Source organism: Schistocerca gregaria, chromosome 3 (assembly GCF_023897955.1).
Source record: "Schistocerca gregaria isolate iqSchGreg1 chromosome 3, iqSchGreg1.2, whole genome shotgun sequence".
NCBI classification, from domain to species: domain Eukaryota; kingdom Metazoa; phylum Arthropoda; class Insecta; order Orthoptera; family Acrididae; genus Schistocerca; species Schistocerca gregaria.
The window spans coordinates 497,513,974-497,658,152 of NC_064922.1; the positions used below are offsets into that span (position 1 = coordinate 497,513,974).

General features: G+C 40.8%; 1 protein-coding gene across 1 annotated transcript; it reads right to left on the reverse strand.

The window, feature by feature from the left end:
• Nucleotides 1-7,061: 7,061 nt before the first annotated feature.
• On the reverse strand, nt 7,062-84,541 carry LOC126356195 (eukaryotic translation initiation factor 3 subunit L). Its single transcript, XM_050006981.1, has 11 exons — nt 84,388-84,541; nt 59,830-60,011; nt 56,799-56,883; nt 56,558-56,687; nt 40,165-40,379; nt 39,890-40,060; nt 34,224-34,394; nt 33,972-34,118; nt 30,309-30,469; nt 9,820-10,024; nt 7,062-7,265 (listed from the first exon to the last, which is right to left on the reverse strand). The coding sequence occupies exons 1-11, from the start codon at nt 84,415-84,417 to the stop codon at nt 7,131-7,133; spliced, it is 1,632 nt and encodes a 543-aa protein (XP_049862938.1). The 5' UTR covers nt 84,418-84,541; the 3' UTR covers nt 7,062-7,130.
• Nucleotides 84,542-144,179: the final 59,638 nt, after the last annotated feature.

The following is a 144,179-nucleotide window of genomic DNA, read 5'->3' on the forward strand; positions in this document are numbered from 1 at the left end:
TACTATAATATTATTGCGCCTTCACCATGCACGGCTATCAATGGTTACCTGTCGCCATAGTGCCATGCATTGAAAGTATCCCTGTTGGTGAGATGTTCGTGCCTGATCATTAGGAGCAACTGTGGTATTCACGGGGAGCTAGCACTTGCAATGATGGTTATCATTATGTGGTCCTGGGTGCAGCAAGGCACATTCACTTGCAAGGGTGTGCCATCTGCCGGGAGGCAGGTATTGGCTAAGGCAACGGTGTAGCAGTTACTGAGCGGGGTATTGTACTTTTGTAGGTCCTCGCAAGTATCGGGGGTGTCTTATCATTGCATTAATGTTTTTGTGTGTATGATTGTATATAGTATCAGGAGGTAATTGTTGTGTTGTATATAAATTGTACTAATTGATACAATACATGACACTCTAGCCACATCATCAACATATGTTGATTAAAAATAGCAAAGGCCGACATTTTCCATGGTTGAAAATATACCATGCCCTATGTCATTGCAGAAAAAGTATAAAATGTGAAAACATTTAATGCCTGGTTAAATATTCATCCTATATGAGAAAGTATAAGAATAAAAGTTTCATAATCTTTAATGATGAACAACTTTTGTTCCTACACACTTCATTTACAGTATATCTTCTAAATATCAAAACAGAAGGTTTAGATAAATGTCTAAAAAAGACTGATTCTTGTATAATAATTTGATTTATTGTTCCAATTATTTTTATTTAACCTAATATATGTCAAAAGTTTTTTAAACAGAAAATGTTACACACATTTTTTTTTAATTTCATACATCTTTGTAACCGTCTGTACTGTAAGTAATGTCAGCTCCGTTGTTTTTGGTAGGCTTTGCGAAGGAAAATATGCAAAGTGTTCTTTAACTATCTAGAATTCTTATTTTTGGTTTCTATGGTAATAGTTTTTGAAAAAGAAAACAATGATATTCTGTGACTAATGTCAGCTCTGTTGTTTTTGGTAGGCTTTGCGAAGAAAAATACGCAAAGCGTTCTTTAACTATCTAGAATTCTTATTTTTGGTTTCTATGGTAATAGTTTTTGAAAAAGAAAACAATTATATTCTGTGACTTTTCAGGGTTGTCATGAATTCTGCAACCATTCCTCCACTCATTCCAGAGTTTGCTGGTGCAGTATGAGCTAAACTAATCCAGGAACCTTGTGCAGATTGGTCTCTCTAAAAGTCAACACATGATCAAGAAACCATCGACGTTTCTAGGAGTAAATGTTCAGTATGTCAAGAACAGATTGTAGTTAGGACACTGGGAGTCACCAAACTATTCTAAAAACACTTGGGGGGGGGGGGGGTTAACCTCAAGATGAAAATTTTTCTGTTGCTGAACTGCTTCAAAGTGCTTCTTTAAAATGTAGTGAGTTTCACAACAGACAACGGGGCTAATATGCTCAAGGCCATTTTCAACTTTTGTGTGGAGACATTCCTATGTTGGAAGAATGGGATGAAGGTTATTCATTGCCTAAGAGTGAGCAAATATTTGAAGGGAATCATCTACAGTGTGTCAGATGCGTGGCACATACCCTGCAGTTGGCTGTTAATGACAGAATCACTCCGACTTGTCCTTTGCATGGGATGATCTTATTGTCAAAGTTCATTCTTTAGCAAAGTTTCTTCGGACTCCAAATCACCTGCCTGATACTGGTACAACTACTGGTAATACCAGCACCTAAGTTAAGCGACATATGTTGCTATTTTGTACTAAGTGCCTATGTATTTGCAATATAAATTCATGTTTCATCACAAAATGTTTATTGTGTTATTTGTTGAAAATTTGTGTAATTTTATATATTTTGAAAACCATAAAGTATTCTCTCATTGTCCAGACATCCAAAAATGCAACAAAACGGACACATGGTGTACATATTTTCTCATACAGTCCTATTGAAGGTGACTAGTAGCAAATTCTTTCAACTTCATGTAAATTTTCACTACTCAAATATTTCAATCAAACTTAAACTTACATATGATGTCCCCAACAATTTGAAGAGTTTAAAAACAAGGTAGATCCATACAGTGACAACAATAGAATGAAATATATTGATTTTTCACTTAACAGCAGTTCCAATTTTAATTCAGTGAGCTGTCGTAACGGATACATTTGATAAAAGATGTCCCATTTTTTGCAAGATGTAGATCATCCAATAACAATTCTGCTGTGAAAAATCAGCTATAAAATTCCTTTTAAGATAGATGCCAATTTGAAACAATTACTGTGATGCACTGAATTGAAGTTTCAACATGACATGCTTCCATAACTAATAATAAGGAATATAAAAGACAGTGTTGCACTGACTTACTCGATTTATCTGCACAACTGAACTTTTATTAAGTCAGGGAGTGAAATACAGGAAAATGGGAATGAGGTGTTGGAACTCATGCTACTGAAGGAAAAAAGGCAAGATATATTTGGTGCCCTTGGAGAAGTTTGATCTGCCTTGACAATTATAGTCTAAATAGTATAAGCTTAAATGTGAAAATTGCTAATGCTATTCAGATTTAATCATCGGCATTTCTGGACAATATCAGTTGTTAAAGTAGAGATTTTCCATATCTGTAAGGAGATTGCTGGCTCAGTCATGTCAGTGTGGTGAAGTACTTCATCAAACTTCAGCAAGAAATATCTTTATTCCTGTAAATGAATGTGGAAGACTGTTACTGAATTCTAAGATGACAGATGGATTTATGATTTAGCTCTTTTTAACTAACGTTGAAGGACACCTTTGTGACTTTTAATGTGTCACTCCAGGGTAAACGCGTTTATCTCCTCGCAAAAGCATTCAGGCTCGGACTCTCACTCTGTGAAAGACAAATGGAGGCTAGAATTTTCTAAATCAGTCACCATTAACCAGATTTGCAGGAGGGAGGAAGGGGGTGGGGGTATAGGCATTCAAGGAAGGTATCATTTGAATTTGAAACAATGTTTGGCGAAATAACAGTCTGAAAACAGATTGAGGAATGTTTGCCATATCATACATTGTGGATTTTTAGTCTGTGCTTCGAGGACTACAGATGGAAATCTTTGAAATGCCATAGGATACTGAATTAAGACATACCTCAGATGGAAAAAACTCTTAGGTGACTTCTGAAAACATGTATCAGAAAAACATTTCCTGAAACTTAATAGGCATGCAGCACAGGTGATAAGTTCATTGGGATCAATATAAAAGGGGACTTAAAAAAGGATGTTACACATTATCATGGCAGATTAAATACTATTACTGAAAGCTGCATTACACCTCAAAGTGACACAGATACACAACACTACTGAAAATATAGTCACAAAGTCTCTGTAAACAACAGTTAAAACGTTCTACCAATCATTCAGTTATCCGATGATCAAAATTCACTGCTTGGTCATGGAGCAATTTGAGAACTGCTGTGTGAAAGTCATGATCAGAATCTGTAACCGCTGTGAATCAATTTCTTGATTGCCGGGAGACTGTTGTCTTTCCTGATCTCACCACCTACATACATGTGGCCCTGGCCAAGTAGTTGGCATAATTCCACTGCGCCTGGATGTGACATTGTCTTTGGTCCATATACTGCCAGAATTTCATGGTGACTGCATGCAATTTAGATATTTTATGTAAAAGAATTATACTGTTCCGTGCTTTTGGACTCTGGAGTATGTTTCGATTGCCATGCCTTTTCACTCTCAAACTGTCATCCTGCCTTTCCACTCTCAAATTGTCATCTGTACTGCAATTGTGCAGCAGGGGTCTGTGACAAACAAGTAGTTGGTTGGGATATGTGTGTGTGTGTGTGTGTGTGTGTGTGTGTGTGTGTGTGTGTTTTGAGGGTCAAGGCTATGAAACATGTCAAATAACATTATTGCTAAAATGAAATAGTAACCAAATAGAAATAATGTTATTTGGCCTGAATAACGTTACTGGACTGTGGTATGAAAGTAACAATCATTGGTAACATTGAGTCTTTACCTTTTCATTGTAACTTGATAGAATGACGTTCCAGAACTTAATGCAATAAGGTAACAAAAAGAAATAATATTATTTGACCTAAATAATGTTACTGGTCTGTAAAACAGAAATAATGTCATTGTTGATAATGTTATGCCATGTACTGTTCCTGTAACTAAATGGAATTACGTTCTGTAAACACAGGAAGATAACTAAACAAGTGGTGGAGGAACATTGCACATACTTTCTCATCCTTAAAGTAGCAAAATGACTGGTGTCGGGGACTGCCTATATAACTAAGTTAGCGTCTGGGCTGCTGACTAGAATTGTGCAACAATTGGCTCTAGCATATCCACGATGAGTTCAACCCATTTGAAAAGAAAAACTTGAGCTAGCTCATAGTCTGCTGATCAGCTCGCCGCACTGAACTAGGAGTGTATCACTTGAAACCAAATCCTTATTCTTGTGCTTCGTTGCGAGTAAGATTACCATTCGATTTAACCTATTATTTTACTGATTATTTAATTTATTTATTATTAAGAGTTTATTTACGTTAATAAGATTGAAGTGGGGACTAAATATTTGGCAAGTTTATTGTCAATTTTAATTTCACAACATACTAAAGAAATTCTGTAGTAGTAATATTTGTTTTTCACAAATTTTAACCCTATTTGTATGTGCATCTGAATGAATTTGTATGTATTATGTATTTATATGCAACATTTCACACAGTTTCCTGTAAGTTGTAAAAAATATGAATGGGGAGTAGGTATTGGACGGGGTATATGCAATTGTCTGGTTGGAAGAGACCAAATGAAAGAAACAAAGCGGGACAGATATAAAATGGAAGAGAGGGAAACTGGGAGATGGCAGCACACAAAAATGTGCTAGAGCAGAACATCCTGATCCATTCATTTTACTATTACGAATTTTGCTACACAATTCATATGTAGCAAAGTGAAAGTACGTGAATTGTTCCTGCACATGTTTCCAAAATACAGTCTCAAAAAAATTACTCCTAAGTCGATCCTAGAAAACTCTTATTCTCTTTGGCAATGTTATCCCTTTCACAAGCCTTTAGTCAAGGGTTACCACCTTATTCTCATTATAAAAGTATTTTTCGTGTTCTGAGATGTGATTTATGGCATAAAACCACTGTAAATGACAATCTTGAAATGGTTTAGTATTTTATGGCACATTAAATGTTTTGCATCATAATCAAAATAGGCAAGAAGTCAGATTCTCCTGAGTAGTATTACAAACAGTTGGTACTGAAGGTCTGCTGTTAAGAGTAAATCACTGCATCAGTCATCTCACAGTGCACTGAGAAAGGGGAGGGGGGGGGGGGGGCAGCAAGATTTACAGTATGATTCAAGGGAGCTGAATGCTCGCTGCAGTATTTCTGTATGCACTCTTACTTTCTATCTTCATGTTTCCCCTTTTCTCTCTTCTCCACCCTCTCCCTGGTTATCAATCTCTTTTTCCCATTTAATTCTAATTCTTAATTGCACTATTCATTCCTCTTTATTTTTACTCCAACTTTACCTTTTGCTCTGGACTGAAATTGGCACAGTGTTTACAAACATACTATGCTGGCCTCCTACTCTTTGAACTTAACTTTTCATCTCTGTCTCTCCTTGTCCTCATAACACATGAGGTCTGTCTCAAGTAGGGGTCTGAGTGACCTTTCTGAATTTAACCAACCTGTCACTATCTGAGGAAGGAAGTAACAGTACCGAGAGCTACAATAGTTTTTCTACTTTTACATCTGCATCAACAGCACTTGGAAACTGGCTCACGAAGGTAAGACCTGGCTAGCCACTCTGTCTCCTTATACTTTTCTCAGGTGATTTTTCCTGTTGATACATCATTCTAGTGTTTCTGAAGCACTATAATCAGCGCAGGGCAATGACATCTTAACTTCATATAGCCAGGGAGATGATATACTAAAATGAGATGTTGGACACCAATGCAAGAAAACTGATCATTATGTAACTGGAGCTTGTAGTTGTCATAGGGGCATGGACTGACTGTGGTCGAAGGCTGTTGCCACAAAACAGAAGTTTCAGCATATCTCCAATAAGCAACACGAGAAAACAACTAATTGGAAGGTAATAAATTTTGTGGACTGACTAATGAATGGAATCCCAGTATTGTGACTGCGCGAAAGCCTTAACTTCATTCCTCCTCCAGGAGGAGGCAGCATCATCAAACAATTCACAAATGATGATGTTTTTGATGCAGCAAAGGTAATATTTTGAAAAATCTGCCAGACTTTAATGAAGGCTAGACATTATCTTCTGTCCACCATCAATGAAGATTCTTAATTCATGGTGCACAGTACCAACACAAACTCATGAACAACAGGTAAGACAGTTCTTATTATCCAGTTGCACAAAATCAATCTGCAGTTTCCACTGTTGTAAGAAATCAGTGAGACATGAAAGGAATGGCACACACTTATTTTACAACCAAAATCAATCCTGGACATTTTAACAAATCTTGTTCCTGCCTTGAAGACTTAACTGTTACACACTTCCCACTTTCCTAACAATACACCACAATAGCAGTGATAGTGGTCCTACTCAATAAAAATTTGACCTCTCCATAAACAGTATTAAATTATTGGTTATGAATAAAAATAAGGAAAAAATTCAAGTTTCTTTCTTGAAAAAAATGGCCTTCCCTATCTGAATAAAGACAGCAAACAGAAGGAAGATGCTGGTGGTACTAGCAGGCAGGCAGACAAAACTTGGCAAGAGGGGAAGCGATTGTAACCCCAGCAAGTGGCTGCAATGATTCATGGAAGTTGGGAGGGAGAAATAAGGATGTAAACTATAGACAATAGAGAGTTTAGGTTCATGCTACACAATAATATCGCAACAACAAACATACAAAAGAATTTTTGATTCCTCAACGAAAATAATGAGCAGATTGAGTAGTGATGCAAAAACTTTTATTCCTTACAGCAAGACAGCATCGACATTTTTCTGTAAAAAATTTACCAGCAATTCACTCCACCCAAATATCACTGAAACTAATAAAAAAAAAGGGACACTATTTGGGATGCATAAGTAAGTGAAGGAAGCTTATTTTGAGGGAAAAAACCATAATTACATTTACACAATTCATTTACAAATTATATTTCAACTGAGTGTACAAATGTTTCCACAGTTTCATAATTATACTCTCAATGAATGTAACTTCCTGTTCAGCTCTTCAAACTTCAAGATTTTTCTGATGAAGAAATCTCCGTAACGGTGGGATACTTTTGTATCTGCTATATGTATCATGTCACGGTCAATGTAGAAGTCCAGCTAGAAAAAGTAAATAATTACATGAAAATAAGACACCATTACCAGATTTCTGAAGTCTTAAAGAAATATAATTAATCATAATAAAGCTAGTTCTCTTGCGCTCTGCTTAAAGAGAGACTTTTTTTTACACAGGTTAATGATTTAAAACAACTATAAGTAAGTCATCTATAGGCCAGGTGAATCAGTATTTCTCACAGTCAAACTCTCGTACATCATATTGCTTTACTTCTGGCTGCCAACAGCAAAAATGTTAGAATGACTGACAGACACAGACATAAACAATCATCAGTTACCAAATTGACAACATGATAGATTTAGAAATAACCCTCAGAAAAGATGTGATATCCATTATGACCTTCAATTGGAAACTCCCAACACCATGGACAAAGATTCAGCTCCATATGAAACTATTTTATGGCATGCAAAAAATAAAATTTTGTCATTATTAATTAAGCAATTCTTCAAATGTTTAAGTACTTGTGGATGTAGTAGTAGTAGTAGTAGTAGTAGTAAAGATGAATATTCCAGGTCCAAAGCAGTAGTTTGCTAGATAATTCATTTCAATACAACATCTCTCAACAGAATGCATACTATATCACACGTAAGTCACAGAGTGCGCACGCAGAATCCCCCCCCCCCCCCCCCTCCCCCCAACACATACACTTTTACACTGTCTACAGTGAAAACAATAATCATAGTTACAAAGGCAGATGATATGATCTCTGTTTAATAATCAGTTTCAAATTTGCACCTATGTTATATACAAACAAAATCTCTCTCGAAGATTGGCCTAAGAGTGACTGTTACTTCAGAAGTTTGGAGAAAAGAGGCACAAACTGTCATTTTAAGTAGTGAATGAAAGACAGAAAACTAATTAGAGGCAACTGCGCAGAGAAAGGAAGATACACACACAACAGGAGAGATTTTTCTTGACACGTGACTGTCCACTCACAAAAATATTTTAAACAAAGTCATTCTCCGCTTCAGGCTGCAAAACTGTTATAGTAATGTGCTATTGTGATTTAGAGAAATATGTCATTTTCAAGTGATCGTCTTGTACTGCATGTGTGTGTGACTCACCCCAATTGTAAAAAGTTTTACTTATTCACATAGTATAGTGTTGGGGGCAAAAAAAGTCCCTTATGTAATATTGTTATGCAAGATGACACAATGCTAACACAAACATATACCTACGTTAAAAATTATCCTCCATCTGAGGATATTATCCTCCACCTGAGGTCAATAATGGCAAAATTGTTGGAAATTAGATCATGCTTGATTGAATTTATCAAAGGTTACCAATTAAAGAGTTCGAAGAACAGCAATGAAATTATTTTTTGTATAATCTAAATGACAACAGTGTAAGTATCGAAACTCATAGTATGCATAATCATATCCACAATACTGTTTATGTTCCTCACCACACAACTAACATTTTTAAGTCTGGACTATCTTATAATGGGCAATAATTGCTGTCAATAATCTGAAGGTTGATTTGAAGACAACATAAGTCTATTTATTAGCCATGATCCTATTGGAGGTGGTAAGCTATTGCCCTCATCCAACTTTTGAACTCAAACTTCCTGGCAGATTAAAACTGTGTGCCCGACCGAGACTCGAACTCCGGACCTGTAAAGTTTGGAAGGTAGGAGACGAGATACTGGCAGAAGTAAAGCTGTGAGCACTGGGCGTGAGTCATGCTTCGGTAGCTCAGATGGTAGAGCACTTGCCCGCGAAAGGCCAAGGTCCCGAGTTCGAGTCTCGGTCGGGCACACAGTTGTAATCTGACAGGAAGTTTCGTATCAGCGCACACTCCACTGCAGAGTGAAAATCTAGTTCTTGAAACTTTTGAACTGGTTTACCCAGTCAGTTACAGGGGCGTTCACAGATTAACACTGACCCCAAACCACCATGGAGCACAGCATTTTTCACACTAACAAACATTGCCAAGAAGTGGTAAGGGATGGATCGAACCCATTACCTTCGGATTTGTAGTCTGGCAATTTACCACTGAATGGTGCACTCAAACAGCTGTTCAAATCACATTTCCAAAGAAATATAATTACATTAACACATTTCTATCATGTTTGAGAAAGTCCATTTCAGTGGGTAACTGTTGCTCAAAGTGTTACAATTTTATTATTTGAAGTTTGACAACTTTGAAAATAAGCTAAAATATCCTGAAACAGTGGTGGGTATCTATATTCTAAATAAAGTTTCGTCAACTATACAAAAGAATAATGGATAAAAGTGGCAAAATGTTTTGCACTTGTTGGATATTAAAAAGTGAAAGTGTGTGTGCACGGGCAAAAGGTAAGAGAGACTAAGGAGGGGGGAGGTGTGTGTGTGTGTATGTGTGTGTGTGTGTGTGTGTGTGTGTGTGTGTGTGTGTGTCAAAATGTTCAAAGTTTTTACTAAATTCAATGTAAAAAAGGTAAAGTCATTACCTGAGCCTGAAAATTCTTGTGAATAGCAATGGGACTTGTCGATGCACATTGCAATGCAAACATATGCATATGTTTTAAAGAGAAGGAAGGGTGTTTACAATACAAACCTCAGAACCAGACTGGAATTTGCCCTCCAGGCCAGAAGTACCCTTAGTCCAAACAACATTCTTCATCTTGTGCTTGAAGCAAAGCAGATTTATAATGAGGTCTTGCATTTTTTTATTTAAATCCCATTCTGTATTTTCTCTGTGACCTTGGCTCATGAAAGTTGCCAGTTTGGACAAAGGAAGAGTTGTGTACAGTTTCAAATAGCTGTCAAAAATAAAAACAAAATTAAAAATTAAAGTCTGTATTGTGGTAATACACACACACATATCCATCCGCACATATACAGACACAGGTGTGTGTGTGTGTGTGTGTGTGTGTGTGTGTGTGTGTGTTTTTTTGTCTCTATCAACATACCAATGCTTTCGTTTGGTAAGTTACAGCATCACACACACACACACACACACACACACACACACACACACACTAGAACAAATACTATGATATATGTGAATTCACACACAAAGAAAAGCAAATTTCCTAGTTAAGAAACAAATCATTGATATGCGTAAGCAGTTTTCATAACAAGTTTGTCATTTGTGCCTTCTGTTAAAACATAAGTCATTTAAATCTGCAAATTACTAGATAGCATAAAACAAGAACCACAAAATCAAATAAACATTGATGTTTGACCAATTGAATGTAATAAATTGTGATAGCCATTGTTCAAACAAATTAAAATGTAATAGCCAGAGGAGGACCACATTCTGCACAGAAACTTAGAACTTGCACAAGATTTCTTTCAAGTTAAATGACACTGCAAGTCCTTGGCAAAATCTGACAATGGAACATTCTGAACAGAATAACAATATGAGTAAAACAGATTGTTATGCAGGACATAGGAGGCACTGGGTGGCAGACAGGCACACTTAAAGGTATTATTTTAAAGTACAGGAAGCTATTGGGCAAAATCCTTCCTCAGATTTAGAAAATGCAGTGATTGGTTGGTTGGTTTGTGGGATTAAAGGGACCAGACTACTATGGTCATCGGTCCCTTGTTCCATAAAAACTAAAACCACCCGAAGAGAATAAAAAACTAACAACAGGAAAGACAGCAGACGAAACAGGACATGAAATACTCTGACAGAGACCAGACAAAACAAATTAAAACACACAGTGTGACGGTGGTTGGCCGACCGTAGAGAAAAAGAGGAAAAGCCAACCACCAAGAACACTTTAAAAACTCAGTTTAAAATCAGAGGCTAAAAGCCAGAATCAACACTAAAAAACAAACACTCAGATTAAAGGATAAAAACCCCCTGTCCGAATAAAACACAAAACCAAGTCCACCATGGCAGAGTCATCTCATAAAAGAGTAGAGAGCGTGTCATGCATTGCAAAAGTCTGCCTGAGCACGGTTAAAAGGGCACACTCCGACAGAATATGGACCACCGTCAAGGACGCCCCACAACGACAAAGAGGGGGATCCTCATGACACAGTAAATAACTGTGCGTGAGTCGGGTGTGGCCAATGCGGAGCCGACAAAGGACGACTGAGTCCCTGCGGTTGGCTTGCATGGATGACCGCCACACAGTCATTGTGTCCTTGACGGCACAGAGTTTGTTAGGGGTGGTCAGACCGCGCCATTCAGCATCCCAAAACGAGAGAACTTTGCGGCGTAAGACTGCCCGCAAATCAGCCGCCAGGAGGCCAATCTCCAGAGATGGCGCACTGGTGGCCTCTTTCGCCAGGCGGTCAACAGTTTCATTGCCGGGTATACCAACATGGCCTGGGGTCCAAACAAAGACCACAGACCTGGCACTACGGGCGAGAGTATGCAGGGACTCCTGGATAGCCATCACCAGACGAGAATGAGGGAAACTGGTCGAGAGCTCGTAAACCGCTCAGGGAATCGCTACAGATAACGAAGGACTGACCTGAGCAGGAGCGGATATACTCTAGGGCACGAAAGATGGCGACCAGCTCAGCAGTGTAAACACTGCAGCCAGCCGGCAACGAACGTTGTTCAGAATGGTCCCCTAGAGTTAGTGCATAATCGACTAGACCAGCAACCATCGAACCGTCGGTGTAGACAACGCCAGAGCCTTGATACGTGGCCAGGATGGAATAAAAGCGGCGTCGGAAGGCCTCCGGAGGGACTGAGTCCTTCGGGCCCTGTGCCAAGTCGAGCTGAAGGCAAGGTAGAGGCACACACCACGGAGGTGCATGCAGAGGGGCCCGGGAAGGAGGTGGAACAGGGAAACACCCAAGCCAGGAAAGAAGCTGTTTGACACATACGGCGATCGGACAACCCAACCGGGGCCGACGTTCTGGCAGATGAACGACTGACTGCGGGAAGAGGACACGATAATTTGGACGCCCGGGCAAGCTAAAAACATGGGCAGCATAAGCAGCCAGTAATTGTTGGCGTCGTAACCACAGTGGAGGGACACCTGCCTCCACAAGTATGCTGTCCACAGGGCTGGTTCGGAAGGCACCAGTGGCAAGGCGTATCCCTCTGTGGAGGACTGGGTCCAGCACCCGCAATGCAGATGGGGATGCTGAGCCATAAGCCAGACTCCCGTAGTCCAGACGGGACTGGATTAACACCTGGTAAAGCCGTAGGAGAATAGATCGGTCGGCGCCCCACCTGGTGTGGCTCAAGCATCGCATAGCATTTAGATGCCGCCAACACGCCTGTTTAAGCTGCCGAATATGAGGCAGCCAAGTCAACCGGGCATCAACAACCAACCCCAAAAACCTATGTGACTCCATCACTTTAAGAAGCTCGCCGTCAAGATAAAGCCTTGGCTCCGGGTGAACAGTGCGACGCCGGCAAAAATGCTTAACGCAGGTCTTGGCTGCGGAAAACTGAAAACCATGCGTTACAGCCCAAGACTGCGCCTTGCGGATTGCGCCCTGTAGCTGACGTTCAGCAGCTGCAATGCCAATAGAGCTGTAGTAAAGGTAGAAGTCGTCAGCATACAGGGAAGCGGAGACAGTATTTCCCACAGCCGCAGCGAGCCCGTTAATAGCTATTAAAAACAGACACACACTGAGATCAGAACCCTGAGGCACGCCGTTCTCCTGGACTTGGGAGGAACTATATGAAGCCGCGAATTGCACGCGGAAGGTATGATATGACAGAAAATTGCGGATATAGATCGGCAGAGGGCCCCGAAGACCCCATCCATGAAGCGTAGAAAGGATGTGATGACGCCATGTCGTATCATACGCCTTCCGCATGTCGAAAAAGACAGCAACCAGATGCTGACAGCGGGCAAAGGCAGTACGGATAGCCGACTCCAGGCTCACCAAATTGTCGGCGGCGGAGCGGCCTTTACGGAACCCACCCTGAGACGGAGCCAGAAGGCCTCGAGACTCCAGCACCCAATTCAAGCGCCGGCTCAACATCCGTTCAAACAACTTGCAAAGAACGTTGGTGAGGCTAATGGGACGGTAGCTGTCCACCTCCAAAGGGTTCTTCCCTGGTTTCAGAATGGGGACAACAAGACTTTCCCGCCATTGCGACGGAAACTCACCCTCGACCCAAATGCGGTTGTAAAGATCGAGAAGGCGTCGCTGGCAGTCCACTGAAAGGTGTTTCAGCATCTGAGAGTGGATACTATCTGGCCCAGGAGCGGTATCAGGACAAGCGGCGAGGGCACTTCGCAATTCCCACTCACTGAATGGAACATTGTACAATTCATGATGGTGAGTGCGAAAAGAAAGACTCTGACGTTCTATCCGCTTCTTAATGGAGCGGAAGCCCAAGGGGTAGTTGGCAGAAGCGGAATTCATAGCAAAGTGCTCTGCCAAGCAGTTTGCAATGACGTCGGAGTCAGTACAAACTGCTCCATTCAGTGAGAGCGCAGGGAGACTGACAGGCGTCCGATAGCCATAGAGGCGGCGAATCTTTGCCCAGACCTGCGATGGAGTGACATGGAGGCCAATGATGGACACATACCGCTCCCAGCACTCCTGCTTGCGTTGGTGGATAATGCAGCGGGGTCGCGCACGCAGCCGTTTGAAGGCGATAAGGTGGTCGATTGAGGGATGTCGCTTGTGACGCTGGAGCATCCGCCGGTGAGCTTTAATCGCTTCAGCGATCTCAGGCGACCACCAAGGCACAGTCCGCTGACGAGGGGACCCAGAAGAACGGGGAATGGCAGATTCGGCGGCAGTAACGATGCCGGTGGTGACCGATTGAACCACTGCATCAATGGCATCGTTAGAGAGAGGCTCACTAGCGGCAGTGGAGGAGAACAAGTCCCAGTCAGCCTGATTCATAGCCCATCTGCTAGGGCGCCCAGAAGACTGACGCTGTGGCAGTGACAGAAAGATCGGAAAGTGGTCACTACCACATAGGTCGTCATGCACTCTCCATTGGACAGACGGTAAGAGGCTAGGGCTACAGATGGAAAGGTCAATGGCGGAGTATGTGCCATGCGCCACACTGAAGTGTGTGAAGGCACCATCATTTAAGATCGAGAGATCGAGCTGCGCCAATAAATGCTCAACGATGGCGCCTCGACCTGTTGCCACTGACCCACCCCACAGATGGTTATGGGCATTAAAGTCGCCCAGTAACAGGAAAGGTGGAGGCAATTGAGCTATCGGAGCAGCCAGGACATGCTGCGCGACATCACCATCCGGTGGAAGGTAAAGACTGCAGACGGTAACAGCCTGTGGCGTCCACACCCGAACAGCGGCAGCCTCTAAAGGTGTGTGGAGAGGTACAGACTCGCTGTGAAGAGAGTTCAGGACATAGATGCAGACGCCACCAGACACCCTTTCATAAGCTGCCCGATTCTTATAACAACCCCGATAGCCACGGAGGGCGGGGGTTCGCATTGCCGGAAACCAAGTTTCCTGCAGAGCAATGCAGAGGAAAGGGTGAAGGCTGATAAGTTGGCGGAGCTCAGCTAGATGGTGGAAGGAACCGCTGCAGTTCCACTGGAGGATGGTGTTGTCCATGGCTGAGAAAGGCTTGACGGGACTGGGAAGGGAGATTACGCCGCTGGGTCACCTGCTGCCTCCGATTTAGCACCTGTGATAGTGCTTTCCATGGCGTCTGATGGACCGGCGAGATGGAGGTCCTCAGCGGATGCCAAAATCTCCACCGCATTCTCAGACACAGAGCTGGAAGGTTGCGGTGGGATGGCTGCCACCACGAGTTCCTTGGGCTGAGAACTCTTCTTGAGTTTCTCACGCCGTTCCTTGGGTCGCACCGGCTGGGAGGGCTTCACCGATTCAGTCTCTGGAACGGAGGAGGATCGTGAAGCCCTAAGACCAGCTGATTGCGGGCACTTACGCCATTGTCGGTCGTCAGGCTTCTCGCTGGCGGAAACCTGCGAAGGGAGGGACCCAAGGGACCCCTTGCGAGCGTGAGAAGCCGAAGAAGTTGGACACTTCTCCGGCTTAGAAGTGGGGACGGACGTCCCCGATGGGTGGGATGGTGTTGCTCATGAGGTAGGTGGCGCAGGAGCAACCCGGTGGGTAGAGCCCCCCCCACTGGCGAGGGGGCAGGAGGAGTTTTATTACTCGTTGATCCGGGCACAATTGGAGAAACAGACAGGGCTAGCACAGGTGTTGTAGCAGCAGCGTAGGAAGATGTCATTCTCACAGGATGGAGTCGGTCGTATTTCCTCTTGGCCTCAGTATAGGTTAGTCGGTCCAGGGTCTTGTATTCCATGATTTTACGCTCTTTCTGGAAAATTCGGCAGTCTGGCAAGCAAGGTGAATGGTGCTTCCCGCAGTTGACACAGATGGGAGGCGGGGCACATGGAGTATTGGGATGTGATGGGCATCCGCAATCTCGACATGTGAGGCTGGAAATGCAGCGAGAAGATGAATGGCTGAACTTCCAGCACTTAAAGCACCGCATCGGGGGAGGGATATATGGCTTAACGTCACATTGGTAGACCATCACCTTGACTTTTTCCGGTAATGTATCCCCTTCGAAGGCCAAGATGAAGGCACCGGTAGCAATCTGATTTTCCTTCGGACCCCGATGAATGCACCGGACGAAATGTACACCTTGGCGCTCTAAATTGGCGCGCAGCTCTTCATCAGACTTCAAAAGAAGATCCCTATGGTAAATAACTCCCTGGACCATATTTAAACTCTTATGGGGTGTTATCGTAACGGCAACATCCCCCAACTTGTCACAAGCGAATAACCGTCGTGACTGGGCAGAGGATGCCGTTTGTATTAGGACTGACCCAGAGCGCATTTTTGACAAGCCCTTCACCTCCCCAAACTTGTCCTCTAAATGCTCGACAAAGAACTGAGGCTTTGTGGAGAGAAGAGACTCCCCATCAACCCTCGTACAAACTAAGAAGCGGGGCGAATAACTGCTACTGCCATCCTGAGACTTATGTTCCTCCCACGGTGTGGCCAGGGAGGGGAACGTTTTCGGATCGTACTTCTGAGCGTTAAATTGAGCCAAAGAACGCTTAGAGACTGCTGGTGGCTGGTCACCAGCGAGAGACTATGTACCACACTTCATTGCAGGTCATCCGCCCTGATGCCACCTACTCCGACCAAGGGCCTTCCCCACGGGCGCCACCCAGCCACGGCAAGAGCCACCTGGCAGGATGGCCTTTGCCGGGAGTCCCGATACCCCAGGAGGATAGGCATCTACTCCTTGGCATACATGGGGAGTTAACGGCGCAGGCATCAAAAGAGCGATCCCTGTGTTGTCAGGGGGCTACAACCAACAGGGTACATGGTGGCCCCACCACAACGGACTGGCTACCGTGCTGGATGTTAGGTAACATGTGGTCCATGGTCGCCGTCGGTGCAGAAAGAGGCACTGCACAGTGCAAGGTGTTATCTGCACGCTGAAAGAGAGTCCTGCCCAAGAGATGGAGAGCGGACAGGACTGCAGTTCAACGGTGTATAACTGGCGAATGGTCTGATCGCAAGATGGACACAATGCACCAAGTAAGGCGCCCTTCTCCAATCGGCTCGCTCTTCAGAAAATTTTGAGAGATGGAGGTCAAACCCAACAGGGGACCATCATATAAGGCCGAAAAGTTTGAGACTCCTTTTAGTCGCCTCTTACGACAGGCAGGAATACCGCGGGCCTATTCTAACCCCTGAACCCACAGGGGGGGAAATGCAGTGAGTTGGTGGCTGGAGTAGATACGGTGGTATGAAAAAGTTGTATGCCTGGGATTCAGTGTGGCTACAAACGATTCCTCTAAATGATCCAGGTACAGCTTGTCAAGAGGATGGTGCCATGTGGTTGAACCATGGATTTGATGGGTACAATACCTTCGAAGGAGAAGTAGATGTGGATGAAGACACAGTTGGTCATGGTGAGCAGGAAGGAAGTTGTAGGTTTGGAATATTCAAGTGTTGGCAAAGGTACAATGACAACAAGGCCACAGGCACTGGGGATGATAGTGTAGAGGAATGTGGCATCGATAGTGACAAACAGGAGTTCTAAGTGATAAAGGAACTGTGGACAGCTGAAAGAGGAAATAGTTGGTATTTTTTAAATATTAAGGTAGGCTATGGTCAATAGACTGAAGGTGTTGGTCCCCAATGGTAAATATTCTGTGGAGGTGCAGTATCCAGCCAGGGCGTCCTAGGTGCCTGGGTTTGTGTATTTTAGGAAGCATTTAGAAGGTAGATGTGCATGAATTAGTGCGGTTAAGGAGGAGGTAAGCTCAAAAGAGAGGTATTAGAGGAGAAGCGTTCCTGGAAGGAGTTCGCTGTGGGAGAACTTGTAGGCAAACTTGTCTCATAGCCAGCCGAGCACCTCAACAGGAAATCCCTGCAGTTCATAACCATTGTGGTAGAGCCTTTGTCAGCAGGTAAGATTATAATAATATAATCAGTTTTAGGTGATTGGTTGTATTTCTTTCTGCATATTTGTGGTTAGTTTTCATACTGAAGCATCTGGAGAATGATGGTGAGAGAGCATCACCTCCTTCTGGTACCTACAGTAGAAACACTTTTTTCGTCACCAACATTAGTAATTTGACTCGACTCAAAACCAACCCTGTCTTACTCAATTTACTCCACCTAACCACAATTTAAACCCCCTACCCCCTTGAATCATCCCCTGGGAACTTCTCAGAAATTCGAAACCTCATAGTTCGCCTCACCAGGGTGTATACGCGGACAATGAAAAAAAATTTCTCGGATTTCTCCCGGATTTCCCGGTTAAAAATACACTTTATCCCAGGTGAAAACATATGTTTTTCCTTCTTATGTAGAATTTCCCAGCACTTTAGAATAATAAACGGGGGGGGGGGGGGGGGGGACATGTTTTGGAAAGATCTTTGATGTAGAGCAACACATCCACGGCATATTTTCATATTGCGAAAGTATAAATTCGAATTCCACCGAACACCGCATGTTACTTTCCGAAGCATTGAAATCAAGATTGCGAAGCACTTTCGTAAGCCAGACATAGCTCATGTCACGTGATCTCGCCAGCCGATAACAGCAGATATTCAGAGCTTAGAACACGTGATGTACTCAGCCAACAGTAACATCACTGTTGAGTAGCGCGAACACATAAACAGAAAAAGTTAATGGTTTAAATTAATATACATAGAGTTGCTATAGAAAAAGCAATGCTTTCACATAGAATGTTGTCTTTTATACGCGTATTACAATTTAAGAAATACAAATGTGCAAGTAAAATTTTTAATAATGACATAAATGACCGATTTACTGGGCTCGAAATTCATCTAAATGGCTCGTCATGAAAGAGTTGAGTTTTAAATGAGAGTCTGTGATTTAAGAAATTCATCGTACATTCTCGCACATAGTTAAACTTACGTAAAAGGAAATTTACTTTGATGGTAACGCTTTTCAAACCACCATTCGGAATATTTTCCCGCGACCTGTTAGAAATATGTTCATTTCTGCTGTTGCCAGAAAGTGTAGATAACAGGCGTCACCGCGCTTGGCGCAGCTACGATGTCGTAGGGAGACCGTATGTTCGTACGTGTAAAACATTAAAAGATCTTACATTATGTCATAAAAGAAACAAGACATCAGAGGATACTCTGAAAGCATCGGAATTTCGTGACCCATATTAAAATGTGCACATTTAAAGTGCACTTTCGTACTTCCAGATTCCCAATGAAGTAGGCCACGACCTGATATTACGCTTTTCAATGTGGTTTTCGGGATGTAAATTTTCTTGTAGTACCAGTACTGTGTTATCTCATGTTTAGATCTAAATTATGGCACAATGCAATACATGCCAGAAGTTGAAAACGTGCACTTGAAATGCAGCGAACAGTGTGTGGAATTAAACATTTCGTTTAGAATATATTGTCTGCCTCAGTGGAAAATATTAATAAAAGGAAATTTCTTTAGCAAACCGACAAAAATAACTTCATTGTTCTGCAGGCAATTAATGCTCAACTGTCAGAAAGGTGGAAATAAAATAAAATCTGCAACTAACGAGACATTTTTGCCTTCCGTAATTATGCGAATGTATTTTGATTCACTTGATAGTTCCCGGCAACAGAAATCTGTTTCTTTTTTTCCTCTTTTCTTTTCTTCCCCCCCCCCCCCCCCCCCCCATTTGAACCGGGGCAATACCCTGCCACTACCTCGAGCATTGGAGATAGGACGTCAAAAATTAAAAAAAAATAGTATCTTCAAAAATATGTTCACCTTGTAGCACACATCTTTCTGAAGAGTTTGATGTACAAAACATATGTGTTTGAGGAAATGTAAGACATATTATTTGGTCGTAAGTGTGCCAAAGTACAGTGCCACACCACACAGCATTCTCCTATCGCTCGTCACTTTATTTCGCTCTGCGGAATTCAAACGTATATGTTTTGTAATGGATGTCATCAAACCATATTCAAGACAATGGAAATTAAAATGTACTGTGGTGCCTCTCCTCCTCACATACGGCCAGTTTGACGTCCTGTCCCCCTTTTTTTTTTAATTTCTTTTTAAAGAACTCTTCTGAAAATTTGCACTCTTTATTCCCTGTCAGCTAACAACTAGCTGCTTTGTGTGACACAAAATTAAATATACGATACATAAACCCAGACACAAAAACAGACACGAGACAAGCAAGACAATACACGTTTCTTCAATCATTAGCTTCTAGAATTTTTTTTTCTCTAATCTTGCTACAGCTTTACACGGCGTGCTTTCCTTTCTGAGAAAGAATCTATTACTTCATCAAAGTTCGTCAAACGTTTTGCTACATGAAAAATTGAAATATCGTTGTCTAATACCGAAAAAGCTGTTACTACAAATAGGACCCACAACTGGTGTGGTTTCCCGATCTGATTATGTCATTTTGTTACTGTTTGCTACATAAAACAAAACAGGCCTTTCTAATACTGCAACAATTGTAACACACGCCAAATAAACGAGACTTTTGGCATAAACAATCTTTTTAGTAATGACAGAATATAATTCACAAAGTACCAATCTCAAATGCCTATTATACCTACTACAAGCAAAAAGTATTGTTACGAAATAGCTTCACATTTCATTCACAAGCTCCAGTTTCTCAAGCATGAGATCGAAAAGTAGTAGTACGGAATTCTTACACACTTGGAATCATCATATTGTTCCATAATTTGTGTCAGACCCCCATTTCTTCTCCTTCCTCGCTCTAACAAACAGTCTTATCACTAATTCTGTTACTATTCTTGCCAATGTCAAAGCTTATTCATGGGTAAACTTCACTAATTCTGCCAGAATTACCGGTTTAGTTATCCCACGATTATTCTCCGGTTAGGCGTTGTTACATATTCGTACAACGCGTTTTCCGCGCTTCTTCCGGAATAGAACTTAAAGCGCTTGCTAGCCGGGGACTGTAGGACTGGCTCTTACTGGTATAGCGATCTGGCAAAAAACTTTGTCAAAATTTCATTTTCTTGGATACGTTGAGAAGGTAATACGTAATCTTTCTTACCTCTTATTCTGTTTATTTCCACTTCTGTAGTCTGATTCTATTGATTTTGCTAGTAATTATAACAACACTCATCATTCGCAAACCCAATTAACCACACAATCAGACAGCAGTTGGAATTCATCCGTTCGGCCTTACTCCGCTCAGCTCGTATAGCCCCTTTTGTTTGTAGGAAAGCATGTTTCTACATGCGACTGATTCCCCTGAGAGACACGCTTTCACAAATCAACTTACGATTCATTCAGAAATAAACTTTTTTTCATTCAGAAATCAACTTAGAATGTGTTCAAAAACTGACAGGGATACTTTCAAAGTCGTATGAATAATCGATAGACTATAGTCTGTCGGTAGACTGAAGACCGAGCGAGTGTTCCCATTGTGCCTACCCAGCCACGTCACGAGACGCTTCTACAGGCTGCTTCACAACATAGAACCGGCCCTGCCGAGGCACGCGCTTCAAATTTGTGGCGACGCCGTGTACTGATATGTCGTTGTCGTCACTTTCTAAATTAATAACTATGATGTCTAGTAGGCCTTCAATAAGCCCATCCTTAACCCAGTACTCTCAAGTTTCTCCATGTGGGGGCAGTATGCACTCCTGTCATCTTGAGTTATCGTTTCAAATCCTATAACAGTTGAGACAAGTGCTTGTATATGCTTTTTTGGTTACTGCAAAATTTAGTTTGGAATAAAAAATGGAAACTCAGAAAACTGCTTCATACCTTCTTTCACCAACTGCAGCAACTTCGTCATGTAAATATCTCCAAGCATATTTCTTCCTCTGACAAAATTTTTGGGTTTTGTTCACACCATTTTCAATTGGATTTAAATCACAGTTGTATGATGGAAGTCGCAGCACAGTGTGCCCACAAGCTTCAAGTATTTTATTAATTTCAAATACTTTATCTTCCAGCTTATGTTGTTTAATTAAATCAAATAATTTTGTTCGTATCATTGACAAATCAGCTTCCACCTTATTTTTTAAATAATGATTCAATCATTTCCCTTTTATTTGAGGACCTAGTTGGAGCTTTGTTATGCTCCTTGTTGTGACTTGAGGTGTTGTACATTACAACAAAGTTCGGTGGCAGATTCAGAACTTCTTTAGACGATATCCAATTTCAAAAATTTTCGTAGTTCATTTGCCCATGGTAGTCCCCTGTTGTATATCCCACTTTATAAATTAACTGTGCGTTGCATAAAAACCCATCTTTTGACTCAATATTGACCACTATAATACTACTGATTCAGCAAACACTGTTGATAATGCTATCAATGCCAGGGCCTCGCCAACATTTTCTGTAAGTAATATTGTTGACCACCCAAGTTTCATCAATACAAAAGAAATTTTCTGCCTAGCTCCCTTAATTTCCTCACATGGTCCAGGTACTAACATCAGCTGTCAATTATATCCATTCTATCAGAATCTTTTGTTCACTTGTAGATCTTTTTCAGGTAAATCCCATTTCAAGCAGTGTCTTATGTAAAACATCATTATGCAAAAGGAAATCGATATTTTTGTATCACGACAGTAAGTAATGTCCATAATGCCGGCATTATTATTTTTTGTTTATGTGAAAGCCCTCCATCGTTTGTCAAATGACCGATTTTGTTAAACTGCCTGTAACGACCTCCCAAAATTATCAGTTTTCCTTCGTGGCGGTTCCAGTAGACCACGTGGTTTATTTTCGCGTTTCTTCCTTATGCGTCTTATTGCGGTGAGACTGACGACATTTGCATAAATTGCAGCCCTCTGAGTGGGACTGGTAATATTAGCCAACAGTTCATTTTGTGCTGCCTCTAACACATGATGATGTAACATTAGAGACGATCGAACGCTCGTTACTCCGTAAATACCTCCTCCATATTCTGCACATTTTCTTGCAATGCATGGTGATTATCCATCACTTCCGGATACCAAATTATATCAGTAAGCATACAAAATTAACTGTCTGACACTGGAAATTGAGATCCCACGAACAGAATGACGCGTATCACTGCAAGCCGATCTACAGCGCTAGACAGGTAACTGGCAACCGATTTTGGGTGCCCCTGCAGGCCATTGGTAGAGTTCTTCTGGGAAAGGCCACTTCCCCCACCGAAAGCGCTGTTTGCTCTTGAGTTTACAGACTATAACGTGCACTGGATGCTAGGCACTTTGTGAAACAAGGTTTTTTCCCTTAAGAATATGAACTTGCCCCCCCCCCCCCCGCCCCTCTAGATCTGGGCCTGCTGCGCGTGCATGAATCTGGCAGCTTGGGCGACCCAGTAAAATTTTTCCGGTAGCATCTATATGCTTGCTGCGTCTGCTTATACAGCCAACAGCCACATTTCTGTAGCCAGATGCGGGGGAAGGTACTACTCAACTGCGCATTAACACGATCCCACTCTTAACTGCTAAAATGAATCTAATGTAAACAGTTACACTCATCGGAGGCAATTTGTTGTTACGAAGCCTTGCATAGTCTTCATAAAGCCTTTGACTCACTTTGCTGTTGGCAGACGCACGTATGGGCACTGTGTTTAGTTGCTGTATATGGCGCATTTCCTTTGCATTTTAAATTTTATTTTCGTTTTTTCTCTCGTTCATGTTTTATTGCTTCAGTATTATTCTGTAGTGGCGGGACACAATAATATCTTTTGTTAGAGTATCTGTTCTTACCAGTCAAAATTACAAAAATTTAACTGAAAACAAAAACAATGAAAAATTCCCAGAATTCTAAAAAATTCCCGGGTTTTTCCCGGTTTTCTCCCGGATGAAAAAATTCCCGGGTTTTCCCCGTACACACCCTGCTCAGCATCATTCCCCAAATTCTTCAACATGAAAACCAACCTCACAGACAGAACCACAGTCTACCACCTTAAAACTAATTTCAGCCATATAACTCCAACTGCCGACTCAGGCTCCAACACTGTGGTTATGAACTGCAGGAATGACCTTGCTAATAGACTCCACCAGTTGTCAGACACATTCACCTGCCTTCTTACAGCGAACCCACTTCAGAAATCCAACATAATCTCCAAACCCTCCTCAAATCCCTTGGTCCTTCCTAGAACCTCTCTCCAGAATGTATCTCCATCCTCACACTATTATGTACTTCCTAAAATACACAAACTCAACCAAGAAAGATGCCCCATTGTGGCAGATAATTGTGCTTCAGAAAAAGAATCTCTGCTGCTGTGGACCAACACCTTCATCCTGTTATCTACAACCTACCTCCCTATTCGAGACACTAACCATTTCCTCAACTGACAATTTAGAGTTCCTGTAAATCTACCACCTGGTACCTCGCTTGTTACTGTCGATGCCCTGTCCCTTTACATGAACATTCCCAATGCCCATGGCCTTGTCACCAACGAACAATAACTTTCCAAGTACCAGACCTACAACACCCTTCCCAATTACCATGATCAACTGTATTGTTACCCACAATTACTTCTCTACTGAAAGCACTGCATACAAATAAATCCACAAATCCACAGTACACCATAGGCACCTGCATATCATCTCGCCAACCTACTCATGACCCATCTAGACGAATCCTTCCTAGCCACCCAGAATCCCCAATACCATACCTAGTTCAGATTCACCAATAACGTCTTCGTGATATGGACCAAGAGGGAAAGAAATGTTTCTCCAGAACCCCCCCCCCCCCCCCCCCACCAACACACTTCTACCACCACAACTTCACCTGGTCCTCCTCAGCCCAACAAGCTGCTTTCCTCAATGTCACCTTTTGGATGAAATCATCAGTACCTCCCCATTCACATCAAATCTACCAACTAACAGCAATACCTCAATTTTGACAGCTGTCATCCATTCCACACCAGCATATCCTTTCCACACAGCCAAGCCACTTGTGGTCATCTTATCTGCAGTGATGAGCAGTCTCTCTCCGAATATGCCAAGAGATTGACAAGTTTTTCCACATCAAAACTACCCTCCACATCTAGTCCAGAAACAGATATCCAATGCCCTGTCTCCGCAGTCACCTACGATCCTTTAGATACCCACTGATGGACCACAAAACAGTGCCACCCTCATGACTCAGTATCACTGGATCACGTTCACTGGCAGGGTTTTGACTGCCTCTCATTGTGTTCTGAAATGAGAAATATCTTCTCTACCCCTTTTCCCACAATGACATTCCAACACCCACCCAACATACGCAATGTCCTTTGTCTGTCCCTATACCACTTCTGCTACCAACCCTTCGAATCATGGCTTACATCCCTGGAGAAGACCCAGACGCCAAGACCAGTACCATACATCTCCGCACTAGCTCCTCCTATCACAGTCCTGTCTCAACCATTTCCTACATCATCAAAGTCAGGGACCCCGTGAAAGCAGCTATACAGTCTACTAACTTAGTTGAAACTGCTTGCAGCATTTTATGTGGGCATAGCCACTGCCAGACTGTCACCTAGAGACAGCTGTATCACCCAGTTGCCAAGCATGCTGCACAGTGCAGTGTAGTGCACATGATTTCTATAATTGTTTCACTGTCAGTGCCAACTGGATTCTTCAGGCAACACCAGCTTCCCTGAATTCCACGGGTGGGAACACTCTCTGCAACATACCCTTCGTCCTCGTAACCCCCCCTGGCCTTAATTATGTCCATCCCTGCTCCCACTTCAGTTCCACACACACCTCCTTCCCCCATCCCCTTCTGCATCTGCACAGTCCTCCCCTTTTCTGTTTCTCCCCTTCCCCTCCCTGCCCCCAACACGGTCTCCCAATTATGCATCATGCACTAGATTATCCTGTCCCCACCAAATATCTACACACACAGGCTGCACTATAACACCTTCCCCCACCCCTACCCTTCTTTCACTCCTAATCCTCACGCCATACTTTTTCTTTGCCTTCTTACCTTTTAAATATGCCCATGTGCCATTCAACACCTTTATTTCGTGAAAAGCACAGGAAGCTTAGTGCACCTGTGAAGATTTTGAGGGAATAAATATGTTGGAAAATCGTGTTAAGTAGCCTAAGCTTCTTAAAAAGATTAAGACAGGAGGTTCTCAGGGAACTTACACATAATTCGGATAGTGTTTTCTGTAGAAAGAAAATTGTCTTTGATGTGGGTGAATTGCCTAAGAAGATAATTCTATAGCACACATAACATGGAAGAAGTACCAAAAGTAAATGAACTTTGTGTCACTGATATCTCCAATGTGCGAGATTGGCCTAATGGTAAAAGTAGTCAAGGACAACTTCGTTGCGGTCTGGACATTAAATTCCCAGGTAACCCTGCTATCAATGTGGAGGCCTGGATTTGGAGCAGTATGCACTTTGTATCTGCTGACTGTCTTGTACAATAGTTACCTCCTGTGGAATTTTGTTACTAAAATTATATAAGAAACAGTGGTGGACCATGTGCTGATCTCTGTGAGCCTCCATGAAATAAAGAACTCCATTCTGACTATATCACCTCATTTGCTCTACTGCTCTCATCTTAAAGTACCTTCATCTTCTTCCTGCCTTGGATGCAGACTTTTAGCCAGCTTACAACTGCCCCTCTTTGAAGACAAGTATTTTTGTTACACACACACACACACACACACACACACACACACACACACACTACAGCCACACACACTACAGCCACAGAAAGATCATAAAATATAGCAACATGCCTCATTTTTTTATTTAGGATTGCCAGTAAATCATCTGTAATGGAAAATATAGCTTCATTTGTGTGTGCTGTTTTTGAACATAAACTGTCTTTTACTGATAATCTCAAAGTTTTCAAGATGCTTCAAAATTCTGGAATACAGTACTTTCTTGAGGAGTCTGGCAAATGTCATCAAGAGAGAGATGGGGTGATAGTTTGTGACTTGTGCTGTATCACTGTCTCTGGGAGGAGGGTGGAGTCTTCATTAAAGCAAGCTTCATTCTTACTCAGAAAGTGCCCCGATTCATAGAAGTTTACTGGAAATATTAGCTACAGCTGATGATCCTTTGCTTTTTAAAGAGTCTATTGTTTTCTTTATTTTGTTTCCAGTCATGGAAAATACTCAACCTTACATGATTATGAAAATAGTGTTTCAGCACTTCCATGGCATATTTTAAAGAGCCGCTAGTCAGCAGCACTCAAAATTGTCACTGAAGACTTCTGCAATCATTTCTTGGTTACTTAAATGTTTATCATAAATATTCAAACAATGCCTTTAGATTTTTTTGGTATAGTTACAATGCATCTTTTATCCCCCCTCTGATGCATAGTTTTTTCATATTTTTTGGACTGATTTCTATAAACTACATTTAGAAAATAATCTTCAAACATTATTGAAATTTCATTGCTTAACAGACAGTACTTTGAAATGACATTTCTTTCACAACAGACATGTTGCCAAATACTTACATAATTAATAAAACATCTTTGACCATCATGGTCAGAGAGACCATTCAATATTTTTACAAATAACAATACTGCCTATTTTTCCTTGGTCTATAAAAATGTTGCAAATTATTAGGGTGCTTGAATTAGATGTTGCTCTGCTGGTATAAGGTTGTAGGTGTAAATCAATTTTTCCAGGTCTGTCTTCCCTGCTAAGTTAGGAAATTTATATTGAAATTATCAAGTATGGTGACATTTATTTTACATTTAAGCATGTGCAGTACAAGAGTCTAGCTGCTACAAAAAGAGACCAAGCTACCATGGGGGTGCCCAAACATATTTCTACAATCAACAAGATACAATTATTTACAGGTAATTCAATGGCACATGCTTCAAAATATTTTTCTAAATAAACATTGCATTCGTCAGTTCTGCATTAGATTTGGCACAATTCTTAAAGACAGCAACGTACTTCACAAAGTTCTGTTCATGTTCTGGGAACCAACTGTATGAGGCTATTTGTTTTCATTGCACCCTATTTCCCATTATTTAAAAATTACTTTGAGTAAATGTTTTTTTGTGACCTTTAAGATGAAGCCTGTGGTTTGTGTAACAGGCCTGAGCAAATGCATGTACTTCAATGATATTCAAATTTGTGAAGCTGTTACGAATGTCCTCATATTACACACTGGCAATTTCCAATATTTCTTATACCCTAGATGTACAAATTCTGCTTCCAGCCTACCTGTCGCTACCTCTGCCAAAAACATTAAGCAGCTCAACCTGCCTCAATGGAGACAAGAGTACATGTGTGTAGCCTGAGACTACAGAGTGAGTGTGTGTGTGTGTGTGTGTGTGTGTGTGTGTGTGTGTGTGTGTGTGTGTGTGTGTGTGTGTTCTTACTGGCCGAAAGCGTGTTCTTACTGGCCGAAAGCTTTGTTTGTGACAGTCTTTTTGTTGTGCTTATCTGCGACTCAGAATCTCCACTATATGGTGAGTGGCAACTTTCCTTTTCATAATATTGTACATTCCATCCTGGATTTTCCATTGTTTGATTATTCTCTCTCTCTCTCTCTCTCTCTCTCTCTCTTTAAACCGACAGATCTGAATTTTCAAGTAATTGATTATTATAATAGATAAATATAATTAAATTCACATTCACAAAAATTACAACTAGAAAAAGAATGACATAAAGAAAAAATGAAAATGTTCATGTGATGATTAAAATGTGACTAAGGATCAGAAATTTGTATGAAAAAAAAAAAAAAATACATTTCCACTAGCTGAATAAAAATAACCATCAAATCTACCTCAATAAAGATTTTTAAATAAAAAAATATTTAATGCACCTGACAAGATTTGACTCACAACCTCCTACATGTGAAGCCCTTTCCCTACCCATGACAACACACAATCAGTATATGTAATACAACTTTTGTACTGTTACTGAGCACCACGCAAAATCCTGAATTTTTTTCATCTGTTATTCATAGATGAGGATCCACTAGGGTTAATGTCTACAGGGTGATACCTGCGATCCTAACCTACATCACCATATACTTGGTTTCAAAAAGTCGATCCCATCACTCGGTACCTCTCATTGTTAATTTCAAGTTGAACACCATAGACAGTTTAATCTTCTGGCCAACTGGCTCTTACTCTTCAAAAACATTTTGTACTTTTTATATGAGTTCTGACTCTAAATGTTGGGGAGTATATGCAGCCAACAGGTATTCACTGTACAGATACATTTCATCTTATAATGTTTTGATGACAGGATGGCATATTTGGGGCCCTTAAGATTGGAAGCTACATTGGATTTAAGGCCTTTGAAATTTCTACTGCTGCATTTTTCTGTCTGCATACTAAGGCTAATCTCAGGAAGTATAGCAGGGATTTTTATATGGTTTTCACTGACAGACATACTGATTCATGAGGATTGTTTGAGTACATAATTTATTACTACTAGACCAGACAAGTCATCCAGCCATAGTTGAAACTGAAGTGACACTAGTTTTTTCAAAATTTCTCATTTCTAACACACAGGGCTCTCCCTGCATACTGGTTAGTTAGCGCAGCAGTTAACGCATCAATTGCACATGTTGGAGCTAATCCTCCCTTTTTGAGTAGGACTGTCTCTACAGCAGCAGGTATGTCTAAGTGCATAGGTTGTACAACTCAAACATTTATCATTTTAAGCACCTGGCAGAATTTTCTACAAGATCTACCTTACAGCCAACGCTTTAAGAACTGACATTTGCAATGTTAGTAAAAATATTGATTTTTATACTACACCACAAGTTTCCTTTTTTCCTGTGTTACACAAATCCATGCCTTCTTCCTACAATTCCAACACCACATCGATGATAATACATCATGTTCTCAAACACTTACTACGCCCAAGTGTGTTGTGCAGTTAACAGAAGTTGGAATCGTTATGTTGTCATGTCTCAAAGACAATCACTATTCCACACTGCATGCAGCACACTTCAGAGCAATATAGCACTGGCAAATTTGAAACAACTGTGTGCAACGACTAATATTTTGTTTTGTTTTATTATAAGGGTAGTTTAGGGACTCATTCTCAAACTCTCAAAGATGAGAGTAAAATACCAGCTGCAAGCAGCTTGTGGATGGCAAGCAACTTACTGATCTCTTGTTTTGCTAGAAAACATAAAAATATTTTGGAGTTAACAGCTAGTGAACTTCAGTTTTTTGCTTATTTAAAATTTGCGGGCTGGTAACTCCAAAATATTTTTATGTTTTCCAGCAACAGAAGAGATCAGTAATCTGCACGTCATCCCAAAGCTGCTTGCAACTCTTATTTCTAAAATGTAGATGCTACCATGTACTTATTATCTTGTCCACAATGAAGCAGAAAGGGCTACATAGCAAAGCCAAGATCTCCACTCCCTGACAAATACCCTATGCTCCACAATCATAATTAATTACTGCTTCAGAGCAACATGATTCTGCAAATTTGTATGCACCGATAGAAACTACAGCAAGGTGTTTATCACCATGCACTACACACATTAACTTTGCAATTTTCAATCACAGCACTTTCATTACAGGCACCTTAGTGATATGCTGCTTAGCAGAATGTTATTGGTGCAACAGGAAGATCAAGTTTCAGTAATAGTTCTTTCAACTTTAAACTGACAAATTTATAAGAATACAACTACTTCAACATATTGCATTGTTTTCAACATCCTTTTTTTAGTTCCATAGCACTAATAAAATATGCTTATGACAATTATCATCAGAATATTTGCAATATTCATAAACCTTCGTATTGTGGGGAGATTCTTCTGTTGTCGCACTTCATCCATGAATACATCTTTCTGGTGTTTGACAGCTTCCTCCACAAGATCAGTGTCACTGTCAGACAATGGAGGAGTAGCAGGTACAAACTCGGGACAGGCGTAGATGAAACACTGTTGAAATTCCTAAAAATGAGAATAAATTACACATTTACTATTATGCACAACTGTGTTTTTCATAGATATTTAAATCAGACAAATAATGGTAACAATATATTCATTCCCTCTGTATACACCATAAGCAAAACACTGCAATAACATGTTCATTTTGTCATGTATGTTTTACATTATAATGAATGATGAAACTATTGGGGGTTATGTGAGGAGTACTGCTATGTAAAAATGCTCTATCCAAAATATTAACTTTGAATACAAACAGTAACAACAACACTAATTTAGATCAAGCAAAATTACATGAAGGTGCAAGAAATGTATCCATCAGGTTCTAATGGCATTCCCCTCTCAAGTACGAATATAAAATTTCGCAAAGTGTCACCTTTCTAAGTGTTGAACTACTACTACTGGTTGCATTACATGACTGCACAAGATATAGTCATTTGCTTATCAGTTGAGTTTCTTTGAATGCTTGAATAAATATTATACAAAACTCTTCCTCCACCATGTAAATGTCGAGGACAGTTTCAATAGTTATACATACCGAGTTACAGTAGCCAAACAACTATATTTTGCATTTCAGTTTAATATTACAACAAAAATTTGTAATTGACATCTGAATTTAATCCTTTGATATAAGGAAACTCCAGGATAAATCTAACTGATCATTATTTATTATTATTGTCTCAAGTGCAGGTAAGTCACATCATTCCTTGGCATAAGACAGTATGCTGTACAACCAATCCAGCATCACTAGTGCAACAGAGCCAAACGCTGTAGTATCAGGATTATATTTAAACATAAATACATTAAGCTCTTCACATTAACTGCATGCCATCCTCTTAAAATAAGACACTGCACAGTGCATACATGGGGGGAATTTTTTTAAAAATAAATAAAATCCTTAATAAGTTTTTCATAATGCAGGGCCACTGTCATAATATAGTTCTTTAAAGTCAGTATCACCATTAGACTTGTTTAAAATACAGTGTTACATTTACACTTACACAATTATGATTTCAGCTTCAAAGGGCCATTATCAAGTGCTGCCATCTTAGGCAATTTATAACACTTAAAACACTTGACAATGGCACTTTGAAGCCGAAATCATGATTGTGTAAGTGTAAATGTAATATTGTAAACAAACAAGTCTAATAGCAATACTGACTTTAAAGAGATAAAAACCTCCCAGATTCCCAGTTAAAAATATGCTTTTTCCCAAATGAAAACATACTTTTCTCATGCTGAAAGATGCTATATCACAGGTGAAAGTTCATTTTTTTTATTCATGTTAAGTGACAATATACTTTCCCTCAGAGCTGTAAAACTCACCAATTCTTTGATTAGTAAAGGTTTTATCCACCACCAGAAAATTTCCCAGCACTCTGGGAAACAAAACCCAGTAAAAAACAAGGTATTTTGGAAAGATTCTTGATGCACAGCAACATGTACACCACATATTTTCATATTCTGAAAGTGTAAACACGAATTCCACCAAATACAACATGGTAGCTTCCAAAGCACTGAAATCAAGATCACGATGTGCTTTTGTTTGTCAATCAAAGCTCTTGTCACATGATCTGTTCAGCCGATAAGAGCAGATATTCAGAGCATAGGACATTTGATGAAGTCAGCAAAGTGCTACATCACTGTTAAGTAGTGTGAACACCCAAATAAGAAAAGTTAATAGTTTAAATTAGTATGCATATAGTATGGCTACAAGAAAAGCTAAGTTTTCACACACACACATAAAAAAAAATTTTGCATCACCTCGGTTCTGAGAGCTCCAGCACCTGTACAGAAAATTGGACTGGAGATCAAAGTAAACATCATTTCCACCCTTTTTGTTGCTAATGAAAACTGCACATTGCATCTTGTAGCACCAAACAGGGAGATCTTCAGAGGTGATGGTCCAGATTGCTGTACACACCGGTACCTCTTAATACCCAGTAGCACGTCGTCTTGCACTGATGCATGCCTGTATTTGTCGTGGCATACTATATACAAGTTCACCTAGGCACTGTACGTCCACATTGTCCCACTCCTCAATGGCGATTCGGTGTAGATCCCTCAGAGTGTTTGGTGGGTCACATCATCCAAAAACAACCCTTTTTAATCCATCCCAGGCCTGTTAGATAGGGCTCATGTCTGGAGAACATGCTGGCCACTAGTCGAACGATGTCGTAATCTTTAAGGAAGTTATTCACAAGATGTGTACTTTGGCGGCGTGAATTGTCGTCCATGAAGAGGAATGCCTCGCCAATATGCTGCCAATATGGTTGCACTAGCAGTATGAGGACAGCATTCACATATTGTACAGCCATTATGGTGCCTCCCATGACCACCAGCGGTGTACTTCGGCCACACATAATGCCATCCCAAAACAGCAGGGAACCTCCACCTTGCTGCACTTGCAGAACAGTGTGTTTAAGGCATTCAGTCTGACTAAGTTGCCTCCAAACACATCCCTGATGATTGTCTGGTTGAAAGCATATGCAACACTCATTGGTGAAGAGAACATGTTGCCAACCCTGAGCAGTCCATTTGGCATGTTGTTGGGCCCATCAGTACCGCACTGCATGATGTCATGGTTGCATCAATGGACCTGGCTATGGACGACAGGAGTGAAGTTGCGCATCATGCAGCCTATTGCGCACAGTTTGAGTCTTAACATGACGTCCTGTGGCTGCATGAAAAAAATTATGCAACATGGTGGCATTGCTTTCAGGGTTCCTCCAAGACATAATCCTTAGGTAGCAGTCATCCACTGCCATATCACTTCTACCTACGAACAATTATCATGGCTATGTACCAGTAAGCCTAGAGACTATCATACATACTCTTAAGTTAGCTCTAGCATCTTCTCAATCAGGATACTTCTTGAACAGCACAACAGAAACACGCTTTCTCAAAAAAGTAATGTCCTCTCTGTATCATCACATAACATTGACATGTTCTCTAAATAATTTTCTGTATCAGGAGCCTGACTTTGGAACTATCTCCTTAAAAAAAGCCCAAGAATTTAAATTCCTTCCAAACTTAAAAAAGGACAGTTAATCGCCCAATTTCTACCACAATAACCATCTCTCCCATATATTAAGTTTGCAGCTCACTCTCGTCAATGCCCTCTTCCTCACAACCTTTCCCTTCTCCAGGCTGGCAGAGTTCTTCACTTAATTTCATTCTGTCCTATCCTAACAGCTACTGTCACTGTCATTTCAATTTTCTCTTTCTTGATCCTTTTTGTTTCTATAATACTAAACAAGTATTGAAATTTGCTAAACCAACCTACATCACTCCTAATGCCTTTTACTATTATCTCTATTAGTGTCTATTATTTTTATCATCATCATCATCATCATCATCTCTGCAAGCGTACATAATAATGGTTTACTCAGTTGAAAGCAACTATAATCTATTAACCCAGAAATAGTACAACTCAACAGAACAAATATAAATATTGTATGAAAAAAAGACAGACGAGGATAAAGCAAGGTGCTACTATTTCATGTACCTCAAGCACACCATGCTGCATTTTGTTCATTGTATCAATAAAATTCTTCTCTCTTAATGCATGTTGAAGAGACTCATCTATATACTGTGGGTGCAAAACAAGGCAAATAGCCAACAGGTGATACATCTGATCTGTCTGTTTCTTGATCTGAAAAATGAAGTAACACATTATTTTAGTTATAGCTGGCAGTTCATACTAAAGTGGAGTAGCATAATATAAGTGTCAGTCAGTCCTCAAACTCTTACTGCCTACCTGATCATGTTGGTAACTGGTAGACTGATACATCTGTTTTGTCCTTTGAATATACAACAAGCTTGAACTGAAAGTGCGTATAGCATCTGAATATCGTCTCATCATCATGTATGAGAATCCAACGTAATATGATGTTGAGATCTGGCATGCCGGGACATGTGCATATTGACTCTGCAGAATAGATTAATGCTGTGTTTCATACAAATTTCCTTGAAGTATATCTATGTAATAGTTATGAAAAGTAACATAGTACTAACATACAGATGTAATATATACATTTTCACAGGTGATCTCCCAATTAAATGAAGTTTAAATTAATTCTGATTAACATTCTTGTCCAACTAAGCAATGAATAATGAACTGAAGAGTGTCTGCCTTTTTCCAAGAACACAATTTTTGTTTTGTTCCACCCAAACATGCTTCGACCCCGTTGTGGCATACCCAGTGGGTTTTCCTTTCATTGTCTTGATCTTTTACATTATGTGTGCTTTGTGGTTACCAACAGGAATCAGCCACAAGCCTAAATTAATACATGTGATCATCACTGCATCTCATTTGTTCTGAACTGTACTTTGTTTTTATTTGCCTGCTAAGAGTGTGTGTGTGTGTGTGTGTGTGTGTGTGTGTGTGTGTGTGTGTGTGTGTTTTTAAATATATACATTCAGATCTCCTGATCACTGGTGAATTCCAAGGCTTATTATATTGCTATGGTTTAGATGCACAATTCACAACAAGATCCACCACTGGTCAGGAGAAAATGTCATTTCTACACAAAAATGCATTTAGCAGGCAAATATAAACCAAGTACAGCTCAGGGCAAGTCATATACAGAAATGGTGACATGGTGTATTAACACAGACCTGTGGTTGATTTCTCTTGGTAGTCACACAATGTGTGTGTCTCTATAAGGAAAAATCCCACTAAGGATGCCACAACTGTGGTGAAACATATTTGGGTAAAACAAAGCAAATACTACGATCTTGCAAAAATGCAGATCCCCTTTAATTCAATATTATTTTCTGCCAGCAAAGAAACAGAGCTTAAAACTGTAATATGATAATCAGTTAAAAATGCACAACAGGCATCTGCAAGGTTGGGCAAGAGGAGGCACCTGTCCCTTCCTGCAATATGGAGTATGGATTTTTTTTTCACTTTAGAATTCTCAAACACTTCTAAAAATGATTGTCTCTGATCATGTTCAGTTGTCAGATTGTTCATGAGAAATTATGACATTTCCTCCACACAGCTGTGGTTTCAGTGTAGTCCTGCTGTGAAGGTGGATATGAACTTCTATAATCTTTCGTCACTTCCAGCCAATTCCCAGCACAACATAAAAAAGTTTGCAGTATGCTTGCACAATACTGGGTTCCAATTCCCATGAGGATATCCCTCTCCTACCTAAGCACAACTTATCCACAAAGTAGTTTATCAGTTGTCTGTGGACAATGAAGACTGATTGCAACTTTCTGTGACTATCTTCAGCTTTCCACAGTGGAAAGATTGCAACAGACTCCAAGGAACTCAGCCATGCCATACTGTGGGTGTATGTATGCACGTGTGTATGGGAGTACACGCGCACATCTGAGCTGCATCTATGTGCACAAATGAATCAGTCATATTGGGAAAATACCATTTCCAGTGCTACAACAGAGGCAAAAACAGCGAAATTTACTGATCCGTTCCGGAAATTATAACGTTTCTCAAGAACTAAGGAGTGCAACACAGAACAACATAACAACTAATTTGTATGTTATTTTGGAAAGGCTCCCCACATTCATGTCATTGAATGCTGGCTTTAGGTTAAATTTTCAAAAATGCAATCAACACACATTTTATTCCACTTTAATGACAACTTTCAATGTTAAAAGACTAGCCACGAAAATAATGCATTAAATTAACTAACATGATCAGTGTTGAGATTTGTGACGTAGTTACAACATCAAAGTTGAATAAACATATTTCAAAATTTATGTACAGTTACCCTATTTTGAGGATTATTAATAATTAGCATTCTAGGTTATTTTGTTGATGTCCACGAGGATTTTTCTCAAAAGTTCTCCTTGTAATTCTGCTGTGCCAGTCAATTGGCGGGGTTGACAGGTACAGCTGTAAAGTACACATTCACCAGCGCCAAGTTATGTGTTAAAACACCTGTGGCAGATTTAAAGGCGATGTTGACTCCCAGGGACTCATCTGTTACAACCAGGTGATGTTTACAGCTATCTTTACCCACTGACGAAGACCCTGCGATGTGTGGTTTTCTTCTGGACTTGCCTGTCTACCTAACGCAGTACTGCATTTGCACATTAATCAACGAATAGTTGTATCTTTAGTGAACAAACTGATGGCATTAGGCTGCACCAAAGTGTGGCTCACATTGGACTCTTTTCCCCCAGTCAAACCTACAAACAGCGTTCTTCTGTACGAAGATCTGAGCTTTGTCCTTCCATAGTAATATGTTGGCTAAGAGGTATACATCTCCAGTGTTTTCTTGTTATGTGCATTTCTAGAAAAGTGAGGAACTGTGATTTATTTGAACACAATATGGGGCTGTATTGAAGAAGCAAGCTACAACAGTTAGTATTTCTGTTTCTATATTAGATTTTTCCTTTTCAGTGTCAGCAGTACTGGCATGTGGATGCTGTTGAGATTTTCATGCAAAGAAATTGGTTTGAAGTAGTTCTCCACATTAGACTGTCTGCTCCAAGTCTTTTCATCTCTGTGGAGCTCATCCATTTGAAACTGCTTACTGTAGTCAATCCCTGATCTTCCTCAACAATTTTTACCTTCCATATCTCTCAACTACCAAACTGACTATTCCCCTGATACTTGAAGATGAATCCTATCAACCAATCCCTCCTCCTCCTCCCCCCCCCCCCCCCCCCACATCTGCCTCTCTCTTTTTTTTATTTTTTTACAAAAACTTACCTAGTTCAAATACACTTGATTTCATTACACACAGTGTTTCAAAAAGAGTGGCCTGATTTCAAAACTCCACATTTATTAATAAAATAGTGCTACAAACATGGGATAAATTTGAAAATACTAAAAAAATCTTTACGTTTTAGCTATGCTATTACAATGTCCTGTGTCCACCAGCAGAAGCATGAACAACATCTAGACAACAGACAAATTCATCACGAACTGTACACAATGTATCCGCTTTTACAGAAGTTATCACAGCTGTTATTTTTTCACTACTTCCCTGTTACAAGTTAAAGGGGAGATGAATACCCTTTCCTTCACATACTCCCTGAAAATTAAACATGGTAAAAATGTATCATCTTCCATAACCTCTAGCAAAGCTTTGCTGAAATCAACATGTTTGCTTTTATCATCTACCTGAAGAGCTTGCAGTAATTGTAGTTTTTTTTTGCTTTATAGACCAAACAAAGCCTTAACACCTGCCAGACAGTCATTTGATGCATTGCCAGTTCTCTGTTTGTGAAGCGAATAGATTTTCGTGGTTTCTGTTCAAACGTTTGCTGAATTCTTCCCACCATGCTATCATAAGTGCGAAGTCGACCTGGACTCTTACCTTTGTGCAAGCATCCTGTCTCTTCAAATTGGTGATACCAATGATGAATATATTTGCGTGCATGCAGATCAATGCCAAAAAGCTGACGAAAAGCATGCTGGATCGAAATCACTGACACTCTGCTAACTGTAGCATAAGAAACGCCTTCTTTCTTTTGACTGAATGCAAACTAAGAAGACGCTCTGACTGATACCGAACAGCAATTTTCTGAAACTCTTGGCCACACCCATTCAAACAACACACATTTTCTTACTGGCACACCCCATGTTTCGTAATTAATACTGTTCAAAATCAGATTATTCTTTTTGAAACACTGTGTATGGTGATGTAATTTTAGACTGTAAATCAAAAAAGTTGCATCAGTACTAATATTAATAATGATAAAAGATGTATTTTTTGTACTCCAATGAAAAATGCTCAAATTTTTATAAAAATAATCTATCTTTTAAAGAATACAGAATGAGTACCAACCAACAGTACCATCTGACAAAAATGGTTCAAATAGCTCTGAGCACTATGCGACTTAACTTCTGAGGTCATCAGTCGCCTAGAACTTAGAAGTAATTAAACCTAACTAACCTAAGGACATCACACACATCCATGTCCCACTCCGGCCGGCTACCATCTGTCAAATTTAATTCTTAGGCCACATGTTAAACTTGCCAAATCAAATTGAAAATAGCACAGGATATTATCTTTGTAGCCACTAAACAATTTTCTTCAGGTAAATATTTATCCCTGTATAACAACAACAACACACAATGATGGAATTATCCAAATGGGATATAAATCGGTGAATGTGACTTACATGTACCGACAAACAAATGACCACAATTTCAGAAAAGCTGAATGATTTATTCAAGAGAAAGACCAAAAACTGAGCAAATAAACAGGTGTCAATCCACCTCCGGCCCTTATGTAAGCAATTGTTTGGCTCAGCTCTAGTTGATAGAGTTGTTAGTTATCCTCCTGAGAGATATTGTGCCAAAATCCAACCAACTGGCATGTTACAAAGTCAAAATCCTGAGCTGGTTGGAGAGCACTGCCCATAATGCTCAAAATGTTGTCAGAGTGGGATACAGGCATTATCTTGCTGAAATGTAGGCCTAGAATGGCTTGCCATGAAAGGCAACAAAATGGGGCTACAATATAATTGATGTAGCATAGTGCTATAACCGTGCTACAGATGACAACCAAGGGGATACCGTTACGAAATGAAATTGCACCCCAGATCATCACGCCTGGTTGTCAGACCATATGATGGGCAACAGTCAGGTTGCTCAGTCACCTCTGTCTGAGGAACCTCCAGAGACATCTCTGCTGGTCATCAGAGCTCAGTCTGAAGCAAGACTCATCACTGAAGACAATTCTGTTCATGTCAGTGAAATTCCAGTCTGAATGTGCCTGACACTACTGCAGACAGGCTTGACAGAGGTCAATGGTAGCTGGCACAAGGGACACCATGAGCTCAGCCCCTTTTTGTGAGTGGCCTTTTAATGGTCCTTGTGATCATCGAAGCACCGGTCGCACATCAGATCAATGATACTGATGAATCTGGTGCTCTGAGTGCCTCTCTGGAGATTGGTCCGTCCTCTCGTTCTGTCCTCTCTCTAAGTCAGCCACTTTCTTCTTGACACTGTGTTAGGTTACGGTTCACCCATTCCTGCCAAAATCATCAAATAGTGCATTGCTACTTTCAAATGTTGAGCAGTTCATTGTTTTCTCTAATTTGATTCTTTGAGTCCAACTACACATCTGCTCTCAAGTGCAGACATCTGCATGTATTGTTAACATGCCTGTCTGCATGGTATAGTTACTGTCAAACTGAGTACATAGAAATGAAATTTACAAAGACTTTACACTGTGGTATCAACATGTCCCCTGTTTACTATCCTTGCAAGCTGCATGGTGAAACTGCACACCTGCATCACACATTCATCCACTGGCTGCCAAAGTTTACAATTTTGCATTTTCCGTCAATATCTGTGTGAATAACAATTTTTGAGCAATTTACATAACTCCTTTGCGGTGCCTTTTTTTCCCTTCAGGGTGTATATTCTAATTCATAGTTCAATATCAATGTGTATTATATAATGTATACATTTATGTCTTATTAATTCAACAGTACCTTTTTGTGGAGCTCAATATTCTTCAGCACTTTGATGGCTTGGTAATAGTCACCAAGCAATGAATGAAGCCTCAATAGTCCAACCAGACTGAAGTAGCCCAGCATTTTGTACAGAGAGTGACGGCCAAATTCTCCAGCTACTGAATTTGGATCACCACCACTAGCATAAACCTGAGGATTATCACATAATTAAAATCTTGTACAGTACAAATTTACACATACATACCTATTACCATCTTTAAAGGAGATAACTTTATAAGGCAGACAAAAATTACCTCAAGTTGGCGTTTTATGTTTGATTTCTCAATCAGAGAATGCAGAACATTCAGTACATTCATAACATTCCACACACTTTTGTGGAACTGTTCTTCTGGACCAATTGCTTTCGACGCTTGATATCTAGCGAATGACTGGAACTGGTACACAAACTCATCAATTATCTCCCAAAGCCATTGATCGGGCAGTTCAAGTGGCACAGGATGTTCAGCAGCTGCAACATCAGGGACAACACTTTTTTGACTCTGCAGAACAAAAGTTAATGGTCTATGAGTACGCACAGCACATACATGTGTGTGAGTTGTTCTTTCTTTTTTTTGGGAGGGGGGGGGGGGGGGGGGCAGATACAATGTTCAGAAATGTATAACTGTGCACTTCATAAAACAAAGAAATGTAGCATCCTATGATTAGATTATTAATGAGTCACAACTGGAATTGGCCAACTCATACAAAAACCTGGATGTTCCACTTTGTAGGGATACAAAATGGAATGATCACATAAGCTCTGTTGTGGGTAAAGCATGTGACTAATTTCGGTTTATTGGTAGAATACTGGGGATGTGCAATAATTCTACAAAGGAGATCACGTAAAAATCAGTCGTGTGAACTAGTCTAGAATATTGCTCAAATGTGTGGGACCCATACCTAATAGGACTATCAGTGGATATTGAACATATACAGAGAACAGCAGAACATATGATCACAGGTTTGTATGACCCATGGGGGAATATCACAGAGATCCTGAAGAAACTGAACTAGCAAACTCTTGCAGACAGATGTGAACTATCCCAGTAAAGTCTACTAATGGTGGTTCAAAGACCGGCTTTAAATTATGACTCTAGGAATATACAACATTAATTACTCACATAATGAGCGCGAGGACAAGATTAGAATAATTACAGCAAGCACAAAGGCATTGAAAAAATCATTTTCGCCACAGTCCATACATGAATGGAATGAGAAGAAACTCTAACAATAGGTATAATTGGACATACCCCCTGTCATGCACTTCACCATGGTTTGCAGAGTATGGATGTAGATGTGGATGCAGATACAGCACACTGCTGTTAAGAAGTTAAATGCTCACAAGGGATAAAAATCCTTCTGGATGTACTGCCAAGTCATCGTGTAAAACACTTAAAATGCATTTTAAATATCTTATAAGATGATGTGACAGTAACCCAGACCATAACGAGATTGATGCCGGGTGTGGAAACAACAGATATGTGGCCCCAGGGATATATTTAATTCAAGCACTCACATCAACAAGAAAATGAAGGCAAAGGTCCCCAGCTCAAGTCTTGGCATGGCACATAATTTTAATCTGCCAGGAAGTTTCATATCAGTACATTTCCGCAGAAGACTGAAAATTTGATTCAAGAAAACACGATTACAATGTTGTTGTTGTTGTGGTCTTCAGTCCTGAGACTGGTTTGATGCAGCTCTCCATGCTACTCTATCCCGTGCAAGCCTCTTCATCTCGCAGTACCCACTGCAATCTACATCCTTCTGAATCTGCTTAGTGTAGCCATCTCTTGGGCTCCCTCTACGATTTTTACCCACCACACTGCCCTCCAATACTAAATAGGTGATCCCTTGATGCCTCAGAACACCTCATACCAACCGATCCCTTCTTCTGGTCAAGTTGGGCCACAAACTTCTCTTCTCCCGAATCCTATTCAATACTTCCTCATTAGATATGTGATCACCCATCTAATCTTCAGCATTCTTCTGTAGCACCACATTTCGAAAGCTTCTATTCTCTTCTTGTCCAAACTATTTATCGTCCATGTTTCACTTCCATACATGGCTACATTCCATACAAATACTTTCAGAGATGTCTTCCTGATACTTAAATCTATACTCAAAGTTAACAAATTTCTTTTCAGAAACGCTTTCCTTGCCATTGCCAGTCTACATTTTATATCCTCTCTACTTCGACCATCATCAGTTATTTTGCTCCCCAAATAGCAAAACTCCTTTACTACTTGAAGTGTCTCACTTCCTAATCTAATTCCCTCAGCATCACCCGACTTAATTCGACTACATTCCATTATCTTCGTTTTGCTTTTGCTGATGTTCATCTTATATCCTCCTTTCAAGACACTATCCATTCCGTTCAACTGCTCTCCCAAGTCCTTTGCTGTCTCTGACAGAATTACAATGTCATCGGCGAACCTCAAAGTTTTAATTTCTTCTCCATGGATTTTAATACCTACTCTGAACTTTTTTTTTTTGTTTCCTTCACTGCTTGCCCAATATACAGATTGAATAACATCGGGGAGAGGCTACAACCCTGTCTTACTCCCTTCCCGTCCACTGCTTCCCTTTCATACCCCTCGACTCTTATAACTGCCATCTGGTTTCTGTACAAATTGTAAATAGCCTTTCGCTCCCTGTATTTTACTCCTGCCACCTTCAGAATTTGAAAGAGGGTATTCCAGTCAACAATGTCAAAAGCTTTCTCTAAGTCTACAAATGGTAGAAACGTAGGTTTACCTTTTCTTAATCTAGCTTCTAAAATAAGTCGTAGGATCAGTATTGCCTCATGTGTTCCAACATTTCTACGGAATCCAAACCGATCTTCCCCGAGGTCGGATTCTACTAGTTTTTCCATTCCTCTGTAAAGAATTCGCGTTAGTATTTTGCAGCTGTGACTTATTAAACTGATAGTTCGGTAATTTTCACATCTGTCAACACCTGCTTTCTTTGGGATTGGAATTATTATATTCTTCTTGAAGTCTGAGGGTATTTCACCTGTCTCATACATCTTGCTCACCAGATGGTAGAGTTTTGTCAGGACTGCCTCTCCCAAGGCCGTCATTAGTTCCAATGGAATGTTGTCTACTCCGGGGGCCTTGTTTCGACTCAGGTCTTTCAGTGCTCTGTCAAACTCTTCACGCAGTATCGTATCTCCCATTTCATCTTCGTCTACATCCTCTTCCATTTCCATAATATTGTCCTCAAGTACATCGCCCTTGTATAGACCCTCTATATACTCTTTCCACCTTTCTGCTTTCCCTTCTTTGCTTAGAACTGGGTTTCCATCTGAGCTCTTTATATTAATACAAGTGGTCCTCTTTTCTCCAAAGGTCTCTTTCTCTTTAATTCTCCTGTAGGCAGTATCTATCTTACCCCTAGTGAGATAAGCCTCTACATCCTTACATTTGTCCTCTAGCCATCCCTGCTTAGCCATTTTGCACTTCCTGTCGATCTCATTTTTGAGACATCTTTATTCCTTTTTGCCTGCTCCATTTACTGCATTTTTATATTTTCTCCCTTCATCAATTAAATTCAATATTTCTTCTGTTACCCAAGGATTTCTACTAGCCCTCGTCTTTTTACCTACTTGATCCTCTGCTGCCTTCACTATTTCATACATCAAAGCTACCCATTCTTCTTCTACTGTATTTCTTTCCCCCATTCCTGTCAATTGTTCCCTTATGCTCTCCCTGAAACACTGTACAACCTCTGGTTCTTTCAGTTTATCCAAGTCCCATCTCCTTAAATTCCCACCTTTTTGCAGTTTCTTCAGTTTTAATCTACAGGTCATAACCAATAGATTGTGGTCAGAGTCCACATCTGCCCCTGGAAATGTCTTACAATTTAAAACCTGGTTCCTAAATCTCTGTCTTACCATTATATAATCTATCTGAAACCTGTCAGTATCTCCAGGCTTCTTCTATGTATACAGCCTTCTTTTATGATTCTTGAACCAAGTGTTACCTATGATTAAATTGTGCTCTGTGCAAAATTCTACCAGGCGGCTTCCTCTTTCATTTCTTTGCCCCACTCCATATTCACCTACTACATTTCCTTCTCTCCCTTTTCCTACTACCGAATTCCAGTCACCCATGACTATTAAATTTTCGTCTCCCTTCACTATCTGAATAAATTCTTTGATTTGATCATACATTTCATCAATTTCTTCATCATCTGCAGAGCTAGTTGTCATATAAACTTGTACTACTGTAGGAGGTGTGGGCTTCGTATCTATCTTGGCCACAATAATGCGTTCACTATGCTGTTTGTAGTAGCTTACCAGCATTCCTATTTTCCTATTCATTATTAAACCGACTACTGCATTACTCCTATTTGATTTTGTGCTTATAACCCTGTAGTCACCTGGCCAGAAGTCTTGTTCCTCCTGCCACCAAACTTCACTAATTCCCACTATATCTAACTTTAACCTATCCATTTCCTATTTTAAATTTTCTAACCTACCTGCCCGATTAAAATATAAATAACTTATTATAGAAACAGTGGTACCAGTTTTATCCAATATTTGATGGCAGCCTATATAGTAACTAGTTACATGAATGGTAAAGCTGATCCTGAGTAGCACCTCTTCATGTGTTCTATTTCAGGTTATGGCATAAGCCAGTGCAAATTATGTATACCTACCAGACAGAACCATTTTCACATAATGAATGAGAGACCACCATATAGCTGAACAATACCTTGCAGAAAACAGTTGCAAGGGAAGATTCTACGTCAATGCTTATACTTCAATAGCTGCCTCAGTTTTTGTGGTAGTGCCACTATCAACCCCTCCCCCCCTCCAACCCTGCTGATGCAGACTAATCGAGCTACAATATCTTTGCAATGTAACTGCGTGCATGCATGTCTATTCTGTATTAGTTCTGAAGAAGGGCGCTGTCTGATAGTTCAACAACACAATCTTATTTATGTGCAAGTGTATGGCAAAAAATGTAACATACTGTCCCACTTACGTCAAAACAATGAATCTGAATTGTAGTATTAACACAAAGGGAATTGAATGCTTTACACAACCTTCAAAGTCAATAATACAAGTTTAATGAATTATTTTACATCTGATTTATTGTTATGACTCTTACAAATGTCAAATGGTATTTATTCACTGCTGCATACTTACTTTTTGTCTCTAGCTTGGAATGAGTAGTCACACTATTTCTGTGCTTCTTCAACATCACAATTACAAAACCATAATACTGAAAATCACTAAACATAAAAACTAAGTCATTAAAAAAAACCTACACCAGCAAAATGGCTTTACCTGTCAAATGCAGGTAGTCAAAAATGGGATAAAATGACATGTACACCAGCCTCCGTGAAAGCAAGGAAGAACCTACAATCAATAATAATAATAATAATAATAATAATAATAATAATAATAATAATAATAATAATAAATATGGAACATAGGGACCCTGGATAATGTCCAGTACCAAACCACAGTGTTAGTAGTTCCAGATTGTCAAGCACATTCTAGTGGCAGTCGCTGTGAATAGCAACAGCCCACCAGCCACACCAAGCGAACGGCGAAGTATTAGTACATAGAGTATAGCACTTGTGTCGCTGAGAGTGCCACCACCATGGGGTGGGACAAGCAGTCGATTAAGCACATCTTGCATACCTATACACTACCAGAAAATGTCTCCGGCCCCCAATACACATTATGTATTGCACGCACAATAAAACATACAAAGTTCCAGGAGCAAGAACACACAAAGAAGCCCGGACAAGTGTAACACATCCCCCCCCCCCCCCCTTTTCTTTTTTCATACATCAATGTCTTTAATGATTAAGTACTGTGAGCATGTTTAGTGGTGGTCATTATTAGGGTTTTGTGACTCATGTTATGATGTGGGTCACCTGGATCACATGAATAGTCATTCGGACTGTTTCTATTTAGATGCGCAGCTAAGGGTGTGGCTATAGGATACTAAACCAGTTGTGTTCCAATGAAGATTATTTATTATAAGGCTGTAAGTGGTGTTCTTTTTGCATGATGTGTTACTACAGCTGCAAAGAGTATTAAGTTGTCTGTAATACGAGGAGGAGACAATGTTTTAATTATCACTTTGAAAAAATAATGTTATGTTATTTTTCTCTTTACAGTATAACCCCACTTTTATGTTCCTGGGATTAATGTTTTCCCACCATTTACTACATTTTTTTTCGGCCCCGCCAAATTTCCTATGCCCACAATGTTTATTTGCACCCAATTTTGCGTCAACATATTTATAATATTCCCATGATTTAAAAAAAAAAAAAAAAAAAAAGTGGAGAAAAAAATGACACTGGCATGATATTGGCCATCCAGTAGTGTTTATATGTATTACATGGTTAAGTTTGACACCTTGGCACTATACTCAGTGGATTTATACTGGTAAACGTGTAAAAGTTTACACAATTCGTGCTCTATCTCCCACCACTGCCAAGCTCTTACTCGGTGCGGTAGCTGATGGAAGTAACTAGTTTCATTCGAATGAAGATATCATGACCAATCACAACCATGTCCGAACTGTCTACTGCATAAAGGCAGTTTCCTGATTGTTGTGCTCATTGTGACACCTTTGTCAAACCATAATTAGCGTATTTCGGTGTGTGGCCACTTGCAGTGCTAGTTGACATCGTCATTCACTTTGAGTAGCTCAAATGTTTTTAGTGTAAACACAGCACAGGTTAAATATTTTATTCATGCTGAGCAAAACGTATTTTGAGAATTTATTCTCATTGGCAGGTGCAGTATTTATGTATGTACGTATTTTTTGTGATGTTACACAAACAAAAAATGTGAGTGATAGTTTGCACATGTGTGTCATTTACTACATAACTGATGAAGCATAGAACCTGATAACCTCAAGAAGATGACTATGGTGCAAGAGGCGTAGAATCACGCATTTTCAAATACCACACAAAATACTTATGTACATATTTGCACTTGACAACGAGAAAAAAATTCTTGAAAGGCGTAGTGCTAATCATGAAAAGTACGCAACTAGTGCAGTATTTCATTATTTAAATAATAAATGACAGCTGCAGGCATTCAAAAACATCAATTGTGAGATGTGAAATTGAGTCAAACATCCCTGCTTCCCAGACAGTTATCAGTTCCAGTTACATCAGCGGTTTTTATTAGATAATAAAAAAGTTCCTGACAAGTCTTTTGAAACCTGTTATGTATTTACATAAAGTTTCAGGGGGTATCCTATATGTAACTTTTACAGCTCAAAATGTTATTTCCCCACATTTTACATTTTCGTGCATTTTACACCATTTTTTTAAAAGTCCTTTGAAAAGCATAAAAGCAGGGTTTCACTGTACTTGCAGATACACATCCGCAGTCCTGTTAATAGTTCCCCAGGGCACAGTACTATAGTATGCTGCTGGAAGAGGCATAACCAAATGTTCATTACTTTATCAATGGACTGCATCATCTACACTACTGGCCATTAAAACTGCTACACCATGAAGATGACGTGCTACAGACGCAAAATTTAACCAACAGGAAGAAGATTCTGTGATATGCAAATGATTAGCTTTTCAGAGAGCATTCACACGAGGTTGGCGCCGGTGGCGACACCTACAATGTGCTGACATGAGGAAAGTTTCCAACCGATTTCTCATACACAATCAGCAGTTGACAGGTATTGCCTGGTGAAACGTTGTTGTGATGCCTTGTGTAAGGAGAAGAAATGTGTATCATCACGTTTCTGATTTTGATAAAAGTCGGATTGTAGCCTATCACGATTGCAGGTTATTGTATTGTGACATTGCTGCTCGCGTTGGTCAGGATCCAATGACTGTTAGAATATGGAATCAGTGGGTTCAGGAGCGTAATACGGAACGCCGTGCTGGATCCCAATGGCCTTGTTTATCACTAGCAGTCGAGATGACAGGCATCTTATCTGTATGGCTGTAGCGGATCATGCAGCTACGTCTTGATCCCCGAGTCAACAGATGGGAACGTTTGCAAGACGACAACCATCTGCTCAAACAGTTCGACGACGTTTGCAGCAGCAGGGACTATCAGCTCAGAGACCATAGCTGCAGTTACCATCGACGCTGTATCACAGACAGGAGCGCCTGCGACGGTGTACTCAACAATGAACCTGGGTGCAAGAATGGCACAATGAATTTTTTCGGATGAATCCAGGTTCTGTTTACAGCATCATGATGTTCACATCCGTGTTTTATGACATCGCGGTGAACGCACATTGGAAGCGTGTATTCGTCATCGCCATACTGGCGTATCACTCGGCGTGATGGTATTGGGTGCCACTGGTTACACGTCTAGGTCACCTCTTGTTCGCATTGACAGCACTTTGAACAGTGGAGGTTACATTTCAGATGTTTTACGACCCGTGGCTCTACCATTCATTCTATCCCTGCGAAACGCTGCATTTCAGGAGGATAATGCACGAGCGCATGTTGCAGGTCCTGTACGGGCCTTTCTGGATACAGAAAATGTTTGACTGCTGCCCTGGCCAGCACATTCTCCAGATCTCTCACCAATTGAAAACGTCTGGTGAATGGTGGCCAAGCAATTGGCTCGTCACAATACGCCAGTCATTACTCTTGATGAACTGTGGTATCGTGTTGAAGCTGCATGGGCAGCTGTACCTGTACACGCCATCCAACCCTTGTTTGACTCAATGCCCAGGGGTATTGAGGTAGTTATTACGGCCAGAGGTGGTTGTTCTGGGTACTGATTTCTCAGGATGTATGCACCCAAATTGCGTGAAAATATAATCACATGTGAGTTCTAGTATGACATATTTGTCCAATGAATACCCGTTTATCATCTGCATTTCTTCTTAGTGTAGCAATTTTAATGGCCAGTACTGTAGTTCTAGCAGCAAGCCGGGACTTTAGACATGTACCAGGTAGGGGGGGTGGGGGGGGGGGGGGGGGGGACTGTTAGCTTTATCTTTTTGATTTAGTAAGTATAACATCAAAACTAACCCTTGTACAGTTCTTCTGCTGAATCACATATTTATCTCACATCATACTTCGTGATGCCCGACAGCACCATTACGTAACCATAAACACATAGTAAAATTGAGTCAGTTGCAATTGCCCTATGTATCTGCCTGAATCTAGAGGTAACGAGTTCCTCTTGATTTCCCAGGTTGTATATTGTCAAATATTACACTGCCACATACATCACTTTTTTTTTTAGATTATTCAATACAGCTTGTAGATTGAAATTTACGTTCAAAGCACTTTTTTGTTTGCTTGCAATTTGCATTTACTATGTTTCTTTCAAGCCAGATCTCTTCACTGTAAATATCTACATGTGGATCTTACTTCACCAGGTTCTCCTACTGTGTCTGAATATTAAATGCGTAATCCTGTTGTTTCTGTAGCTCTAGAACATTTAAGACACTGATCTTCAAATTTAAAGATCCTAAATTGTATTGGGGAAATAATGGTATGTAGTTTGGAGGAGTTGCTGACTTGTAGTTGCCCTATTCATATTTAGCTTTACTCTTGCAGTACTAAAACATGCAAAGCTAAATCAAGATACCTTCCTGAAGACAGCTTCTGTCTACTGTAGTGTGGTTTAACACAAGGATAATTTGAGACACGCTACCTTGGCTGACCACCACCAAGTGTTGTGTGTGCCTGTTACAGAACTGTCTTGTGCAACAATACCATCACATAATTTTGAAAAAGCACTTTTCACAGGAGTTCTTGTTACATTTCAGACAGAGTAGAAAAACTGCAGCAAACATGTCTATTTTACTGTGAAGGACTGGAAGTGAAATCCCCTTTGCTATTTTCTGTATTCCTTGGTTTTTAGCCTTTCATTGTCATTTTTATTTTACTTGCAATAAAAATGTGTTTGTTTGAACTTCTCACATACCTGAAAGCATGCGTATCTTGATTGTATGGTCTGTATTGTGTAACATTTTTGTGTGGACCTTCATTCTACACTTGATCATGTTGCAAGAGTCATTCCGGGAATTGTTTTTTTAATGTATGGTTCACCATTCAGGATCTTTTGTTTCCTCAATTCTGTAATGTACTGATCATGTAAATTACAATATTATGAGGATAGACTGTTACTCACCAAATACAAGAGCTGCTGAGTCACAGACAGGGACAACGAAATGACTGCTGTACATTTGAGTTTTCAGCCAAAAGGCCTTTTCCTAAAGTAGAAAACACACACACACACACACACACACACACACACACACACACACACACACACACACACACACACACACATCCACACAATCACAACTCACTCACACCACATGACCACTGTCTTTGGCCACTGAGGCTGGACTGCGAGCAACTACACCTGATGGAAGAAGCAATCTGTGGGTGGCAGGGTAAGGAGAAGGCTGGATCAGTGAGGGGGAGGGATAGCAGTGTAGGGGTGGGAGGTTGTAGTGCTGCTTGGGGGAGCATGCAGAGATGTTGTGGGGACAGTATAGGGCTGCTAGATGCAATCAGCAAGTTAATGGGGGGGGGGGGGGGGGAGGGGAGGAGCATAAAAATAAAGAATTAGAGGAGAGGAAAAAAGAGTAGTGGGTGCATTGGTGGAATAGAATGCTGTGTAGTGCTGAAGTGAGAGCAGGGAAGGGGGATGAGTGGGTTATTGCAGTTAGATTTCACACCTCTGCAGTTCACTGAAGTGAACAAGTCATTGATGTGAAGCACACTGTACTGAGCAGCATGTTCAGCAACTTGGTGGTGTGGCTGTCTCTTAGCTACAGTTTATCAGTGGTCATTCATGTGGACAGCACCTTGTTATTAGTCAAGCTCATGTACAAAACAGCACTGTGGTTGCAGTTTAGTTTGCTTTCACAGGTAGCCCTGACATTGATGGGATAGATGATGCCTGTGACGAGACTGAAGTAGTGGTAGTGACAGCGGAATGCTGTATAGAACAGGTCTTGCATCTAGGTCTATTGCAGGAATATGACCAGGCTTGAGTAGGAACAGACACGGTCATTATGTAGCTTCAGTGGGCGGCAGAATACCGCTGTGCCAAGGATGGGAAGTGTAGTGATTAGGATAGTCTTCATTTCAGGGCAAGGCAAGAGGTAGTCACAATCCTTGCAGAATACATGATTCAATTGCCCCAGTCGAGAGAGGAGTGCTCCTTTGCGGCCAGACAATGGGAATGTGAGAGGTAGTAAGTGACTGGAAAGATAAGGCATGGGAGATATGTTTCTTTATGAGGTTGGGAGGGTAATTTCAGTCTGTGAAGGCCACAGTGAGACCCCTAGCACATTTGGAGACGGACTGCTTGGAAGTACAGATGTGACAGCGGCAGGTGGTTGAGGCTATATAGAAGGGACTTCTTAACATGGAATGAATAGCAGCTCTTGAAATGGAGTTACTTCTTGTGGTTGGTAGGTTTGATGCAGATGGAGGTACCGAGGTAGCCATTTTTGAGGTGACAGTCAATATTGATAAAGATGGCCTGTTGGATTGAGGTGGACCAAGTGAAGAAAATAGGGGAGAAGATATTCAAAGTTCCGGAGGAATGTGTATAGTGTGTCCTCGAACGCAATCCATATCAGAAAGATGTCATCAATAAATCCAAATCAGGCAAGGTGTTTGGGGCTCTATATGGTAAGACAGGATTGATCTAGATTGGCCATGAATAGGTCGGCACATGACTGTGTCTTGTGGGTGCCAATTCCTCTACCACAGATTAGTTTGTAGGTGATGCCTTCAAATGTGAACTAATTGTGGGTGAGAGTATAGATGGACATGGAGATCAGGAAGGAGGTTGTAGGCTTGGAGTTAGTCGGGCAATGGGAAAGGTAGTCTTCATTCGCAGCAAAGAAATGAGCATTAGGGATGTTAGTGTGGAGAGAAATGGCATCTACAGTGACGAACAGGGCGCTGTGAGGTAAACAAACAGGAACTGTGGATATTTAGTGGAGGAACAGTTGGTGCCCTTTATATAGGAGGGTATTAGGCTGCATGTGTTGGTCCACAAGAGAATAGATTCTCTCAGTGGGAGCACAGTAACTGGTCACAACAGAGTGTCCTGGGTGGTTGGGTTTATGAACAGTAGTAAGCACGTAAAAGGTAGGAGTTTAGGGAGTGGTATGGATGAGAGGAGAGTAGGAGAGGGAGAGAGGGGGGGGGGGGATGAGAGAGAGAGAGAGAGAGGGGGGGGGGGATGAGAGAGAGAGAGAGAGAGAGAGAGAGAGAGAGAGAGAGAGAGAGAGAGAGAGAGAGAGGGGGGGGGGGGGATGGGCCTAGGGATTTAAGGAGAGACTGGAGATCCTGTTGAATTTCTACTGTGGGGTCCATGTGACAGGGTTTGTAGGTGGATGCATCAGAGTCATAACACCACGTAATCCCTGTGATTCAAAACTAAGGTGGTGGCAGCTTTGTCAGCAGGTATCATCATAAGGTCAGGATCAGTTTTTAGGTGGTGGATTGCTGTTCTTTCACTGGCTCTTAGGTTAGCTTCCATGTTGAGGGAACACTTTCCACAAGACTCATTACCACCCAGGACAGGAACCACTGAATCACATTCTCCACAGGGTTTCAACTACCTCTCGCCAACCTACCCACAGTGGTATTCCACCACCCACCATACCTATGCAATACCCTCGTTCATCACTACTCCATCCCTGCTTCCAACCCCTTCTTCAGAGCTCATATACTTGCAATAGACTTGTCTCATACATACTCCCACTCTATCCCATCAAAGGCAGCACTGCCCGTAAAAGCAGTCATGTTATCTACAAACTAAGCTGCAACCACTGTACTGCTTTCTATATGGGCATGGCAAACAACAAGCTGTATCTTCACATGAATTGCCACTGGCAAACTGCAGCCAAGGCACAGCTGGATCACCTAGTTGCTGAACATGCTGCTCAACACTATGTGCTTCACTTCAATGACTGCTTCACAGGCTACACACACACGTTATTGTGGCATTACACTTTATGACTCAACGAAGTGCCAAAGTCATGTATTTCAATGCATATAAGTCAAAGTCAAGATTTCTGTGCAGTTGTGATTTCACCATAAGAGGGACAGTATGAAACCCTGCTTGGTGAACAAGTACAAGAGCATTAGTTAGTTTCATGTTCCATGGATCATTTTGCTTTCGTGGCAAATCTTAATGAGTCATTTTACATTCACATCAAAAATTAGTTTATAAATGTGGCTACATCCTGAACATTTTATTTATTTGCTGGCTTCTTAATGTACATAAGTGAGTCAGAAATTCCTACCCTCTACCTTTTACACTTTACAATAATAGAATTATTCTATGGGTTAGATGGAGTTGTCAAGAACAAACTTTTAAAGTTTGTTTTCAAATTTTACTGCTTAATTTTTATATCACTTGGTAAATAATAAAAAATTTTAGTTGCAGCATTGCGCACCCCTTTTTGTGCTACAGATAACAGTAATGTGGAGCAATGAATGCCATTTTTCTTTCTGGTGTTGTACTGATTGCATCACTGTTCCTTTTGAGCTGCAGTGGATTAACAACAAACTTTTTACACAGATATCCATAAGATGACTGTGGGTAAGCACCACATATTATTCTAGCGCATTTTTGAGCAAAGAAGACTTTCTTTCTTAATAATTACCCCAGAATATTATTCCATGTAACATTACTGAAGGAAAATATGTCAACTTACTGATTTGTCTCTCCTCATGATATGCAACGATTCAAGTGAAAATGTGGCTGAACTTAGTTCTTTTAGGAGTTCTGAAACATTTTTTTTTTTCAGTTTAAATTCTCATTAATATGGACACCTAAGAACTTTGAAGCTTGCACCCTATTTATTAATTCCTCCCCGTGTGTGACCCTTATCACTCGTGTAGTACACCCGTATGTGCAGAATGGAATATGTAGGTTTTTTTATAATTGGCAGTGGGACTATTTACAGAAGATCAGTCAATGATACTTTTAAGAAGAAGATTCCTGTATAGACCATAAAGATCAAAGCAATTTTATACAAGTTTTCCAAACAAAGTTGCTCCTGTGAGTACTAGAACTGAAGACCAGAAAATACTGTCTAATTTTGTGTGCGTTGATCCTTTGCAAATTTAAGATAAATGTGAGAAAGATTGTTGATATCTCAGTGAGTGCATTTAGGCACTGACTAAGTGTACGATTTCTCCTGGTATACAGGGTGGTCCATTGATCGTGACCGGGCCAGCTATCTCACAAAATAAACATCAAACGAAAAAATTACACAGAACGAAACTTGTTTAGCTTGAAGGGGGAAACCAGATGGCACTATTGTTGGCCTGCTAGATGGCACTGCCTTAGGTCAAACATATCAACTGCATTTTTAAAAATAGGAACCCCCATTTTTTATTACATATTCATGCAGTATGTAAAGAAATATGAATGTTTTAGTTGAACCACTTTTTTCGCTTTGTGATAGATGGCGCTGTAATAGTCACAAACATATGGCTCACAATTTTAGACGAACAGTTGGTAACAGGTAGTTTTTTTAAAATTAAAATACAGAATATAGGTATGTTTGAACATTTTATTTCGGTTATTCCAATGTGATACATGTACCTTTGTGAACTTATCATTTCTGAGAACTCATGTTGTTGCAGCGTGATTGCCTGTAAATACCACATTAATGCAATAAATGCTCAAAATGACGTCGTCAACCTCAATGCATTTGGCAATACGTGTAACGACATTCCTCTCAACAGTGAGTAGTTCACCTTCCATAATTTTCGCACATGCATTGACAATGTGCTGACACATGTTGTCATGCATTATCGGTGGATCATGATAGCAAATATCCTTCGATTTTCCCCACATAAAGAAATCCGGGGACATCAGATCCGGTGAACGTGCTTCGACGACCAATCCACCTGTCATGAAATATGCTATTCAATACCGCTTCAACCGCACACGAACTATGTGCCGGACGTCCGTCATGTTGGAAGTACATTGCCATTCTGTCATGCAATGAAACATCTTGTAGTAACACCGGTACAACATTACGTACGAAATCAGCATACATTACATCATTTAGACTGCCGTTGATAAAATGAGGGCAAATTATTCTTCCTCCAATAATGCCACACCATACATTAACCCGCCAAAGACGCTGATGTTCAACTTGTTACAGACATCGTGGATTTTCTGTTGCGTAATAGTGCATATTATGCCGGTTTACATTAACACTGTTGGTGAATGACGTTTCGTTGCAAAACAGACTGCGTGCAAAAAATCTGTCATCGTCTCGTAATTTCTATTGTGCCCAGTGGCAGAACTGTACATGATGTTCAAAATTGTCAGCATGCAATTCCTGGTGCATAGAAACATGGTACGGGTGCAATCAATGTTGATGTAGCATTCTCAACAGCGACGTTTCTAAGATTCTCGATTCTCGCGCAATTTTTCTGCTACTGATGTGCGGATTAGCCACGACAGCAGCTAAAACACCGACTTAGGCATCATCATTTGCTGCAGGTCGTGGTTGATGTTTCACACGTGGCTGAACACTTTCTGTTTCCTTAAATAACGTAACTATCCGGCGAACGGTCCGGACACTTGGATGATGTCATCAAGGATTCCGAGCAGCATACATAGCACATGCCCGTTGGGCATTTTGATCACAATAGCCGTACATCAACGCGGTATCGACCTTTTCGGAATTGGTAAATGGCCCATTTTAACACGGGTGCTGTATCATTAAGCAAATACCGTCCGCACTGACGGAATGTTACGCGATACCACGTACTTATACGTTTGTGGCTATTACAGCGCCATCTATCACAAAGCGGAAAAAGTGGTCCAACTAAAATATTCATATTTCTTTACATACTACATGAATGTGTAATAAAAAATGGGGGTTCCTATTTAAAAAAACGCAGTTGATATCCATTTGACCTAAGGCAGCGCCATCTAGCGAGCCAACCATAGCGCCATCGGTTTCCCCCTTCAAGCTAGACGAGTTTCGTTCTTTGTAGTTTTTTCGTTTTGCGCTTATTTCGTGAGATATTTGGCCCAGTCACTATCAATGGACCGCCCTGTATATGAACTTCAGTATTTTATGGGAAAGACTATATTGCATTACATCTGACAGAGTGAAAATCAATATTAATGTAAGATTGAATGTGTAAGTGAAAGTGAATGACTTTGTAGTCATTACAAGTGCATGCTGTTTCGATCCCACACACAAGTGTGGTGTTCAAGTGTCCACAAATGGTGGCTTCAGTGACCTGTAAGTGCACATTTCTGAAACCACTTGCTTGATGCTATATTGCAAGTGCCCGAAGTATAGACGATAGTTAGAGACCCACAGTAACTGGTGTAAGTACGTACACCAATAGTGGTGGTCATCACACTGATAAGAGCGAATTTGTGGTTATGACAATGCGAGTGACAGATGAATGTAGTAAAATGAGGATAACTAAGTCTGATTGCTGCAACAAGTGAACTTCTTTTATTTTTTACCTTTTGGTTTTTAAATCTGAATAATGTCCTCTTATTCTTTTAAAGCTGTTTATCTGAAAATAGTTTTATGTTCTACTAAAACATGTCAGTTTTAATCTTAAACACCTTAACTAATAGTACTGTTGAGCACAACTGCATCTCTTTTTGAAATGAAACTATACTTGTCCATCATTAAGCTATCACATACTTACCAAGGATATATGTGAACAGATCACAGTAATTATAGAATGATCTAACTCGAATTTCCAAACCTGGACCAGGCTTCTCAGTAATTTTATAAATATGTCTGTAATATAACTCTTTGTAGAGAGTTAGAAATACCTGTAATAAATTGAGGAAAAGAGGAAGCCATTAATTATTAGGGACACCTGTGGTGAAATATAACACTGTTAAAATATTCCTCATGCACATAACAATTTAATATGTACTCACAGTATCTTGTCCAACTACACGAACCACCAATTCTTCTGAAGGCCAAGGATCTTTCCCATAAGAGTCTTCCATTGTTTTTGGGAAACTGTAACATCATACAATCTTAATGCCGTGAAAGACCAGAAATATTAGCCATTCCTACATGTGAGGCTGAATTTGCTACTGTGTTTATAAAACATGTGATATATTGCCGGAAAACAAAAGTCCAAACACATCCATTGGGAGTTTTCAAATTCATTTACAATTTATTGTAGAAACAATGCATATCAAGTACAAGGAAAGATTACATTAACAGAACAATAGTTTGAGCTGGTCTGAGGTAACAGTTGTTTATATTCGTATGCAATGTAGCCTTCACGGGTAGAAATTCAGGCACAGACTCTAGCACGCAGTTGGATGTAAAGGTGAGGAATACTGCCTCGGAATACTTTATCACACACCTGCTAGATATGTTTATGTGCTCGATTGGAGACAAGTCTGGTCATATGCTGCCCAGGTGCGCTGATGCATGTCTTGCTGAGCACACTAAGTTATATGGGGTGAACATTACTCTGTTGGAACAGTACAATACCTTCTTGCTGCAAGGGTGGCTGAAGAATTGATCAAATAACATTCTGCACATATCGAGCAATGGTCAGCATTCCCTCCACAAACAGCAAAAGTGAATAAGAGTTGCAACTTATAGCACCCCAGGCCACATGTCTGGGGTGAGACCAGTATCTCTTGGATGAATGCATTGGTTAACACAGTGCTCACCAAGTCTATGTTGTATGTGTGAATGACCATCACTTGCATGCACACAGTATTTGCTTCCATCAATAAAGACTATAGTGCACGACTCCATCCTCCGCTTGATTGTCTGACAGCAGCAGTCCATGCTGTGGTGTGGGTGGAAAATAGGCTAGATGTGTGTATGAATGCAGTCCCACTGCTTATAACCGGTTTGTAACAGTTCATGTTGACACTTTTGCGCTCACATTTGCTCTCAACTGAATTGAGGAAGCTGTATGATCTGTCACTACTGCTCTTACAATACAACTGCATTGGCTGGAATCTATGCTGTGTGGGTATCCAGAACCTTTCATGTCAGTGTGAGAATGCTCACACGTCCGTTACTGAAGCATCACTCCGCAGCTGATGTGACACCTCGAAATTTGCAGCAATACTCCGAATTGATCCCGCCACTGGAAAGACCATAATACAATCCCTCTGAAAGTTACTCAGTTGGCAGTGCACCACATTGAGCCTTATGGGCACTGGAATAACCCACTAGCAGTATGAACATATAGCACTCTGGTAGCTATAGCTTTATGCCATCTGCTGGCATATTATGATTGAAACATTATCAGCACATCTACCATCTCACAGGAGGCATGTTCTGTCGTCAGATCAAAATGAACATTGTCTTCCAAGGCTTTTCTTTCTGGGATTGAGTTGCTGGACGCTAAGCCTCAGAAGTCAGTTACGACATATTATGAAACAAGTAAAATGTCGAGAATGGAGCTTTGATTTTGTCGGATTACATATAATCCTGTTATTTCATGAATAACACAGTATTTGGAGATATAAGTGATAGCTATACTTGCCAGTAAAATTCTTTTGAAACATTAATGGTCATAATCGGATCTAAAAGGAAAAGCTACTCTAGGATTTTATGTACAACATGTGAAATATATTTAGTATTCTTTCAACACAGAATTCTCATACCAATACACAGCAGGACAAGAATTTTAACTAAATTATAGTATTCCACTAATCTTTCTGTAGTACATCTGAGAAAAAGACATTCACTAGCATCATCTAGTTTTATGAAATTAATGTACCTTATGTGTTTGCAAGACACACAAAAATTTCTTGAAGAAATTATTTTCCAATATTGGACTTGCATAAAGTAATTTTACAACACATTACATAATGTAATTTTATTCATCACACCATAGCCATTTCTAGATGGTATTAGTGAATGTCTGTATTTTATCATCCCCACTATACACAGTGTGTAAATGATAACTGTTTACAACATACCACAGTGATGTAGGGGAAGTCTACAGAAACCATCTGATATAAGAAACTTGTGGTCTTATCAAGTTGGGAAACATCCTCAAACTGGTCTAGAAAACCCACTAAAGATACAGTGCAAGGGTGCCATGTGACATTTTTGAACAGGTATGTACTCTGCCCTCATACGCCACTGGCTTAGTCCAGCAAGCATTTTCAAACAGAAACACACACACACACACACACACACACACACACACACACACACACACACACACACACACACACACACCGTCCAGGACTGTCTTAGACAAGAAACGTCATTTAGTGAACTCTGAACTCTTAGAAGTGAACAGACATTTGCTGTAAATTGCATTTGCTATGTACTGTGAAGTTTACCTACATTTATTTGCACTTAGCCATTGAGGACCTTTTTGTGTGTTGTATCACAAGCAGTGTTGCAGACTTCATTATTTGACAAGTCACAAGGATAAGTAAACCTTTTTAATTCATTTGTGTGTCTTTGTTACTAATTTGTTGGAGTGTTGTAGAACCTTCGTTCTCCTATCCTGTTACCTGAGCCAGGGGCATAGTTGTGTAATAGTGGCAGGGAGAAATTGTCTTAGCGAAGTACTGCACCAGAAGCCATTTCATGAACTCTGCAACAGTGGCAACTCCGACTCCAAAGCAGTAGCGACAAGGCCTTTACAAACCTGGCAATGGAGGTTTACAAAACTTACAATATCTGTTCTTTACTTTCAAGAAAGGACAGGTGGTTAGAATTCCTTAAGAACATGTTGCTATTTCTTTCTGCATCTGCTGAATCCAATTACAAGGCCAAATACGTATCAAATGCCGCATGACACATTAAAATGCTACACATTTTTAACTTGTTGCACAATAAACAAAACAATCATTACATTTTAATTTTCATTGTTTTACGTTTTTACTCATTTATGTATTTTCTAATCCCTTCAACAGTCACAATATGATATAAGCTATCAATTTGTACTATTTCATTCTGTTTACTTACTGAGTTTCATACAGAGACTGCAATTCAAACAACATTCTCTCATTGACACATTCTGCAAAATACAGAAGAAAGTCCCTGACGGTTTTGTTGATTTGTGGATACTGTTCATAGTCATACTCAGCAGGAGCCTCTGAAGTGTTAGGATCATAATCCAGTCCTCCATATTGATAAGACTCATACGCCTGAAAAGAAGGCAAAGAATTCACATTAAACCACTAGTGAAAAAGTATCAGCGAAACCCATTATTTTACAGTATAAATAATATCTGCATCACTCGTCCTTTTAACAGTGATAACACTATACGGATTAAACATTCACTCAGTTTTAATGACTGATGTGGGGGGAAAAAAGGAGTCACAGGCCATTAAGCATTTGCCTCTAACAAGTAGAGAAAAAATAAGAAATATAATTAGAACAATGTTCCAACATTACCTCAATACGCAACTGACGCTCGCATAGTAGATTCAGTGACCAAGTAGTCAATGATGATAATTGCAAGCTCATTCCACTTTGAATTTATGGCTTTTTGGCTTGATGCCACATTTGACTGAGTAACTGCTACAACTACACTGCATGTATATATGGTTACAGCATTGTAATAGGGGGACACTTCCATTTTCCAGCTATAGGTTGGGAGAGTCCGCAGATTTAAACTTGTAGCAGAGATTGGGCAGGTTAAGAAAACTGAGCAGTCAATCAGAGAACCAACTCAGTATGCTACATCTTAACCTCCTTGTAAACAAACAAATTCTACCTTTCTGACTCAGCTGACACAGAGGAGGGAATCAGTAGCTATAAGCTGAATATAGCATCACTGACTATAGGTGTTATAGGGAATGCAGAGAACAGCAGGAAATCTATTTTGCTTAATAATATAACAAGAGTGTTGGATCCCATGAATCTGATATCAATAAAGGTGGTTAGGTTTGCACGCTCTTACCACCAGTGGCAAGTGAATCACAGTGTTTACACAGTGTGCAGCACTGCTCGCCAGGAACACAATCCTCAGCACAAATAGGATCACACTGCACCAACCGACTTCTTCCCATTCAGAATAAATGTAACAACATGCATAGCAGAGGTTCACTTACATGTTGCTCTCTTCAATACTCAGACTCAACAGTCCAGCTGTTATACATATATAACAAGCACTGTGATGAACTTTGACTTTCTGAGGTTCTCACCTACAGCTCATAATTAACCAGGCCTAGGCCTGGTTCCGAGTATGGTACCCCTATTCTATGTAACCAGTGTACCGTGCATGTAATAAATGAGTCTGTACTATACAAGCAGACATCATCAAGTATCCAGCTCTTGGTACAAAGATGTGGAGCACCAAAGGATAAAATTGAAAAGAACTATGTGAAATCTTTTAATTCCTGAAATGCTGAGCAAAATTATGAGATTGCTACCTGACTTGACCAGAATGGCTACATAGTTTGGGTCTTGTTTTAAGTCAGAAGGCAGCTAGAAATTATCTTTTCAGTCACTCAGCCACAATACAGGCACAAAAGTTGAAAGATGACACTGAGAAGGAATTCGGTCTCTTAAGTTTGTTTCATGGTGAAAGATAATAACTATCATAACTGAAATAGTGAAATCGCAAGACAGTGAGATATGTTATCACAGAATAGGAATCAAAGTCTTTCTGCAATGGAAAGGCATCTGGACAAGATGATATTATGTAAAAGAACTTGCTCCCCTTTTAGCAGCAGTGTACCAAACGATTGCGGAAAAAGTACAGGTCATTCTCAAGTTCAAGACAAATGCACATAATTATAGGTCAGTATCATATACAAATACCTCTTGCAGAATTATGACCTTTATAGAGAATTAAAATCACTATTTTAAAAATCAGCATGGATATTACAAGCAGAGATCTTCAGCAGCTAAGTACACACCATTTGCCTATGATATTTAGTATCAATAAAGAATGACACTCAGTTTAATGCCATGTTTCTTGACTTTTTGTAAGTCATTCTATACCAGTCCGCATTGTCATTTTGTGAATGAAATACATTATTTAGTATAGTACCAGGTTTGTGGTTATATTTAGGAATTACTACACTGAAGTGCCAAATAGACTGGTATAGGCATGCGTACTCGTGTATCCTTGATGACAGCACGGCACAAAACTTTACGCCTAGCCTGGCCTGTCAACACCGACGTTGGACTGTTGATTATTGGAAACATGTTGCCTGGTTGGATGGTCTCACTTCAAACTGTATGGAGCGGATGAACGTTTGTGGGTATGGAAACAACATTATGAATCCATGGACCCTGCACGTCAGTAGAATGAAGACTCTGTAATCGTATGGGGTGTGTGCAGTTGGAGTGATTTGGGATCCCTGATATGTCTAGAAATTACTCTAACAGGTGACACATATGTAAGCATCCTGTCTGATCACCTGCATCCATTCATATCATTTGTGCATTCCTATGGATTGGGCAATTCCAGCAGGACAAAGCAACATCCTACATGTCCAGAATTGCTACAGAGTGGCTCCAGAAACTCTTCAGAGTTTAAACACTTCCAATGGCCACCAAACTCCCCAGACATGAACATTATTGGGGCTGCCTTGAAGTGTGCTGTTTGTAAGGGATCTCCATCCCCTCGTCTTACAAATTTATGGACTGCCCTGCAGGATTCATGGTGTCAATTCCCTCTGGCACTACTTCAGACATTAGTTGAGTCCATGCCACGTCATGCTGCGGCACTTCTGCATGCTTCCGGGGGCCCTACACGATATTAGGCAGGTGTACCAGTTTCTTTGCCTCTTCAATGTAGAAGACAAAGCTTAACACGTCGTCGTTAACAGAACACAATCTACAGATGTAAAATGAATTTTGGGAGTATGTCAAGAAGGGTTATAGGGTATTTACTGTTTATTATAATATTTAATTGTTCTGGCAGATAACTGGATGAACAATGAGCTTTTTTGTGCATGTTGTTGTCGTTTAGAGGATTACAACAGTGAAGACTGTAGCAAAATGCAGAAAAACAGCAGATGATTGCCTACTGGTGCAATGACTGGCAGTAGACTCTTAGTGCAAATTAACATAATGTATTGCATGTAAATATGTGAAGAGACAGACTTATTTCATTATGCCATAGGTGGTAAATCAGTGAAAGCAATAAATAACTGTAAAATACCTAATAGTAACTGTCTGGAGTGACCTGAAGAGGGATGACCATATAAAAAAATTGTAGGAAAAGCAAATGCTAGACTCAGATTCATTGGAGAAACTTAAGGAAATGTAATTCATCCACACAACCAGAAACACTATGAGCTCTGCTGATAGTCACTAGAGAAGAAAGATGATGTTCATGGAGATTTACTATTGAAATTCTGACTGTGTACATCCCAAGGAAACTCTGGCAATACCTTTTATTTTCTGCTGTGGCAGAAATACCTAAGTACAGTACTTAATGTATCAACATTAATTTCTCTAACATGCTCAAAATACAGAAAAATGTAAATTAATGCCAATGAGTAGGAAAAGCAATCCCGTAATGTTCAAATACAGCATCAGTAGTGTACTGCTTCACACAGTCATGTCGATTAAAAATACAGGCATAACAATGTAAAACCAAATGAAGTGGAACGAGCACATAAGGACGGTAGTAGAAAAGCCAAATTATTGACTTTGTTTCATTGGGAGAATTTCATGAAAGTGCAGTTCATCTGTAAAGTAGACTGCATATAAACACTACTGTGGCACATTCTTGAGTACTGCTCCAATGTGCCAGTAGTGCTAGTGTTTGTTTTGAATACAGTCCAGAGACAGGTAGTGCTATTTTCCTTGTTTTCTACAATAAGTGGTTAGCAATCACAGTTTAGTCAATAATCAACCACCTTTAGTGAATTAGCAGTCTAGTTAAAAGTTGATTAACACTCTATAGTAAATTGATTTCTTAGGATGGATAGGATGTGTGGCTGCTGTGTACGGACGCAGGGGGAGCTGGCCACTCTTCACGAACAGCTGAGCGTGTTGATGGCCGCGGTCAGCCGTCTTCAGGCTGTTGCCTCTGAGTGTAGCGGCAGTGCGGAGTCTGGTGCGTCACAGGGTACACCCCAGGTGTTACATGCTTCACCCACTGTCCCTGCTGTCGAGACATCTTCGCGGGTACCGGGCGCGGTTGGGCCACCCTCTCCCCAAGGGGCGTGGTGGGTTCAGCGGCGTACGTGGCGCACGAGGCGGAGGGTCAATGTGGAGGCTGGCCGTGTGGCATCGCCCGCTCTGCCTGTGAGTGGACATGTGGCCGCTCCTTCAGCAAGGTCCGAGCAGGCACACGGGGGGAGGGGTTTATTAGTTATTGGGAGCTCCAACGTTAGGCGGGTGATGGAGCCCCTTAGGGAAATAGCGGAAAGGTCGGGGAAGAAGGCCAGTGTTCACTCTGTCTGCTTGCCGGGGGGTCTCATCCGAGATGTGGAGGAGGCCCTACCGGCGGCGATAGAGAGCACTGGGTGCACCCGACTGCAAATTGTTGCTCATGTCGGCACCAATGACTCCTGCCGTCTGGGTTCAGAGGTCATCCTCAGTTCGTACAGGTGGTTGGCGGAGTTGGTGAAGGTCGAAAGCCTCGCTCGCAGGGTGGAATCAGAGCTAACTATTTGTAGTATTGTTCCCAGAACCGATCGCGGTCCTCTGGTTTGGAGCCGAGTGGAAGGCTTAAACCAGAGGCTCAGATGATTCTGTGGAGAGCTGGGGTGCAAATTTCTCGACCTCCGCTATCGGGTGGAGAAATGTAGGGTCCCCCTGAATAGGTCAGGCGTGCACTACACGCCGGAAGCGGCTACGAGGGTAGCGGAGTACGTGTGGAGTGCACATGGGGTTTTTTTAGGTTAGAGAATTCCCTCCCTAGGCCCGACAAGACGCCTCCTGAGACGCGGCAAGGCAGGAGTAGGCAAAATGCAACAAGGAATAACAATATTAATGTGCTAATAGTAAACTGCAGGAGCGTCTATAGAAAGGTCCCAGACCTGCTCTCATTAATAAACGGTCACAACGCCCATATAGTACTAGGAACAGAAAGTTGGCTGAAACCAGACGTAAACAGTAATGAAATCCTAAACTCGGATTGGAATGTATACCGCAGAGATAGGCTGGACAGTGAAGGGGGAGGCGTGTTTATAGCGATAAGAAGTGCAATAGTATCGAAGGAAATTGACGGAGATTCGAATTGTGAAATGATTTGGGTGAAGGTCACGGTTAAAGCAGGCTCAGACATGGTAATTGGATGTCTCTATAGGCCCCGGGCTCAGCAGCTGTTGTGGCTCAGCACCTGAAGAATAATTTGGAAAATATTTCGAGTAGATTTCCCCACCATGTTATAGTTCTGGGTGGAGATTTTAATTTGCCGGATATAGACTGGGAGACTCAAACATTCATAACGGGTGGCAGGGACAAAGAATCCAGTGAAATATTTTTAAGTGCTTTATCTGAAAACTACCTTGAGCAGTTAAACAGAAAACCGACTCGTGGCGATAACATATTAGACCTTCTGGTGACAAACAGACCCGAACTATTTGAATCAGTTAATGCAGAATAGGGAATCAGCGATCATAAAGCGGTTACTGCATCGATGATTTCAGCCGTAAATAGAAATATTAATAAAGGTAGGAAGATTTTTCTGTTTAGCAAAAGTGACAAAAAGCAGATTACAGAGTACCTGACGGCTCAACACAAAAGTTTTGTCTCAAGTGCAGATAGTGTTGAGGATCAGTAAACAAAGTTCAAAACCATCGTACAATATGCGATAGATGAGTATGTGCCAAGCAAGATCGTAAGAGATGGGAAAGAGCCTAAGTGGTACACCAACCGAGTTAGAAAACTGCTGCGGAAGCAAAGGGAACTTCACAGCAAACATAAACATAGCCAAAGCCTTGCAGACAAACAAAAATTAGGCGAAGCGAAATGTAGTGTGAGGAGGGCTATGCGAGAGGCTTTCAATGAATTCGAAAGTAGAGTTCTATGTACTGACTTGGCAGAAAATCCTAAGAAATTCTGGTCCTATGTCAAAGCGGTAGGTGGATCAAAACAAAATGTGCAGACACTCTGTGACCAAAATGGTACTGAAACAGAGGATGACAGACTAAAGGCCGAAATACTAAATGTCTTCTTCCAAAGCTGTTTCACAGAGGAAGACTGCACTGTGCTTCCTTCTCTAGATTGTCACACAGTTGACAAAATGGTAGATATCGAAGTAGACGACAGAGGGATAGAGAATCAATTAAAATCGCTCAAAAGAGGAAAGGCCGCTGGTCCTGATGGGATACCAGGTCGATTTTACACAGAGTACGCGAAGGAACTTGCCCCCCTTCTTGCAGCGGTGTACCGTAGGTCTCTAGAAGAGCGAAGCGTTCCAAAGGATTGGAAAAGGGCACAGGTCATCCCGTTTTCAAGAAGGGATGTCGAACAGATGTGCAGAACTATAGACCTATATCTCTAACGTCGATCAGTTGTAGAATTTTGGAACACGTATTATGTTCGAGTATAATGTCTTTTCTGGAGACTAGAAATCTACTCTGTAGGAATCAGCATGGGTTTCGAAGAAGACGGTCGTGTGAAACCCAGCTCACGCTATTCATCCACGAGACTCAGAGGGCCTTAGACACGGGTTCACAGGTAGATGCCGTGTTTCTTGACTTCCGCAAGGCGTTTGACACAGTTCCCCACAGTCGTTTAATGAACAAAGTAAGAGCATACGGACTATCAGATCAATTGTGTGATTGGATTGAGGAGTTCCTAGATAACAGAACGCAGCATGTCATTCTCAATGGAGAGAAGTCTTCCGAAGTAAGAGTGATTTCAGGTGTGCCGCAGGGGAGTGTCATAGGACCGTTGCTATTCACAATATACATAAATGACCTGGTGGATGACATCGGAAGTTCACTGAGGCTTTTTGCAGATGATGCTGTGGTGTATCGAGAGGATGCAACAATGGAAAATTGTACTGAAATGCAGGAGGATCTGCAGCGAATTGACGCATGGTGCACGGAATGGCAATTGAATCTCAATGTAGACAAGTGTAATGTGATGCGAATACATAGAAAGATAGGTCCCTTATCATTTAGCTACAAAATAGCAGGTCAGCAACCGGAAGCAGTTAATTCCATAAATTATCTGGGAGTACGCATTAGGAGTGATTTAAAATGGAATGATCATATAAAGTTGATCGTCGGCAAAGCAGATGCCAGACTGAGATTCATTGGAAGAATCCTAAGGAAATGCAATCCGACAACAAAGGAATTAGGTTACAGTACGCTTGTTCGCCCAATGCTTGAATACTGCTCAGCAGTGTGGGATACGCACCAGGCAGGGTTGATAGAAGAGATAGAGAAGATCCAACGGAGAGCAGCGCGCTTCGTTACAGGATCATTTAGTAATTGCGAAAGCGTTACGGAGATGATAGATAAACTCCAGTGGAAGACTCTGCAGGAGAGACGCTCAGTAGCTCGGTACGGGCTTTTGTTAAAGTTTCGAGAACATACCTTCACCGAAGAGTCAAGCAGTATATTGCTCCCTCCTACGTATATCTCGCGAAGAGACCATGAGGATAAAATCAGAGAGATTGGAGCCCACACAGAAGCATACCGACAATCCTTCTTTCCACGTACAATACGAGACTGGAATAGAAGGGAGAACCGATAGAGGTACTCAGGGTACCCTCCACCACACACCATCAGGTGGCTTGCGGAGTATGGATGTAGATGTAGATGAATGTTTGAGATCCTTGCCAGGTCAGATTAAAGCAATTCAGAGGCAGGCTGCTAGATATGTAACCAACAGGTTCAATCAACACCAGCATATCATGGAGGTCCTTTATGAACTCAAGTGTAAATCCCAGAAAGGACAACAATATAATTTTCACATAAGGACCATGAAGATAATAAGAGAAGAAAAATATGGGTTCGTATGGTGGTTTGTGGGGCACATGTGCAGAAGTGGATACAAGGTGTTAAATTGTTATCAAATTGAATATTTGTTGAAGAATTTTGACTTTAAGGACAAATATACAAATATATGTAATAAATAATTTAAAATTGCATTTCCACTTTCTGTTTCTGCCCAACCTTGGTGTTTCTGTTATACTACAGGATTCTGGATGCAAGCAACATAAATAGAAATGGAAACATCCACTTACAAGTTATCACAGATCTCCAGTTATGCTACTAATCCTTCTGTTGTAATAACCAGGGTTCACAATTATAAACATTCACTTTGCCTACTCAAAACCAAATTATTACCTTCCAACCTAACAAAAGCATTGCACTGCACTATAGAGCAGCATCACCGCAGTGATGGAAACACTATCCACAAAATGTTATTGGTCTAGATGTTAGTAAACATAGCTGGTGAAAAACTATTCATTGGGTACCAAGTATCATCCTCTCACTTGCTGCCTCAAATCTTAACAAATGCACTGCCAACATTTGATCTATACCACGAACAATCACAGAATGTGGATGGTTCCTTCTAAAATTTAGAACATGAATGGAACAGGAAATAGGTAGTGTTACTTGTACAAGTACACTATTAGGTGGCTTGCACACTACAGCTGTAGAAAACCAAGTTCTCTTGTAATTAGTTCCTCTACAGTAAATATTCACAGGCTGAAAGATGTCCTTGCTCTTATTTTTGTTTACTTTTCCAAACAACAAGCAAAATTCTGCATTTTACAATATCCCTGTTCCTAGAAAATCACCCTCATTTGTGTATGCAAACATGACAGCTCTAGGGAACGATTTAATCAATCAGTATGTTCTCTGAACAAGGATATTATATGTTACATATATCATGTCTCCAATATTATTGTTTCTATGTGTCAGTTGGCAATCTCTCATGTCTTTTGCTTTCAGTATATCATTTAGTTGATCTTTGTGGCACGGCATTCCTATGATTTTGTGGTGGTTCATATTTAATGTCACATATGTTGGTTTTGTGTATAAAAGTACAGCTGTCCTCAACGTGAAAGTATATTTGAATTCTGCAGTGCTTCATTGGTGCTACTGGAGGTGGTAAGCTCTTACCTTCCTTCCATCTTTGAATAGCCCTAACCAGCCAGATATATGGGCACCTACAGTTTCACAGACTCCAAGTTATGGTACAAAATGAAAATTTTAAATTAAGGTGAAACATGTAATATGTGAAAGGAAAAAAATTCTAGTAGTGACCAGGGACTGAATTCAGGATCTTTGGATTTGTAGTCTGACACTTATCCAACAGGCCACACTAATTACTGCCATTACTGAGCTCATTTCTGGCACTAGTGCCACTCAGCATGCAGTTCCTCTTCCTCTGGAACACGCTCAAGGAAAGAGGGACAATTTGGTTATCATATTTCAAAAGAGAAAATTTTTTCTGGTGGGGCTGTGTGGTCATAAAATCTGAGTTTTTGAGTTTACATAGGGTCACTGGTGAAAAGATGAGCTGTACTGAATGTTGTCATTAAGTGAACCTAACATCTATATGGTTTGGACAAAAATATAGGAACACCATGAGAAATGCTTGTTTGAAAATAAATAAAGATGATAGCCAAGCCTGCAGGTTTCACTGTTGTGTCTGACCATGAACAGTACCTGTGCATACTCCTCAATACATTGCAAGTGTCAGTCATCACCAGAACAGCTATCGGTGCAGTTGTGAGTGCATTATGTCAAAACTAAGTGGATTCAATCATGGAAAAATTGTTGGTGCTTGTATGGTGGGTGCTACTATAATCAACATAGCCTAAGCATTTGGTGTTTCTAACACACCACACCAAAAGTTTGTGCAGCATACACTGAAAGTGGAAAAGTGTCATCCACTAAGTAATAACTCGGACAAAACTGGCAGGCAGCCACTGAAGAGGATTGTGATGAAAAATAAAGCAAAGACACCTGTGAAAGTCACTACAGTACTGAATGTTGCACTAGTGAACCCTGTTGGCACCAAAATAACAAAAAGGGAGCTCCATAAGCAGGAAATTACCGGGTGAGCTGGAATTCCAAAACAACTGATCAGTGATATAAATGCCTTTAACAGGAAAATTTGGTGTCAAAGATATAAAACCTGGACTATGGGGCAATGGAATAAAGTCATTTGGTCAGATGACGTCTTGTTTCACACTGTTTTCAACTTTCCGGTCAAGTTCACACTCCAGGAGCAAAACACAGCGAGAGTTTAACAATGATTTGGGCAGCAATATTATGGTATTCAATTGATCTGATGGTTGTTCTGCCAGATTGTGTTACTGCCAATGATTATGTGATCATTCTGGCTGGCCAGGTCCATCACGTTATGTTTGTGCCCCAAAGGTGATGCTGCATTCAAAGATGACAGGCTCCCTGTTCACACTGCTTGCACATCCAAGACTAGATTTGTGAGCATCTGGCACCTGGATGAATTGTCACATCTCCCCTGACAACCACAGTTCCAGGATTTCAATATTATTGATGCTTTGTGGTCTATTTTGAAGAGAACAGTGCATGATCGCTATACACCTCCATCATTATCTGAACTTACCACTATTTTTCAGAAAGAATGGTATAAGATTCCAAGATTCCCTTGTAAAGCGTACTGGACCTGTACTCATCCACTCCGACATGCCTGGAAGCTGTATTTAATGCCAACCGGCGTCTTACACCGTATTAGGTGTTGTGACATGTAGTGGTTTTGGTGCTTCCATATTTTTGTGCAACCTCTGTTGGTCCAGTCGTTGAACTAATGATCCATTTAAGTCAAGCTGGCAGTGTGACTGTATTTAATAGTTGATTGAGGTGGTTACGCACTTCGAGAAGTACTTATTTAATTTTGAGAAAACTCTTCATTTGTATTCAGGGCAGGGTGTCTGGTTTTGCATGTCTGTTGGTTAATTTTCCTCTTTGTAGGGAAGATTGTAGTGCTGCAGTTAGTACAAGGGGAAAAGTGAGGGGGGGGGGAGTGTCGGTCGAGTTACTATTAAAGTTGATTAACCTGGTTTGGAGAAGGTTAAATTTAATTTCCTAGGGATTTGCCTGTGGCTGATAATTTGTGTAAAGCTGAATCAGTATTAAAAGTCATGAGAAAAGGGATGCCAGTCTGTGATAAGCTATTATTAAATAAAACATGTAGAGGAGGAGTATTATCCATTCACTTATGAAAGAGAGGGAGGGAGAAAGGGTTTCATCGTGTGGAATTTAAAAATAGCAAGCTGTAGCATGACCTAAATGTGGATCAGAACAACGTGAACATGGTGAGTACATTGACGGGGGGAGGGGGAATGTTGCCTATGCTGCATTATCCACGGCGGGTGCAATATGGCTACAGCAGCAACACCTGTGCCTTTCAAGACACTATCTACTCACGTATTTCCAGTTCAAGTGTATTACTGAGTCTCCCTTGCAGTATTTTAACAGCTTCGTCACTTTTCCATGCACTTTTGCTTCTGGTTTCAGACTTTGTGTTTTGTAATATAAAACAATCACCACAGAGAAGTACAAATAAAAATCACAATATTAACATATCCAGTAACAACTGTTGTCCCAATCTGACTTTCGTACCCGGGACTTCAATCAGTGATACAAAAATGGTGAGTAGGACAGAAGGCACAACAATGTTCATTCTCTTCTTCTAGCTATAGTATCTTAATGTAAAAAGAAAAATCTATCTGTCGTCACATTGTTATCCCGACCAGGGTAAACTGGACATACGGGAATTGGTAAGCACTTGCTTCTTCTGACTGTTAAACTAACATACGGATGACGACGCTGATGATTATGTGTTCAAAGAGATTAAACTGCTAGGTTATCAGTTCCTCCTTTTCAAGAGAGAAACATGTAAAAAGTGGAAAAGTGGGGACTTGGTTGCTCCAACTATATAACCAAGTTAAAGAGTTTGAAAACGGATGTGACAAAAGTTTTAACACAATATGTAAAATAAAACAGAGAAATAACCCAAGCAGCACCACACACAAGAGGGTCTAAAGGCACAAAAAGGTGAGGGAGGATGAAAGTACACAAATTGCAGTCACATGGGGTGGGGGTACCCACTGCACAGGGAGACTCGCCTGCCCCACATCTACCCCTAACACTAAGTGGGGGATTATTATAGTTTAGTGCAAAAACTGCTCTCCCTCGGGAAATGCAACACTTTGATAGTGGCTGCCTCATCATCCACAAGCATCTGAGGCAGTGAGGTAGGCAAGCTGAGAGTGTGCTGCGGGTCGGCAATCAGGATGCATTCACCAAGAACATGCGTTACTGACAATAGACTATCACAGCTGCAATGAGGAGGACCCTCCCAACACAGAAAGAACTCTCAGTTGAGTCTAGTGTGGCTGATGCACAGTCAGCCCGTCACAACAGCATCTTTCCAAAAGGTCTGGCAAGATGGATGCCACACCTTTGTGGACCCCTTAATCACTCTTAACTTGTATTGGGTCGTAGCAGCCTGCCATTCCAATTCTCAGAGCCTTACAATATTGGATCAAAGTTGTAATCTAAGTCTGCATCTGGTTTTCTGATGTCAAGACGCTCTCCTGAATTTGCATCTTTAGCTAGATGATCGACAAATTCATCTCCTGGAATGCCCATGTGGCTCAGTGTCCAGATGAAGGTCACTGTCTTTCCAGAGCTGTAGAGGTCCTGGATGTTGGCAACAAACAGATTTTTGGGATAGCACTGGCCTTTCAAGCAACTCATGGAATTCCCGAATTTGACGAACTGTAATTCTTGAATGGCAACCAACTCTGCAGTGTATACACTGCAGGCACTCGACAGAGTGAGTTTCTCATGCCCCCTTGCATGTGTAAAAGAGTAAAACCCTATCGTTGACTTTTGAACTGTCTGTGTAGATTCATACCGAATTAGAATAATTGTAGAGGATCGAACAAAACATGTAGGAGAACAGTAGGATCAGCATCTTTCTTGGGGCCACAACAGAGGTGCAACTGTATCACTGGAGTGTGCAAGTGTGTGTGTGTGTGTGTGTGTGTGTGTGTGTGTGCGTGTGTGTGTGTGTGTGTGTGTGTGTGTGTGTGTGTGTGTGTGTGTGTGTGTGTGTGTCAGGTGCAGGGGGGGGGGGGGGGGGGCAGGAGGAGGTTGCCGAGGGAGGGAGATCCCTAGAAACAAAGAGGTTGTTGGAGGTTCTTCAGTAGAGTATGGAGTTGGATCCCTGCTGGTCTACCCAGTTATGGATGGTGTGCTAACAGTCTAAAGCAAGAGTTCTGTGGAATGGGTGAGTAGGCATCTGACAGACTGTGATAGCATAATTAGCCACAAGCTGTCGTCGTCTAACTCGCAGTGATGGGACACTGGCTTCCACCAGGAGGCTGTCAACAGGTTCAGTCAGAAGGCCCCTGTCGCCAATCGCATGCCAGTGTCGTGATCAGGGTCCAGCATACTTGGTAAGATAGGTGCTACCAACCCACAGGCAACACATCCATACTCTTAGTATGATAAAACCAGAGCTTTGTACAATATAAGAAGAACTAACCAGACCACACCCCACAAGGAGTTACTAAGAAAATAAGAGAGCATTTAGCTTCAGCATACAAGTTATCTCGAGCTGGCAGGCATGTGGCAGCCAAGTTAGCTCGTTGTCAAATAAAATACCAACAAATTGAAAAGTTCTGACGACTTCAAGTCACTGGTCAGCAAGAAATTTCTGGGTGCGGGTGTACAGACCAGTTGGTAAAAATGCACAACTCCTGATTTCTAAGGAGAAAACTGATGGGCATCATGCAGGGCCCAGTCTTGTACTCTCCAGACAGCCCTGATGTTGGCACTCAGCAGTGCGCAGTGATGCAGAGCCACACTACAGGCAAAGATTATCCACATACAGTAACGGAGAGAGATTGTGGTGCCCACTACATTTACATCATCATTGATGGCAACAGCAAACAGAGTTATGGTTGTATATATTGTTTGCTAAGAGTTGAATCTATCCAGACCAGAAAAGTGTGATATAGAAATTCCAGATAAAAATGGGTAACAAAATTACACTGACATTTATAGGTGACATGCAGTTTAAAGCATTCTCCAAATCATGCTGCAACTAGACAATTTTTAAATTAAAATGACTGCTAGAGGTGAAAGAGGCAACAAGTGACAAAAAAAAAACCATAGACCAATTGAAGACTAAAATCTGTGGATTTGTAAACACCTACTGATATCACGTATCTACACTGACCTATGAAGACATCAAAATGACAGAGATAAACAACTCATAAATCACAATATGCATAAAATATGCACCATTTCAAAAACTATGGTTATCCTCCTGATTTCAAATTAATTGTCTTCCCCACATTCCAAACTAACCCAGACATTGTGTTTCACTACAAATCAGTCACAAAACACATTAAAAAAAGTAATAAAGAATCAGAATCAATACTGTCAGTGTTCTGTTCTATCTTTGCTTGCATTTGTTAAGACATCATATACCCTCAACATCTCTCTGTCACGGGTCATAGCTAAGTCCGATTGTGCTAGGTTCAACCAACCCCACTTCGATAACAAGATCACTATTAATGATTTGTTTACTATTAATGGTTTGTTTTTATTTCACCCGATAGATATTATGTTTTACTTTCTTAGGTAGTCATGTAATAAGAAAGGATATTACACATGGTTTGAAATTTCTGATCACTGTGCTTACCAGTGCAATGGTTTGAAATTTCTGATCACTGTGCTTACCAGTGCAATGATTCATCTCCAGGAAGGTTCCAATGGCAGAATACCAGGGACTAACATGCCACTGACATATCAAAATGCATAGTACTGTTGTCTCAATCAGAACATTGAATGATTAAGGTTTTTCAAACTGTTAAGTGTAGAGTATTAGGCACATGGCTCACTTAAACTCATTTTCAGTTCCACTTTGAAGATCTACCATAATACAAAATATGATACTATTGTACAATTTTGGGTAACCCAGCTTGCTCTATTTGTACATAAGACCCAGAAAGGTTGGCGTCATGTTGCTTGGCTTCTGGAAGGTGTTCAAATATAGTTCTGCAATGCTGCCTAATGAACAAAATACAAGCATGCAGAACATCAGACCAACTTTGTGCGACTGGATTTAAGAGTTTTAGCAAACAAAACGCAGCAAGTCATTCTTAAAGGTGAGAAGAAATATTCAGAAAGAAAAGTAACTTTGGAAGTGCCCCAAGGGGCATTACTTTTCAGAATCTGTATAGGGTGAAACAAAGTATTTCATATTTTGAGAGGTACTAGTAGGGACCAAAACAAGAACACAATGTGAAAGTAAACATAGCCTCAAAGTGCATACCTTAAAAACTTTGCTTTTATGAAACATCTTTTATATTGCAAGTCCTCTGCTATTATGAACAACCTGTGGAACACATTGTTTTACTGGAAACAACAGAATGTAATCTGCTTGCTACTACAAATTCATCAGAGAGCCATCGCCATCCAGGTTAGTCACAGGTGGCCTGGCAGTCACTGATGACACGTTCCCGAATTAAAGTGCACTTACAGTGTTGGCAGCTCTTCTGGTGCACGCTGCAATTGCCAATTGATTTCCTTTGGTACATTCAATCAGATGATACAGCAGCCAATGAGAATTGCTAAACCTAATGACTTGTTTCAATGGAAGATACAAATTTATTACTTTTGTTTTAGACATGGGTTGAGTGATACCAACAATTATTAATTTGGATATTACTGATTATAAATTTGATTACTGGTTTTTCATGTGTCTTTCTTGCATCATGTGTTTCTTTGAATATGTCAAGATTTCTTGGGATATTGTTTCGTTTTCTAACATTATAGTTTAGTTGCGAATTGGGGAAAACAGTGAATATAACTGGAAGAAATCTGGCTGTGGTGATGGACTGATCTGAAGCACAGCCCATGGATCATTTTGAAAACTTCGGACATTTTTCGAATGCCCCAATTATCAAGGTGGTGGTTATACAGGAACCTAAGAACACAGTTAAATTTTATGGAATATTCTGTTTTATATGATAACATTCTGCACAACATATTCCATCGTGCTCCGACAAATTTCGAACTTTCCACATCATAAAAATTTCATACTTTCTACATCATAATGGTGTACAAAACAGTTTTCTCACTGGTTCTGTAATTTTTCCTAACCACCGAAATTGCCATTTCTCGCTTTCCCTTCTCCTCATTCACTGCACAAACAGTCACCAACACCAAAACAACAATAAGGCCACTGACGCTGTAAGTGTACACTTTCCCATTCCTGTAGTGCTAGTACATCATTAACGGGGCTTGCAGACAGCAAAGATTTCGAGTGTTCCCACAACCTGAAAGCCAAGGGGTTAATATAAGGCAATGGGCCTCCCCAACCAATCCATCACCCATAAAATTTCTATGTGATCCATTCTCGGTCATTTTGAAGAAAAGAGACTGGTGCTTTGTCATGCATGAACCACATCTGCAGTCGTTGGAATGGTACATCCTCTAGCAAAACAGTCAAGTCATCTGATGAGAACTAATGATACCTTGCACAATTAGACATCTTTGGTAATGTGTAACAGCGAAGAGTTTGTACCAAGAGATATGTTTCACAATAACAAATATGAAAACTGTTCATAGCTAGGTATGCATTTTACAGTGTATGTTTATTAGACAATTTTGACTTTTTTTGGTACATACTGTCATTTCTCAAAATACTGTATGAAGCTTGCCTTTTTCTACCACCGCATATAAATTGCATACTGGTTAATGTCAGAAGTTCCATGAGGTTTTTTATGGATGATGCAGATGTATACAGAAAACTGGCAATGCTAGAGAATTGTAGCAAAACACAGGAAGATCTGAAGATCAGTGCTTGACTCATGAACTGGCAACTGACCCTTAACATAAACAAATGTACTGTACTACACATAAATAGGCTGGAAGACCCTTTAATGTACAGTGTGTTTCAAAAATGACCGGTATATTTGAAACGGCAATAAAAACTAAACGAGCAGCGATAGAAATACACAGTTTGTTGCAATATGCTTGGGACAACAGTACATTTTCAGGCGGACAAACTTTCGAAATTACAGTAGTTATAATTTTCAACAATAGATGGCGCTGCAAGTGATGTGAAAGATATAGAAGACAACACAGTCTGTGGGTGCGCCATTCTGTACGTCGTCTTTCTGCTGTAAGCATGTGTTGTTGACAACGTGCAAGTGTGCTGTGGACAACATGGTTTATTCCTTAGAACAGAGGATTTTTCTGGTGTTGGAATACCACCGCCTAGAACACAGTGTTGTTGCAACATGACGAAGTTTTCAACGGAGGTTTAATGTAACCAAAGGGCCGAAAAGCGATACAATAAAGGATCTGTTTGAAAAATTTCAACGGACTGGGAACGTGACGGATGAACGTGCTGGAAAGGTAGGGCGACCACGTACGGCAACCACAGAGGGCAACGCGCAGCTAGTGCAGCAAGTGATCCAACAGCGGCCTCGGGTTTCCGTTCGCCGTGTTGCAGCTGCGGTCCAAATGATGCCAACGTCCACGTATAGTCTCATGCGCCAGAGTTTACACCTCTATCCATACAAAATTCAAACGCGGCAACCCCTCAGCGCCGCTACCATTGCTGCACAAGAGACATTTGCTAACGATATAGTGCACAGGATTGATGACGGCGATATGCATGTGGGCAGCATTTGGTTTACCGACGAAGCTTATTTTTACCTGGATGGCTTCGTCAATAAACAGAACTGGCGCATATGGGGAACCGAAAAGCTCCATGTTGCAGTCCCGTCGTCCCTGCATCCTCAAAAAGTACTGGTCTGGGCCGCCATTTCTTCCAAAGGAATCATTGGCCCATTTTTCAAATCCGAAACGATTACTGCATCATGCTATCTGGACATTCTTCGTGAATTTGTGGCGGTACAAACTGCCTTAGACGACACTGCGAACACCTCGTGGTTTATGCAAGATGCTGCCCGGCCACATTGCACAGCCGACGTCTTTAATTTCCTGAATGAATATTTTGATGATCGTGTGATTGCTTTGTGCTATCCGAAACATACAGGAGGCGGCGTGGATTGGCCTCCCTATTTGCCAGACATGAACCCCTTTCTGTGGGGACACTTGAAAGACCAGGTGTACCGCCAGAATCCAGAAACAATTGAACAGCTGAAGCAGTACATCTCATCTGCATGTGAAGCCATTCCGCCAGACACGTTGTCAAAGGTTTCGGGTAATTTCATTTAGAGACTACGCCATATTATTGCTACACATGGTGGATATGTGGAAAATATCGTACTATAGAGTGTCCCAGACCGCAGCACCATCTGTTGTTGACAATTGTAACTACTGTAATTTCGAAAGTTTGTCTGCCTGAAAATGTACTGTTGTCCCAAGCATATTGCAACAAACGGTGTATTTCTATCGCTGCTCGTTTAGTTTGTATTGCCGTTTCAAATATACTGGTCATTTTTGAAACACCCTGTATCATTACACAAATGCGTAAGTCACATGGATAAAATATCTAAGAGTATGCTTACAGTGTCATTTATAATGGAGCTAATGCATAAAACTGATAGAGAAGACCCACAAAAGAGCAGCACATTTTGTAACAAGTTCATTTAGTAAGCGAAACAGCATCATGGAGACACTCATTTACCTTCAGTGGCAAATGCTACAAGAGAAAAATTTTGCATTATGGTGTGCTTTAGTATTAAGTTATGAGAGCGTACTTTCGTAAGAGTCAACCAAGTACGTCCAAGACCATAAAGGCATAATTAGGGAGATTTGAGCTCACACTGAGATTTACCAGCTCAATCATTCTTCCTGTGAACCATCTGTGACAAGAACAGGAAAGGAAGAAAGTGATGGTACGCAAAGTACCCTCCACCACACACCGCAGAGCAGCTTGCGGAGGTAACCTCAAGATGACAACTCAATCCTACAGATGTGTTACTACTTTATCTTGTAACTGTTTTAACACTATGTTATGGCATTACCAACTCACAAGATAAGTATTGTTACAATGAAAAGCCACACCACTTTGCATTTTATGAAAATATTTCACAACAAAAGCATTGTTAAAGCTAAATCTTTGAATATTGGTGTTTGGCTTCTCGGTTGGAGAGGAAAAAATATGTGCTTCACTGGTTTTGGAAATTCAACCACTAAAGGGGTGAAATAAGGTCAGACAGATTCACTGATTTGTCATTACCTAGCTCAAACAAGAGTAATTTCATGTGAAATCACCCAGTGGTTGTTGCCCTTATGCCACAGATTTTTCTGAAATTTTGGTGTAAAATTTACGCTTAAAATATTTTTTCTGGATTTTTTTTGACCAAAATTTTAATTAGGAGACCATTTTGAAATGTAGGCCCCTTCTTCCAACTGGCATTGAGAAATGAAGTGCCTTGTAAGTTTGTAACCACTATAACTTTTTTATTTATGAATCAATTTTGGTGTCATTGGAAAGTAAAAGAATAGGAGCTATAATACAAAAATTATTAAAGTGCTGTGTCTAAGAAACAAATGTTTGAAAATTTGTCATTAATGCAATGTCTCACCAATTTTTTTTGCAAATTTCAGGATTTTTTCCCCAGCAGAATCACAAGTTTCACCATCTGAATTTTTGTTTCAAATAATTTCTACTGCCATAATTTTCAACATAAAAAAGAAATAAATCAGAAGGGTGTTTGTCCTTTATTGTTAGATCTTATACCTTTTCAATAACGCTGTAATAATTAATTGCTTCAAATAGCTAATCATCAATACATGAAACAACTATGAAAAATTCAGTCTAGCAACAACACTCACATGCAACACAGGCTGTGTGTGTGTGTGTGTGTGTGTGTGTGTGTGTGTGTGTGTGTGTGTTTTGTATTGATTTTGTGCTGTTTACATAAGCAGACATTCTGTCTGGTAAGTTATTTGAAAGTACAGCCGAATCCCACAGTGTGATAATGTTCAGGAAATAGAGCCCCTCAATATGAGATAGCGAAAAGGAACGATTGAAATTAAAAAGAGAAAGAATTCATCCAATTCATGCATAGTTGTGCAGTAACGTATAACTAGGGAGACTTAATTTAACTTCTTGCATTTTTTCAATGTTCCCTCTGATGATGTGTAATTTTTATGAAGCAACGCCAGACCACTCAATCATATTATAACCTACAAACAGTAGTTGCAGTATATGCTGTGTTTAATTGTGGCTTGTTATCAGAGGTTTTAGTGAATTTCACTTATCAAATATTATAATGAGTGAAAAAAGATCACGTATTTTATTTAATTTTTTTTCAGGCGATTTTTTATATCAATTATCATCAGAAATAATGATATACTTGTATAAATATTATTATTATTTATTAATAATAAATAATTTTGTTTCATACAAAATTATATTATGATCAATGATAATTCATACATTAAAATTTAGTCATATTTATAACTCCATTTTGAAGGTTTTTTATAATTAGTTATTACTCTTCACACTATTATCTATTCACTATACGATATAAATTTAATTATAAAATTTAAAAAAATTGAGATTTGTGCATTTATTTATTTATTAAATTAATTTATATACTTGAAATATATATTACCTTCAAACCAATCATTAATCCACTCAATTTTAACAATATATAACCAAGTAATAAATAAATAGATATTATTTATTTTTGTCACTGATTTTGTTATTGACAGTTGAAAGTGAATTTTTAGGTATTCTATTTTAAAGGCTGTTAAGACATTATCAATACTACATTTTTAAGGTTATAAGTGTTTCATATATATTTTCACAGAATTTAAACAAAAAATATTTTCTTTATTTATGTCAAATTTATACTTATATATGATAATTCAAATAAAATAAATAAAACAAATTAAAATAAACTTAATTCAATTCCACAATCACAGGTTTTTTGTATTATGAATCTTACTATGCTCCTACAGTAGCATTTGATTGATTATCATAAAATACCTCACACTATCAAGCTGAGGGTTTTTAGAATATCATATTAAGAGGTTTTACATATCGAGGGGTCTGACTGTAATACAAAGGTATTCCATAATGTGAATGTAGGAGATCACTTATTAAAGTGGTCATTAACTCTTTCTCATTTCCCCATTCCAGATTCTTCATAGGACATTCTTGACTAATTAGATGACATAAAAAGTTTCAAATCATCCAGTTCTTTTCTGCAACATACGCAGTTGATTAAAAATCACAATGGAAAACAAATGTTCTTTAGGTCTTTTGTCAGCAGTTGTGTGTCAGAACAAAAGTAGCAGCAGTGGAGGGCTTGATTTAATAGATATGTCAAGCCTCAATCAAGCTGATACTGAATTATTGAAGCTAAGAAGCACCTGTGAAAATATTGAGTGTGTTTGTTCTTCTCACAAAAGGCTCTATTTGGGAACATCTGAAGACAAAGAATTTGCTGTGACCCTTTTAAGAAGCATGGTAAAAAGACTGCTAAGAAATCTCTTAAACCTATTTCTTTAACCATGGCAAGGAAATATAAAACCTTTGGACTTATCCCAGGTACCAAGCAGTGCATAACATGCTGTAAGGACATTTTATCTCCTCCATGGGGATAACTTTCCAGGGATGGATGAAAGTGAAGTTGAAGATCAAGAATATACACCAGATCCATCTACAGCTCTTCAAAAACTTAATTAAAGTTGTGAATTACTTGAAATTTCACCATTCAAGGTTACCAAGAGAGCACAAGACAGGCATACAGAATATATTCGATCCAAGTCTCATCACTTAGCTTTAAAATTCCAGCTAACAGCATCAGAAGTGTTACATGTTCCAGTGAAAAATGTGTCTGAAGAAACTGGCAGAGCTGAATGTACAGACGCTAATATTTTAATGCAAAAGCTTGAAGAGAAATTCAAGCAGAAGTTCTGTTAAAGAAAAACTACATATACTTACCTCAGCACCAGCTTATTGGAATAAAGAAAAAATCAAAATGTTTTTTTAACACTACCGAATACATGGTAAAGAAATTGATGGCAATGCTAAAACAAGATGGTATTTTGTCAAAAGAGTTATGAAGTGAGAAACAGGATAGGAAAGGATATGGAAAAACATGTCCAGAATGTTTACTGTAAAGATGATATAAGTCACTTTTCTGCTATTAAAAAATTCTGTCTGTATGCCCCTTCAGAAAACAGCAAAAGAGTGTACAAGACAAAGAGACTAATTTTACATAATCTGAAAGATGTGCACTTAGCTTTCAGAGAAAAATATCCTGAAGATAAAATTGGTTTTACTACATTTTGTGGACTTAGACCAAAAGAATGTGTTACTGTAAACAGTCGTGGAATGCATAATGTATGTGTATGCACGCATCACCAAAACATAAAACTGTCAATGCATGCAGCACGTGTGAAAGACCCGTACACTGAACTTCTACAGAAACTTGGGTGCAACCTGGAAAACGAGGAGTGCATACTGCATCGCTGGTCTCAGTGTCATGACGAATATGAACTGCGCAATTTTTTAATGGAGCTGGAGTCCTTACAAGATTGTGAAAATGTTGTATTCAGACAATGGATGCAAACTGATTAACATACACTGGAGACATTATTGAAGACGAATAATGAATTTGTGGAGTATCTCATGCAAAAACTTAACACAACATCATTATGTATCAGAATCTCAGTCACAACTTCAAATCAAGCAAAGAAACCCTCCCTGAAGCTACACGCATCATCATAGTGGACTTTGCAGAAAACTATACCTGTTTGCTTCAGGATGCTGCACAAGGATTTCACTGGCAGAACATTCAAGTCACCCTCCATCATTTTGTGGTGTACTTTAAAACAGATGATTGCATTTATTCAATGTCATAGTGTTGTATAAGTGACTGTTTTCAGTATGATACAAACACATTCCATGTTTTCCAGAAAACTGTTATTTATGTACTGCAAGAATTACCATACATCCAACATGTTATGTACTTCAGTGATGGCAGTTCTGCACAATGTAAAAACTTTAAGAACTTTTTAAATTTGTGCCATCACAAGCAAGATCATGGTGTAACTGCAGAATGGAATTTTTTACCACTAGTCATGGCAAAAATTCATGTGATGGCGTTGGTGGTACTATTAAACATTTAGCAACAAGAGCAAGTTTACAGTGTACATATGACAGTCTCACACACTTAGCCAACAATATTAATGCATTATTTTAATGTGTGCAATTATTCACTAAACAACATTATTACAGTTGAACCTCAATAAATAAACACCTGGGTTCCAAAGTGTGATGATGGCCCCCACCAACAAAAAAGGGGAAAAAAAATAAAAATACAAATAAATGTCATTTGTGATGACAGATTAACCTGTAGTGTCGCCCAAAGTCTAACTTAGGTTAGAACGTGACAATCTGGCAAGCCAATGAATAGACGAGTGTAACACCAATTTATAACAATGATTTTGTAGTGTACGCCTAGGTCTGCATATCGTCCATACTTAAAACACTTTCACTTTAAATAATTAAAACAGCAATGCACATTTAGCAACATTGTAGCCGATTACCTAACATAGTAGATATTCAATTAAACCTACCTCAAGCTCTGGTTTTATCGTTCCCTTCTTAAATGATCGTGTAAACAATTATTTTCGAAAAAAATCACTTCTAAGGTCCAATTTTTTTTCTAAAATTGGGTTTACAGGCGGGCAACATTCACTCATATGATGAAATGCCATGAAGAGCCAATACTACGTAAAATTTTTGGTTCTCTCTTTGTTCATAAATGGTAGTGAAATACGGACAGTGCCATATTTCTGGTCAGTTTCACATCAACAACCTATTTAAGGATTCGGGCAGTTTTACATTCAAAGTAGCTGAATGACTATATTTCACAGTATTATTTACGTACACAATACACATACTATGATTCCTAATATACATTCCTCGCAGGATTAAAGCATCAGTTTCGTAACTTACATTATTTGAAGCAGGCTTTTAATACCTTTGTGCGCAAGCACTTCAACTACTGGACATCATTATATTCTATACACGGCGTAGTTTACAAACGTCGAAAACTCCCTTAGACCTGCACGAGATTTGCTTCTACCTGCATTACAATCTTCGCTGCCATGTATATGTTATTTTTAACTGTTTAATATTTGGTTGCGGTATCTTAATTACAGTGCCAAATGTAAACACCCAGCATTCCAATAAGCAGAGGCAGTTTACACGAAATGAGGGTGACTGCGCAACAAAAGTTTAAGATTTATAGTAATGCTTCCATAGTTTGAAAAGTGAATGTACCCATATTTTTAATATTCTCAGAATCGAACGGTAAAATTCTTACAGTATCCACATAAATACTGAAAATCATTCTGAGCACACTGTCACAGCAACATCAAATGATTAATCTAAATATAACAGCGGCAATAAATATGAAACAATATAATAATGATTAATTGAAGCCGCGTATAATTCACTACCAATGTGCGGATAATGAATGAAAATAAACATTCAATAACATACAGAAACAACCAAGAGCATACATCCATATGTGCATAACTCACGTAAACACGTGATTTTTATTTTCTCTTGCTTCAAAAAATAAAACATCTCAAATTTCACTTCGTCAAAAGAAAGGAATTTACTAACCGGATCTACGTATTTTTCGTTTCCGTACATGTTCACGTGTTGTTACTGTACACTTACACCAATACTAACCAAAACTGAAACCTATCTAAGAGGTTGTGCAAAAGGGCTACACGCAGATATTTCTGTGGGACTACCACGATGGCTAAGTTGACAAATGGCCAAAGATCTAGCGTGGGACGCTGTCTCGAAAATTTTGGAGTTATTTAATTATCTCACATAACCGATGAGATATAAGCCGAACGAACTTAGTCGTAAGATATAATATATGGTACTGTTTTGTAGGGTCACGAAAGAAATGGTCGCAATGGATGTCGACGGAACGGAAGTCAACGTCACCGTGAAGTGGAGGTGTCTCTTGGCAGATTAAAACTGTGTGCCTGATGCAGACATTAGCGCAATACCGTATCTTTCACGACCAACGCTCTACAGACTAAGTTATACAGCCACACGACCCACTGTCCACCCTCACAGCATTACTTCCACCAAAACCTTCCTCATACTTTCACAACTCCACAGAACTTCTCCTACATAACTTGAACGATTGATGCTCTTGGAAGAAAGGATATTACGAAACAATTGCTAAGACACGGCTTAAGAGGTAATTCCTAGAATGTATATTTCGCTTTATAGCGGGGTATGCACTGAAACTGCTAAGTCATTTATTAGGTTATTGACACTTTTTCTCCATGATGGCATATTGTGATACAGATGCTGAACAACTCACGCACATTATTTTTATGCACAAATAGAATAGCACACAATGTAGACCACTAGAATGCACCTTCTAGTCACAAACACATACAGTCATGGGTGACTGGAATTCGGTAGTAGGAAAAAGGGAGAGAAGGAAACGTAGTAGGTGAATATGGACTGCGGCAAAGAAATGAAAGAGGAAGCCGCCTGGTAGAATTTTGCACAGAGCATAACTTAATCATAGCTAACACTTGGTTCAAGAATCATAAAAGAAGGCTGTATACATAGAAGAAGCCTGGAGATACTGACAGGTTTCTGATAGATTATATAATGATACGACAGAGATTTAGGAACCAGGTTTTAAATTGTAAGACATTTCCAGGGGCAGATGTGGACTCTGACCACAATCTATTGGTTATGACCTGTAGATTAAAACTGAAGAAATTGCAAGAAGGTGGGAATTTAAGGAGATGGGACCTGGATAAACTAAAAGAACCAGAGGTTGTACAGAGTTTCAAGGAGAGCATAAGGGAGCAATTGACAGGAATGGGAGAAAGAAATACAATAGAAGAAGAATGGGTAGCTTCGATGGATGAAATAGTGAAGGCAGTAGAGGATCAAGTAGGTAAAAAGACGAGGGCTAGTAGAAATCCTTGGGTAACAGAAGAAATATTGAATTCAATTGATGAAGGGAGAAAATATAAAAATGCAGTAAATGGAGCAGGCAAAAAGGAATAAAGATGTCTCAAAAATGAGATCGACGGGAAGTGCAAAATTGCTAAGCAGGGATGGCTAGAGGACAAATGTAAAAATGTAGAGGTTTATCTCACTAGGGGTAAGATAGATAATGCCTACAGGAAAATTAAAGAGACCTTTGGAGAAAAGAGGACCACTTGTAAGAATACTAAGAGCTCAGATGGAAACCCAGTTCTAAGCAAAGAAGGGAAAGCAGAAAGGTGGAAGGAGTATATAGAGGGTCTATACAAGGGCGATGTACTTGAGGACAATATAATGGAATTGGAGAGGATGTAGATGAAGATGAAATGGGAGATACGATACTGCGTGAACAGTTTGACAGAGCACTGAAAGACCTGAGTCAAAACAAGGCCCCCGGAGTAGACAACATTCCATTGGAACTACTGACGGCCTTGGGAGAGCCAGTCCTGACATAACTCTACCATCTGGTGAGCAAGATGTATGAGACAGGCGAAATACCCTCAGACTTCAAGAAGAATATAGTAATTCCAATCCCAAAGAAAGCAGGTGTTGACAGATGTGAAAATTACCGAACTATCAGTTTAATAAGTCACAGCTGCAAAATACTAACGCGAATTCTTTACAGAGGAATGGAAAAACTAGTAGAATCCGACCTCGGGGAAGATCAGAGACAGGCGAAATACCCTCAGACTTCAAGAAGAATATAGTAATTCCAATCCCAAAGAAAGCAGGTGTTGACAGATGTGAAAATTACCGAACTATCAGTTTAATAAGTCACAGCTGCAAAATACTAACGCGAATTCTTTACAGAGGAATGGAAAAACTAGTAGAATCCGACCTCGGGGAAGATCAGTTTGGATTCCGTAGAAATGTTGGAACACGTGAGGCAATACTGACCCTACGTCTTATTTTAGAAGCTAGATTAAGAAAAGGTAAACCTACATTTCTACCATTTGTAGACTTAGAGAACGCTTTTGACAATGTTGACTGGAATACTCTCTTTCAAATTCTGAAGGTGGTAGGGGTAAAATGCAGTGAGCGAAAGGCTATTTACAATTTGTACAGAAACCAGATGGCAGTTATAAGAGTCGAAGGACGTGAAAGGGAAGCAGTGGTTGGGAAGGGAGTGAGACAGGGCTGTAGTCTCTCCCCGATGTTATTCAATCTTGAGCAAGTAGTGAAGGAAACAAAAGAAAAATTCGCAGTAGGTATTAAAGTCCATGGAGACGAAATAAAAACTTTGAGGTTCGCCGATGACATTGTAATTCTGTCAGAGACAGCAAAGGACTTGGAGGAGCAGTTGAACGGAATGGATAGTGTCTTGAAAGGAGGATATAAGATGATCATCAACAAAAGCAAAACGAGGATAATGAAATGTAGTCGAATTAAGTTGAGTGATGCTGAGGGAATTAGATTAGGAAATGAGACACTTAAAGTAGTAAAGGAGTTTTGCTATTTGGGGAGCAAAATAACTGATGATGGTCGAAGTAGGGAGGATATAAAATGTAGACTGGCAATGGGAAGGAAAGCGTTTCTGAAGAAGAGAAATTTGTTAACATTGAGTATAGATTTAAGTGTCAGGAAGTCGTTTCTGAAAGTATTTGCATGGAGTGTAGCCATGTATTGAAGTGAAACGTGGACGATAAATAGTTTAGACGAGAAGAGAATAGAAGCTTTCGAAATGTGGCGCTACAGAAGAATGCTGAAGATTAGATGGGTAGATCACATAACTAATGAGGAAGTATTGAATCGGATTGGGGAGAAGAGAGGTTTGTGGCCCAACTTGACCAGAAGAAGTGATCGGTTGGTATAACATGTTCTGAGGCATCAAGGGATCACCAATTTCGTATTGGAGGGCAGGGTGGAGGGTAAAAATCGTAGAGGGAGACCAAGAGATGACTACACTAAGCAGATTCAGAAGGATGTAGGTTGCAGTAGGAACTGTGAGATGAAGAAGGTTGCACAGGATAGAGTAACATGGAGAGCTGCATCTAACCAGTCTCAGGACTGAAGACCACAACAACAACTTGTTGAATTGTACACAGTGCACTAAACATACATACAAATTAAATGATAAAATTATAAACTTTTAGATCCACCAGGGAAACAGCAATATAAGGCGTACCTCAGGGCTCAAACCTTGGTCCCTTTCTTTACCTCACACATAGTAACGAAACTGTAGAATCCGTTAACTCCCTTATAATAAGCTATGCCAATGATGCCTGTATGTTAATCTAAGGTAGAGAATGAAAGGAGCTGTAATCTTTTGCTACTAGTAGTGTAACACATGCTGAAATTTCAGTACTCAAGGCTTCAAGGTTAATGTCATCAAATTTTAATTACTGACATTTATGATGAGCTGATATGAAGAAAATGTAAATAAATAAATAAAACATAATATAGAAACTTAGTATTTACTGGGTACCCCATTTATCTTGACCACCATAAATAACTGTTCGTTCAGATGCAAATTACAAAATGATTCAAGCAGATGTTCTTTAGCCACCAGGGGTTATCAATCAGCATCATTGACTTCACTGTAGCTTTTTTTTTTTTACAAAGATATGAACAGAAGTATGCCTTTTTTTAAATAGCACCCTGTATTTTTTATTCGGTAATTCATTTCCCCTCTTAAAGATCTATTCAAAAATCTATCAGAGTGTACCATTCAGTGAAACACAACATTATTAATTATGTACCACAACATTGACCTTGAGTCATGATCACAAACTCGTCCACTTGCTGAAATTGTCAGAAAACAAATGAAAAGAAAGTAAAAACATAACACAAAATTGACTTTTAGTCTCCTTTACCAATGCCCAGGAGTAGAACATTCAAAGGTGCTCAGAGTGGTGACCCTGGACACCCATACATAGGTGCACTCGTGGAATGAAAGAATTATTTACTGCTTCCACTGTTGGATGCTGAAGAGAATTACAAGCAAGCATGATTCGTTCCTGTATGTCCTCTGGAGTTGTTGGAATATCGCGATAGACAACATCTTTGATGCATCCTCAAAGAAAAGAGTCCAGAGGATTTAAATCAGGAGACCTAACAGGCCAAGTAAGTGTTCCTCCTCGACCAATCCACGTGGATGGATACCTTTGGTTCAGGTGCATGCAAGGCATTATTTTCTGGATATCCATTATGTTGATACCACATAAGCATTCTGGTTCTTAGTGGCAGTTCATCCAGAAGAGGAGGAAGAATTTATCTGAGGCAGTTGGCATACGCTGTGCTGTTTGGACAACCAGTAATGAAATAAAATACCAATAATGGCAGTACCAAGCATCCCACACCAGACGTTAACTCTCCATTCCACATGTCCTAGCCATCGTGAGTTGTCGCTGCACCAATAATGCAAGTTCCTTGTATTTATCTGTTCTTTGTTTCAGAAGGAACATCCATTGCTAAATAGAACATTAAAGAAGAAGTTCGTGTTGGTAAGTATTTGCTGCTGTGGCTACTGACAGAACGTACACAGTTCTGGAAATCATTCCCATGCAATTCTTTATGTAGGTACACATGGTAAGGATGGAACTGGTGACATGTAAGAATAAGATTTATACAGGTTTCAGGAACACCAATCTCGTGTTCAAGCTGTCGTGTGCTCACATGTGGATCCATAGCAATGGAAGTGAAAACAGCAAGTTCAGCAGCTTCGGCTGTACGAATGCTACGGCGATTGCAATGTCGTGGGTTGAAACTTCCCGTTTCCTGAAACGTCGCAACAAGACGAGAAAACATCCGATGGAAAGTTGGGTTCTTGTCAGGATATCGCTCTCTGTACAGTTCTGCTGCCTACATAGCATTTCGCCTACCTAAAACAACAACAATAAAAGAAACCTTATGTCGATGCAGTTTGTAGGAAGGACACCTTTACTCTAAGCCTACTCTACACAACACTATTTAAAAGGACTAAACTACTGTACTAAATGTACCCACACATAAGAAAAAAGTATTGCAATTACTTTTCTGCTAACTTAAATTCTCCATAGATGAGTAGCATTTCTACCTTCTCTTCGTTGGTGTACATTCTAATCACACAACTCTTCAACAGACGATGGTTGATGGAATGATGGGTGTGCATTCTACTTATGTTTACGTTTGTCCTCTGTCAACATCAGCACATGGATGTGTTCTATTACCCCGAATACCTGCACTAAGTGCTGGGAGCGTCAGTGTCAATGTTGCGTTATGTAATTAATAACATTGTGTTTCAGTGAATGGTACACTGTGATACGTTTTTGAATAGGTCTTTAGGAGAGAAATGAATAACCGAATAAAAAATACAGGCTGCCATTTAAAAAGGTCATACTGCTGTTCATATCTTTGTAAAAAAACAAAGCTAAAACAAAGCTACAACGAAGGCAATCACGCTGATTGATGTCTCCCTGATGGCTAAAGAACATTTGCTTGAAACATTCTGCAATTTGCATCTGGACAAACAGTTATTTAGGGTGGTCAAGATAAATGGGACACCCAGTGTATAATACAATTAAGTGCATCATATTGAACAAAGTAATTTATATATCAATGTACTCCGTCACTGAGTAGAAACAAGGGAATTGTTGAAATAACTGTAATGATTGTTTAAAGGGTTTTATGTCCTGAACAGCTTACATTCTCACAGCGAATTTCTTAAAAAGTTTCGATCCTTTGCGGTTTTTGCATGGATTGTATGAAAGTTCTCCTAACTCCGGTGTTGTTATCGACATCACTGATCCTCTACAAACTTTTTGTCATGATCTGTTACATTTGCCTTGAAAAATAAAACGGTTTCTTTTATTTAAATGCAAGGTAGTGCAGGTATGGTAAGTGCTGCAAAGCATGTTTGCACAGTTCTCTTATTTTGTTTCCGTCTATTATTCTCATAGCATTCTTTCAAATTTTAAATGTACTGAGTGCTTCTAGAGACTTTCTCCAGAATATGTCTTCCAATAACTTCCAATGCCACTGTCAATATGAATATAATCATTCTGAGTCTTTTGCTGCATCATTATAAAACACTAAAATAAATGTGCCACCAATGTTTCGGCCACCTTTGCTGCCGTCCTTTTTGGATGAATAGCTGCTAGACTCTGGGAATGCTTTTTCCTATGCACCATCTTATTTTTGTTGTCAGGTGACTACCAATGTCGCATTCTTCAATCCCAACTAACAGTTCAAAATATAGATTCATATGGAGGTGTGTTTGAACAGAAGGCAGTCGCCTGTGCTCCTCTGGGTAAAGACTAGAATGCAAGAGTGATTCGACAGCTTGTATTAAGAGATAGTGTCTTCATGCAGCTATATGCTGATGCCACACTGCAGTTCTCTTTGTCTGCTTGTACATACTGTTGAACCAGGGTCATATGGTGCTGCTGGATGGGACACATGCAGCCTGTTGGACAGGGATCGATGACAGCCGGGAAATCAGTAACTTGAACTGACCATTGATGTTCATGCTGTTGGGATGAGTAGCAAATGGGTCATACCCCCAAAACATTTACCACAGAAAAAAGCCTGATGGCATCATTTTCACATCTGATTATTGTATGAGACTTCTCCACATGTTATTAGTAACTGAAGAATTAGGTTAATAGAATTTATGAAAACATATTTAAATGCAGCTGGCAGTAGAAAAGGGGTAATGTAATTGACTAATTGGCAAATATGATAGTGAGAGGGCAAAGTTCCAAATGTTTTGATGGAGCTACGCATTTTATAGAGTTATAGTCTTTTCTATAAAACTTTTGTGTTCATTTGTCTTTGAACAAAAACACAAGTTTTGTGTATACATCATACTTGTACTATGCTACAAAAGGATTATAAATATTTCTACTTCTTACAGAAACATTAAGAGAGGATATAGGAGAAAATGGATATGTTTACATAATCTAACACAGATTTTGGTGTGTGAAAGGCAATAAAACCAAATTTTGCACGTGAGGTAATCATGTTAATGGCTACATTCTGGAATTTATCAATTTTTTTCCTCAAAAATTTGATCATGGCATTGTTGGAAATTTTCACAACACATGCTGTCACACAAGGAACATTTTCACAAAAATTACTTTCCTTAACAGCTTTCATATTGTGGGAGGTAATTCTTATCATCAGATAGGCAAACTTGTGGAACAGTTTTTTAATATCGGTTTTAGATCTCTTGCAATTTATTTTAAAAAATTATGTGCATGAAACAAAGCAACTTCAATTTCACAGAAAAGTAAATAATTTTGACAGAACTACACTTAGAAATAAACTGTATCACAGGAAGTTGTGTTATACTTTGAACAAAGTCAGCAGAAAATTTCACTTTTCTATCTCTATTGGTTCAGGGGAAAATGTTCCTTATACACTCAAAAATGAAAGTTCCAGGAAATGCGCTTACAAGATTTTATAATGATTTACACCATAAACTATTACCTTTATGTTGACCATAACCATAATTTTTGTCTTCTTGCTCTTTGTGTACCTGTTTTCTTTTTATCTGATGTTTCTGGTATGCCATTTTGGCTATACCCTTCACAGATAGTTCAGAACGTGCAACACACAGAGTATCTATCTTTTACAATAACTCCTTGGTGAAGCAACCTGCAACAAATACTAGTCCAGTAAGGGTCCTTATTCTTCCAATGTTACCATCATTAAGTACAAGACATGCATCATATGTGGCAATTTTAACAACTGTAGATGAGCTAAATGTTGTTTCTGGACATCTCTTCCAAATGAGACTGTTGAAGCTCTCATTTGGGTTTTGTGTTCCAATGTGAGTACATTTCTTTAACAAATCTGGATGAGCCAGAAACTGGAATGTTGGCTTTATGCTGTTTAAGACTGCTTTTAGGAAGACTGTGTTTATGTGAATAGGTGTTGTTTTGTCTACTTATATTTGCACCAGGATGTATCACACAATTAATGTACTGGCTCCTCCTCAATTGAGAACTTGTGAAAAAAATATTGCCCACACTCTTCTGCATTGCTTTCAAATCTCCAGTGTTTTGCTTTATAGCTTTGTCATAATATATTTGGAATTTGTGGATCTCTTTGTCAGCCAGGCGCTGTGGCCCACCCAGTGGCTTCCCATCTATGAGTTGTACAACTTTTTGTTGTCGCTTCAGTTCCAGAAGTCTCCTGACCATCCTCTTCTGAATGTGCCCCACACACTCTAGCTTTTCAATGTTGGCTCCATTTCCATATGGCTTGCTTTCTACAACAGATTTGAAAGCACTAGAATCTCCATCACCAAGATATTTCACATATCTAACTCCATTCCTCATTTCGCTCTGGTGACATATTAATGGCATATTCATTATTGGCATTTTCATTATTGCACAAAACAAATTGCTACCTTCCCTTCCAACACCAGCACATCTCATCCCATAGCAGAATCTTATGTTGGCTTCATAAACCCAATTCTTAGCAGCTGATGTTTTGAATTGAATGTCAGTATGACAGCTGTCATAGAACAAGTGCATATGACACATAATACCGTCTCTGTCTTTACTGTCATATAATCTTGAAGATTTATTGCCACAGTTACAACATGCACACGAATTTCTCATCTTAGAAAACATAATTTCTAAATCTATTATCCTAAAACCATTATTCACTTCGTCCTTAGTGGACTGAAACTCTATACCCTTCCAAGCTTCTTCTGTGAACTGCTCATTGTCTAAGCTTCACAATTATCTTCCGTGGAATTATGTTGATTCACTTGCAGAAACTGTTTATTAACAAATAAATAGTGAGCTTTACAACTATATCTTGGCATTTTAAATGGTAAATCATACAAGAAAGCTTGAACACAGTCGTAATTCTCACACTAACAGCAGAGCTGAAGTGTTTATATTTCTGCACCACAGACAATAACAGCTGCCAAAGATAGCTAGCGGAAAGCAAAGATAAAACGACGTAAACGGTTCCATAGCGTTCTATATCTTCTGATGATTTTTTGACAGCAGGAAGTAACAAAATATTGCAAACCAGAAGAGTGTCGCTAGAAAAGTGAGCGTGGCGCTGCACAGTGAGTGAAATAAGACAGACTTTTTATCATTTGTAGTTCGAATAAATCTGTGAAAATTGGAGATAGTATTTCTAACATGCTACAGAACTATCTGGTGGCAAATTTTATCATTTTTGTCCAATTTTGCCTATGTCTCCCCTTAAACAGTGAGAAATATGTCCACTACATTAGGCATGTAACAGTATATTTAGCAAATTGTACTGAATCTTTATTGACAAGGGCAGATAAGACATACATCATATACAATTGAATAAAACTCCAAAACTTGCTTCCACTGTAAGTATTTATGTATGAATGGTACAGCAAAAATTTTTGCACGAAACGTATTCCTTGAGTTGATAAAAGTTATGGAATATCTACTAACATCATGTCGGACCTCCTTTTGTCTGGCACAGTGCAGCTCCTCGGCGTGGTATGGACTCGACAAGTTGTTTGAAGTACCCTGCTGGAACACTGAGCTATTCTGCCTCTATAGGTGTCCATAATTGGGAAGGTGTTGCCAGTGCAGTATTTTGTGCACAAACTGACCTCTCGATTATGTCCTATAAATGTCTGATGGGAATTCATGTTGAGCGATCTAAGTGGCCAAATCATTCACTCTAACTGTCCAGAATCTTCTTCAAAGCAGTAGTGAACAGCTGTGACTCAGTGACATGGCGCATTGATATGCATAAAAACTGCATCGTATTTGGAAACATTAAATCGATGAATGACTGCAAATGATCTCCAAGTAGCCAAACATAACCATTTCCAGTCAATGATCGGTTCAGTTGAACTAGAAGATCCAGTCTATTCCATTTAAATACAGCTCACATAATTATGGAATCACCACCAGTTAGCACAGTGCCTTGTCGACAACTTGTGTGCATGGCTTTGTGAGGTCTCCACCACAGTGGAACTCTACCATCAGCTCTTACCAACAGGAATAGGGACTCACATTACAGACCAGAGTTTTACAGTCATCTAGAGCTCAACCAATATGATCAGGAGCTCAAAAGAGGCGCTGCAGGGGATGTCGTTTTGTTAGTAAAGTACTCACATCAGTTGTCTGCTACCTTAGCCCATTCATGTCAGATTTTGGCGTACTGTCCTAACCGATATATTCGCCATATGTCATTCCTGTGGTTATTTCAAGTAATGTTGCTTGTCTGTTGGCTCTGACAACTCAATACAAACACTACTGCTCTCAGTGATTAAGTGAAGGCAGTTGGCCACTGCATTGTCTGTGGTGAGAGGGCTGAAATCTGGTTTTCTCAGCACACTCCGGACACTGTGGATTTCCGAACTGAATTGCCTAGCTTTTCCGGAATGGAATGGCACATGCATCTATCTCCATCTACCATTCCGGGTCCAAAGTTTGTTAATTTCGATAGTGCGGCCATAATCATGTCAGGAATCTTTTGACGTGAATCATTTGAGTACAAATAACAGGTCCGCCAGTGCACCGCCCTTTTATACCTTGTGTGCGCTATACTACTGCCATATGTAATTGTGCTTATCGCTATCCTATGATTCACATCACCTCAGCATAAATTCGGTTTACACTCTGTCAAACAAATGTTAAGATTATAAAAACTAGGAGCATCAGTAAATTGGCAAATGTTTAATTTGTCATTCAATATAAACATGTGAGTTTTTTTCTAGCATCATTTCAATGAGTGTGTATTCTCAAGCCCCCTTCACAATGCAGAAAATGCAGGACAGGCTTGAGTAGCATCCTCTTGATAATCTTGTGAGTAGCATTCTAAGGAGAATCCGCAAGTGTGACAGTATATCAGTTGAAGAAACACTATTGAATGTTACTAAGCAGCAAATTTTGATGTCATAGGTGTGCACTTTTAGGCAAACTACTTTCATTTAGAATGAGATTTTCACTCTGCAGCGGAGTGTGCGCTGATATGAAACTTCCTGGTAGATTAAAACTGTGTGCCTGACCGAGACTCGAACTCGGGACCTTTGCCTTTCACGGGCAAGTGCTCTACCAACTGAGCTACCGAAGCACGACTCCCGCCCAGTACTCACAGCTTTACTTCTTCCAGTACCTCGTATAGCTTCTTGACATAAACTGCAATCTTTTATCAAACGAGAAAGCATTACTAAACTTCTTGGCAGATTAAAACTGTGTGTTAGATCTTCAAATGCATGTAGATACTTGAAGCATTTCATGTGTCATTCTCCCCAAAATATTTTAGGTCCCTCCCCAGTGGATTATTATGCAAATTCGAGTGTAGAAATATATGTGACATTCTTCATCCACAATTTTGACATAAACTGCAATCCTTTATCAAACGAGAAAGCATTACTAAACTTCCTGGCAGATTAAAATTGTGTGTTAGAATGGCACTCAAACACAGAACAAAAGTTTTTATGAGCTTTGCCTGTGAAAGGAAGGTTCCACCATCAAGTCCCAGTCTAACACATAGCTTTAATTTCTTAAGAAGTTTAAAGAGTGCAAAGTGCAAACTCAGTTGTAGAGTAAAGTATTCATTCTAATAGAAGTATTTGACTTTCCAAGCCTATCAAAAGAGATCTTTTGAATTTTACTGATCAACACTTTTGAAGTAGTCTTCTTCAAAAGAAACATTTTAATGTGTTTTGATAAGTGCTTCACCTCTACAAAGTTGTGCTACTTTTCTTCTACAGCAATTGACAGGATTTCTGTGGTAACTTTAAAGAAGGGTGTGTGGAACGTAATAGCATTCCTTTATAAACTGTCACTGGAAAATATCGTGAGTCATTCCAGTTTTTGAAGAGTGTAGGGAAGATTACACAAATAACCATAGATGATTCAATATAAAATTACAGAGAAAATTATGTATAAAAACAAATATATTCACAGTAGAATGATAAACTATCAGGGTCACAACTTGGATGTATAACGCCAAAATCAACTTAGACAGCAATAGATGAATGATCCAATAGTGCACTAAATCTGTGGACAATAAACACACAACGAAAGTTATATTTTTAGATATTTCAGAAGTTTTTAACATGATTGATCATAGCAGCATTCTTAGTAAGATTGATCATGATGTTATGGGGACCTCTCCAACAGATAGAGCAGTTCACTGCTTAGTAATGGGATACTAATGCTATCAATGAGATGTACTGGTCAAAAGTCCAAAGAAGCCACTGGAATGTTGTTGTGCCTTGATGGACACAGCACCGTTCAAATGTTCAAATGTGTATGAAATCTTATGGGACTTAACTGCTGTCATCAGTCCCTAAGCTTACACACTACATACCCTAAATTATCCTCAGGATAAACACACACATCCATGCCTGAGGGAGGACTCGAACCTCCACCAGGACCAGCTGCACAGTCTATGATTGCAGCGCCTTAGACTGGTCGGCTAATCCCGTGTGGCACAGCACCATTCAGATGATGCCTGCTGAGAAAATTTTGTGACCAGTACGACTCCTGGGGAGAAGCTGAGATAGTAAACATTGGAGACTATGGCAGTTTTAGTGTAAATTTCAAATTTTATACTACTGCACCTGATCTGTAAAATTTCATTTGTTAAAATTTTGGTAAATGGGAACAACCACTGTGCTTTTTTTTTTTTTTTTTTTTTTTTTTTTTTAAGAGGCTGCTGTGCCTAACTACCGTAACTGTGTATCTTAATCATGCCTATCTGAAGCAATTAAATTTAGTACCAACTTATTTGCTTTAATAAAAGTTGTTAAGAATAACCCACATAATCAACTAGCCCTTCCATTCTTCTGTAACTCTGTTTCACAATGGTAGCATACTGTGGTTGCTTCTCATTATGTGAAACACTGTTGATTAATAGGTAATTTTATTTAGATAATTATGGATGTATATACTGGTTGGAATTTTGTTTGTTAAAATATGAGCTTATGATTAGAGGTTGTGAGCCTTCTGGGAGTGTAGTCGACCAAGTGAAGATGCTGAAGGAGGAATTGCACTCGCATTTTGTCATAACAGTAATGCATCTGAACAGGGTGAGTGAGGCTCTTTCCACTGTTCAATAAGGTTTAGTTGAAATATCATTGCACATGCAAGTAAGATGTTTGAAGGCCCAAATCATGTATTAATTTGACAGGTCACAACATTTGCATTGCATAAAAGGGCGTGAACAAATGGGTAAAGAAATAGATCACTTACAGGAGAAAGCATCCACCTCTTGGAACATATTGAGGATACGTCTGCTGTGAAATTAGGGGACAAATTCGAAGTGGTCCTCAGAAGCTGTTGGAGGGGAAACTGAATATGGTGATCAAATGGGTAGGAAAGTGGACAGCAAGGGGTTACAACAGACCAAGAGGGCAGTGATATGTTTTCTAAGTTACCAAGTCCTGTAATTGGCTTGTAATAAGGAAGTAGTTAACATAGATGCAGTACTTTTTCTCTTTCCTAGTTGAATTGCGTCTTGGGAAGAGAACAGTTTTATAAGCTGCTACATCCAAAGTGTATAGGGCAATTTAAAGCATGTTGTTAATACAAGAATGATAATGCAGTATAAGCTCAACGAATACTGATAGTATTTTGGAATTGATATTCGCACAGGCACTAAAGGAATTAGCCCAGACCAACAAATCGGAAAGCCATCAGTCAGTGTATGTGTCACATATCAGGCTGACAGTAGAGCCAGTATGTTTATTGTAAAGTGAAGCAGAGGTTATAAAAAATTATTCTGAAAGGGATAAGTCCGGAGGGTAGGTCTAGATTGCTGTTTGTGCCAAGACCACCAATGAATAAAGAATTTACAAACTGTGTAATGGCATGTTGAAGTCATCCATTTTGCTAGCGTGAAGTGAAAGGTAGAAACTGAGATGTGGGATTCGAAGGTGCTGAAGATCGCTGAAAAAGCTTGCTTACAGATAATACAGTGCCATATAGATGTTTTAGATGTGGGAGGCCTGACCATTTTAAATGTGATTGTCCAGCCAGCCAGCCATAGAGCAGGGAGAATTATGACTGACTAGAGGTGAGAAACAGGGAACGTTAGTGTGATTATGTCCCTAGTCTGCAGTAACATAGTGGCTTCATCTGTGGCTCCATTCCACTTATTTTCCCTAGTGTGAATGAAGAACCAGTTTGTGCCCACTTGACAAGGAAGCCCACTACTGCTAATTACTGAAGTATACTACCAAGGGTGCCAGTTACTATGTTTTCCCCCACTGAGTACTGGACTTGAAGGGTGGCCAATTCTGGTAAGCTGTACATGTTGGGGTAAGTCACCATTAAATTGTAGATGCAGGGTTTTACTTGGAAAGTTAAGGTTAAGGTAGTGGATCAATTAGCTATTTCTGTCATTCTTGGGTCTGACTTTGTCGAACACGTGGGCCTCTTTATTAATTGGGAGGACTGGAAATTTTCGTCCCTTGTTGGTAAGCAGCAAACTTATAAATTTTGCAACTATTCTTGTGAAGTACTGGTGCAGTCTGATATGGTCAGAGAAAAGGTAAAACAAAAGCCTGGTAATTTTAGCAATCTATTCCATAGCACACCATACAGTTATGCCATGTATGTTAGTCATATCCAGACGTTCTTAACGATGTATTGGGGGTTGTGAAATTTCGCGTGTAGAAGTTTGAACTAACTGATAACATTTCAGTCAGACCACCCCCATGAAATGATTCAAGTCGGTCATCGATGAAATCTTTAGACCCTGCTGCTCTCCATATTCTTCACCTATATTTTTGGTTCCAAAAGGATATGGAGGAATTTGGCCTATAGCAGATTATTGTGCATTGAACAAAAAGCCAATTTTATGGTCTATGCCATTGCTTGATACACATTCCTGTTGCTTCTTGTTTTGTAAGGCTAAATTCCTCGCTACACTGGATCTCAACCAGGCTTTTACCAGACTCTGTTGTCTGAAGATTTCAAATCGATCACACCCATTGCGGCCGACTGGAAACTACATGAATTTAACTGTGTTTCATTTGGGCTCTCAGCTGCACTGCCACCTGCTAGATAATATTTTTTCAGATGTCAAACTTAGATTTGTCTTTCACAATCTAGATGGCTTGGTTATCTTCAGCAAGAATTTCTCTGAATATGTTCGGTATGCAAAGGAGGTTTTGTTCTGATTAAGGGAATCAGGTCTTATTGTAAGGCCTTCTGTTGTGACATCACCCATGGAGAGGCTATACGTAGATTACATTGACCCTTTCTGTGGTTTTCAACTGCGAATAGGTTTGTACTGTAGATGCATTTTCCCTCTTTTGCAGGTTATTTTAGCTGTGTAATACTACTGCACAAAAGATCAATAACTGTTTGCAATCCTTGTTTGATACCTTTGGTCACTGTCAGTATCTAATTTCTGATAACATCACACTGATTGCAGTGACACATTGGTTATCACACTGGACTCGCATGTGGGAGGATGTCAGTTCAAACCCACACACAACCATCCTGATTTAGGCTTTCTGCAATTTTGTTAAATCGCTTCAGGCAAATGCTGGGAGGGATCTTTCCTTTGAAAGGTCATGGCCGATTTCCTTCCCATGCTTCCCTAATCCGAGCTTGTGCTCCAACTCTAATTACCTCATAGTCGGCAGGATGTTAAATATTAATCTCTTCCTCCTCCTCCTGATAACACCACAGCATTCACCTTAAGGGACTATTAACTGTTTGCAATCTTTGTTTGGCACCTTTGATCATTGTCAGAATCTAGTCTATGGTAACACCACAGCATTCACTTCAAGGCTGTTCTGGGGCTTCTGTTTCGAAAGGGGGATTTCACATACCAGTACTGCACCCTATTACCACAACCCTTGATTCATGGAGTAGGTAACCACAATTTGCACTATGCTCTTAGAGCCTACCAACATCAATACAATTCTAGATGGAAGCAGTGGCTTCATCAGCTGGCCTTTGCTTTCAATTCTATGGTACATGAGTCTCACAAACAAACTCCCACTAGACTTACTTTTATGTAGAAGCCCAACTTGCTGCCAGCGACTTTGTGGAGGCTCAACCAATTGTTGTCCAAAAAGTTTGATGCAGTGCAAATTCGCGATAAATGGAAGCGGGCAAGGGATAATATGAAGTGTAGTCATGATGCTGAGGTCCAGACATATAGCAAGGATGGATGGCTGGCTGACCTCATACTGGGTGACAGGATCCAGATGCATAGCTTCCAGCCAGTGGGTAAGGTAAAAAGCAAAATACTGGGGAATTTACTGCCCAGATTTGTGGGTCTGGTCCAAATTCTCTGGTATGTGATTGTAGCCACTTTACTCAAATCCCCACAGAGCAGAAGAATATTTTGTATTCATCTATCCCAAATTAAACCATTTGTTAATACGGAAAGTGAAACTAAGAAATAAATTATATTCATTGTAAGCCTATATAAACAAAAAATTGTTGGTAACCTTATTGTTAAAATTGTTGTGCACAGTTGAAATGCTGCTGATTTATGTACAAATATGGATTGTGGATTTTAATGTGTGTTAAATTTTATATTTTTAAAGATGGAATATTAGTTACACAAGCTCTTCATTGTCTCTCTCTCTGTGTTGCTATTTTTATTAACCTTCTTCCTTGTTCCCTAATTGCAGTCAAGATTACAGGAAAAGAGACGTCCTCCAGAGAGTTTACTTGAGCAATGTCTTATCTGTAATTCAGCCACTGAGAGGCAGAACTAATATTGTTTCTCTGAGTTCCTCCATCCAGGAAATTCCTACCAATGGAGATGTTTTGGGACAAGACGATGTGCTGTGATGAACAAGGCACCTTCAGACAGTGCCCAACGAGCAAATTTGAATTTTTTAGAGTTCATATTGAGAGGTCATGCAGTAAGTATTGCCCATGGTCAGGAAGGCATTCACTGTCTCCTTGCCAGTATGACTCCTAGGACCAAATTGAGATGGTTGGTTTGTTTGTTTGAAGAATGGGAGAAAGGGACCAAAGCGTTAGGTCATCTGTCCCTTGTTCCTGGTAAAATAATTACACAAGGGAAAGAAGAAAAGAAAGGAGATGTACAGCACAATAACAGGAGAATGGAAGAACCAGAAGAACGACTGAAGGACAACCAACACTACTATGGACAAAACTGGAAAAGAAAGCCACAGAGAAACGCAAGAAACAGTTAGAAGGGATAAAAAAAAGAGAGCAGATGACTGTGGTCGGCCAACCACGAGAATAAAAAGGAAAAGCCAGTCACTCTGCTACACATTAAAACATCCAGACTAAAAGTGTTACAGTGGAGAGCACAAAGAGACAAAGGACACGCGAGAAAACATATATAGAATGGTAAAACCCACTGCCATGTATAAAACGTAAAACTAAATTAGCTGATGAGGCATTGCCAGCTAACATTAATGGCAACGAGTCCATTAACCGAAGAGTCCGTCGCAGGGCAGCCAAAGAAGGACAGCTCATCAAGATATAGGCCACTGCCAGTGGGGTGCAACACCGAAACAGAGGTGAGTCACCACAGCGCAGGAGGTAGCCATGTGTCACCCAAGTGTGGCCAATGCAGAGCTGACAGAACCACAGTCCCTACGAGAGGCCCGCGTGGAGGTCTTCCACACATTCATGGTTTCTTTGATGGCACACAGTTTGTTGTGCATACTGAGGTTAAGCCATTCCGCCTCCCAAAGCCGCAAAACCTTGCAGTGTAGTACTGAATGCAGGTTTTTTGCTGAGAAGCTGACCTCTATAAGTGGTTTCCATGTAGCCTGTTCGGCCAGCCTATTAGCAAGTTCGTTGCCTGGGATTCCGATGTTACCTGGGATCCAGACAAACACCACTGAACGACTGGACCGTTACAGGACATAGATGGACTCCTGGATGGTCGGTACCAAAGGATGACAAGGGTAGCACTGGTCGATAGCTTGTCGGCTGCTCAAGGAGTCAGTATACAGAAGAAACGACTCCCCAGGGCATGAACGGATGTGCTCAAGAGTGCAAGATATAGCCACCAGCTTGGCAGTGAAAACACTGCAGCCATTGGGCAAGAAATGATGTCAATATGTTCTCCATGGACATATGTAAAGCCGTCGTGATCACCTGCCATCGAGCCGTCGGTGTAAACCACTTCATGGCCTCAGTACATGTCAAGAATCGAGAGGAAGTGGCAGCGGAGAGCCGCGGGGTTAACTGAGTCCTTAGGGCCATGTGAAAGGTCCAGGCGAAACCGTGGCCTAGGGTGTACACCATGGAGGTGCACGTGAATGGACCTCAAGTACAGGCAGTAAAGGCAAGGTCTCCAGTTGAGAAAGAAGGGATTGGACACGAACTGCAATTGGAAGCCGATGCGGGAGATGAACCGCCGTGGGTGAAAAAAGGAGACGGTAATTCGGATGTGCAGGAGAACTACGAACGTGTGCAATGTAACTGGCCAGCAGTTTTGCATGCATAACCTGCAATGGAGGGACTCCGGCCTCCACCAATACGATGGTCACCGGGCTCGTCCGAAAAGTTCCTGTCGCTAGGCAAACGCCAGAGTGGTGCTCTGGGTCGAGTAAACGCAACGCTGAGGACGCCGCCGAACCATAAAACGGTCTCCCATAGTTAAGGCAGGATTTAACAAGAGCTCTGTAGAGCTGCAGCAACGTAGAGTGATCTGCACCCCACTTGGTGTTGCTCAGGCAGCGGAGGGCATTGAAGTGCTCCCAGAACTTCCACTTAAGCTGACGGAGGTGAGAAAGCCAAGTCAATCGAGCGTCGAAAACCTGTTCTAAGATCAGTATGTCTCCATTTCAGTGAGTGGATCATCATTAAGGTAAAGTTCTGGTTCCGAATGAACGGTACGAGGCCGACAGAAGTGTATAACACACGACTTTGCGGCCAAAAACTGAAAATTTTGGGGTAGAGCCCATGACTGTGCCTTGTGGATGGCCCCCTTTAGGCGCCTCTCAGTAACATCAGTACTGGTGGAGCAGTAGGAAATGCAGAAGTCGTCTGCATACAGAGAAGGTGAGACAGAAGGACCTACAGCTGCTGCTGGACAATTAATGGCCACTAAAAATTGAGATGCACTCAATACAGAGCGCTGTGGGACCCAATTCTGCTGGATATGGGGAGGAACTATGGGTGGCACTAATTTGGACACGGAAAGTACGAAGCGACAGGAAATTTTGGATAAAAATTGAGAGCAGGCCTCAAAGACCCCACTTGTATAATGTGGCAAGGTTATGATGTCGCCAGGTTGTGTCATACACTTTTCGTAGATCAAAAGAGTCGGCAACCAAGAGTTGGCGTCTGGAAAAGGCTGTTCGGATGGCAGATTCGAGGGACAAAAGACAAGACAACCATGCACTAGATGAGCTGTACCAGGCTCAGAATCAACCGACTACAGTGGGCTGGACGGACTTGGATGGAAGATGACAGGTGGCACTGGAAGCCGCTGGCTTTCATCTCCACAGGGAGAAGACACCAGAAGGCCAAGGAAGACCTGCAACAGTCAGCTATAGATGTGGACAGATGGTACATGACAGCGGTGGATGGAAGGCAATGGAGAAACTTTAAGCAACATGCAGTTTGATGGGCCTGATAGCACAAAAACAAGTAAAGTAAGTAAGACAGTAAATAGCATTTATGGATGCGAAATTGGTACATTTGTAAATCTTATTTGCTGAAACTGGAGTATTCTCACACACATGGGAGCCTGCATAAAGTTAACCAAGATCCCAACAGTGCCATTTTTGTTACAACTGAGTTGTTGAATTTGAGAACGTTTTGTGCCCAATGAAATGTATTTAAAGGAATTGCACAGAGCTTACTGTTTCTTAAAGTTTGAATTTTCCAGTTAATATTTTTTGATGGTAGGTGTTTTTTACCTTGAAGATACGCGTTTTTCATTAGTGTATCTAAGGTACTCATTTTGTATTATTAATATGGGCCGCTTGAGCCAATTCTTAAAGGCCTAGGACTGAATCAAAATGGTGTTCGTCTCATTGGTTTGGCACGTTATTTTGTAGCCATGGTAACCGGAGTGCAGAACTTCTAACTCTATGGTTGGATATCGTGCTGGATTACGGCCCATATAGTTAAATAAGGTCCAAACACCTTAGTGACTGTATTCCTCAAGCTCTGCTACAATCGCTCTACCATTTAAAACTTAATTCAATCTCAGCAAGCCTGTACAGGTCAAATATAAACGTACAGTTGAGATTTTAAGATATGCAGCAGGCAAGGAAGCTGTTGTTGTGGGAATCTGGGCAAGTGCTGGGCAGGTATATTGCAGCCATGTGTGTTCACGATAACTTGATGATTTTAGTAATGCTGACAGAAGCGGAGAAAATCGCCGTTAGTTGAGAGAAATTCATTCCTCTGACTGCTCCTAGACGCGAATTGCGTATGCATTGTTAAGAGTAATAGTGGCAATACCTTTGGAAGCAATAAATGATAATTAATTGTAACCTCAGCTGCCGACAGGAGTTGTTGATATACCTCGATGGGAACAGCTGAAAATGTGTGCGCAGACCGGGCCTCGAACCCGGGATCTCCTTCTTACATGACAGACGCTCTAACCGTCTGAGCCAGCGAGAACACAAACGAACAGCGCGACTGCAGGGACTTATCCCTTGCACGCCTCCCTGCCTTTCCGCCACAGCTTCTCTCTCTTCGGCAGTCCTGATGCAGGGACATTGCAAGCTTCCTGCCGTTCCTTGCAACCACCGTGGACAAATAGTACTGTGCTAGGTATTGTAAGTGTCCCTTACTGGAGTTCGTTAATTGCTGTGCAGGTAAGCGACAGATTAAAAATGGGTTAATGCACACTTTCTCGGCAATGATCTGTAAAGGTTCACAATTGCCACGGTTGAAAAACAACGCCGAAACTACCAACACGACAAGAAAAGCTATAATTTCCCGTGTATAACCTGACAACCAAACAGTCTACAAAGTATTCGCTTTATATATGCCGATGTAGCTGAGCGTGCTGGGAACTGTTGCGTTCTGCTATTGGTTGTTTTGAATGAATCACGAGCGGTATAACTGCGCTCAGTCAAATTGGAACACGGTTCTTGAAATGTAATTATGATACACACAACAGATTAAACAAACGTACATTCTGTTACGTTCTTGCACAGAAAAACAGTCGACACGATCAGTTCGGAAATAAAACTCTTGTTTTGCAGTCGAACAATGTTGCTGTGCGTGTAGGAGACAACTGTAAATTCACCATTAACATACTTTTCTGTAGTAATTTTTATGTACGAGAGACGAAAAAATATAAAACTGCCTTTGCCATTAATAATTTTACAGACATGTCTGAGATGTATAGAATCTGTTTTATAATGAAGTAGTTAATACGTACTGCGTTACGTGACGAGATGCTACATAATAAGCTTGCGGAATACTTTTAATCCATGTGTAAAGTAATGAACACGTAGCTCGTGAGCAGACAATTCTGCCGCGTCTGCTGACTGGGAAGGGCTGTTGCTGATGTCTCTGCCTAGTCCGAGTCTGCCTCGTTAGATAAGTCCTCAGAACCACTCGAGAAAATTTCACTGTCGCTATCTGACTCAAGTTGAATAATCACGCTCTCAATAGCCCTGTTCATCAGTGCTTATCAACGCTAATATTCATCCATAATCATGTTCGCTTTATCTCACGCCTTCTTCCAGTCGTCTTTCTTGGATTCTTTCAGTGCTCTATTACTGTGTATTGTGGCTCGGGCTTGTAATGTTTCACAACTTCCAAATGCTCGTTCCACGTTACATTCGCACCGAACGGTATTTTATGCTCAGTCAGCCATGATTTTATATCTGCGTTACTAGAAAGTGTTTTAGGCGCTTTATTTTCGTGTATACAATGGCAGCGTACTTTGTCTGGCATCACAATACTTCCAGCTGGGATATTTGGTGCTAGGCGCTTTGCGACCATTTCATTATAATTTTCACTGTTCATATCGTTGTGATAATTTTCCGATACGCTTATAGAATTATAGTGAAATGTCAGTGGACGCTCAAGGCTAAGCAAACAACTAAACAGGCATGGCAAAGCTGCAGGCCATTTATCGCAAGTCATTTATTACTTCACGAAAGTCCAAGCATCTTTTATTGCACAGGTACCAAAAATACTAAGAATATACATATTATTTACGCAATTATTCCAAATTTCTTCAGTTGAGCAACAGATGATTAATTTGTTAATTTAAACGAATAAAATGCACCAGTTTAGGAAGGACTAACAAGCAAGTAGCACAATCAGATAGAACTCAGACACACGCTTAGCGCTGGGCAAACAATGACAGAAGTGATTCCAAAGATTACAATTCCAGCATTTGGCTGGCCAAAGGAGGTGCTTGACATCAGTGAATATAACTTACAAGAAGTGTACTAACATAAAATTACACAATTCTCGTATCAACACAAATATCCAATATTTGATCAGAGAACCCTCTTGAGCATAGTCAAGATACTGACGTGGAAAAATAATAAAATACCATTTACCAATTGCGTATTACACCGATATTAAAGTTATTACGGTAAAACCAAACTTCAAACAGGGAAAACATGGAAGCGGCAGAGACGGCAGAACTAGTTTCCGTAAGATGGTTTAGAGTAACGGGCACTACTGGTTAAATTAACGCCCGATTGCTATTGGACAGAAACTCAACTTACGAGGGATACCGTAACAAGCCCGGAGGCCGCAACGTCTCAAGAGGATACGGTGAGACGGGAAGAGGCACGACACCCGCGCACACAGGGATATACAGTCGACGCGGATGGGCTAAGCCCGATGAACCGGCGGATAACAGATAACACACGGGGCAAGGTCTCCAAACGCTACGAATACCTCGGAAAGCCGAGAGCAAACAAGCAAACATATAATTCATGAATAATAATCTTTCAAATTTTGAAGGTGGCACGGGTAAAATACAGGGAGCGAAAGGCTATTTACAATTTGTACAGAAAGCAGATGGCAGTTATAAGAGTCGAAGGGTATGAAAGGGAAGCAGTGGTTGGGAAGGGAGTGAGACAGGGTTGTAGCCTGTCCCCGATGTTATTCAATCTGTATATTGAGCAAGCAATAAAGGAAACAAAAGAAAAGTTCGAAGTAGGTATTAAAATCCATGGAGAAGAAATAAAAACTTTGAGGTTCGCCGATGACATTGTAATTCTGTCAGAGACAGCAAAGGACTTGGAAGAGCAGTTGAACGGAATGGACAGTGTCTTGAAAGGAGGGTATAAGATGAACATCAACAAAAGCAAAACGAGGATAATAGAATGTAGTCGAATTAAATAGGGTGATGCTGGGGGAATTAGATTAGGAAATGAGACACTTAAAGTAGTAAAGGAGTTTTGCTATTTGGGGAGCAAAATAACTGATGATGGTCGAAGAAGAGAGGATATAAAATGTAGTCTGGCAATGGCAAGGAAAGCGTTTCTGAAGAAGAAAAATTTGTTAACATCGAGTATAGATATAAATGTCAGGAAGTCGTTTCTGAAAGTATTTGTATGGAGTGTAGCCATGTATGGAAGGGAAACGTGGACGATAAATAGTTTAGACAAGAAGAGAATAGAAGCTTTCGAAATGTGGTGCTACAGAAGAATGCTGAAGATTAGATGGGTAGATTCATACCTAATGAGGAAGTATTGTAGGACTGGGGAGAAGAGAAGTTTGTGGCACAACTTGAGTAGAAGAAGGGATCGGTTGGTAGGACATGTTCTGAGACATCGAGGGATCACCAATTTAGTATCGGAGGGCAGCGTGGAGGGTAAAATAGTAGAGGGAGACCAAGAGATGAATACACTAAGCAGGTTCAGAAGGATGCAGGCTGCAGTAGGTACTGGGAGATAAAGAAGCTTGCACAGGATAGAGTGGCATGGAGAGCTGCATCAAACCAGTCTCAGGACTGAAGACTACAACAACAACAATCATTGAAGATATGAATATGCCCAGACCAAGACAAGAAACTCAATTTGAGCGTGGTCCCAAGCCCCAAGCAAACCTTACATATTACAACAAGAATATTACAATAAAAGTTACTAAAAGGACTAACCGGTTAATATTACAATAAAATATAACAAGTTAATGTAATAAACAAGTAGTCACAGATTATTCAAACACATTAGCTTAAGTGACTTAAAAGGTAACAGGCAATGCTTGAGGGGTAACACTCTTACAACAATAGTAATTATACTTAAAACAACAAATATTAATTTTCTTGAAAGGGACAAAACCTCACCAGAGTTAATGGAACTTAATTACCCAAATGAGCCAAGATTCATTGGGCTGCTAGCGTTTGCTTACTACTGCCATAGGTAATCTTGTAGTCGCTACATCAGTCAGGGAAGCAATAAGTTCCAGTACAAATAACACACATCTCGACCTTAGTGGGCACTGATACACGTGGCGGCCTAGAACATACGACACAATTAATTTCAGGCCCGAAAGACAAGATAAGCAGACACTGAACTAGTTACAATTAAAGGAAATTTTGAAACACACAAATGTGGCAGATAATTTCAGACAGAGGCACCACAAAGTAAATTTATAGCTAGAGACAGAATGATGGAGAACACAGGAAATCCTGCACAGTGGGAGCAACTTCAACACAGAAACACATGTGTCAATCAAGTAAGGAGTACCTTACCTCCAACGGGAAGAACAGGCGGCACCAAAAAATGAACAGCGCTCCAACATCCACTCAGCAACTACGCCTCCGTAATCCAGGGTAACTCGGTTGAGTCGACATTAGGTCCAAGATTTGCAGACCGACACAACTCTACCGACCGTCGGCCGCTTAGACAATCGTGCGCCCGTCAGCCCTATGAACAGCTCATCGTACGTGACTTGTGAGTCTTGTCTCTCTCTCTCGCCCCGACTGCGACCGACTGCCCATGAGGTCAACAACTCGCTCCAGGGGACTACAACCAAAGACTCAACTAACAGGCGACCGAAGCGCCAATGTTTCATCAGTACACACGACGGGTTTCTTCTCACCTTTCTCGTTTTTCTCTCATAGTTCTAAGTGTGCACGCAGTGCTACTACAATGTCCTCTCTCTCTCAACCAGAAATGTTCTATTTTTACATTTTTAAAACAATACACCATATCCTCCAAACGTTTCCAGAAAGTGGTTCGTTTCTCTGTGAAATTAATGTCTGTATCCTCCTTCACTTAATTGCAAGGCTTCCGAAGTGTGGGAATTTCTGTTTCGCCGTTGATTACGCTCCCTATTTAGACTGGGTTTAGTAGCTTCGTGGGGTAGTTGTCGACATCACAAACAAAAACAATCTAAAACGAATGTACTTCCACTTTCCTCTAAACTGTTGTTGAATAATCAGTAAAAGAAAGGCTTCCATTTATAAAAAAATCAATCTTGATTGAAAAAGAGAACGCGATCTTATCAACAACTGAAGCTCTTGCATTAAGATTGGCCTCTTTAAAAATTTTTTGGGAATAACTGAATAAACAAAGAAGATCTACTTCAGCAATATTTGGAAAAGTGTTTTGAGATCAAATAATGATCAATTAAGTAAACTATAGAGCAAAAGTAAATCTCGACTTCAAATTGAAAAAATGATGATAGGTGCATGAACCACATGCAATATAACCTCGTTAGCGCGAACTCGCATAAGACGAACTCGCAGTTAACGCGAAAAAAATATTGGTCCCACCAGGAATGCAGAAGTTCTTATGGTATGTTTTATCGGTTAACACGAATTTCGGTTAAGGCGAATTACGAACTCTGTTTCAGTTCCTAGCATAATTAAATTTCACTGTAACACAAACTTCCTACCTTAGATTACTCTAAAGCGTAATTTTTTTCCGAAGTGAATGTAGGAAATGTAGCTACAGAGCTAATTATACTTATTGTTGACTCGTTTTTAACGTATTGTAGGTCGGTAGCCGCGATTATTACCTCAACAATCAGCGTATGCTGTACATCGTAAGACATTCAATAATGTGTGCAGCAGCATTTAGGAATGTACTCAGTGCCAGATTTGACAGGTGTTCTGTTAGTCGTAGCCGTATCGAGTTGGAAGACTGGATAAAAACTACAGTTACAACCGGTACCGTAGCACGCGAAAATGGCAAAGAGGAAATAGACAGCTCTAAATGTACAGTTAAAGCTTATTCTAGATGAAGTGGACCATGGTACTAATAAAAAAGCAGTTGCAGAGCAGTTTGGAATACCTAAATCTACTTCATCTACGATTATTAAGAATCGAGAAAAAATTATTAATCCTGCCGCATAAATATTCTGGAAACAAATCTAAACGACTTCGTACCGCCAAGTATGAAGACATCGAGACGTTACTGCTAGAATGGTTCAATCATATGCATGCATCTAACATACCTTTAACCGGCCCTGTGATTCAGTCAGAAGCAAATGATATTGCTAAAGATATGGGCATCGAAGACTTCCGTTGTTCTGCTGGTTGGTTGTGTCGGTTCCAAAGGAGACATTCAACTTCATCTGCACAAATTTGAGGTGAAGCAAATAAAGTTGATGAAGAAAGTGTGGATAGCTGGTTGTATGAATTCAAGTATGTCTCGTGTGATGTGTTTAACATGGATGAAACTGGATTTTTCTACAATCTTTTTCCTAATCACACCCTGGGGATAAAAGGTGATCAGTGCCACGGTGGAGCACGAATCAAACAACGTGTGACTGTTGTACTGTGCCATAATGCTGACGGCAGTTAGAAGTTTCGTCCCTGGGTTATCGGTAAATGCGAGAAACCACGTTGTTTTAAAAACATAAATATGGACACTTTGCCTTGCATCTTCTCTCACCACAAGAAAGCTTGGATCGATGGCACATCATCTCGCAAGTGGCTTCTTCATTTCAACAGTTGAATGGTTGCTCAAAATAGACATGTTCTTCTTACATTGCTAAGATGTACTATCCATAACGTTCATGATCTGAACCTATCCAACATAAAGGTTCAGTTTTTTCCACCCAACGCCACAAGCCGCCTTCAGCCTTTGGACCAGGGCATAATCTCTCTCATAAAGAGAGCTTATCGTAAGTAACTTGTAAGAGATGCAATTCGTGCTGCTGAAAACACTAGTGCAACCATAAATTGGAATCTGCTTGAAGAAAAAAAAAAAAAAACCCATCGCAGCAGCCTGGACCTCAGTATCGTTACATCATATAGGGAAGTGCTTTAACAGAACTTGGACACATAGCAACACTGAAGGTGTCTACGAGTTAGACTTCACCTGATGAATGGACAGCTCTGCAGGACGTTGCGAACCGTGGGATTAGTTTCGAAGAATTCATTAGTGTAGACGACGATGTTGCCGTATGTGCTTCTGTGGAATCGGATGTGCCAAAAGCTGTGAACGATGTGTAAGAAGGGCCTTCAGAAGAAAGTGAAGAGGAAGAGAATACAGATACCATTCCATCTACCCGCCAAGAGCTGTTTACAGCCTTGGACTCTTTAGAACGGTTCGCTTCAACGTCCGACGTCACTGCTGGGTTTATGGACGCTATCGTTACAATTGATTGTGAAATATTATAGTTCCCATGAACGCCAGCGAACCATGACCGAATTTCTTCCAAGAAAGTGACATACGTAATTTGAGAGTACTTGTAATTTTACGATCACTTCATAGTGTTATTAGTCTACAATAACGTGATTGATAGTGTAATGTATTACACATTAGTGTACTGCTGTACATGCATACTTATTAAAATCTGTGCTTTTCACTTAATACGAATTTTTTTAACATGAACTCCTGATTTTTTGGTCCCTTCGGATTCGTGTTAACGAAGTTTTATTGTATTTCGTTCATCACAGCCACAAAATACCTTTTTGTCAATGGAATGAGTCTTGCGCACGAACGTATGTTTCACATTTAGATCATGTTTTGATAGTTCCTGTGTCGTTAAGGCAAAGACATATATGGAATAGTGACATATTTGCCTTTTTCTGACTCGGTCCCATTTGGACCTGCACTGCACATTCTTCAACCTTGCTATCATTTTCGAAATTTTTGTAAAGAAATTTGTCCACTGCAGTCTGCAAGTCTCTAGAAAAATTTCTGGAATTCATTTTGCTCTCCTTGATATTTGCTTTGATCAATGCCATGCCGAGTTGTTTTATAAAATCTCGATGCACCAACTCGTTACTATTATTTGTAACGGGTTTCCCATAAAAATAACCAGACTGTCTTATTATTTATACTTTTCTTCGCGAACATTCTCTTCTTCTGCCAGCATCACATATTTCTGTTTCGTTATCACTAAACTCGGGTGCATCTTGGAAAGCACCTGGTGCATCCAATGTAAGCAGTCTTCACTAGCTAACAATAACTCCGAAATTTGATCATCGTTCAAACGTCGCTCCATTCTGTTTAAAACAGTTCGAAACAATTTGTGATGATAAATAAGAACACATTAGACTTCGACCTCAATTGGTACGTACCTACGGAAATAATGGTCGCAGGTTACCACGCACCTACACAGCCGGCACTAAGACTACATATAAGCGTGATGGCAATGTTGCAATGGTAACGGAATAATTGGAGTTATAAATTAACCCACCAATATACTTAAGGGTTAACGTCGTATTATTCTAAGAACTTTCATTCCATTAAACACTTATCAAAGCCATCGAGACGTTTCGTTTTCTTCCTCAGTTTCTTTTTCCTTGGCGCTATAGTTTTCTGACCACTCCGTCTGGCATCGTTCACATTCCGCAGTGTCCTTATCTTTCCTACTGCGACAGCTGCTCTATCTATGGCTCTGTCTAAGCGTGTCAGCAAACCATTCCGTTTTTCTCCTCAGCAGAACTGAACTAAGTTACACTCCTGGAAATTGAAATAAGAACACCGTGAATTCATTGTCCCAGGAAGGGGAAACTTTATTGACACATTCCTGGGGTCAGATACATCACATGATCACACTGACACAACCACAGGCACATAGACACAGGCAACAGAGCATGCACAATGTCGGCACTAGTACAGTGTATATCCACCTTTCGCAGCAATGCAGGCTGCTATTCTCCCATGGAGACGATCGTAGAGATGCTGGATGTAGTCCTGTGGAACGGCTTGCCATGCCATTTCCACCTGGCGCCTCAGTTGGACCAGCGTTCGTGCTGGACGTGCAGACCGCGTGAGACGACGCTTCATCCAGTCCTAAACATGCTCAATGGGGGACAGATCCGGAGATCTTGCTGGATAGACTAGTTGACTTACACCATCTAGAGCACGTTGGGTGGCACGGGATACATACGAACGTGCATTGTCCTGTTGGAACAGCAAGTTCCCTTGCCGGTCTAGGAATGGTAGAACAATGGGTTCGATGACGGTTTGGATGTACTGTGCACTATTCAGTGTCCCCTCGACGATCACCAGAGGTGTACGGCCAGTGTAGGAGATCGCTCCCCACACCATGATGCCGGGTGTTGGCCCTGTATGCCTTGGTCGTATGCAGTCCTGATTGTGGCGCTCACCTGCACGGCGCCAAACACGCATACGACCATCATTGGCACCAAGGCAGAAGCGACTTTCATCGCTGAAGACGACACGTCTCCATTCGTCCCTCCATTCACGCCTGTCGCGACACCACTGGAGGCGGGCTGCACGATGTTGGGGCGTGAGAGGGAGACGGCCTAACGGTGTGCGGGACCGTAGCCCAGCTTCATGGAGACGGTTGCGAGTGGTCCTCGCCGATACCCCAGGAGCAACAGTGTCCCTAATTTGCTGGGTGCGGTCGCCTACGGCGCTGCGTAGGATCCTACGGTCTTGGCGTGCATCCGTGCGTCGCTGCGGTCCGGTCCCAGGTCGACGGGCACGTGCACCTTCCGCCGACCACTGGCGACAACATCGATGTACTGTGGAGACCTCACGCCCCACGTGTTGAGCAATTCGGCGGTACGTCCACCCGGCCTCCCGCATGCCCACTATACGCCCTCGCTCAAAGTCCGTCAACTGCACATACGGTTCACGTCCACGCTGTCGCGGCATGCTACCAGTGTTAAAGACTGCGATGGAGCTCCGTATGCCACGGCAAACTGGCTGACACTGACGGCGGCGGTGCACAAATGCTGTGCAGCTAGCGCCATTCGACGGCCAACACCGCGGTTCCTGATGTGTCCGCTGTGCCGTGAGAGTGATCATTGCTTGTACAGCCCTCTCGCAGTGTCCGGAGCAAGTATGGTGGGTCTGACACACCGGTGTCAATGTGTTCTTTTTTCCATTTCCAGGAGTGTATTTATCAGAACTTTTCCATCTGAGTGTACTCTTCGATAACGTATATTTGCGCGATGACTGTCCATTTTAGCAGACGCTAAGAATACGCAGCAGTAGTGACGCACTACGGCTACATCGGCACTGTACAGTGCCGTGCCACGTGCGTCAGTCGTGTATTGCCGAAAATTGTCGGACTCTTTAAGCCCTGTCTACAAGTAAACAAAGTTTAGTTCCGCGTTCTGTCATTGTAAATTGTAAAAGAAATAATTTATAGTGTTTACTAAAGCCAAACTGTTTTCTCTTGCATTCGGCAGTTGAGTAGATTCAGAGACAATCATTTCCGGAAGTCCGTGAGGATTCTGAGATTAATAAAAAGTCTCCCCCAGATACCAGGAGTGGGTAACTGCCACCTACTGTCCCTTCCTCTTGCGGCCACATTTCATACACTCATACGATCGTCAGGGCATAATATCATCGGACGCTCTCCTGCAGATATTCCAGCATCAGTCGAAGGTCTTCTCTGGGCGCACAGAAATACCGGGGCAACAAAGTGAATGCACCTGAAAGAAATTTTTAGTTAGTTTAAAAGAAGGAGCTTCTCCGTAAGTTATGTTACTCAGTCCCAGGCTTTATTTTCGAGTATCTCTCTGTAACAGTGACTAAAACTACTACCAACTCGAACAATGGATGCGCGCTTTAATGTTTGACAAATGGTTCAAATGGCTCTAAGCACTATGGGACTCAACTGCTGTGGTAATCAGTCCCCTAGAACTTAGAACTACTTAAACCTAACGACATCACACACATCCATGCCTGAGGCAGGATTCGAACCTGCGACCGTAGCAGTCGCACGGTTCCGGACTGCGCGCCTAGAACCGCGAGACCACCGCGGCCGGCTTTAATGTTTGAATCATGAACTTTCCGTTAATTGAAGACTGCATTATCTTTCAAAATAAAATTATTTCTCTTTCAAAATCGGGCTAGTAGTAATGTATCCTGACATTATCGTAAACCAGTACTCATTTTGAAAAGCTGCATTACAAATTTTGGAAGAGTTCTTTGAGTACAAGTAATGAAATGAACTGAACTAAGATTTGCACTCCAATTTCCAGCAATTACTTCAGTCTGCTTGCACAAGCTCATCAACGTGAAAGATATGTGATGGCATTTAAATTATGACTCCTCATCCCGAGAGCTAGACTACTAAATCAGATATACCATTTCAGTCACTTTTCAACTAAGAGACAAACCTGAAGAAGGCCAGGTTAGGGCTATACGCTGTAAAAAAATTGAAACGTTTTATTTAAGTATTTGAAATGAAATTCAAATCGTTTTACTTCTAAAGACATAAGGAGATCACCAGCCACATCTTTCAAAGAGTTGATTTCTAGAAGACTTGGGGGGCTATACTGTTTTAAAGTGTTAACGGGAAATCCAGTTTTTGATACTTTCTTCTTGGTGGCTTTATTCGACGTTCGTTCAGTGTCGAAATATAATGAGTGTTTATCGTGAATGGACCTTGTTTTTGATTGGACGTCCTTTTTGAGGCAACGACGCTACCGTCATCAAAGAGAAAGAGTTGTGTTTGTTTATAAATCCCATTAATTCCCTCTCTCGTTCGCATGCTGTGCTTCTGAGACAAGAGATGGATTATTGGCCCAATATTTGTTGACACTGGGGTGAGAAGCCCTCCAAATCAACACTCGTCAGACCAGCCTTTGTACGTGACCAACACTCTGTAATCTGTCTTGTGGACTATACATGAGTCTGGCCTTGTCTGAATGTCTTGCTGGCAGTCAGCGTCATACCATTTGGTTCGATTTTCCATACTGAAGGCATTACAACGATTTTTCTGTCTTCATACAAACGATATATACGAAGATAGAGGGAAGAACAAGTTAACAATAGCGTGTACCGAGTTGGTGGTGTTCTCAATGCAGCACTAAACTCTGTGTTGGAAGAGATGGGTGTTGAACCCCCCGTTCGGCAATCCTGTTTCAAGTTTTTTACAGTTTCCACAAATCACTTCAGACAAATAGGACAATCTCTTCCTCCGACCGTGATGGGATGGATGATGATGATGAAGACGACACAATAGCACCCAGTCATCTCTGGGCAGATGAAAATCCCTGACCCCGTCGAGAATCGAACCCGGGACCCCGTGCACGGGAAGCGAGAACCTTACCTCGAGACGGCGGTACGTCCACCCGGCCTCCCGCATGCCCACTATACGCCCTCGCTCAAAGTCCGTCAACTGCACATACGGTTCACGTCCACGCTGTCGCGGCATGCTACCAGTGTTAAAGACTGCGATGGAGCTCCGTATGCCACGGCAAACTAGCTGACACTGACGGCGGCGGTGCACAAATGCTGCGCAGCTAGCGCCATTCGACGGCCAACACCGCGGTTCCTGGTGTGTCCGCTGCGCCGTGCGTGTGATCATTGCTTGTACAGACCTCTCGCAGTGTCCGGAGCAAGTATGGTGGGTCTGACACACCGGTGTCAATGTGTTCTTTTTTCCATTTCCAGGAGTGTAATTCTGTCAGAGACAGCAAAGGACTTGGAAGAGCAGCTGAACGGAATGGACAGTGTCTTGAAAGGAGGGTACAAGATGATCATCAACAAAAGCAGAACGAGGGTAATGGAATGTAGTCGAATTAAGTCGGGTGATGCTGAGGGAATTAGATTAGGAAATGAGGAGTTTTACTATTTGGGGAGCAAAATAACTGATGATGGTCGCAGTAGAGAGGATATAAAATGTAGACTGGCAATGGCAAGGAAAACGTTTCTGAAGAAGAGAAATTTGTTAACGTCAAGTATAGAATGGAAAAACTGGTAGATGCGGACCTCGGGGAGGATCAGTTTGGATTCCGTCGAAATGTTGGAACACGTGAGGCAATACTGACCTTACGACTTATCTTAGAAGAAAGATTAAGAAAAGGCTAACCTACGTTTCTAGCATTTGTAGACTTAGAGAAAGCCTTTGACAATGTTGACTGGAATACTCTCTTTCAAATTCTGAAGGTGGCAGGGGTAAAATACAGGGAGCGAAAGGCTATTTACAATTTGTACAGAAACCAGATGGCAGTCATAAGAGTCGAGGGGCATGAAAGGGAAGCAGTGGTTGGGAAAGGAGTGAGACAGGGTTGTAGCCTCTCCCCGATGTTATTCAATCTGTATATTGAGCAAGCAGTAAAGGAAACAAAAGAAAAATTTGGAGCAGGTATTAAAATTCATGGAGAAGAAATAAAAACTTTGAGGTTCGCCGTTGACATTGTAATTCTGTCAGAGACGGCAAAGGACTTGGAAGAGCAGTTGAACGGAATGGACAGTGTCTTGAAAGGAGGATATAAGATGAACATCAACAAAAGCAAAACGAGGATAATGGAATGTAGTCAAATTAAATCGGGTGATGCTGAGGGAATTAGATTAGGAAATGAGACACTTAAAGTAGTAAAGGAGTTTTGCTATTTAGGAAGTAAAATAACTGATGATGGTCGAAGTAGAGAGGATATAAAATGTAGACTGGCAATGGCAAGGAAAGCGTTTCTGAAGAAGAGAAATTTGTTAACATCGAATATAGATTTATGTATCAGGAAGTCGTTTATGAAAGTATTTGTATGGAGTGTAGCCATGTATGGAAGTGAAAAGTGTACGATAAATTGTTTGGACAAGAAGTGAATAGAAGCTTTCGAAACGTGGTGCTACAGAAGACTGCTGAAGATTAGATGGGTTGATCTCATAACTAATGAGGAGGTATTGAATAGAATTGGGGAGAAGAGGAGGTTGTGGCACAACGTGACTAGAAGAAGTGATCGGTTGGTAGGGCATGTTCTGAGACATCGGGGGGTCACCAATTTAGTATTGGAGGGCAGCGTGGAGGGTAAAAATCGTAGAGGGAGACCAAGAGATGAATACACTAAGCAGGTTCAGAAGGATGTATGCTGCAGTAGGTACTGGGAGATGAAGAAGCTTGCACAGGATAGAGTAGCATGGTATGCTGCATCAAACTGAAGACCACAACAAGAACACAATTTACTAGACTTGAGAAGTTTTTAATACTTTGCCAGAGATAACGCTACTTGCTGATCTTAGTGTTAAGAGTAATCATGGTCGGCATACATTGGAGTATGTCTTTGATTCATCTCAGTACAGTTTGAAGATAACTTTTTGGAGTACAAAAACTATTCGGAGTCCACAATTGGACTGCTCGAACAGAAAAGAACCAGACTAAATAATAATATTACCAATCTCCACATATATTTGTGTGGTGAGACGTGATCTATGGAACAAAGGTAGTAAAATTTAGTTTTCGAAATAAGCTGATTGATAGACTGATTTATTCATTCATAGGACAATATGCATTGTATGGATGCCATTAAATGTTTGTACGATATTTCTTACTAAAATGAACATTACTCTTACAGTATTTATACCTCCTATACTTAATTCTTCTTTTCATATCATAAATTGTTGCATTGTACAATATTTATGAATATTAAGTTACTGTTGTTGGAAAGAGCACCATCGAGTGTGGTGGCTAGTTTTGGTGGCGTAGAATGTGTATGTCCAGAAAATTCTCTTGCAGTTCCTTAGCAATGTCGGCGAAATATTCGTTCACGAAGTTTTCTAGTTTCTTTGGATTGCTGATTTGAACATATTTGTTTTTAATCTGTATTTCCAGGTATTTTGGTCCAATATTCCGGTATTCGCTCTGATTATGTTCAAAATTGCCTTGCTTTTGTTATCTCTCTTCAGTAATGTTTTACTGTTTGCAAGTCTTTTTGCAGCTACCAGATTTTCTATAAGTTCTCCTGTAATTTTTGTAAAATTTAGAAATAGCTTGGTCAATCTGGTTATTTTTGATGGATTTAAGATACTTTAGAGTTTCAGACAATTTTTTGATACCTCTGTTTACCCATATAATTTGTTTGAATTCCCAATGGAATGCAATATTTTGGGAAATTCTTTCTCAAATTTTAGTTTAAATATTATCATGAATCGTTTAAACATTTCGTTTACATTTGTTTCTGCATACATTTCTACCACCTTTCATGTTTTAGCTGGATTGAGAACTGACATAGGTTTGATTCTGAGGATAGCTTTTTGTATGTTTTCCATACAGCTGACTTCTCTACATAAATATTAACTTTTAATATCTGATGGGGATGATCTGATAGGCCTAGATTTTGAACAAGTAACCTGCATTGATTTCTTTCTCTGTCTGTTACTGTATGGTCTATTACTGAGGAAGACTGTTTAGTCACTCTACATGGATAGTTTGCAAATGGCGTTATGTGATAGCTGAAGATGATATTCAAGTATGTACTACCAACATCATCTGATTTCATTGTGTTGATATCTAAATCCCACATATGACAATGTTCATTTTTGGACTAGGTGCCTTGTCCAAGGTCTGACTGAGTTTTGAAAAAAAAAGTCCATATTACCACTAGAGAATCTGTACAAACAAAATACAATTAACATTTTACATGCTCTTTTTTGTTATTTCAACAGCTGATAATTCAAAATGTTTGTCTTGACTTAGTGCTACAAGGTCCTTTCTGATTTTAAATGTAATACCATTTTTCACATAAATACATGAACCCTCACCTTTCATAAAATTACTTCTATAGGAACAGGCCAGGTCATATTATGTTAATAGAAAATATACTATTTCATTTTCCTTACACCAATGTTCAATGATACATACAATGGTACTGTCTTGTGTTTGCAATTCTTATTCTAGTTGCTGAATTTTATTCTTTATGGATAGTGTATTTTGGTGAAGTACTGTTAAACATTTAGTGCTACTTATTGTGGTGATTTCCTCCCCTATGTATGATATGCGTGGCCAAACGATTACGTAAGCCTCTGTTCCATAGTATCTCTATGAAGAGATTGCGACATAAACCACTGTAAGAATATCTCAGGTTGCATGTCTTCAGTGGGTCAAACATGGGAAGTTGACAGTAGATGCAAGATGTCAAGTGCATCCTCGGCTCAATGACGTGTTTAACTCACAGTGGGTGGAGCGTGTAGCTCAGATCAGCATTTGATCAGTGATGTTTCGGGGATGTATTTTCATGTATTTACTTGAGCCTCACTCACTCAAGTCGCCGTGAACATAATCTAGGATATTTACTTCTAAATTATCGGTGACCAAGTGTTACCGTGTCTTCTACATCTTTATAATGAGTATGTCGTGGACACTCCATCTTGCAGGGTGACAACAGCCGTTTTCAGTGTGCTGCACGTATAAGTTGCCAGTGTGACCGAGCGGTTCTAGGCACTGCAGTCTGTAAACGAGCGACTGTTCCGGTCGCAGCTTCGAATCCTGCCTCGCGCATGAATGTGTGTGATGTCCTTAGGTTAGTTAGGTTTAAGTAGTTCTACGTTCTAGGGGACTGATGACGTCAGAAGTTAAGTCCCATAGTGTTCAGAGCCATTTTTGAACAGAATTTGGAGTGAAGAAAGGACCAAATAACACAGCGGATTTTATGACATCCTCACAGGAAGTCCGAGTGAGTCGACCTCTTTTCTTCAACATCTTAAGGGAATAAGCGTTTGCTCCTCGAACGCTGTTGTGTCTGTTCACTACTACATTTCAGAATAAATATTGTCACTTGAAGCACAGAAAAGTGTCATCTTTGTCGCATATCATTTCCAACCACTCAAATGAAATCAGGGCCGTCCTCAGAGATGTTTAATTTCTTGCGGCTTTCGTGACTTGTGTTTCGGACTGTGAAGATTATCTGGATGACTTCATATCCTGTGATAGCTGCCGTATGCGTTCCCGAATGTGGAGGATCAGTCCCTGATCCGATACTTTCTCCACATGAAATTTGCGTCAGTTTCTTGTTTCATTTGCACATGAAACACACTGCGTCGTTATTTTCATTCCTGGGTAACTATTGTGCTGTTTTCTCTGAATTATAGCGGACAACATTGCGAAATTCCTGACGTTCGCAAGAAATTTTTATCGTTTATACTCGCCGAATTGTGACACCGACTTTTTTTTAATGGAACATTTGAAAGAAGCTTCTAAGAGAACTTCATCGGCGTAATATGAATGGAACTTAAGCAAATAGTATGAAGATAACATTGCAGCAATCCATTGTCCCGCCGTCAGGAGTACAGGTTCCAAAAACGTCCTCCCTGTTATACCAAGTGTAAGTAAGCACATAATACAGGTATGGTTCTTGTGTTTACCTGTACGTTTCAAGCCCGTCAGTTTGTGTCCTGCTGTTGTAGCAATTAGATAACTTGCTCCTACCGCTATTAAGGCATTCACAGTGTTCACGAGAGTCACAATGTGAATATTGTTTATGGCGAATGTCGGCAAACTGTTAGAGCAGCGGTGCGTTTGAATGCTGTAGTGTGTCCAGATCTTGCCAAGCACTCATGGTCTGTATTCCCGAAAGTATGAAGTGCCTTATAATATGGCCTATGCTGCCGTTAACTCCAGATGGCATTCAATGTGCAGTGTTGTTTCTCCAGAATCACTTTATAGCCTGCAGTAATGGCCGATGTCAACGTTCCTAGCACTTGATATCACAGCAGCGATAGTAAACATACGAACCGTACATGAGTAACGGGTTTGTTTACATTTGGTATTACAGGTCAGACGTTTGAGGAACCTCTTGAGGAACATTGGTTTATATCGCTGTTATCTTGATACTATTTGATCAAGTCCCATACACGTTATGTCGTTAAAGTTATCTTAGAAGCATCTCTCAAACGCCACAGAAAAAGTATAGAGTTCCATTAGAAAAAAGTAAATTCGATGTCGTAATTGGACGACTACGAATGATAAAAATTACTTGCGAAAGTCTGGAAATTGGCCATATTGTCCGCTACGCATTGATCAGCCAGAACATTGTGACAACCTATGTAATAGACATATGCCGACCTTTGGCGCTGATAACGGGGACTACATGTGGCTCTGGTAGGTCACGGGAGGGAGTTGGCACCACATCTGCACATACAAGTCACCTAATTCCCGTAAATTACGGGGAGGGGGGTGGTGACATCTGACGCCACTATCAACCACATCCCAGATGTGCTCGATTGGGTTCAGATCTGGCGAGTTGGAGGCCTGCACATCAACTAGAACCATTCGTCACACTCCCGATCATATGAGATGGCGCATTGTCTTGTTGAAAAATGCCACTGCCGTCGGCAAACATGTTCGTCATGAATGGGTCTGCAACCAGTGTACGATACTCTTTGACCGTCATTGTGCCATGCACGAGCTCCATTGGACCCTTGGGTGCCCATGTGAATGTTTCTCAGATTGTAATTGAGTCTACCATTGTAATTGAGTCTACCGGCCGGAGTGGCCGTGCGGTTCTAGGCGCTGCAGTCTGAAACCGAGCGGCCGCTACTGTCGCAGGTTCGAATCCAGCCTCGGGCATGGATGTGTGTGATGTCCTTAGCTTAGTTAGGTTTAATTAATTCTAAGTTCTAGGCGACTGATTACATCAGACGTTAAGTAGCATATTGCTCAGAGCCATTTGAACCATTTGTAATTGAGCCACCGCCAGTTTGTCTCCCTCCCCCAGTGCAGGTGTCAAGGAGCTGTTCCTCTGGAAGACGACGGATTCGAGCTCTTCCATTGGCGTGATAAAGAAGGTATCGGGATTCATCAAATCATGCAACGCCATGCTAGCTAACATTGACACATGCATGGGTTGCCGGCTATGGAGGCCTACCGTTAGGAGTGTTTGGTGGACAATAAGTTCAGACACACTTGTACTCTGCCCAACATTAAAGTTTGACGTTTGCTCCTCCACAGTTCGCTGTCTTGTTTTCCAGTCTGCCCAGCCTACGACGTCCGACATCTGTAATGAGTGGTGGCTGCCCTAATCCACAACGTCTGGACGCGGTTTCGCCTTGGTTTCGCCACATGTTGAAGACACTCTCCAAGCACTCCTCGAACACCCGAAAAGTCGTACAGTTTCCAAAACGCTGGTGCCAAGTCTCAGGACGATCACAATCTACACTGGTCGAACTCAAGCAGATCGCGCGCCTTCCCCATTCTAAACAAGGACAGCACGCCCGCTGATACTAACTGCACCGTGAGTGTGTATGACTAGCATTCATTCCTGGCCTTGAGACGCTGCTATCATAATGTTCAGGCTGATCTGTGTAACTTGGCGACAAGAAGAAGGGACAGGATGATAGGACATCTGTTAAGAAATCAGGGAATAACTTCCATGGTACTAGAGGGAGCTGTAGAGGATAAAATCTGTGGAGTGAGACAGAGATTGGAATACATCCAGGAAGCAACTGAGGGTGTAAGTTGCAAGTGCTACTCTGAAATGAAAAGATTGGCGCAGTAGAGGAATTCGTGGCGGGCTGCATCAGAACAGTCAGAAGATCAACTGATTGAAAGAAGTGGATGAAAATGACACTCTTATTTCATACTGTATTCATTCTGGATTTATCTGGGGTGTCCTGTGTTAGCTGACTCACCCAACATAGGAAAAAAATTAAAAACAGTTTAACCTAAAACTTACGAACAGAGAGGGTGGAAGACAAGCAAATCGAACAGCTGGTTCAGAGAGTCGCGTATCATCCAGAACTCTCTAATAACTTCTTTTTTATTCCTATTACTCATTTACAAGTGAGACGTCTTAGCAGATGAGCTTTGCCTCAAAGGAAGCGAAGGAATATCGCTTACATCATCAGCCCGAGATCTACGTTTTGCTTATCTCCATTCCTTGTGTACTAGCTCTACGCTATACGCTATACGAAAACAGAGATTTGATTTGATGTACTGAATAGAAACTCGTTTCAATTGCGAGGAAATGCAGATAAATGACCACAACAAAGATAAATAATCTAATTACAAGATCAGCAGTAAAATTATAGAACTTGTCGAATGGTTTTAATATCTTTGAGTAATACTATAGACAAATGTTAAATGCGGAAAATGTGTGAGAACAATACCAGCGAATGCGAAGAATTTAGTTTGAGGCTCTAGGACAGTGCCGTTCATCTGTGCAGGAAATCGTGCACAAGACGCTAGAGCGATAAAATCTAGGTTATTGCTCCAACAGTTGTGCCCATTTTGATGTAAGTATGATTCCAGGCATTGAACAAGTTTAGAGATGCGCTGCTTTGTTCTTTGCGGGGCAGTACAGCCCACACTTGTGTGTAGCAGCGAGTCTCAAAAGGAATATTTGGAAGAAAGGATCTTGGTTTTAGCATAAATCTAGTGTATAAATTAAGGGAACCGGTGCCCAACATGTGCAGCGAACCGTCGATACATCCATTCAGCTTCCCACACGATCACAGTGAGAAACCATTCAAATGACTGAAGCTCTTCAGCATGAGTACATACTCGGTCGTGGGGCATGGTTGTACACTAGAATGAACACTGCAAACACTGTTCACCTCTAAACTCAGCCCAGTTATGCCCGCAGAGTCAAAACGAAGGTTGCTCAGACAGGACTCCTGAGCGGCCTCTGATCGCCGATGACCATGCAGATGAACAGCTAACAGCACAACTCCTCAACCCCTCAGTATGTACAAAGCATACTCTGGTGCCATTGAACACAGTCTCTGAGAGTCATGCACTTTTTTTCTGGCAATGTATGTATATGCGTATAAATACGTATACACCTGCCAACACATTTTGGCCGGTCGGAGTGGCCGAGCGGTTCTAGGCTCTACAGTCTGGAACCGCGCGACCGCTATGGTCGCAGGTTCGAATCCTGCCTCGGGTGTGGAAGTGTGTGATGTCCTTAGGTTAGTTAGGTTTAAGTAGTTCTAAGTTCTAGGGGACTGATGACCTCAGCAGTTAAGTCCCATAGTGCTCAGAGCCATTTGAACCATTTTTGAACCAACACATTTTGACCGCTGCCCACTACCAGGCTGGACGTCACCTGGTGGTGTTGTGGGCACGTGATGTGACAGGGTGAACTAAAACTTGCGCACTCTGATGCCGTAGCGTGATTTCTTGCATACTAACAGTACAAAAATGTGTGACAACGAAATTTTTACCTCATGCATATTTCGGCAGAAAATAGATGTTGAAGAAAGCAGTTTGGCAGTACTGCCTGGTACCTGTACTGCCACAAGTGCAATGGGAAGAGTTTTGTGTTAGAATACTGGAGTTAGACAGTTCGATACCTGGCCTGGGTACGAATGTCTTAAATTTTCTAGTTTTTGGGTGCGTAGTGTGGTATGTGGCTCCTTAATCGTTATACTGCAATTACAGCAGATCTAATACAAAATACACGCCTTTATTTAATGTGACAGAAATGAGAGTACAATTATTTTTTATTATTTCCACCTTTAGCCTTTTAATATGTACTCTGTTCTCCTCCACTCACAACACTACATGTGTTCCCCTCTGTTAACAGTATTTTCCTCGTTATACTACCTCCCCTGCCCCCTTCCACCCATAAATATAACTCCACCTCACATCCTTCTTGGTTTGTCCTGCTTATTTTATCTTATGCACCTCCGTTGTAACTATGCAGAGCCGGCCGCGGTGGTCTCGCGGTTCTAGGCGCGCAGACCGGAACCGTGCGACTGCTACGGTCGCAGGTTCGAATCCTGCCTCGGGCATGGATGTGCGTGATGTCCTTAGGTTAATTAGGTTTAAGTAGTTCTAAGTTCTAGGGGACTGATGACCACAGCAGTTGAGTCCCATAGTGCTCAGAGCCATTTGAACCATTTGAACTATGCAGAGCGCATAGCCACATCGTCTAACTATATTGTTTCACACTACTTCATCAACTACATTCTGACTCCGTTTCCTGCCATTGCTGTTGTCAATTAGTACCAACAATCAAAATGACTACTTCTATGTTCGTTTCATTTCTTTAGGACATTACGTCATCAGTAGGTCTAGCAACTTCTTTCACGGTTAATTACCACCATGTTACGTTAATGTACTCCATCGATGAGTGGTAGCGCCCTTCCACACTGCTCTTGAGACTGTGGATGCAACTATGCCGTGAAGAGTTTAGGGAAGCATGATTCAGCGAGAGCTAAAAGTTTGGAGATCAGGAATTTCACTTTGAGCGTCTACTCCGAGAACTATGTAACTTTTTTTGACAGTCATGCTATCGCTGACAATACGCTCTACGGCAAAAGAAAAGACGCACCACGAAGGAATTGCTCCAATGGGATGGAAATCAGTACATGTGAATCAAATGTGCAGACAAACAAATGATTACTATTTCATAAAAATTGGATGATTTATTTAAGAGAATCAGTTCCATAGATTGAGCAAGTCAGTATGTGTTAGTCTATCTCTTGCCCTTATGCAAGCAGTTATTCAGTTTTGCATTGATTGCCAGAGTTGTTGGATGTCTTCTTGAGGGTTATCGTGCCAAATTATTCACGACTGGCTTGTTAGATTGTCAAAATCCCGAGGTGACTGGAGTGCCCTGCCCATAATGCTCCAAACGTTCTAGACTGTGGAGAGATCCGGTGACCTTGTTGGAAAGGTGGATTTGGCAAGCATGAAGACAAGCAATAGAATCTTTCGCCTTGCGCGGGCGTGCAATATCTCGCTGAAACGTAAACTCAGGATAGCTTGTCATGAAGGGTTAAAAAAAAAAAAAAGGCGTAGGATATAGTCGACGTACCACTGTGCTATAAGGGTGCTGTGGATGACAACCAAAGGGGTCCTACTATGAAAAGAAACCACACTGCAGACCATGACTCCAGGTTCTCGGGTCTTATGGTGGGTGACAGTCCGACTGGTAACCCAACGTCATTTTGCGGCGTCTCCAGACATGCCTTCGCTAGGCATCGAGGCTCAGTTCGAAGCGGGACTCATCACTGAAGGCAATTCTGCTCCAGCAAATGAGATTCAAGGCCGAAGACATGTCTGGAGATGCCCCAGAGGGCGGTTGGATACCAATCTGACTGTCGCCCACCATACAACCCAACAATCAGGAGTGACGGCCTGGGTTACCATTTCTTTTCATGGCAGGATCCCTTTGGTTGTCATCCGCGGTACCCTTACAGCACAGTAGCACTTCGATGATATTCTACGTCCCTTTAGTTGCCCTTTATGCCAAGCCATCCTGGGCTTACATTTTAGGAAGATCATGCCCTCTCGCACACTGCTTGTCTTCGTGTTTGCCAAACCCTACCTTCGCCAGCAGCATCGCAGGATATCTTCCCATCTGAGAACGTTTCGAGCATTATGGGCAGGGCCCTGTAACCATCTCGGGATTTTGACGGTCTAAGGCGCCAGTTGGAAATAATTTGACACGGTATTCCTCAGGAGGACATCCAACAATACCATCACTCAGTGCCAAGTCGAATAACTGCTTGCGTAAGGGTCAGAGGTGGGCTAACGTGTCTTTGACTTTCTCAATTTGGGGACCTCTTTCTCTTGAATAAATCATCCAATTTTTCTGAAGTTGTAATAATTTGTTGTTAGTACATGCACATCTCATCCACCGAATTCCCTCCCATTTGGATAATTCCTTCATGATGCAGCGTTTTTTTATATTGGAGTATATATTTAAAATATTACTGACCGCTCTTACTGAATGTAATATTTATGCTTAATATCTCCATATTAATTAGCTTTTTAGTTATTTCAGTCCTATGAGAGGTAATTTTAATTGTAACTGATGCAAAATTCTACTCACTGCCCTAACTGGACAGCACAGTTTCACAGTACTGATTGGAGATACTTGTCCTACATGTGCTTACAATATTGCCAAACTGTGCACTTCGACGTCCATTCCTTACAGAAAACAATCGCAGGACGAAATTTTGTTACAGACACATTTATACTGTTAGTATGCCAGGAATGTCACTATAGTGCTCGATTGCACGACTGTGTAAGCGGAGAAAAGGTGAATGGGAAGTCATTGTAGCAATGATGAGGTGCGCAACTGGGGCGCTTGTAATGTTGTTGCATTAATTTGATGTGAAAGCGGTGCTGATAGACAATAAAAGCGGGTTAAAAGCTGTGAGCTATCTGAGGAAGTTAACGTTGCATTACTGAGCAACTGTTTCAACAGGTATCCAGTCTAGCTTACCAAATTTCCAACCTGACTAACATTAATTATAATCTTTTAAGAGTCATACGAAAACCGGTGATACACATATAAAAAAGAGAATTTAAATAAAAAGAAATAAATCAGTTTATATTTGGATATTTATTTTAACCTTGATCATTGAAATTTCAGCATATTAAACTTGAGTCATAACTAAGCTGCTGCCTTATTTAGGATTGTGAAAATGTGAATTTGTAATCTTACGGAACACATCAAATAGGGATCCAAGATTGGGAGACTGCATACAACACTACATTCATAAAATAACACACGAAGAACATTGAAACATATGCAAGAGGAAGTTAACCACAACCAACCGATTCAAATTTCACCCAAAGAAATTACGTTTGTAGCGCAATCCTGTCCGTCATGTAATTACCACACACTGGTATACTAAATTCATACTAACTCTCTGAGAAATCTTCCCGAAAAGAATAGCTGAGGGCTACTTTGATGATTACACCACATGCTTCACGTGGTCAACTTGGTTTACACAAAGAGTGTAACTCCACAATAATTTTGATAATTAAAATAAATTAGATCGCAAAGCAATTTACAAAAGAAAAACCTCGAACTGATTACTATCGTCTTACTATTAACCTGATGGGTGAAACAATTGTATAAGCACGTGGTATTGGTCTCACAAAGTACACCCCACGTGCGTTGAACATAAAGAAAAGTTGCTATATAGAAAAATATTGTTAAGACGAGACGTTATAATCTCACGCACATTCGCAATTAAGGTTGATGATCTTAGTAAGAGTTACTGATCAACACATGGTTCCACTTTACTCACAAAGTAGTGACAAAGCAACTACCGGAAGATATTCTGAACTTCACACTCGAATTACACTGCATTGCAATTTAAGATAGCATTAGATATTTTAGAGCTAAACCTGAAATAAAGGTGATTAAATTTTCATTTAGGCTGATCTTAAGAAATCCATTGTCCTACGGACTTAGCAGACACGCGCTTAGCCGGAGATCTTACCACTTCAGACGCTCGCCACGGACAGACTGACCTGCGCCCCTACCAAGGGTGCTTCCGTATACAAAACGGAAGTGGCCAGAGGGGCAGCTTCCTATACCAACATGACAAGGGACGGACAGAACCATACTAAGGATAGAAACCTCTTTGCTTTTAGAAAGCGTAGCTACCTGTTCCGACGTTGGTCCTACTGTTCTCTAGTAGACAGGCTTGTCTGCTACGCTCAAGCATGCAACTAGAAATACATTTGCTCATTCATCCTTTCACACAGAAGGGAAGGGGGATGACAGTATTTTATCATATACAGTATATAAAAGAAAGCGGGTGTAGGTTCCATATGAGACTGTGTGACATGTATTACATATAAACTGTGTTTTAAAGTGTAGTAGTGTGACAGATCGTTCTTGTTTATGTGTAAAAGTAACACGTTCCACTGCTCAGTCTCCTCGCAGATAGTCAGAAACGCCACAGTAAATTTAGAAGAGGAATTTATGCTGTAAATGACAACAGATTTAAGAAATTAGCATGAAAGGAATCCAACAGAGACCTTTCACGCTGTAGTGACATAAAAGACTGTGACAAGGGGCAGATTGATATTAACTGAATTTTCCAACGGTACTTTGCAGAACGCAACAGCAATAATATACGGAAAACATTTTCCTAATAAAAAAAAGCACTCCGTTTCCCGCCACAAGTGGTCTACAGGGACCATCCGACCGCCGGGTCATCCTCAGTAGCGGATGCGGATAGGAGGGGTGTGGGGTCAGCACACCGCTCTCTCGGTCGTTATGATGGTATTCTTGACCGAAGCCGCTACTATTCGGTCGAGTAGCTCCTCAATTGGCATCACGAAGCTGAAGCACCCCGAAAAACAGCAACAGCGGTTGGCGTCCTGGATGGTCACCCATCCAAGTGCCGACCACGCCAGACAACGCTTAACTTCGAAACATTTTCCTAATGTTGTACAAAATTATCTTTATCTGTTTCCGGACAGGATTTAAGCTTCTAACACCACCATGATACGACGTTTGGTCATCTGGCGATGTCGTAAGAAGGCGAAAACCAGTTCGCAAGCAAATAAATATAATTTTGCCGAACATCAAGACAGTGTTTGCTATTTAATGTTAAAGGACAGGATATTATGGCATGGGAACGAGCATCTCAGAAACGGCGGAACGGCAGTTTGCGTACTTCATGAGCATTTATTGAGAATGACTGAGGGATGGTAAAACCGTTAGAAGGTAATAAGGTGTTGGACGTCCACGCCTCATCACAAAACGTGACACTTGGAGGCTTTCACACACTTTAAAGCAGACTAGATGGCGATCTGTGGCAGATCTGATGTCAGAGTAAAATATTGGAATTAGCACACCGTTCAGCGCACATTGTTGATCATGGGGCAGCGCAGCAGACGACCACTACATGTTCCCATGTTGTTCAAACGACATCGTCGTAACGATTACAACGGTCATTGAATCTTCGAGACAAATGGTTCAAATGGCTCTGAGCACTATGGGATTTAACTGCTGAGGTCATCAGTCCCCCAGGACTTAGAACTACTTAAACCTAACTAACCTAAGGATATCACCCACATCCATGCCCGAGGCAGGATTCGAACCTGCGGCGTAGCGGTCGCGCGGTTTCAGACTGTAGCGCCTAGAACTACTCGGCCACTCCGGCCGGCTTCTTCGAGACAGGACGTGAATTTATGGAAACGTGTCGCCTAGTCGGATGAAGTACGTTTTTTTTTGTTCTACCAAGTCGAAGGTCATTTACAGATATGTCAACATTCAGGAGAAAGGCTGCTCAAAACATGCACCGCGCCACGGGCTCTGGCCAGTGGTGGTAATGAGGATATTCACCTGGACTTCGATGGGACCTGTGGTAGAACAAAGGCATCACTACAGCTGTGGACTATGTGAACGTTATGCAGACAATCTGCATCCAGTCGTGTTTGATGTAGTCCCAAGTGGCACTGGCATCTTCCAGCAGGATAACTGTTCGTGTCACAAGGCCAGAATCGTGGCTCAACGGTTTGAGTAGCACGGCAGTGAATTCACGTTGATGTCTTGGCCACCACATTCGTGTGATCTGATCCGCTGGAACACATCGGCAGCTAGGTATGCGCGCACAGAACACGGGCTCGTAATTTACAGGAATTACGTGACCTGTGCGTAGACGTTGGTGCCACATAAATTCGGAAACGTACCAAAGACTTGTCGAATGCATACCACGCAGAATCACTGCTGTATTGCGTTGCGAAAGTGGACCAACACGCTGTTGATCAGGCGCTTATAATATTTTGGTTCGTCAATGTATGTAGAGCAAGTGAAATCTTTGGGTATAATTTTCATTGAACGTGGGCCCTGTCCATCTGTACTGGCTTATTTACTCGCTGACTGAACTTGCCAAATTTTTGCACAGACGACACCGGTACTATACTCTGCATCCTATTCTCTTACCCAGAAGAGCATCATTTACGGACTTGAGTGAACATGGAGATGGAAGGTACCCAATGTCCATCCTAAGGCTGTGTTTTCATCGCACCAACTTCTCCAGTCACATCCACAAGACAGGCGATAGAACTTCCTAACTTGTACAAGCAGCTTTACATAACCAAGTGATTTAAATTTTCTGTTCTTTTCGTGTGAACCGTATTGCAACCAGCAAGTTACTTTAAACAAGTGTCTAAGGAAAATGAAAACGTTTTTATGAATAGTACCAGCCGGCCGGGGTGGCCGAGAGGTTCTAGGCGCTACAGTCTGGAATCGCGCGCCCGCTACGGTCGTAGGTTCGAATCCTGCCTCGGACATGGATGTGTGTGATGTCGTTAGGTTAGTTAGGTTTAAGTAGTTCCAAGTTCTAGCGGACTGATGACCTCAGAAGTTGAGTCCCATGGTGTTCAGAGCCATTTGAACCATTTATGAATAGTACCAGAACTTTTCTCATATAACAAATAAAGCTTTTAGAAGAATCGCAACGAACTTTTAAAGAGATTCTAACCCGCAGATATAATAGTCTGTTTCCAAGGAGAGCTTCTGCATCATATCGTGGAGTGTTCGCCAATAGTGCTATCCCCACTTTTTTTTGTATTTTTTTGAGTTATCAGTCTTCTAACTGAAACTTCCTGGCAGATTAAAACTGTGTGCCCGACCGAGACTCGAACTCGGGACCTTCTAACTGATCGGCTGCAGTTCACCACGAACTCGTCTCCTCCGCTAAACTCTTCATCTCAGAGTAGCACTTGCACCCTACGATGAAAATACGGTAAGTCCTTTGGATCCACTATTCTTCCACATTATTTATTCAGTAAAGCAGACACTCTCAACTGGGGTTCTTTCATCCGGATAGAAAGGCTCTATGGGCAATGACACTATTAAAGAGGATTGACAATGATTATAATACTGAATAGCTGCATTAAATTATTAGAAGTGGTGGAGTTGAGCATTTGTTTTATTGGATACCCACAGCTGTGGCAGGAAAGGTTTATTGGCGCCAGTCCAGAGAAGTAGGCGGGTTGCGAAAGCAGATATCGACAGAGGGCGACTACGGCGGGCGCTTTCGCACAACGAAAGCCGATTCAGGGGACACGGGCTAAGCCATAGGGGGTCCAGTGAACATGGGAAGCAACGAGCCTGGAGCAGGCGACATGCACAGTTTTTTATCACTGATTCGTTGAGTTGCGACAGATGGAGGTTTTGAGAACTATTCTCGGGCGAGAATGGCATTCGTTCTTTTTTGAAAGGGTCCTCATGTAACTGCCGAACGAGGTGGCACATTGGTTAGCACACTGAATTCGCATTCGGGACAACGACTGTTCAAATCCGCGTACGGCCATTCTGATGTAGATTATCTGTGATTTGACTAAATCGCTTCAGGCAAATGCCTGAATGGTTCCTCTGAAAGGACACGGCCGACTTTCTTCCTCGTCCTTCCTCAATCCGATGGGACCGATGACCTTGCTGTTTAGTCCCTGCCCTCGGATCAACCAACCAACCAACGTCAGAAACTGTAAAAGTGGGCGCCTGTTCGATGCCTCGAGATGTGTTAGGATTGGAGGAGTTTTTTCCGTCTTATGGATGGAGGCTGTACTGTACTAGGGATGATATGCGATTGGCACGGGAGAACATTACCATTTTTCGACTGGTGGTTTTTAGCTTTTTGGTGCGTACTCCACGCGTTTCGTAGACTTCTATGAATGTGAGGAGCCGGTATTCGGTCGGGCACCATGGAGCACAGAAGTGGATTCGGCGTTTTCCAGTGGAGAAGAGTACTCGATTTGAGCTTGAGCCGTGGAGTCTGAGAGCGAAGATCGATCCGAATGAGAAGAGGAGACGAAGTTCCACTGTTCAACCCGACGCAAACGAGCGTTGTCCGCTGCATTCGACATATCTACAAGCGTTTGGCGAGCATTTTGCAGCACCATCACAATTTCAATCACTGCACTGTGTGCTCACAGCAACAGCAATAGCTGTCCGATTTAAATTCATTGTGATAGTTTGCTCCAGACAACAATTCACAATTACTGTCAATCGTATTATTTACAATCACAGCGTATTATCCTTTTTTAAAATCAGAATTACAGTAGATTTGTTACCCTCTCTAGTCAACTGTACGTCAGTATACTTCATTTTATAAACATAAGCATAAATATAGTTGTAGTGTTATGTTGAGCTATCTTCATTGTCATTCATGTCTTTTGGAAATAAATCTGTCGTGAAACTGAATTTTCTTTGTTACTCACGTAGACAAGACTCCTTCATCACCTTTAGTAATTTATTTTTCTATGTGAAGAGTAAGAAGAATAGTCGTAGAATAAAATACAGCATGTCGTCTTAAGTTTCACTACACAGAGCCAAATATCTTCTCATTTGCATTTAATTTCCATTTCACATAAATCTTCCAGTAGTTTAATTTAGTCTTACAGAGATTCAGATGCAGAAGTTCATCAGAGGTACCCCACAAGCCTGCGCACCAAACACAACATTTTGTAACGACCTCATTTCATTATTTGTTGCAATTTTAAACATGACTGCTTAGTTCAGTGACCATTTATAAATTAAAGTTAAGTAAAATAAGACCTCGGTCACAAATTTTAAGTATTTTTAACAGGTTTCAACATTTCTATGAGTGCTTTCATCAGAAACTCAAATTGGTCTATGACATAAGCACAAATTTATGGGAAAATTGTTATATAAGTGTAGGTACTGAATAGCAGTACAAGAAAGGTGGTTCAAATGGCTCTGAGCGCTATGGGACTTAACATCTGAGGTCATCAGTCCCCTAGAAGTTAGAACTGCTTAAACCTAACTAACGTAAGAATAGCACACACATCCATGCCCGAGGCAGGATTCGAACCTGCAACCGTAGCAGTCGCGCGGTTCCAGACTGTAGTGCCTAGAACCGCTCGGCCACCCCGGCCGGCATTTAAGTACCGTTTCTTACTTGTACTGTTAGTCAGTACTTACACTTTTACATAACAATTTTTACCATAAATTTGTAATTATGTTATAGGCCAATTTGAATATTTAATTTCTGATGAAGGCACTCATAGAAGTGTTGAAACCTGGTAAAAAGACTTCAAATTTGTGACCGAGGGCTCATTTTACTTAACTTTACTTTATCTGTTGGGTATATTTCAACCTCTGTTCTGTCCTACTGTTTTTTTTCTCTATCGCTCCCTCTAGTACCATGGAGGTTATTTCCTGTTATCATCCTGTCCCTTCTTCTTTTCAGTATTTTCCATACGTTCCTGTTTTCACCGATTCTGTGGAGAATGTCATTCATTATCTTTTCAGTACACCCAATATTCAACATTCTTCTGTAGCACTACATCTCAAACTCTCCCATTCTTTGCCAGCCGGAGTGGCCGTGCGGTACTAGAGGCTGTAGTCTGGAGCCGAGCGACCACTAAGGTCTCAGGTTCGTATCCTGCCTCGGGCATGGATGTGTGTGATGTCCTTAGGTTAGTTAGGTTTAATTAGTTCTAATTTCTAGGCAACTGATGACCTCAGAAGTTAAGTCGCAAAGTGCTCAGAGCCATTTGAACTATTTTTTTCTCCCATTCTTTTCTGCTCCAACTTTCGCAGTGTCCATGATTCAATTCATCTACTTCATAATCACCAATTTGGACATTAAGCTTCTCGCTATTCACATATCTGCTGTTGCTCATTGCTTTTTTTTTCGATTTATCCTCATTCCGTATTCTGTACTCATGAGACTGTTCATGCCATTCAATAGATCCCGTAATTCTTCCGTACTTTCCCTGAGGATAGCAATGTCATCAGCGAATCTTATCATTGATATCCTTTCACCCTGAATTTTAATCCCACTCTTAAACTTTTCTTTTATGTCCGTCATTGTTTCTTCGATGTACAGATTGAACAGTAGGCGTGAAAGACTGCATCACTGTTTATGTCCGTTCTAATAAGAGCACTTCGTCCTTTGTCTTCAGATATTATCGTTTCCTGTTGCTTGTTGTACATATTGTATAGTACCGGTCTTTCCCTATAGATTACTCCTATTTGTCTTAGAATTTCGAATATCCTTCACCATTTTACGTTGTCGAGCACTTTTTCTAGGTCGACATATCCCGTGAAAGTGCCTTAATTTTTATTCATTCTTGCTTTGATTGTAGATCGCAACGTAAGGACTGCTTCTCTAGTGCCTTTAGCTTTCCTATAGCCAGAATGATCGTTGTCTAACAGATTCTGAGTTTTCTTTTCCATTTTTCTGTTTATTATCCCTGTCAGCAGACTAGTTGCTATCGTGCAATAGTTCTCTCATTTATCTGCCATTTCTCCCTTCGGAAATGCGTGAATGATATTTTTCCGAAAGTCTTGTGGTACTGCTATAGTAGTACAAATTTATATGCCAACTAACTCTGCAGATGACGAAGAAATTGATGAAATGTATAATGAGATAAATGAAATTATTCAGGTAGTGAAGGGAGACGACAACTGAATAGTCATAGGTGACTGGAATTCAAGAATAGGAAAAGGGAGAGAAGGAAACATGGTAGGTGAATATAGATTGGGGCTAAGAAATGAAAGAGGAAGCCGCCTGGTAGAATTTTGCGCAGAGCATAACTTAATCATACCTAACACTTGGTTTAAGAATCATGAAAGAAGGTTGTATACATGGAAGAACCGTGGATATACTAAAAGGTATCCGATAGATTATATAATTGTATGACAGAGATTTAGGAACCAGGTTTTAAATTGTAAAACATTTCCAGGGGCAGATGTGGACTCTGACCACAATCTATTTGTTATGAACTGTAGATTAAAACTGAAGAAACTGTAAAAAGGTGGGAATTTAAGGAGATGGGACCCGGATAAACTGAAAGAACTAGAGGTTGTACAGAGTTTCAGGGAGAGCATAAGGGAACAATTGACAGGAATGGTGGAAATAAATACAGTAGAAGAAGAATGGGTAGCTTTCAGGGATGAAATAGTGAAGGCAGCAGAGGATCAAATAGGTAAAAAGACGAGGGCTAGTAGAAATCCTTGGGTAACAGAAGAAATATTGAATTTAATTGATGAAGGGAGAAAATATAAAAATGCAGTAAATGGAGCAGGCAAAAAGGAATAAAGACGTCCCAAAAATGAGATGGACAGGAAGTGCAAAATGGCTAAGCAGGGATGGCTAGAGGACAAATGTAAGGATGTAGAGGCTTATCTCACTAGGGGTAAGATAGATACTGCCTACAGGAGAATTAAAGAGAAAGAGACCTTTGGAGAAAAGAGGACCACTTGTATTAATATAAAGAGCTCAGATGGAAACCCAGTTCTAAGCAAAGAAGGGAAAGCAGAAAGGTGGAAAGAGTATATAGAGGGTCTATACAAGGGCGATGTACTTGAGGACAATATAATGGAAATGGAAGAGGATGTAGATGAAGATGAAATGGGAGATACGATACTGCGTGAAGGGTTTGACAGAGCATTGAAAGACCTGAGTCGAAACAAGGCCCCCGGAGTAGACATCATTCCATTAGAACTACTGACAGCCTTGGGAGATCCAGTCCTGACAAAACTCTACCATCTGGTGAGCAAAATGTATGAGACAGGCAAAATAACCTCAGACTTCAATAAAGAATATAATAATTCCAATCTCAAAGAAAGCAGGTGTTGACAGATGTGAAAATTACCGAACTATCAGTTTAATAAGTCACGGCTGCAAAATACTAACGCGAATTTTTTACAGACGAATGAAAAAACTGGTAGAAGCCGACCTCGGGGAAGATCAGTTTGGATTCTGTAGAAATATGGGAACACGTGGGGCAATACTGATCCTACGACTTATCTTAGAAGAAAGATTAAGGAAAGGCAAGCCTGCGTTTCTAGCATTTGTAGACTTAGAGAACGCTTTTGACAATGTTTATAGGAATACTCTCTTTCAAATTCTGAAGGTGGCAGGGGTAAAATACAGAGAGCGAAAGGCTCTTTACAATTTGTACAGGAAGCAGATGGCAATTATAAGAATCGAGGGACATGAAAGGGAAGCAGTGGTTGGGAAGGGAGTGAGACAGGGTTGTAGCCTCTCCCCAATGTTATTCAATATGTATATTGAGCAAGCAAAAAAGGAAACAAAAGAAAAGTTCGAAGTAGGTATTAAAATCCATGAAGAAGAAATAAAAACTTTGAGGTTCGCCGATGACATTGTAATTCTGTCAGAGACAGCAAAGGACTTGGAAGAGCAGTTGAACGGAATGGACTGTGTCTTGAAAGGAGGGTACAAGATGAACATCAACACAAGCAAAACGAGGATAATAGAATGTAGTCGAATTAAATCGGGTGATGCTGGGGGAATTAGATTAGGAAATGAGACACTTCAAGTAGTAAAGGAGTTTTGCTATTTGGGGAGCAAACTAACTGATGATGGTCGAAGTAGAGAGGATATGAAATGTAGTCTGGCAATGACAAGGAAAGCGTTTTTGAAGAAGAGAAATTTGTTAACATCGACTGTAGATTTAAGTGTCAATAAGTCGTTTCTGAAAGTATTTGTATGGAGTGTAGCCATGTATGGAAGTGAAACGTGGACCATAAATAGTTTAGACAAGAAGAGAATAGAAGCTTTCGAAATGTGGTGCTACAGAAGAATGCTGAAGACTAGATGGGTAGATCACATAACTAATAAGGAGGTATTGGATATAATTGGGGAGAAGAGGAGTTTGTGTCACAACTTGACTAGAAGAAGGGATCGGTTGGTAGGACATGTTCTGAGACATCGAGGGATCACCAATTTAGTATTGGAGGGCAGCGTGGAGGGTAACAATCGTAGAGGGAGAACAAGAGATGAATACACTAAGCAGATCCAGAAGGATGTAGGCTGCAGTAGGTACTGGGAGATGAAGAAGCTTGCACAGTATAGACTAGCATGGAGAGCTGCATCAAACCAGTCTCAGGACTGAAGACTACAACAACAACAATGGTACGTCCCCAGTCTCATAGATTGTAATCACCAGCTTGAATAGTCATTTATTTGCCTATTCCTCCAACGATTATAGAAATTCTAATGGAATGTTGTTTATCCCTTCGGCCTTACTTGAATTCAAGTCCCCTGGAGCTCTTTTAAGTTCTGCCTCTTATACTGGATCCCATATGTCTTTCATGTCCGTTAAATTAAATTTTCTTCTTCTACCACGCCATCGGACAAGTCCTTCCCTGCACAGAGACTTTCAATCTACTCTCTCCACGTACCTGATCTCTTCACCGGGTGTAAGAGTGGAGTACCTACTGCACTCTTAATGTTGCCGCCATTGATTTTAATTTCACCTAAGTTTGTGTTGACTTTTCTATGTGCTGAGTCAGTTCTCCCCAAGACTATTTCTTTTTCGATTTCTTGATGTATTTCCTACAGCCGTTTCGCCTTGGCTGCCCTACACTTCATATTTATTTCATTCCCGAAGGGTTTTAAATTACGTTTATGTACTTCCTCCTTTCGTCGGTCAATTGGAGCACTTCTTCTGTTACCTAAGGTTATCTGCTTACAATGCTTAATATTTACATTACGGAACCCATCGTATAACTGAAAGAGTATGTAAGAATTTCACTTCAAAACAGTATATTTCTTATTACTCTCCATGTATGTTCCTGTATAATAATCTCTTGGGTTGGTGCATAAGTTCGTAACACTTCAGTAGGTTTTAATTAACACAACAGATACAGATAATAGAGACTTTAATCATCAGTAATACTTTCTTCTTCACGTTTTACAGCAGTCTGTCAACTCTTGGGTAACATTTCGATTCAGCGACTGTAGAAGTCGCGTGGTTTTGAGGCGAAGAACTTGTCAAGCTATGTTCGGAACGCATTTTCATCCGAAGAGGAAGCTCCTTGAAGGTTCTCCGACAGAGAGTGGAAAAGGTGAAAATCTGAGGGCACAATATGAGGTGAGTAACGTGCGTGCGGAATGACTTCCCAGCTCACCTCTTCTGCTGTGCTTTGGACCGCCTAGCAGAATACAGGCGATCGTTATCCTGGAATACCATCACTTCACACAGTTCTTCCTGGTCGTTGTTCTTGGGTTGCGTCTACAAGACGTCTCAGTTGCCGACAACCAATGTCAGCGGTGATGATTACGCCACAGGGGAAGCAATTTGTGGTATAAAACACCGTCGCTGGTCCACCAGGTACAGAACATTATCTTTTTTGGATGTGTACAGGTCTTTGTGCGGGGAGTTGGTGGTTTGTTTGGGCTCAACTATTCCTTTATTTTCCTTTTTTTAGCATATAGAAACTGTTTCTTGTCACCAGTAACGATACGGGATAAAAATGGCCGGTGTTCTTCACGAGCCGGTTGATGACGAGCAACCAGAGATGCACATATGGACACCCGCTGACTTTTATGATATTGGTTTAGAGCATGCGGCACCAACACGCTCGATTTTTGAGCCTTACCCTTTGCATGCAAATGTCACACTATGGTGGGATGATCACATTTGCCAGTTTTCGAGTACACTGACGTCGATGATTGTGGATTAATGGGCTTAAACGATCTTGATCAAAACCCGAAGGGCATCCTGGACTTGGAGAGTCACTAGTGACAAAACGACTCTCCTTAAAACGAGAAAATCATGTTCTTACCGCTCTCTGTCCAGTGGCATTATCCACGCGCGCGGTGCAAATGTTTCTGGCTGCCTCCGCTGCTGTCACACCTCTACTGAACTCCATCAGAAGAATGTATCATAAATGTTACGATTTCTCCACGGGGCACTTCATTTTCAAGCGTCCGCAGCTCCACTCACTATCTCCAACGGACAAACATCAACAGTGAACTACACTACTGGCCATTAAAATTGCTACACCACGAAGACGACGCGCTACAGACGCGAAATTTAACCGACAGGAAGAAGATGCTGTGATATGCAAATAATTAGCTTTTCAGAGCATTCACACAAGGTTGGCGCCGGTGGTGACACCCATAACGTGCTGACATGAGGAAAGTTTCCAACAGATTTCTCATACACAAACAGCGGTTGACCGGCGTTGCTTGGTGAAACGTTGTTGTGATGCCTCGAGTAAGGAGGAGAAATGCGTACCATCACGTTTCCGACTTTGATAATAGTCGGATTATAGCCTATTGCGATTGCGGTTTATCGTATCGCGACATTGCTGCTCGCGTCGGTGGAGATCCAATGACTGTTAGCAGAATATGGAATCGGCGGGATCAGGAGGGTCATACGGAACGCCGTGCTGGATACCAACGGCCTTGTATCACTGGCAGTCGAGATGACATGCATCTTATCCGCATGGCTGTAACGGATCGTGCAGCCACGACTCGATCCCTGATTCAACAGATGGGGACGTTTGCTAGACGACAACCATCTGCACGAACAGATCGACGACGTTTGCACCAGCATGGCGACATTGCGGTAAACGCACATTGGAAGCGTGCATTCGTCATCGCCACACTGGCGTATCAACCGGCGTGATGGTATGGGGTAAGCAGTGGACGTTACATTTCGGATGTGTTACAACCCGTGGCTGTACCCTTCAATCCATCCCTGCGACACCCTACATTTCGGTAGGATAATGCACGACCCCATGTTGCAGCTCCGTACGGGCCTTTCTGGATACAGAAAATGTTCGACTGCTGCCCTGGCCAGCACATTCTCCAGATCTCTCACCAATTGAAAACGTCTGGTGAATGGTGGCCGAGCAACTGGCTCGTCACAATACGCCAGTCATTACTCTTGATGAACTGTGGTATCGTGTTGAAGCTGCATGGGCAGCTGTACCAGTACACGCCATCCAACCCTTGTTTGACTCAATGCCCAGGGGTATCGAGGTCGTTATTACGGTCAGAGGTGGTTGTTCTGGGTACTGATTTCTCAGGATCTATGAACGGAAATTGCGTGAAAATGTAATTACAAATGGCTCTGAGGTCATCTGTCCCCTAGAACTTAGAACTACTTAAACCTAACTAACATAAGGACATCACACATATCCATGCCCGAGGCAGGATTCGAACCTGCGACCGTAGTGGTCGCGCTGTTTCAGACTGTAGCGCCTAGAATCTCTAGGCCACTCCGGCTGGCCATGTAATCAAATGTCAGTTCTAGCATAGTATATTTGTCCAATGAATATCCGGTTGTCATCTGCATTTCTTCTTGGTGTAGCAATTTTAGTGGTCAGTAGTGTACAAATTAAAAATGACAATTGTCCGCAGCTCGTGGTCGTGCTGTAGCGTTCTCGCTTCCCGCGCCCGGTTTCCCTGGTTCGATTCCCGGCGGGATCAGGGATTTTTTCTGCCTCGTGATGACTGGGGGTTGTGTGATGTCCTTAGATTAGTTAGGTTTAAGTAGTATTGAGTTCTAAGGGACTGATGACCATAGATTATAGTCCCATAGTGCTCAGAGCCATTTGAACCATTTTGAAAAATGACAATTGATAAATAAACCCAAAGCAACCGGAATACCAACATGCAGAACAAAAACGCTACCAACCTTAGCAACAACCTATTTGTTGCCAGGAATCATATTGTGTTATTATGACTATTTATCAACTGTATGCGTTTTGTGTGTCTTTCCACAATAATTCATAATCGCTAGATTTACCACTTAAGTAATACATTTCTGTCTGCATTGTAGGCACACCAAATGCCAGTAAAAAAAAAATATCTGCCTCACATAGTAGCTCTCCTGTTGCTACAGATCACGAGCGAAAAGGTAATGAGTGAGAAACGTGGCACACGTTCCATCATGCCCTACTCCACAGTCGGTTAGAAGTTTAGCGGCAGTGCTGCTTTTGAAAGGGATCAGTGAACACGGATTCCGGCCGCTTGCGCGTTACAGCTCGTGAGCCGAGACGGTTCGGGCCAGCTGAGGTGAGCTAATACCGACACACAAGTGTATCCCAGTGCTACAGCACGCTTCCCAAAGCCCGACAGAATACCGATGTGCCGCCCGCTCGCCGGCGAGCAGAGAAAGTGAGCCGCTGCAGATGCCACCCGACGCCCGCCTCACAAACGTTCTGGCGCCCCTACAGCGAACGCATAACCGACTCCCGCTCCTCTGGCCTCTAAACACACAGCAGTCTCGACAAAAATACGAATATGTTTTTCTGATTATGTCAGTGATTTGCCAGAAATCTGCATAACTACTGCAACCTACCTAGTGGTAGCTGTAGTCAAACTTTGATCCACCTTTGCAATTTTTATTTCCCATTACCAAACTTACGGCCCCTTGATGCTTCAGGACTTGTCCTGTCAACCGATCCCCTTCTTTTACTCAAGATTTGCTATAAATTTCTTTTCTCTCCTAATCTATTCAGTACCTCCCACCCGTAAAAATCTTCAGCATTATGTTAACGAATTTCTCCTTTTCAGAAATGGATTTCTTGGTGTTGCGAGCCTGCGTTTTATTCTACTTCAGGAATTGTCAATTATTTCGCGGTGTAAATAGCAAAATGTATCTGCTACTTTTGGTGCCTCATATCCTAATTCGTACAGCAATGACTGATTTAATTCCCCCTATATTTCATTACGTTGTTGTACTTTTGTTCATTTTTCATCTTATAATCTCTTGTCAAGACACTATCCATGCAGTTGTTCTGATCTTGCAAGTTCTTTGCCGACTGCGATAGATTGCGATGTTACTGGCAAATCTCAAAAGCTTTTACTTCTGCTCCCTGAACGTTAATTACCTTTCTAAACAACCCCTTGGTTTCCTTAACTGCTCGCTTATTGTACAAAATTGAAAATTATTTGGGATAGGCTACAACCCCACTAACTTCTCAATTGCTTCCTTTATTTCATG

Excerpts from the sequence above, each read along its gene's own strand:
- LOC126356195 (XM_050006981.1), bottom strand. The coding sequence starts at position 84,417 with ATGTACGGAAACGAAAAATACGTAGATCCG. Across the intron at positions 30,470-33,971 it reads TGCAGCATGGTGTGCTTGAG|GAATTTCAACAGTGTTTCAT; the intron begins GTACATGAAATA and ends TCTCATTTTTAG. Across the intron at positions 10,025-30,308 it reads AATCTCCCCACAATACGAAG|CTATTTGAAACTGTACACAA; the intron begins GTTTATGAATAT and ends TATTTTTGACAG.